Source organism: Rana temporaria, chromosome 3, assembly GCF_905171775.1.
Source record: "Rana temporaria chromosome 3, aRanTem1.1, whole genome shotgun sequence".
NCBI lineage: Eukaryota > Metazoa > Chordata > Amphibia > Anura > Ranidae > Rana > Rana temporaria.
In genome coordinates, this window is record NC_053491.1 from 238,597,871 (window position 1) to 238,742,049 (window position 144,179).

Consider the following 144,179-nt stretch of genomic DNA (forward strand, 5'->3'; position numbering starts at 1 on the left):
AGGGGTCTCACATATGTGAGGGGCTCCAGAAAAGTTTTTCTGGATGAAGAAAACATTTTTTTTTGTTTTCTCATCCTAGATTAGGGTCTGGTTGCTCGGAGGCTTCAAAGAGATTTGGGTGGGAGAAGCCTCTACCCCTGTCCCCATTCTGTCCTGAACGAGGCCCTACTTCTGCCTGCTGCCTGTAGGACCTATGCCATCATGCCTCTGCCTGTTGCATGAACTGTCCACCTGCACTAACCCTGACGGGACAGTATCCCTGCCTGGACGTTGCTGACCAAGTCCCTGCCTGCTGCCTGGACCAGTGCTATCCTGCTGTGTAGAACTGCGCTACTATTACCACAGGTAATCTTTTGTTTTTACGCTTTGCTCAGCATAATGTATTTTGGGGTGTAATTCTTGCTATGCTATGCTATGTGTCTCTGGAACACCTGACAGTGTTCCTTGCATGTTGGATCTCTGTATGTGGTCAGGCTGTGTAGAAGTGTCACACATGTGGTATCGTTGTACTCAGGTGGAGTAGCAGAATGTATTATGGGGTGTTATTTTTGCTATCTAAATGCTATGTGTTGGAAATATCTTATAAACGGACAACTTTGTGTAAAAAAAATGCGTTTTCATTTTTTTCCCACATGTTCCAAAAACTTCTGGAAAAAAATGAACCGTTCAAAAGACTCATTATGCCTCATAGATTATACATTGGGGTGTTAGCTTTCCAAAATGGGGTCACTTTGTGGGTAATTCCATTGTCCTGGTGTTCCAGGGCCTTTAAAAGTGTAATAGGTAGTCAACTAGTTAGATGTGCAATTTATGCTCCTAAAACCCCTGATGGCGCTCCCTGCATGTTGGGCCTCTGTATGTGGCCAGGCAGTGAAAATGTCTCACACATGGGGTATCGTTTTACTCAGGAGGAGTAGCAGAATGTATTTTGGGGTGTCATTTTTGCTATGTACATGCTATGTGTTGGAAATATCTTATCAATGGACAACTTTGTGTAAAAAAATGTGTTTTCATTTTTTTTCCACATATTCCAAAAACTGCTGGAAAAAATAAACCGTTCAAAAGACTCATTATGCCTCATAGATTATACGTTGGGGTGTTAGCTTTCCAAAATGGGGTCACTTTGTGGGTAATTCCATTGTCCTGGTGTTCCAGGGCCTTCAAAAGTGTAATAGGTAGTCAACTAGTTAGATGTGCAATTTATGCTCCTAAAACCCCTGATGGCGCTCCCTGCGCAGTGCGTGTGCGTGACGCCCGACGATTGTTTCGTCACACCAACGTCATCAGGGGCACGCACACGCACCTGCGCATGCGCCATTTAACCAGCCTGAGGCACCGATGGAATGCATTCATTTGCTCCAAGGCGGACCAACACACGGAGCCAATAAAAGGAGTTCAAGGAATATTATTCACAAACCAGGGACTCACATGACATCTTGTGGATAAATGATGTATTGCTACTTCAATATCACTTTAGAGGCTATATTGGAGATGGAACACTGTCATCTTGTGGATAAAAAACATATTTACCATTTAAAATTTTGAATAGTATATTAATTTAAACCAGATGGTCTACTATGTATGCGTAAACCATTCCAGTTACAGAATAGTCATTTATACACGAGAGATCGTGAAGTTTAAACCAAAACGACCCCCACATGATCGGACAACAAAAGAAATTAATAAAAATACATTAAAAAAGGTTTTTCCAGATATTAATCCTATGGATAACTTGAAAAAAATAATAAATAAAAAAAAAGGGTAAATATTAATCAAAAGTTTAGAAAAAAATCCGGAAAAATCCAAAAAAGAGAGAGGGAGAGCATATGTACATGAGTGGGACATCAACTATTATTGATAAAACAGTTGATGTCCCACTCTACATTAAGGCCTCCTGGAACATGGCAACCAAGCTTATGGATACAGTTAGTTTCGGATCTAGATATAGTTCTTTTGCCATTGCCACCGCGCCAGTGGGGCACATATTTTTCCAGGGCCATAAAAACGTGCCCTTAGGATCTCTGTTGTGCTTGAAATCATAATGTTTGGACACATTGGCCCGGATTCACATACTTTGGCGCATATATATGCCGCCGTAGCGTATCTTATTTACGCTACGCCGACGCAACGCAGAGAGGCAAGCATGGAATTCACAAAGCAAATGCTCCCAACGTTGCGCCGGCGTAACATAAATTCGTAGGCGTAAGCCAGCCTAATTCAAAGTAGGTGGAAGTGGGCGTGATCCATTTAAATGAAGCGTGACCCCATGCAAATGATGGGCCGAACGAACGGCGCATGCGTCATCCCGTGGACGCATCCCAGTGCGCATGCTCAGAATCACGTCGAAAATACTCCCTAAGATACGCCCATCCATATTCACGTACTACTACGTAAACAACGTAAAATACGACGGCTGTTCGCTGGTCCATACCTTTGCATGAGTTGCGCCTCATAGATGGGGAATAACTATACGCCGGACGTAAGCCTTATGCCGCGTACACACCATCACTTTATGTGATGAAAAAAAACTACGTTTTTAAAAACGTCAATTTAAATGACCGTGTGTGGGGGAAAACGTTGTTTTATGTCTTGTGAAAAACGACAAAAAAAAATTGAAGCATGCTTAAATTTTTTGTGTCGTTTTTCAAAACGTCGTTTTTTTGTGTCACAAAAATCACTGTGTGTAGCAAAAACGACGTTTAAAACGACGTTTTTAAACCCGCGCATGCTCAGGAGCTAGTTATGAAGCAAGCTTCAATGGAAAAAAGTGCTGAACGTAACCGCGCTTTGCTAGAGCATTTTGAAAAAACGATGGTGTGTAGGCAACGTCGTTTTTGAAAATTGAAGTTTCAAAAACGTTTTTTTACTTCACAAAAATGTCGTTTTTTTTCATCACATAAAGTGATGGTGTGTACGCGGCATTACGTAAACCGTATATATTTTTTTTTTTTTAGTTATATATATTTTATTTGTTTTCAAAAAGATAGTCAGATACACGTTAAGGGCATTCACAGTAAATACATCTTGTTGTACCATCAACCAATACTTCAGCCACTTAAATTAACAGCAAGTGAGAATAAAAAAAAAGAAAAAAGGAAAAACCAAGTGGGGACCCCCCAGTATAGGCTCTATTTGGCCTACCCCTCTCGGGGGTCTCCACCCTTCTGATTGTCCTCTGGGTTTCCTGACTTTGGCTACCCCTCACTCTGCATCGGCTACCGACTATCTAAACCCTCCTAATTCCCCCTACTTTCCCCCCCCCAAAGTCCCCTCCCTCTCCTCTCCCTCCTCCAGACCCATCGTCGGAATGTCGTCCCTATTCATGATTTATACCTATGCCCTATTCATGTCTCTTATGGGTTAAACCACTTCGAGGAGGGATCCTCCCTCCTCTGAAGCCAGAAAGGAATTCCAGGGTGCCCAGATCTCTAAGTAATTCTCTAGTTGTTGGCGTGATGAAAGAACCAAGTCTTCCAACCTGCTTATCTCCTTTACTTTACAGGCCCACATTTGTATTGTAGGAGCTACTGTCGATTTCCATTTTAATGGTATACAGGTTTTTGCCGCGTCTAATAAATAGCAGGCAAGAGATTCTTTGTATCTTTTCTCTGGTATGTCATTTACGTGAAGAAGGCACAGAGCTGGGTCCTCTTTTAAAACGAAATCTGTAAGCCGTTGTATGATTCGCAGAATCTCTCTCCAGAAGATTTTTAGCTTGGGGCAGTCCCAGATGATATGCAGCATTGTTCCTTTATTTTCCTGACATCTCAAGCATGTATCTGGTACATCTGGGAAAATTTTATTTTATTGTTCCGGTGTTTTATACCATCTGGTAAAAATCTTAAAGTTTGTTTCCTGAATTCTGGAGCACCTTGATGTCTCATGTATCAATCTGCACATCCTCTGTTGCTGCACCCAATCAAAACTTCTTCCCATTTCTCTCTCCCATTCCTGTATACATTTCAGTGGGAATCCATCTGGTTGTTTTATTAGTATTCCATAACACATTGAAAGTGTATGAGCTATCCTTTCCTTTCCATTGCAGAGATTTTTAAAGCTAGTGAGAGGTCTACAAAACCTCTCAGGTTCCGGAAGTACATTAAGAAAATGGGCAAGTTGAAGCACATTCCAAAATTTAAGCCCCACTCTACCCCCTTGTTTGGTCATTTCTTCTATCGTCAGCCATGCCCTATCCTGTATAAAACTGTATGCATGAATGCATCCACTTTCGGCCAGCTGTCGAAAATCGTTTCCCTCGCATCCTGGTTGGAATTTCGGGTTACCTAGTATCGGGTATAACGGCGAGGTTTCAGGATCTATCCCCAACGTGGGGAACAATGTTGCGCAAAGTTTTGCTGTATTTCCCACCACCTGGTGTTCCTTCATCTCTCTAGGTAATATCGGGTAGCACCAGGGGGCTCCGCTAAGTCGGATCTGTGATTGGGATTGCTCTATCTGAACCCATATTTTAGATTCCCTATACCTATTCCAATCTATAACTCTGTTGAGATGTACCGCCTGATAATATTTCCGTAGATCCGGTACTGCTAAACCACCTTGTTCTTTAATAAGAGTCAGTTGTTTACGCTGTATCCTGGGATGTTTATGTGCCCATATAAACTCAAATATAATCTTCTGGCATTGTTTAAAGAAACTTAACGGGATATAAATTGGAAGTGTTTGAAATAAGTATAAGAATTTGGGAAGAATACAAATTTTTATGATGTTACATCGCCCAAGCCATGTATGGGATCCTGGATTCCATTTATTCAGTAACAGTTTAACCTTCTGTAATAGCGGTGGGAAATTTAACTCAAAAATCCTTGTTACATTCATTGGAATATATGTGCCCAAGTATGTTTGGGCCCTGTCTGTCCATTTGAATTTGGATTTTCCCTTTAGTTGTTCTGTTAAAGTTTGTGCCAGATTAACCGACATTGCTTCAGATTTATTAAAATTGATGCGTAAATTTGAGATCTCGCTGTATCGATCAAATTCCCTCATCAATTCCGGTATTGTGAACACTGGATTACTAAGTGTAAATAACATGTTGTCTGCATATGCAGATATTTTACACTGCATGTTCTTTATTTGTATTCCCTCTATGTCTTGGTTCAATCGAACCATACATAGAAAGGGTTCTAACGACAGGACAAAAAGTAATGGGGACAGAGGGCATCCCTGCCTTGTCCCATTTGATATATCAAAAGTTTCTGAGAATATTCCGTTGACCCTTACTTGGGCCGATGGGCATGAGTAAATAGCCGATATCCATTGTAATGATTTATTCCCAAAACCAATGTATTGCAACACCGTTTGCATGCATTCCCAATTCACCCTGTCGAAGGCTTTTTCAGCATCCGTGTTAAAAAAAAAAAAACGCTTGCATCTTAGCTTTATTCACTACTTGAAGTAAATTAATAACTTTGGTGGTATTATCCCGAGCTTCCCGTTCAGGGATAAATCCTACCTGATCTAGGTGTATGAGATCTGGCAAGTACCCCTGGATCCTATTCGCTAGAATCTTTGCGAATAATTTAAGATCCTGATTTAGGAGGGACATTGGGGCGATAACTCCCACAGAGGGCTGGATCCTTTCCCTCTTTTGGAATCAGCGCAATGTATGCCAATAAAGTTTCTTTTGTTAACTCTGCTGTAGACCCTAGTGCGTTGAATAATTTTGTCATGTGTTCCAGTAGTTAAAGGGAGGAATGTTCTGTAATATTGAACTGTGAGGCCATCTGGCCCAGGTGCTTTCCCTACTTTCATTGCTCCTATCGCTTCCTCTTATTATTTTTTGGTAATAGGTTCCTCTAGTTTCTCCTTAACTCCCTCCGATAGTCTAAGCATTTTTTATTTCAGAAGGGTATTGTTCTATCTGGTCTATTCTTAGTGGGTTTTTTTGCAAATTATATAGGGCATTAATAAACCGTGTATATTAATGCGCCGGGCGCAAGTACGTTTGTGAATCGGCGTATCTCACTCCTTTGCATATTCAAATCGTAAATCAATGGGAGCGCCCCTTGCAGCCAGTGTAAATATGCGCCCACGATACGGCGGCGTAGGAAACTTACGTCGGTCGTAGGAAGCCTATTTTCAGGCGTATCTAGTTCTGTGAGCATGGCGCACAGATACGACGGCGCACATTTACACTTATGCGGCATATCTCGAGATACATTGGCGTAAGTGCTACGTGAATCCGGGTCATTATGTTTATCAAAACCAGTTCCAATGTTAGTGACATGCTCCCCCAATCTGACTTGGAGTTTACAAACAGTCCGTCCAACTTACTCCAACCCACATGGGCACCTCAAGAGATACCACACATTTGGTACTGCATGTTATAAAGACTTAATCGGATATATCATGCCTGTTCCTATAGAGGTGAAATCAGTGAATCTTCTACCCTGAAGAGTATTAATTTTGCACACCCTGCATTTCCTACATGGGTAAAAACCTTTAAGATCTCAAAAAAAAAATGGACGTGAAGGCGGATCTAGGACATTTGGTGCTATTGAATGACTGAGATTCGAAGCGCCTCTGAAGAGAACCCTAGGGTTAGCTGACAAAAGCGGCCCCAAAATGTTATCATTCTTTATCATCGGCCAGTGTTTTTTGATAATACGTTTAATGGCCAGTGTTGACTTGAGAAGGTGGTCAAAAAAGCTAGACCGAAGTCCTCCCTAATATCCATAGTGGGTGGTCTATCACAGAGAAGAGTTTGACGGTCTCTTGTTCCCACCTCCTTAATCGTAAGATCAAGGCTACCACTATCATAGCCTTTTGCTACGAACCTAGATCTTAGAATCTCAGCTTCCCTGTGAAACTCCACTAGATCCATGCAATTGCGCCTGAGGTGCAAAAATTGGCCTTTAGGAACAGTCGACAGCCAGGAACGGTGATGACATGAGTCTAATGGTATATAACCATTCCTGTCTGTCGGTTTGAAGAAGGTGGATGTAACTATCCCACCCTCATCAATAGAAATATCAAGATCCAGAAAGTGAATTCGAGTGGAACTCCGCTCATGGATTAAAGATGATCCCTCTGTCATTATTATTGAGGAGGGAAATAAATGTATCTGCTGATTCCGCATCACCATCCCAAATACATAGGACATCATCTATGAATCTCTTCCATAGAATGAGTTTTATGTGGCCTATCATGGAGGACTACATCTTCCTCCCATTTAGAAATAAAAAGGTTGGCCATACTGGGGGCAAATTTAGCCCCCATGGCCACACCCCTTAGTTGAAGATAGTGAATGCCGCTATGCCAAAAATGATTGGGTTCCATTGTGAAGTCTAACAGTTCCATCACAAAATTACATTGTGTGACGGAAAGGTCAGAGTCGCGAAAAAGAAAATGTCGCACTGCTTCATGTCCCAAACGGTGAGAAATGGCTGTGTAAAGCGATGAGACATCTGTGATTAAAGTGTAGGATGCTTTCCACTCGATGTCACCAAGTAGGTTAATCACATGTTTAGTGTCCTTTAAAAAGGATGGAGTGCCCACCACCAGTGGCTGAAAATAATAATCAATATATTTGCCAACACTTGATGTTACAGAGTCAATGCCACTGATGATGGGCCTCCCTGGAGGATTAACCAAAGTTTTGTGTACCTTTGGTAGTATATACATCACCGGTAATCTTGGTGCCAAAGGGACTAGATGGTCCTTTTCTTTACGATTCAGGATACCCATATCATGGCTTTTTTCAATTAGAGATTTTAACTCACGTTTGAATTGTATAGTAGGATCCAGAGGCAGGACAGAGTATGTCTCAGAATCGGACAATATTCTTGACATTTCTTCAAGATAGGAGGCCTTGTCTAAGACGACAATGGCACTCCCTTTGTCCGCTGGGCGTACAACTATATCCTTCCTATTGCATAAAGACTCCATGCCCAGTTTAAGGTCATGTTGGGATTGTACTGGTTTAATGTCTAGTTTATCCAGATCTTTGAGTACCAAGTCCCAAAACACATTCAGGTTGGGAGCTTGGTTACTGGGAGGATTGAACAAGGAGGCATTGACCATCCCAGAGTGTGTAATGACAGAGGCTTGTCTAATTGCCTCCCCCCATTATCATTCAATAGGGGTGCAAATCTGTTTCCAGCATTGGCATTATGGTAATTGCCACTCTTAGAACGTGAATTGTACTGGAATACCTCTCCCATTATTAGGATACTGTTGTGGACCCCTTCTTCCCATCCCTGGAGTCAAAGGAGGATGATGTGTGTGGTGAGTCACATGATGATCCACATAATCATCACGCGGCACACCTCTTTGATCAGCTGCAGCCTGTTGGAACTCAGCTGTATTACCATTCACTAAAGGAACGGGAGCAGGTATAACCTGCCATTTAAAGACTACTTTGTCCTTATAGTCCTTCAAATCTCTATTATACTTTTTCTTTTTCTTAATTTTTTGTTCCATTTCCTCTTTAATTAAAATTGCTTTTAAAGCATCTGACCTATGCAGACAATTTAACACACGACAATTCCTTGCATCAATGGCAGATTAAACTTCTGAATTTGGGTATTTTGAGGTAACAGCCAATCCCGGACAAGCCCCCACGTGTAGCATTACCCCTGGAGGAGCTGCTGGTTGTTTTGGGTGGCATATTTACCTTGTGGCTCCCCCGAATTCCTAGGGGTGAATAATGCATATTGCATTTAGTAGAAGTAAAGGAATGTCCGCAACAGGTGCTCTTTGCTGTGCTCTTTATTACCCAGCTGGGTAAAAACAATAAACTTGTGGTGAGGAAAGTAAAGTTGAAGAAGAAATGAGAACTGCAGATTCAGGCGTGATGATAGGGAAACAGTCCTGCTCCCAAGCGTAACACTTTCTGCGCCACTCCTATGTGAGTGGGTCTAGCGTACCCGGACAGGCCTCTCTCACTGACCTGGCAGCCGGAGTATCACTCGAACATTTGTAGGATAAAGTCTCTGCCACAGACCCTCCTTGGTGAACGTGAACTTGAGGAAAAGTCTCTGCCACAGACCCTCCTTGGTGAACGTCAGGGAAACACCTCTGACACATGCCTTCTCTGACTTGAAGTTGCGGAGCTAGTCCTCCTTAAATGAATTATGCCTGGATCTCCTTCAACTTGTCGCCCAGGTTCCGACTGACAGGTGATCAATCCCTCAGTGTCCAGCTACCTTGATCCCTGGTGGTTTGCCGAGGCCCTTTTGGACTGCCAGAATCTCAATGGCGCTCCTCAGACGGACTCCCCACCGAACAGCAATACAGCTTGGGATCCTCAAAGGTGGGAACCCAGTCACACACTGGGTCCCCGTCGCTGTTCAGATGCTCTGGGCCATCATGGTCCCGAAACCAGGAACACCGCGAGGCACGCACGCCCCGGCCAGGTAGGCAATAACGCTGGGGCGCCGTGATGTGGTCACCCTAAAGGTGGATGCCACACTCGAGGAAGAAGACTCAGAACCAATGGCGTCTGACTCATAAATACCCCTCCCCAGCATGCACAGTGAGGCCAAACACTGCTGATTGGCTGCTGGAAAAGAGCACCCAAACCTTGACTCCACTGCTGCCACCTGCAGCACCGGGGCTGGAAGAACACCCCAGCGCAACAGAATGTGCCCACAGCATAGCCAAGCTGAGACAGAGACCCTGTTTTGCACATAACAATTAGGTTCAGAGTTTAACTACACTCTGATCTCCCTCTAAATTTAACTAGCACCGGTACCATAAAGTACCCAGGCGCTACACATGCTTGCGGATGTATAATGGAGATTAGCTAACCCTATCTGTGTGGTTTAAAGTGATTTTTGCCAAGCACGAGAGTGTAAGGCATACATATCTTCTTAGTGTGTTATCCAGGGAGCGGAATCACTGGCACTTAGTGGTGTGGTGGAAGATCAGAAAAGTTTACACTGGATCAACTCTTTTTTGGATGAATTTCATTATGCTTATGAACTTTTTATTGAATGTAGTATTATTTCACTTGTCACAGGGTGATATTGTTACACTGAGAATTTGATTTATCACATTGTTATCATTTTTATAGCGATACTTTAAATTGTACCGCGTATGAAGTTGTCTTTATTTTATTTTTAGGTTTATCATCGCACTTTATTGGAGTTCCATACACATGAGTGTAATTTAGCACCACTTGTTTTTTCACTATTGAGTTTGGATAGAGGTAAAAAATACAATCACATTTCTACATCATTAAAGTGGCAGCAGGTTAGTCAGGTGTTTTTCCTTAAGGTGCAGTGGTGGTACTTCAAGTGTGGGAGTACAAGACTTACTGACCATCAGCCATAAATATCTTTTTATATTCAACCACTTGCAGCCAAGGAAGCTATCAATTATTTGTCGAATAAACAAATGAATCCTGAGTGTGTCTTCTCAACTAATCAGATGATGACTGATTGTGATGAGGACATCTCAGGTATCCTTAAATTGTTGGAGAATTTACTTGAAAAACAGGTTAAAACCTGGTGGGACGTATTCACTTTTGAACATTATCAAAAGGAGAATTTAATTTTTAGAAGTTTAAGGTGGGAGGTTTCCCCCCAGGATGGTCTGAATGACTAAAAATGTATGGATGAATGGCTGGAATTTTTTAATAGGGTAGGGAGAGAACAAAAATAAAGAACAAATTGGAACCTATTAATGATTCCAATCAGATTAAATAGTTTAATAGTTTAAAAGAAACTAGAAGAAACTAGAAAAAGTAGATATAGATACACAAAAAAGAAGGTTAAGAAATACAATAGGGATTCTAATCATTTTAGTACAAATAATGTTTATTTATGGCAGGGTTTATTTATGGCTGAAACAGCAAATGAGAATAAAGAAAAAGTAATCAGTAATCCTTGTTTAATATTTTTATTGAGTTTTGCATAAGAAAACAAGTTACAAATGCAGTATAAAGAATGCAAATATGGGATAAAGATCATAACAATAATGACTGAAATATTGATGGAGTTTAGTGCTCAAATGCATGTTCATATTTATCAGATAAATACAGAAAAAACGCAAATGTCAGGTATAAGGGACTAAAGAAAAGAATTAAAAAAAAGGACTATACCTTATATCAGGCTCAGCGTGCCTTCGGACCACCCATCCACCCCTAATGGGTTCAAACTGTGGATGGGAGGGGGCACGTGAGAGGAAAGATAAATAGATAAAATATGAGAAAGCTAAAGTCCCAAGAAGATAAATATAGTTATCGTGACATACAAGAAAAGGAGCATACATCTCCTGTGTGTTGTTTCTGAAATACCTGAACTGACCCTAAAAAAATGGGTCATATTAATAAAGCAATCTATTAGGTAAATAGTCCAACCTCTAAATTATAAATGCAGACAATTGTAGAAAAAACAAGAGAGAAAAAATACCAAATTTCCTTGTTGATGAATAATAAGCAGAAAAAAAAGGAAATTTCTAAGAAAAGAAGGAGAGGAAGAAGTGAGAAAGAAGAAGAGGAAAGAAGAAGGGAAGATAAGAGTAGGATTCTCTCCCGAAGGTGGCCCGACCCTAGCCCCAAGAAAATAAAAAAAAAAGAACACATTAAGAAAAATAAAATAAATGGCGCAAAAAAAAAGGAAAAATAAAAAAATTATTAGCAAGGCATCAACAAAGATTGATCAAAATCGGAAGGTAGGTAATGATTAACCCACGGTTGCCAAATTTTATAGAAATGTTTAATAGTATCATTCTCAATAGCCGACATTTTGTAAAAACAAGGGCTCTATTCATTCGGTGTTTAGCCTCAGCCACAACGAGCGTTTGAGATTTCCATGCCTTAGCTATGGTTTGTTTAGCCAAAGTTGTCAGATATACAAGTAGCTGGAATTGAGTCCGAGTGAGTTCAAGGGGCTTAAGGTTTAACAGTGCTACGGCAGGGTTGGGCGATATCAAGATTTCCAGGGCAGTAGAGGCCATATTGAATATTTTGATCCAAAATGTTTGAGCTATTCGACATTCCCACCAGATGTGTACAGTACATGTTGCTGAGAATGTGTTTCTAGCACGACAGCATCACGCTGATTCTCGGCGACATGGTGCCGACATCTCGCACTCGCTGGAATAGACAAAGCACATTCCAGCGAACGCGTCATAGAAGCGACGGGGATCCGACTTGGATTCCCGTCAATTCTAGCTGCGGCATTTGGTATGCATTCCTGAGAGGGAGAACTCCACCCCAATTTTTAAATAAAAAATCGACATGGGTTTCCCCCCAGGAGCATATCAGGTCCTTAGGTCTGGTATGGGTTGTAAGGAGACACCCCCTACGCCGAAAAACCGACGTAGGGGGTCCCCCTACAATCCATACCAGACCCGTATCCAAAGCACGCTACCCGGACGGCCAGGAAAGGAGTGGGGACGAGCGAGCGCCCCCCCTCCTGAGCCGTACCAGGCCGCATGCCCTCAACATGGGGGGGTTGGGTGCTCTGGGGCAGGGGGGCACACTGTGTTAAAGTTAATAAACACACGACACAGGGTTTTTAAAATAATTTATTAGTCTGCTCCGGGGGCCCCCCTGTCTTTTTTAGCTCTTTTAGCAGGTGGGGCTTCTTCTTCACCGCCGTCTGGTTCTCTTCCACTCTCCGGGGGGGCTTCTCCGCTCTCGGGGGTCTTCTCCGCTCTCCGGGGGTCTTCTCCGCTCTCGGGGGGTCTTCTTCTATCTTCTCCGCTCTCTGCTGTTGACTCGGCGCACCCCGGTTCTTCTCCCGCTGTCCGGTGCCTTCTCCTAAGGGCCTGAGTCGGGGAGTATAGATCAGCTAATTTTGACCGAAAAATCTCTAATATTCTTACTGGGTTGCTAGTGAATGAATCTCGGGACATTTTGAGTTTAATGGATGTTTGTGAATGTTGTACTGTTTTAAGGCAACGTGCCATAGGAGTGTCTGGTTTGTTGGCTTTGAGATAGTGAAAATGCTGTCTTCTACGTACGGTTTTGTCTGCAGAATCTGTCAAGAAAAGGTCAAGGTTAAGTTTAGCTCTCTCATATTTAGTATTATTTGTGGCATTAGGAACAGATTGAAAAGCTTTGTGGCAGTTATTAAAGTTATGTTCTAGTTTATTAAATAAAAGTTTGCATTCTCTTTTAAGAGCTGCAGCTTGTTGCATCAATTTGCCACGAATGACAACTTTATGGGCTTCCCATAGTGTAAGAGCTGAAATATCTTCATTATCATTGAATGTAAGATATTCTGTAAGAGCTGTCTCGATTTCTAAACGATGTGACGGGTGTGACAACATAGAATCATTGATACACCAGGTCATATCGTGTGACCTAGGTACAGGAGAGGCCAGAGTGATGGAAACCGCACAATGATCTGTCCATGAATAAGGAATAATTGTAGAGGAAATGATCTCAGGTAGCATGCAGGATGGGATAAAAATATGGTCTATCCGGGAAAAAGATTTGTGGGGAAAAGAATAATGTGTGTAATTTCTACTAGTTGGGTTAACCTCCCGCCATGTGTCAACCAATTTGTGTGTGGACAGTAAGTTTTGTAGAGATTGCCTATGGGTATTAGAAATGGGTGTGGATGGGGATTTGTCTAAGAAAGGAAAAACCGTTGTATTAGAGTCTACGCACAGCACAAAGATTCCAGCTTTATGTGTTTCCACCACCTAAAAGAGGTGTGATAGGAAGGCTTCCGGGTATTTACTAGGGCCATAATATGACACCAATGTGATTACAGTATCTGCAAGAAGACCAGTAAGTAAAATATATCTGCCCTCTGGATCATTCATTTGCGAAGTAAGGGTAAATGGCATAGAATGGTGGAATCCAATAAGGGTTGCTTGGTTGTGGCTGAGGCTACGTAAAATTGAGGATAGGAGGAAGATAAGAACTTAGGAAAAACTTTGTCAGTGAAGTGTGTTTCTTGAAGACAAATAATATGTGCCTTCTTAGCCGCGAAAGATCGCATTGCTTTGGTTCGTTTCTGGGGGATGTTGAAGCCTTGTACATTTAAGGATAATATATTTATGGGGGCCATAACACGTCAGGAACAGTGTTCATAGACAAAGGGACAAAACCCAAGACTAAGGCCGGTGCCACCCCCAGGAGAGATAGAATATAGAGAGAGAAGAAGAAAGAAAAGAAGAGGGAATTAAAAAATAAATGGAAAACCCTTATATATATATATATATATATATATATATATATATATATATATATATATATATATATATATATATATATATATAGTATATAAACAATTGCTACATAATAATATGCAAAAAGGGTGTAGGAACATCTCAGGGGAACAACAATTGTACCCCAAGAGGTTCCAACATCACCATCTGACTCCTGTCTAGTAATAGCAGGGGTCAGAGGGTGAAAAGAATGGCTTAAAAAAGTAAAAATATGCTTTCACCAGCAACAGTTTAGTTATATAGTATGAGGGGAAGGAAAAAAATAAATAAAAAAATAAAATAACCCCCCCCCCCCCAAAAAAAAACTAATGAGTATAACTACTCCAAGGATGATAATATTATTAACAGTATTTATATTATGGCCTAAGTTATAAAAAATAAATAAAAATACCTCATGAGTATAACTACTACAAAAAATGATAATATTATTACCAGTATTCATATCATGGTCTGAGTTATAGAAAAAAATTACCTTATGAGTATAACTACTACAAAAATTATGATATTATTAACAGTATTCATATCGTGGCCTGAGTTATAAAAAATAAATAAAAATATAAATACCTCATGAGTATAACTACTCCAAAAATGATGATATTATTAACGGTATTCATATCATGGCCTGAGTTATAAAAAATAAATAAAAATATAAATACCTCATGAGAATAATTACTCCAAAAATGATGATATTATTAACAGTATTCATATCATGGCCTGAGTTATTTTAAAACACACACACATACATATATACACACACACATATATACATACAGTTGTATTCAAAACTATTCAACCCCCACTGAAATTGATTGTTTTGCCCAGTTTGACACTGATTTTGATCATTCAGTCATCCTGCTTACAATTAAATCAAAGAGGCACGTGTAGGTCAGACAAATATAACATAACATTTATAATGAAATAACCACAAATGTCTTTTCTGTGCTCACATCATTATCAGTTTTATTCAACCCCCAAGTGACATTCAATCTTAGTACTTAGTACAACATCCTTTTACAGTTATAACAGCTTTTAAACGTGAAGCATAGCTTGACACAAGTGTCTTGCAGCGATCTACGGGTATCTTCGCCCATTCGTCATGGGCAAAAGCCTCCGTCCCACCAGAGGTTCTCAATCGGATTTAAGTCTGGTAACTGCGATGGCCACTCCAAAATGTTCCAGCCTTTAATCTGCAACCATGCTCTAGTGGACTTGGAGGTATGCTTGGGATCATTGTCCTGTTGAAAGGTCCAACGTCTCCCAAGCCTCAGGTTTGTGACAGACTGCATCACATTGTTATCCAATATCTCCTGGTACTGAAGAGAATTCATGGTACCTTGCACACGCTGAAGCTTCCCTGTACCTGCAGAAGCAAAACAGCCCCAAAGCATGATTGACCCCCCCCCGCCATGCTTCACAGTCGGCAAGGTGTTCTTTTCACCATAGGCCTTGTTCTTCCTCCTCCAAACATAGCGTTGATCCATGGGCCCAAACAGTTCTAATTTTGTTTCATCAGTCCACAGAACACAATCCCAAAACTTGTGTGGTTTGCCCACATGACTTTTGGCATACTGCGGGCGACTCTTCTTATTCTTTGGAGACAGCAAGGGGGTGCGTCTGGGAGTTCTGGCATGGAGGCCTTCATTTCGCAGTGTGCGCCGTATTGTCTGAGCAGAAACTTCAGTACCCACATCTGACAAATCTTTTCTCAGTTCCTCAGCAGTCACACGGGGACTTTTCTCCACTCTACGCTTCAGGTAGCGCACAGCAGTCAAAGTCAGCATCTTCTTTCTGCCACGACCAGGTAGCGTTTCAACAGTGCCCTTTGCCTTGAATTTGCGAATGATGCTTCCTATGGTGTCTCTTGGTATGTTTACCATCTTTGCAATCTTCTTATAGCCATTGCCCTTCCTGTGAAGAGTAATCACCTCTTCTCTTGTCTTCCTGGACCATTCTATTGACTTCCCCATGTTTGTAACCACACCAGTAAATGTCTAGAAGGAGCTGAGTATCACAGTAATTTTAAAGCTGTCTAATTGGTGCTTATTAGGCTTTATTGCTGCTCCCTGACATCCACAGGTGTTTTCAATACCTGATTGAAAACACTTCAATGAACCTCTGTTCTTCAGAGTGGTAGTCTTTAAGGGGTTGAATAATTGTGTAAATGAAGAATTCACAAGAAACATTGACTTCTGTATTACAAAACCAATTGATGTCATTTTAGTTGCATATGGTTCTTTAAGAAGTCCTTGTAGGATTTCATTCTGAATACAATTACAAATGTACACTAAATTCCCTAAAACCCTTTACAGCATTGGGGGGTTTAATAATTTTGAACACAACTGTACACACATATATATATATACACATACAGTATATACAGTACAGACCAAAAGTTTGGACACACCTTCTCATTCAAAGAGTTTTCTTTATTTCCATGACTATAAAAAATGGAGATTCACACTGAAGGCATCAAAACTATGAATTAACACATGTGGAATTATACATAACAAAAAAGTGTGAAACAACTGAAAATATATTTCATATTCTAGGTTCTTCAAAGTAGCCACCTTTTGCAGCAGACACATCTCTAGAACTGTTAAGAGGAGACTGTGTGAATCAGGCCTTCATGGTAGAATATCTGCTAGGAAACCACTGCTAAAGAAAGGCAACAAGCAGAAGAGACTTGTTTGGGCTAAAGAACACAAGGAATGGACATTAAACCAGTGGAAATCTGTGCTTTGGTCTGATGAGTCCAAACTTGAGATCTTTGGTTCCAACCCATGTGTCTTTGTGCAACGCAGAAAAGTGACCGAGAGTGGATTACCACCGCTGGAATTTTTTTTTTAATAAAGGACTTTCCCAATGGTGTGTGTGTGTTTTTTTTTGCAATTATTTACATTTTCTTTGTGAAATGGTAGAGGTACAATGTACCCCATTACCAATTCACATAGGGGGGGGTGAGGATCTGGGGGTCCCCTTTGTTAAAAGGGTCTTCCAGATTCCGATAAGCCCCCCACCCGCAGACCTCCACTACCACCGGGCAAGGGTTGTGGGGATGAGGCCCTTGTCCCCATCAACATGGGGACATGGTGCTTTAAGGGGTCACAGACCCCCAAAGCATCCTCCCAATGTTGAGGGCATGTTGCCTGGTACGGTTCAGGAGGGGGGGAAGTGCTCTCTCGTCCTCCCCTCTTTTCTTGCGGCCTGCCAGGTTGCGTGCTCGGATAATGGGTCTGGTTTGGATTATTGGGGGGAACTCCACGCCATTTTCTTTTTAAATTTGGGGTGGAGTTCCCCTTAAAATCCATACCAGACCTGAAGGGTCTGGAATGGGTATTTGGGGGGAACACCACGTCTTTTTTTTAAAAAAAATGTACGCGGGGTTCCTCTTAATATCCATACCAGACCTGAAGTGCCTGGTAATTGAATTTGGGGGGACCCCCATGCTTTTTTTTTTTTTTTATGAATGACTTTTCTCTGTATTGCCAGGAGCCGACAATTCATTATAGTCGAGTGATTTTAAATGACTTTTTTTCCTTCAGAAATTACACTTTGTGCAGGGACAGTTCTAAGCACGGGAAACAAGCGCTACTTAACAGGCATACTATACACCCCCCCAGGTACGAAATTTAAAGGAATATTTCACTTTTATTGTTTCGCTTTAAGCATTATTAAATTACCGCTCCCGAAAAAACTGCTGTTTTAAAAACTTTTTTTGCATTAATACATGTCCCCTGGGGCAGGACCCAGGTCCCCAAACACTTTTTATGACAATAACTTGCATATTAGCCTTTAAAATTAGCACTTTAGATTTTTCCCATAGATTTTTACAGGGTGTTTGCCGCAAACACCCCAAATTGTTCACTGCTCGCCAAACAGACAATGTTCTGAACGAACATGAGTTCGACTCGAACTCAAAGCTCATCCCTAATCTCTGCTGCTAAAAGAAAGATTAGACACTTCAATCTGTGATTCTCGCCTGCTTGGTATATGTGACCAAATGCCTTGGCTTTATGTGACCAGCACTGGAAGGGTGGAATATTCTACACAAAAGGTAGGTATTTTATCCCTTCTGTTTCTCTTAATTTATCTGTCGCTGGAAAATTGTAGGCATTGCTTTGAAGTGGATGTAAACCCACCACTCACCCAGTATAAACTAATGGCACAGTATAAATGTATATATACATGCAAGCCTCCTGCATGTATTCCTACCTTGCAAATGTCACCCCCTTCAGCAGTAGGAGCCCCACAAAACTCTGAAATCAGTGGGTGGGTCTCTTTGTCGGAGATCAGGGGAGGAGTTGTGATGTCACACGACTCCCCGCCCACCTCTACACTCTCCTACACTTCAGTCACACTGATCATGCCCCATGATGAGTAACATCCAGTCAAAATTCTGGAAGGGCACCACATGACTTTTGCATGCCCAATCATGCTGAGGTATGAAGCAGCCAATCCTGGGCAAGATGGAAAAGAAAGGAGGAAGGATGTGAAGCTTGAATCGCAACACACTCTGCTCTCATGCCGTTCATGAAATAAAAAAATCAGATGTCAGCCACAGCAGTGGGGGATGTGGCGACACAAACTTATCTGTATAACGTTTTTTTATCTTACTACAAAAGACAAGAGGATTGCTCAGAGCTGTGTTAACTCTTTGTGGCAAGACTGGGTTAAGGATGACTTGATATCCTCAACTGTATCAGGTAGAAGTCTTCAATAAAAAAAGAAAATTCAGGTTTATATCCACTTTAAGGCCCAATTATATCTTTGTAATTCCTGCCCCCTAGGCCTTTCCATTGGGGTAGAAATACGACAACAGCTGAATGTGATCAATCCGCACCTGTAAGCTAATAATAATCACATTTGTAGCAACATATGTTCTTGCTGGTTGATATAATGTACAAGTATAGTCTATATTCTTGGTGATTGATACAACTTACAGGTGCTGGTCAATGTAATATACCATTTTAGATCAAATAAAATAATATGGTAAAATAGCATGATACAGTTTAAAGTGCTGTTGCAGCGCAATGTGCTATGGTTATATTGACAGTAAAAAATGAGGGTCAATCTACTATGATGAATAAAATATGTTACTTCCATTTGCTGTTTTATCTCATAATAATTGAAAATGTTCACAAACATAAATAGAATTTTCAATTGTATCAGCAAAAGGAATACCACACACAGAGATGCAAAAAATAGTATTATTTTATTAATACAGCTAGCAGAACCAAGTTCTATTCTCACGTGTGTTTTACTTTTTTGTGTGTTTCACAGGCTGATCAGAAACTTATCAGAATAGAACTTGTTCCTGCTGGCTGTTTTAATAAAGGAAGAATATTATTTTTGTATCTTGGGATGCAGTATTCCTGTTGCTAGCACAGTTGATTGCTTTGGTGAAAACAAGCTGAGTCAGGACATAAGATTGGATTTCAGAGTGTGGGGCCTGATGGGGTGGCATGTGAAATATTTGACATTGGATAAATTGAATTGTTAAGTAAAATATTTACATAAATTGAACACTTTACCAAAAATCACTACTGACTTACAATTCAATAAGCTATTATGTGTAGGTTACTATTTGCCATTACAGTAGTAATAATTGGGGCCCAAATATTTAAACACAGTGGCCCCTTGCTGGCTTTGTCCACCACTGTATCCCATCCAGGGCTGAAACTGGCGGGTGCCTGCCCCAAGTGGTGCATCTAGGGGGCGCCGCCAGGGGTGCCCCCGACCCGCATCGGGAACCACTGCTCTAAGGGTGTCACTGCAGCCCGGTCAAGTGTAATTTATAGGAAGAGCCCACTGCATAGTTTGCCAAACACCGGAGAATCAAATAGAAGGAAGACCGCATAGGTGCACTAGCGCTGAATCACTCTGCTCCGCAGTGACACCCTGGAGAAGAGGCACCAGTGTGAGTGACACTCCAGCGGAGTGCTGTGAGGTCTCCCTCCTAGTCCTGCCTAATGCCCAAACAGCTTATGTTTTCTCTGCATGAGGCATCCCAGAAGGAAGGCTTCAAAGAAGGCCCTGGACTGAGGGGGGTGCAGAGGAGGGCCTGGACTGGGGGTAAGTACAGAGGAGGTCCTGGGCTGGGGGGTGCAGAGGAGACCGTGGACTGGGGGGGTGCAGCGGAGGCCCTGAGCTGGGGGTGTGTGAAGGAGGTCCTGGGCTAGGGGGTGCAGAGGAGGCCCTGACCTGTGGAGTCGCAAAGGAGACCCTGGACTTGGGGAATGCAGAGGAGGCTCTGGGCTAAGGGGGGGTGAAGAAGAGGCCCTGGACTGGAGGGGGTGCAGAGGAGGCCTCTGCAGTCAGCGGAACGCCTCCCATGGAGACAGAGGCCCAGATTCACGTAGATCGGCGCAAAAATGTACGGGCGTAACGTATCTCATTTACGTTACGCGGCCGCAAGTTTTTCAGGCAAGTGCTTTATTCACAAAGCACTTGCCTGTAAAGTAGCGACGGCGTAGCATAAATCACCCGGCGGAATTCAAATTGGGCGGGTAGGGGGTGCGTATCATTTAAATGAAGCGCGTCCCGCGCCGAACGAACTGCGCATGCGCCGTCCGTAAAATATCCCAGTGTGCATTGCTCTAAATGACGTTGCAAGTACGTCATTGGTTTTGAAGTGGACGTAAATTACGTCCAGCCCTATTCACGGACGAGTTACGCAAACGATGTAACTTTTTAAAATTTCAACGCGGGAACGACGGCCATTGGCTGCGCCTCATATAGCAGGGGCAACTATACGCCGGGAAAAGCCTAACGTAAACATTGTAACTTTACTGCGTCGGCCGCGCGTATGTTCGGGAATTCGCGTATCTAGCTAATTTGCATACTCTACGCGGAAATCGACGGAAGCGCCACATAGCGGGCAAAAAAAAAGAAATTGCAGTTAAGATCTGATGGCGTAAGAGACTGTGGATCTAATGGATATCTATGCGTAACTGATTCTAAGAATCAGTCGCATAGATACGACGGGCCAGATTAGGACTTACGACGGCGTACATGTCGCTGCGCCGTCGTAAGTTCTTTGAGAATCTGGGCCAGAGTGTTTCTGTTTTTTATTTTCTCTGGACACTTTTTATTTTTTTTATCAATAAATTGTCAAAAAACATCTACTGTCATTTTTACTTTTTTGACACTTTGGTAAATGGGTAGCGGTACAATTCACATGGGGGGGGAGCCGGGATCTGGAGGCCTCCCTATTTAAAGGGGGCATCCAGATTTCTATAAGCCCCCCCACCCTTAAACCCCTTCAACCACCCGCAAACCCCCACAACCACCCGCAAAGGGTTGTGGGGATAAGGAAATTGTCTCCATCAACATGGGGACAAGGTGCATTGGGGGGGAGCCCAAAGGACCCTACCCATGTTGAGGGCATGTGGCCTGGTACAGTTCAGGAATGGGGGGCTCTCTCACCCCCCTTTTTCCTGCGGCCTGCCAGGTTGCATGCTCGGATAAGGGTCTGGTATGGATTTTGAGGGGACTCCCACAAATTTTTTTTTATTTTGGCTTCCCTTTAACCACTTAAGCCCCGATATTGCTGGTCAAAGACCAGGCCACTTTTTGCGATTCGGCACAGCATCGATTTTACTGACAATTGCGCGGTTGTACAACATGGCTCCCAAACAAAATTGGCGTCCTTTTTTTCCCACAAATAGAGCTTTCTTTTGGTGGTATTTGATCACCTCTGCGGTTTTTAGTTTTTGCGCTATAAACAAAAATAGAGCGACAATTTTGAAAAAAATTAATATTTTTTACTTTTTGCTGTAATAAATATCCCCCAAAAATATATATAAAAAAAAATTCTCCTCAGTTTAGGCCGATACGTATTCTTCTACATATTTTTCGTAAAAAAAAACGCAATAAGCGTTTATTGATTGGTTTGCGCAAAAGTTATAGCGTTTACAAAATAGGGGATAGTTTTATGGCATTTTTATTCATATTTTTTTTTTACTAGTAATGGTGGCGACATTATGGCGGACACTTCGGACACATTTTTATAGCGATCAGTGCTATAAAAATGCACTGATTACTATAAAAATGGCACTGGCAGGGAAGGGGTTAACACTAGGGGGCGAGGAAGGGGTTAAGCATGTTCCCTGGGTGTGTTCTAACTGAAGGGAGGCTGGACTGACTTGGGGAAATGACTGATCGCTGTTCATACATCGTATGAACAGACAATCAGGCATTCCTCCCCCTGACAGGACCGGGAGCTGTGTGTTTACACACACAGCTCCCGGTTCTCGCTCTGTAACGAGCGATCGCGGGTGCCCGGCATTGATCGCGCCCGCCGGGCACGCACGTCGGGGTCAGGGGCGAGCAAGCGCCCCTATTGGCTGCTCGGCGAGATGACGTATAGCTACGTGATCTCGCCCAGCAGAGCCGACCTGCCGCCGTATAACTGCGGCGGCTGGTCGGCAAGCAGTTAACCACTTCAATACACAGTGTTATATAAACTACACTGCCTGCACTGACTGAATATAGAGTCTACACTGAATATCTAGTCTACGCTAAATGCAGAGTATATATATATATATATATATATATATATATATATATATATATATATATATATATATATATATACACTAGGCTGTATGTATATATATATATATATATATATATATATATATATATATATATATATATATATATATATATCAAATACACTGCAACTTACCTGCTTGCCTGATATAGCTTAATCTATCTCCGTTCACACACTTTATACGGCCGCTATGTAAGCAGCCTTATATAGTGTGGGGTGTGGACTTAGTCCCCCTGAGCCATAATTGGCACCCTGCCTTCGGCCAATTATGGCTCTCTCAGCAGAGCGTGCTGTGATTGGCCAAAGCATGCAGGTCAGGTGCGTGCTTTGGCCAATCTTCATACAGTAATGCACTGCAATCTCACAGTGCATTATGGGGCATTCTGCGGCGCTCACATTTACTGCGAAATCCCATAATATTCGCTATTCGGCGAACGGGCAAACACCCGATGTTTGAAGCGAACTTACGTTTGCTTCGAACATCGAGCTCATCCCTACTCAGCATACAGGACCTGTCTCAGTACCTCTCTGAATGAGCCCTTAGGATAATTTATCAACAATAGAGCAGAAAGAATTTGGAGCAGCTGTGCATGGCAACCAATCAGCTCATAGCTTTTATTTTTAAAGTTAAACTAGCTGAAGATAGAAGCTGATTGGTTGCCATGCGCAGCTGTTCCAGATTCTGACTGCACCGGTTTTGATAAATTCCCCTCACTGTCTTTTACATTTCTTATGCCGCGTACACACGATCATTTTTCAGCATGTCGAAAAAACAACGTTTTCCCAACTTCATTATTAAAATGATGTTGCCTACACACCATCGTTTTTAAAAAATGATCTAGCAAAGCGCGGTGACGTACAACACGTACAACGGCACTATAAAGGGGAATTTCCATTCGCCTTTGGGCTGCTTTAGCTGATTCCGTGTTAGTAAAAGACGATTTGCGCTTTTTTGTCTGTTACAGCGTGATGAATGTGCTTACTCCATTATGAACGGTAGTTTTACCAGAACGAGCTCTCCCGTCTCATAACTTGCTTCTGAGCATGCGCAGGTTTTTTACGTTGTTTTAGCCCACACACAATCATTTTTTACAACCCGAAAAAAAGGCAGTTTAAAACAACGTTAAAAAATGCAGCATGTGCGAAAAAATTGTTGTCGTTTTTCAGAACCTGAAAATGATGTGAAGCCCACACACAATCATTTTAAATGAAGTTTTTGAAAAACAATGTTTTTTTCATGCCGAAAAATGATCGCGTGTACGCGGCATTATACCTAACTACAACTGCATTTTAAATTCAGCACATTCTTTGTTAACCACTTGCTTACTAGGCACATATACCCCCTTCCTGCCCAGGTGAAATGTCAGCTTCGGGCACTGCGTCGCTTTAACTGACAATTGCGCGGTTGAGCGACGTGGCTCCCAAACAAAATAGAGTTTTCTTTTGGTGGTATTTGATCACCTCTGCGGTTTTTATTTGTTGCGCTATAAACTAGTAATGGCGACGATTTGGGACTGCGACGTTATGGTGGACACATCGGACACTTTTGACACATTTTTGGCACCATTCACATTTATACTGCGATCAGTGCTATAAATATGCACTAATTACTGTATAAATGTGACTGGCATTGAAGGGGTTAACACTAGAGGGTGAGGGAGGGGTTAAATGTGTACCCTGCATAGTGTTACTAACTGTGGGGGAAGGGGACTGACTGGGGGAGGTGACCGATCTGAGTCCCTATGTACAAGGGACACAGATCGGTCTCCTCTCCCTGACAGGACTGGATCTGTGTGTTTACACACACAGATCCACGTCCTTGTCTCTGTAACCGCCGATCGCGGGTGCCTGGCGGATATCGCGGACGCCAGGCACGCGCATCGGCATCTCAGTGACCAGGAGGAGTGGAGGCCGTAAAAAGACGGCGTGTCAGAGATTTAGAGCCACACTGAGGCCGTACAAAGTCGTATGGCCGTCGGGAAGTGGTTAAAGTGGTTGTAAAGGTGCAAGATTTTTAATCTTCATGCATTCTAAAAAACTTTCTGTGTGCAGTAGTCCCCCCCCCCAGCCCCACCTAATACTTACCTGAGCTCCCTCTCAATCCAGTGATGTCCATGAGAGCCTTGGTTGTCTGGTGATTCACACTCCTGATTGGCTTTTGGCAGCAGCTGGAGGGGGCGGAGTCGAGCCATGGCTCTATGTGTGAATGGACACACAGAGCCGCAGCTTGGGAGCACGCCTGCTTGGGTGCCCCCACGGCAAGATGCTTGCTGTGGGGGCACCCAGAAAGAGGGAGGGGCCAGGGGTGCCAGCGAGGGACCAGAGACTTGCAGTCAGCAAGTAAGTATAACATGTTTATTATTTAGAAAACAAAAAACAAGACTTTAATATCACTTTAAGGCTAGCTGTGTGTAGTAAATGATATGCAATAGAACAGTTGAGTGTACTGAAGTTTGTACTGTCTTTTACATACTTGATTGTGGCACAGTCATTAAAGCATATGGTCCTTTAAGCCCCTCCCACTGTTGATGCAATCTGATCATACCCACAGTTTTGGCGTGGCACCTCTATATTGCCACTTACCATTTTTCTTGGGGGTCAGGTGGGTGCAAAAAAATGACCAGCTCTGGGTGCCAGATGTGCTAGCTTCGCCACTGATCCCATCCACCTATGTAACTCAACAGGAGATATGACAAACTGGTATTTTGAGGGCCACACGCTGCCATTATTTTTTCTCAGTCACCCTCAATTGTTTAAAGATGATAAAATGAATGTGCCCCTAGTTTCCAGTTGATAAGTTACACTTTCTTACATCATGTTGCAGTTAAATACTTAGGGAAATTTTTTAAGGACTCTTTCTCTGTAATTAAAAATGGTACCACAATCATTTTTCGGAATGGGAAGTAAGTAGCTCCGGCACTCAGTAGACATAATGTGGCCCATGTTAGACAATGTCGTCCTCTTGAAGATTCTACCCTTTCAATTTAGGACCCTGTTTCATCTTGTTTGACATGCCTGATTTACAACATCTATGAAAAACTGACATATCAGCTTTGGATGCATTGACTGTAAAGACTTCAGTCCTTTATGATCATATAATAAGAAGAAATCCATACACTAAAATGGTATACATAGAAATTTTTTTATTCCTTTAAAGGCACACATAAAAGGACAACTATAACAAAACAAAAAATGATTTGCAGTGCTATGCTTCAAACGTCAAAACGAGCAGTTCATGTAACATGTAAGCTTTAAGAAAGCATATAATTTAAAAAACAAATTTTTTATTCTAATAAAAAATAATAATAATATTAACAGCTTGGCCTATTAATCTGAACAGATGCAGCTGAATCTTGTTGTCTAGAGTAGTTATATTTTTGGAAAATATATTATTTGTATTGCTACAGTTTATCATGACTGAAATACAATTGACAAGCTCGCAGTCACTGAGCTAGTTATATAAAAAAAATCAATTACTAATTCAGATTTATTGAAAATAGATAGTACAATCAATTTCAGATGAGCTTTTACATAAATTTATACTATATAATCAAACAATTTCAATAGTGTATTCTTATATAAATCTATGAATAATAAAAATATATAATCTATAAAAGGCGTTGTTAAACTTCTTAATAAAATGCTGGTTTTCCTGGCTTGAGTTACTGACCACAAAATGAGTATCCCATAACTGTACATTCTAGATACCTTTCATATACTGTATCAGCAACTCAATTTTTAAAGCCCAAAAAATCCAGGAAACTAATATTTTATAAAAAAGGAATTCAGCAATGGCAGCTTATGTATAAATACAGGTAAATTCTCAGAACAATATATAGTTCTCACAGACACTCTTTAGCAAACTTTTTCATGTAAGCGTTCATTAAATCATACTGATTTCAGTCGGCATATTTTAATGCCACAGTAAGGCACTTGCGTATTTCCCTAAAAAATTAAAACAGTTGTTAAATAAATAAAAAAAATCACTGCCAACTTCTCTTTTTTATCAAGACATAACACACTGCCTGTTAGTGTAAAACAATGCCTGTAAATAACTGTAAATAATATCAGATCTTTTATGGCCAGTCACGTGACCTCCACCTCCGATCTAAGGGCTACACGCGGGGGGGGGGGGTTCACAGATCATCCTCTGGTCAGCCGGTGAGGTCTCATGACTGCTGTGCTGTCCGCTCAGGCCCTCCCACTGTAGCCCTTAGATCGGAGGAGGAGAACAGGCGGAGGTTACGTGACCGGCCAGAAAAGATCTGAGATAAGATAATTACAGACATCGTATTACACTAACAGGTACACAGTGTGCTATGTCTTGATAAAACAGAGGGGGTGGCCGTAATATTTATTTAACTTTACTGCCAGCTACTAATAGCGACCGGAGGAGAGGGGAGGGACAGCTCACACAGAAAAATGAGACTGACAGGCAGGGAGGGAGGGGAGGGGGGGGGAGACACCTAAACTGACCACTGTAATCAGGGATCAGCAGCCATGAATATCGTGGTCAGCACACAGAGGGGGACACAGGAACAGGCAGGATCAACCAGGTTTTTACAGCTTAGAAAGGGGCAGCACAAGCACTGTGCTGTTTAATCTGCTATAAGGGAACAGGATTTAATTATTTAGGGTTACAACCACGTTAAACATATTATTACATGCATCCAACTTAGGTATAATTTCCTGCATAGCAGCATTCAGATTAGGTGAGGGAGAGGAAGCACTAGAAGCCAATCAGGCTCTCCTGCATGTACATGTTCTAACAGGAAAAAACGCAATAGCGAGAGAGAGCAGAATGAGCAGAGATGACTTAACAATGTGTTGCTGCTCCTTCATTTTATAAGTGGCAGCCTGTGTGCAGGGAAATGACACCACTGCATTCCTCAACAAATTGGTGTCATCTTCTTGGCTGCACTGTCCAATAGCGGTTTGCAGGGTCTACATCCCTTTAAACATAGTAAACCCTCATAGAGTAGCTCACCAAAAATATTTTTTTTTGTTGCAGAGATGCCTAAAATCTGACTTCAATCTTATTGTATCTGCAGACTACTGGGAAAACCAGTCAGCCAAATATTCAAGTAGGAGATTATATTTTTGGAGATGTTCCATACACCTACAGTGTACAGAATGCCTCCAGGTTGTCAGATTGCACTGCATTTTACAGAAAATCACAGCGCTGCAGTAACAGAAAGGAAATTTTTAACAACATTCAATTACAATATGGCATATGTAGTAATTCTATATGTTATATTATTTTTTCCACAAAAGTGGAGTATCCTTTAAGTCAGTGTTAGGGTCAAGGGTTAGCAATTTTATTTGAACTGTTAGGTTTAAAAACAACCAGCTAAGAATGTGCCTTTGTAAGAATGTAATTTTTTAAAGCAAACACAACCTTTGCCAAATGGAACAGGTTCACGTTAATGGCCGAACAACCCAGAGCCCACGCCTGCCCTTTAAATTTTTCAGCTCTGTATTTTGCTTCAGGCAGCAAATAAAATACCTGGTATTTTCCGGTAAGGAGGGAGGACATGTGACTGATTTCCATGTGACAGTACTGATAATATGGGATTGACTGATTGGGGTTTAAGCGTTGGGTGAGAGTGAGAGTTAAGCGCTTGCTTTGGTCATTAGCTTATAACCAAACTTCAGGAACCAACCCACTTTTCACATATAGCTTCCCATTGGCATGCACATTAAAAAAAAGCAATAATTCCTATAATAATGCCTAATTTATAAGCAAACTCACTATATTTGACATGATAGCATTTAATATATTATAACTATACAAGTATAATAGTTATAGTCTAGCTGGGCACCTGGGAAAGGATCCAGCCGCGTACACACGATCGTAAATTCCGACAAGAAACCCGTGGATTTTTTTCCCAGACGGAATATTGGCTCAAACTTGTGTTGCATACACACAGTCACACAAAATTCTGACCGCCAAGAACGTGGTGAAATACAACACTACAACAAGCTGATAAAATGATTCCGAGCATGCGTCAAATTGATTCCAAGCATGCATGTTTTTTTGTGCGTCGGAATTGCATACAGATGATCGGAAATACCGACAAGAACTAGTTCTTGTCGGAAAAATTGAGAACCAGCTCTCAAATTTTTGCTGTCGGAAACTCCAACAGAAAAAGTCAGATGGAGCCTACACACAGTCGGAATTTGCGACCAAAAGCTCACATCAAACTTTTCTTGTCGGAATTTCTGATCGCGTGTACGCGGCATAAGTATTAAATTCAAGCTATATAAACATTCTCACTGGAATTGATAAATACAATTTTTGCTTTTTGGTTTGCCTTGTCTCTAGAGGGTATTAGCTGGGGGCTCTGAGAGATTGAACTTGGAGGAAATGTGTACTTCTTCTACATAAATATTTGAGTATAGGTCCACATTATGTCTAGGAGACTGAGACATTAACCCAAAGTCACCATTTCAGGTTCCTTTTTGGGTCTAAAATTTGCCATTTTAGGGGCCACATTCTGTCACATGCATTCCAGGACCTGGAATTCCAGGACCTGATGAAATACAGAGAGAAAAAGCAACAACTTTTTTGCCTTGAACATACTTTTAACTGATACTTTTCCAATAATAAAAAAATGAATCCGCAAGTGTATGTATGTATACAAATATAAAGCTGGTCATATACTGATAGATTTTTTTTTTTGATCAGAATGAACAAAAAAATAATCTAATGCCCTGTACACACGCTTGGACCTTTGTCCGACCAAATTCACATCTGAATTCCGACGGAATTCCATCGGAGGAAAAGAGAGCATGTTCTCTATGTAAACTCTGATGGAATTCATCAGAATTTCCGATGGAATTACTCCGATGGGGCATACACATGGTCGGAATTTCCGATGGAAAAAGTCGACAATCTTTTTCCATCGGAAATTCCGACCGTGTGTATGCCCCATCGGAGTAATTCCATTGGAAATTTTGATCATGTGTACAAGGCATTACTGATTCCTCCATCTGTACTATACACTGTGCTTACTGTATTTTAACATCTGCCTCACTGGCTGGTAAAAAACAAAACAGTGACTACATATGATTGGATGTAGCTGATGTTCAGCCAACAACTTTCCAGTTGGCTTCCTTAAGGGGCCATCCACTATGTGAATTTACATAGTCATGTGCATAGGCAACTTTGGTGGTCCTTCTTAAAACTGCAAGGCTTTGTACAAGTAGCCTTACAAGGTAACAATTTTACCAAAAACAGACCGATTTTTATTTATTCAGGCATTTTTTTATATATAGAGATATGTGCGTTTTTTTAGAAACACTACATTTTTGTAGCTGGCAGGTTAAACCAAAGCGGGTCTCATCCCAGTCATCTCTGTCTCTTGGAATAAGCAACAGTCATTTCATACATTGCTGCAAATCACATCAGGCAAACTAACACCAAATGCTCATCAATTGATTAAGTACATGTAATGGTGATTTCTTTCTTAACTGGAACAGTTTAAAGAAGGTGCAGTAGATCTGTGATATTTAGCCTTGGAGTCTGGAAATTCAGCATGAGCTCTAAAATGGCCATGTGTCTCATTTAGTTGTACATTGCCAGTTCATGGGGACTGGATAGCATAGCCGTAAATATAATATCAGACTACAACAGATTCTCAAGTCCTTTAAAAAGGTGGTATTCCTCATTTAAAATAACCATAAAAAATAATTATTTAACAGTAAAATGTGCTGAATGATTTGAGTTTTGAGTTGTGGCAAATCATCTTATGTTTGTAGCTTACAAATTGGATTTTTACGTACCTGTAGACATACAATAGCTGTTGGGATGGTGTTACACAGTTTGTAAAGTCTATAGTTATATGTTTTATCTTAAAATGAATCACCTTTCTATTATCAATTTTTTCACATCAGAGATCAGGGTAGTGCATATGTATGCTCAATTCAAAAAAGTTCACAAACCAAGAATAGGGATACCTTTTTTTGAAAATTGTCAGTTATTTTAAGTTAAACTGGAACTAACCCATCCTACTGTATGCTTTAAAGCCAAGAACACTGTTATCTTAAAGTGGAACTATACTTACCTACTCTCCAGCGCTGCAGTGTCCCAGAGCTTCCCGCCAGCTGCTGTCATCTTCGGCTGGATCGGTTCCCAGTCATTGACCATTTTCATTGACCCAGCGGAAATGACGTCACTCCTGCATATGGGGGTTTGTTCATCTCGGCATTGGTGCAGTTTGTACACTGAGCTGTGAGTGCACAACTCCGTGTATAGGACGTACCAACAGTTAATAGTGGTGGAGATTTACTAAAACTGGTGCACACAGAAGCTGGTTTTATCAGCTTCCAGGTTTTATGGTCCAAGTTTAATTAAACAAGCTGAAGTTGGAAGCTGATTGGCTACTATGCACAGCTGCACCAGATTCTGTGTGCCCCAGTTTTAGTAAATCCCCCCCAGTATGTCTCTCCTGCATTAAAATTCCTGCCTGTTTGTCAAATGTTTTTTTTTGGAGGAGCTGCGGTGGCTCAACGCGATTGGCACTGTGCTGACAAGCCATTCACCTCTGCAGCTAGAGGTTCGGATCCCGGTCTCGGCTTCATGTGAATTGAGTTTGGTGGTCTCAGCCCGGCTCCCGGTGGGTGTGCTATGCAAGGTAAGCCTGTGCTTAGTACGCCCACCCCCCTCCCACAAAAACCACCACACCTACACACGCACTCTAAATTGGGTTAACACACGCACTTTGACCACGCGGTCTCTAAAAGAGAGGCGAAGGACTATGGGGGCTGGTTGAGCGGGCTAATCCTCTCACTCCCTTATAGGGAGTCCCTCTGCCCCGTTGGGCTTCAAAGCGGAGCAGGTAGGGCGGGCTGTGTGGGAGGGCCCCCTCACACACCCGCCATTGCCACCCGGGGCATGGAGAAAGATGGCAGATTGCCTCTGGGGGAGGCCTGCCTACTCCCAACTCCTGCAGTCCGGCTCCTCTCTCGAGTACACGCACAAAATACACTTTAAAAAAAAAAAAAAAAAAAATTTTTTTTTTGTTCCCCTAATTTTTGTTTGATGTACAGTTAATGTCATGGTGCTGCACATGTGATCAACTGTGACAGCAGCCATTTGTTGGCTTGACAGTTTAGTGGAAAGCTACTGTAACATAAGCACACTGACCACCGTCACAGTTATCATTCAAAGCATGACTTGAAAGTAACAGTTAAATCTGTGTGCTTAGTTCAATTAAACTAAAAAAAATACAGTTACATGTTTAATATACAAGTCCTATCCTTGTGTTAAACTTTGTGAATTGAGCCCTTCGACTATAATGCTATGACACATATAAATTATTTAAATTAAAGTAAGTGCATATAAAAATAATATCTTAATGAACATGCATGTTGAACAGTCCTGAGTAAACAGTCAGAGCAAAATGGTGATGCATTACTGACAGATTGAGGGGAATTTATCAAAACTTTAACAGCCAGAATATGAAACAGATGTGCATGGCAACCAGCTTCTATCTTTTATTTTCAAGATGAAGATTGATGGTGATTGCTTGCCAAGCACATCTCCTACAGATTCTGTCTGCTTCAGTTGTATTAATCTCCCCACTGAATATTTCACCCACACACTGGCGTAATAACACAGATTTTTGGTCTCAAACTTGTCAATAAAATGAATCATCAGGGTTGATCAGCTAAAGTTAAAGTGGAAGTAAACCCTCCTATCATTTTCAGCCATGTGAAAACTTCAACTGCCATGATGCTGAACATGTGATCAGTTATGACACCAGCCATTGGATGGTTTGACAGTTTGATTGAGAGCACAACCAATGGGACAGTTATATTTATAGCACGTGACTGGAATTCAACTGTTTTTTGAAACTGTTAAATAGATGGGTTTACTTCCACTTTAATAGGCTATTCACTATGCAAGATAAGTTTTCCTTAGCTTAGAGAATGAGGTGAAGCTATGCTGACTTCTATCAACCAATCCTGTGTAAACAAAAATATTGTTTTAATTTTCCTTGCATGTGGCTGGCTATTTTTTGCAAAGTGAATTTTTACCACATTTACCCTAGGGAAAATTTACGTGTAAAGAGAACAACCTTTTTGTCTTAAGTAAATCAACCATTTTGTTTTTAAAGACTGAATAACTAAACAATCTGCAATTTGATCCTTCAATTGGGTGCTAGCTTGTGAATAATATGACAATAATGCCCAAGTTTTTTAAGTGTCATACATCCTGAAGGCTCACATAACGCAGAATGATTGTTATATTGGACAAAGTATGCATAATGTGCTTTAGGTTCTACAGCTTTGCCTTTGACCTCATGGCTGCGGTGATGTTATTGAAACCTTTGTGATGTAATGACAAGCAATAAGTGCAGTTCTACAAGGAGCGCCAGGGGGTGGGACCGAGTCATACACTCGGTGACTCAAGGTAACCCCCTCGGGAGAGAGCTTCCCAGAGGGGGCTAGCTATTGCGGGGATTAGCCGAGAGAGCCGCCGAGGAACCCCAGCAGATGGCGTTTGGGCCACTCTGTGCAAAATGAGCTGCGCAGTGGAGGTAAGTATAACATGTTTGTTATTTTTAAATAATACAATTTGAACCTTTAGGCCGTGTACACACGATCGGTCCATCCGATGAGAACGGTCTAATGGATTTTTCCATCGGTTAACCGATTAATCTGACTGATGGTCAGTCGCGCCTACACACCATCGGTTAAAAAAACGATTGTGTCAGAACGCGGACACGTAAACCACGTACGACGGCACTGTAAAGGGGAAGTTCAAATCCAATGGCGCCACCCTTGGGGCTGCTTTAGCTGATTTTGTGTTAGTAAAAGACGTTTCGCGCTTTTCTGTCTGTTACAGCGTGATGAATGTGCTATCTCCATAACGAACGCTAGTTTTACCAGAACGAGCGCTCCCGTCCCCTAATTTAGTCTGAGCATGCGTGGATTTTTAACCAATGGTCGTACCTACTAACGATCTTTTTTCTATCGGTTAGGAATCCATCGGTTAAATTTAAAACAAGTTGGCTTTTTTTTAACCGATGGTTAAATAACCAATGGCGCCCACACACGATCGGTTTGGACCGATAAAAACGGTCCATCAGACTGTTCTCATCGGTTTAACCGATCGTGTGTATGCGGCATTAGTATCACTTTTTTGTTGAGAATAACAATGTTTGTTATTCTTCGTAAAAAACAAAATACATATTTAATATTTATTTACTGCCAATACAAATTTTTTGACATACTGGACTATGTTAAATGATTGTTCAATACATTTATTCACTTCCACGTTCAGTTCCTTTATGTGCCTCATCTAAAGTCGCAAATCCCCTCTCCATTACACACATATATATATATATATATATATATATATATATATATATATATATACTGTATCAAGTTTAAAAGTGATTGTGCTTTACTTTTGTAGTGCATAATTTAACATATCTCACCACCTGCTGGAACTTTAATGCAGATGTGTAATTAAACAGCTGACCCGTTCACACAATCATCTGTTTGCTCCTGTGCATATAGTGCAAACTGCACAGCTTGATGGATGCTGTAAAATGCCATGGTACCTTCTTCCTTTTTAAAATAGTCACCATTTCTAAGTGAATTTCTCACAGACATATTGCATTGAGCTAGCAAAACACGAATGCCGATGCCATTATAGTCTTTTAGGATCTCTTTCAAAGTGTTTAGGCCTGCTGTGTCTATAAACTGAATTGCACTGCAATCAATAACTAGGGAATGTAGGGGCATTTGGTCCTGGTAGAGATGCAAACAAGTTTCCACCTCAGCAGGGCTGCCTTCTTGCTTCTTTAGCTTCTCTTTCTTCTTTGCTGCTTTCTTTTCTGCTGAAGCCACCAAAACAGGGTCCACTCCAACATGTTTATACAGCGCTGATTTAAACGATTTTTTGTTCACATAATACAAGGGGGCCTCAAATCGAAACACCTGGATACCTTTGGTGGTGTTGAGATTCTGGTAGACATCCAAAGACTCATAAATTTCAGAAGCTTCCACCCTACCTAACAAAGTTGATATAGATGTTTGAGATCTTACAATGACACAGAGCATAGAAAATGCAATGCCAATCAAAAGTCCGAGCTCAGTGCTAATTACTGCAGATGAAAACATGGTAACCAGCCATATGACAGTGTCTATTTTATTTACTTTCCACATCTTGGGCAAATCTAAAAATTTCTTGAGGGCACCTCTTAAATTCACTATGGTTATGACACCCAAAACACATTTCTGAAGTGAATAGAAAAGAGGAGCTATTACCAAGAGGACAAGGAGAATGACCAGAGAGGTCATGATTCCTGAGACTTGAGTTTTGCAGCCAGTAGACTCTTTAACTAGTGTTTTGGCAAGGGCAGCACTTGTGGTAAAGCAATAGAAAAATGATGGGATGATATTGCAGAATCCAATAGCATACATTTCCTGATTGGCCTTCACCTCATAACCATGTTTCTTAGCAAACATTTCAGAGAGGGAGACCGTGATTGCAAATCCTATTATTGCAATGGACAAAGCCCCTAATGCAACATTGGGAACAAGGTTCCATTCTGGTGGCTTTGGCATTAGAAATCCAGTGGGGATCTCCCCTGCAATGCTTGAGCCATAGTTTTCTTTGAGATGACCAAAGTGAGAGGCAAGAGTCGCCCCGACAACTACAAATAGTTCCACAGGGATTGGAGCCTTGAGCTTGGACTTGAAGCATTCATTGAGTTCTTTGGTTGGGATCAAAACTAAGAGGCACAAAATGCTGGTAACAAGATCACAAATGTTGGTCAGGTGAATGTTCTGAAAGATATAAATCCAAGTATAGATGGAAGAGCCAATTCCATTGGCACGTGGTATACTTAGGCCTAAAAGATATTTTACTTGAGATGTAAGGATTGTGAATGATGCACCTGTTGCAAATCCACTAAGCAAGGAGTCTGACAGGTACACGGAAACAAATCCCACTTGAAAGATTCCCATTAGTACCTGAAATTTAAGAAAGGGACACAATATTAATAGTCAAATTTCAGTGTAATAATAACATTAATGACATAATAATAGTTATTAGATATTTTTAAAAAAGATGTATACCCAACAAACTGCAAATATAGTTATGCCACTTAACATTTTTTATGATTGACTTTTAGTAGGTAAGTTTTATTCTTTCCATATTGACAACATTTGTTATAAGAGGAAAGCATTGAAGATTAAATGATAATGGGTGAGCTTTCAGTTATGAATCATTTGCTTTAGCATCATGTTTTTGGGTGGCCCAGGACATGCAAGTCCTGTTAAAAAAACAAAGCAGAGGAAGCATTGGAAAAGTCAGCAGCTTAAAGGGATAGATCACCTTTAAAAAACGTCCTATGTTTCAGATAAGGAAACATATTAAGCACTGCGCAGATTAAAAAAAGGAGCTCCTTTCATTATCTTTAGTCCCTGCAAAGCTAGGTATTTCAAAGGATGCATTTAGATTACCCTTAAAGGTACCTTCTCACACAGAACGTTTGTCCTGTGTGAATTCCTGAATCCCATGATACCTTGCTCATAGGTGTGCGCAGCCTATTGCATTAGGGTGTGCACGCCAAAGCTCAAACACACAGTACCGATCCTTAGACATGTGCAATTCATTTAGTTCCAAATTCGTTTTTTAACGAATTTCAACAAATTTGTTAATTCTGAAATATCAGAATTAACGAAAACCAGTTTAACAAATTTTTCTGAATATTCGTAAATTTGAATATTCAAAAATAAAAAAAATCGTAAATTAAAAAATTCAGAAATTCAAACATTCGGTAATTCGGAAATCTAAGAACCCAAAAATTTTAAAATCGGAAACAATAACTACCTAATAATAACTTAACTATTACTAACTATTAAATAGGTATTGGAATTTCCTTTCAAATTTGGCTGTTAGTGATTGTAACAAATACGAATTATCCAATCTAAACAAATGGAATGTGTCAAATTAACAATAATAAATAACAATAATTTTAATAAAAATGTTTTATTATTATTATTTATTATTAATTTGTTCCATTCCATTTGTTTAGATGCCACATTCATTATTTTGGATAATTCGTAACTTCGGATAAATTCATATTCGTTACATTAGCTAACAGCCAAATTTGAAAAAAAAAATTCCAATACCTATAATTTAATAGTTAGTTATTATTTTTAATTTTCAGATTTTTTTTCTTTCTTATTATATAAAAACAAATGAAATTAAAACAAACAAATTTTTCGGCAGTGCACAGGTCTACCGATCCTTTAGTGTTTACATTCAGAAAGAGAAGGGGCCGTTAAATTACATATTTTACCGGCCCCTTTCCCCACTCAGAATTCTAATGTTGTATGACACTAGTAATAATTATATTTATAAATTATTATTACTAGTCAACCAACATTCAAATTCTTCTATAGCCTATGGGCCGAGCATTTGACCAGAAATGTGCGAATATGGCGTTGTACAGTTTAGCTGCTTGTCGAATCTTCTTAGAACTTTTGACAGACACCATAAGCCTTCATGACAGATTCAACGTTTGTATGTTTTTCGCTGCTTCGTTGAATCTTCATCGTTCATGTCGAATGGTCTACCCCAACACTGTCTCTATAATGTTGTATCTTTTCTCTCTATGTCGAATCATTCCTCTCTATGTAGAATAATCTTGGACTAATAGCGTTAAGGTTAGGCACATTCGACCACAGATTCGATAGACATAGATCGCTATTGTCAGTGTCATGTCGAATCTCCTATTCTATATCGAACTGTTGTAGCAACGAAAATGAAAATAAAGCAAATAAATCTGTCTCATAATGCGCCTTACTGCCCCTGTTTAACATTGTTTTGCCATACGACAGAATTGATAACTGTCCCCCATAATGTTTTGAGTTTTTTTGGTATATTTACAGTACATCTAAATAATGTGCACTTTACCATGTGCATGGAAATAGAAATATTTGGCTCTGGCAGCAAAAGGGTTAAACCATAAAAAATGTAAGCGGTATTAAACTCAAAAGCTCTTTTTGTAAGGATTTTCCTTCATTTTAACCTAGTGATTTGTTCTGTCGATTACTACAGATCGTCGGATAATACCTCAGATGATCTGTGCATGCGCAGTAGTGACGTCACTCCAGCTGATCTGCCAATCAGCTGACATGACGTCAACACTGCGCATGCGCAGATCATTGAAGGCATTATACAACAGAATTGACAATAAACCTGGCTTCTACCTGCCCAGCCCTGTGAACACTCTACTCTGCGGGAGCCTCTAGCCATCAGAGCTGTGCCTGGGATACTACAACAGCAGGCTGCCCATTCGCAGGGACCACCATCATGGATGAAGTGGACATCCTGGACCTGGAGGATGGCTATGAAGACGAGGATAGCTGGTGGTAATCATGGAGAGGGGAGGACCATGTAATCATGGATGGAGGGTTCCCCTTTGAGGATCAGATTCTGTCTCCGCACTTTACTAATCGTTGGATGATGTCACTACTGTGCATGCACAGATCGTCTGAGGCATTATCTGACTATGTGCAGAAATCAACAGAACACCATAAAACACTTTTTGTCTTTGGGTGGCTCCACTCTAGATGCAGGAGTAACAGAGACAACCTTGGACAGCAGCAATGTCAAACTGGGGAGAGGGTAGTGTGAGATACACCAGTAGATGTAGATGGAATTGATTAACAATTAAAGCTGAACTCCTGGTAACACTTTTTTAAGTAGTTACAGTACGTTTTTATTTAGTTGGAATTGATAAAACATCTGTTGAAAAACAAATTCTTACTGGCAGAATCACCAAGTGAAAATAAAGGAAAAAAACCTAAACTGAGAATGGGTAAGCTGCAGTATAATACATTTTGCTTTTGGGTTTTATACCATTTTAAAGCAAAATTCTAGGCAGATATAAAAAAAAGCCAATCAGTTCATGTGCTCAGAAGTAGCAAAGTTAAATGGAAAGAAAGCAAAGTGACAGAGAAAATGGCTAATCACTCTGAATGAATGAATGAATGAATGAATGAATGAATAACTTGTATAGCGCTACAAACGAGAACTAAATCGCCTCAAGGCGATTCTCTCTGCTCTGCTGCTTCTCCTTTCACTGTGCAGTCACAGGCTGGTTAGAGTTCAGGATGACCTGGGCTCAGAGGAAGTGGATTTATTGATGCTGGTGGCACTTAGACCGAGGACATCTAATGACAGATAAAAGTACCATGTGGAAAATCTCTGCATTAAAGCTGAACATTGCAGCAAAGGCTGGTTTTGCCCATGCATCTTTTGGAGGCTTATTCATTGTGGTTGGACTTCTGATTCAACCCCTTAACGCCGCCCCCGGTACCATTAGCTTCTGTATCATATAACTGCTGTGACTGACAGCCACATGATCAGGAGCCTGTTCCACTGGCTCCTGGACAGAAGCCTTGACCAAGAACTGTCTGTAACAGCTAGTTCAATGTGCTGGGAGTGCACAGTGCACTTGCGGTCAGCACACAACCTCCTGCTGCCGTGGACACATGTGATGCAACCGGACATTGAAGGCCATCTTTTTTTCCAGCGCACATAATAAATAGTTGTATTTAAGTAAACTAAAGCCCAATTACTAAAATATATAAGTTGTAACATGGTAATTTAATTTCTTAATTTTTTTTTTATATTTTTAAATCAAAACTTTTCTGTTATGGGTTGACAACAGTATCCCAATTGTACTCCTGTGTTGTCACCCTGTCACATGACTCCCTGATGAAGACTATAAGGTACATTTAGCAAGCAAATCACGCAGAGTCTCCTTTAGCAAAGACTTAGGCCCCATACACACAAGAGGATTTATCCGCGGATACGGTCCAGCGGACCGTATCCGCGGATAAATCCTCTCGAGGATTTCAGCAGATTTCTATGCGATGGCATGTACACACCATCGCATTGAAATCCGCGCCGAAATCCTCTGGCGATGACGTGTCGCGCCGTCGCCGCGATTATGACGCGGCGACGGGCGCGACGCTGTCATATAAGGAATTCCACGCATGCGTCAAATCATTACGACGCGTGCGGGGAATCCCTTTGGACGGATGGATCCGGTGAGTCTGTACAGACGAGCGGATCCATCCGTGGGATCCGATTCCAGCAGATAGATATTCTGTGCATGTCGACAAATATTTATCTGCTGGAATTCGGAAATATCCGCGGATAAATATCCGCCGGAGTGTACACACCATAGAATCTATCCGCTGAAACCCATTCGATGGGATTTATCTGCGGATAGATTCTATCGTGTGTATGGGGCCTTAGTGAAAGTTTTAGGACAAATTTATTACTAAAGATTTATTACCGAACCTAAATAAAATGAAAAATGTTGGCAGGTAGAATTTTTACAACAGAAGAGACCCTATAAGTATAGCTGCTGTCACATTGCATGTAGGGGCAACAGGACAGTGGGATTAGTTTACTAAAGGTAAATAGTCTGTGCACTGCAAATGCATGTGCAAGTGCACCCACAAGTGCACTGCAAGTGCAGTTGCTCTTGTTCTTAGGGGAACATGCAAGGAAAATGCAAGGAAAATGAAAACTGCATTTTTGTTTGCACATGATTGGATTATAGAAATCCCCTAATTTCAGAGCTTCCCCTCAGATCTAAAGCAACTGCAATGTCAACGTGCTCTGCAAGTGCACTTCTAGTGCATAATATATTTGTCTTTAGTAAATTCACGCCAATGTCTTCTTACCTGCATATGGTTATCCCCAAAAATATTTTTGCGATAGTGGTTGTATTTATATACATAAAAAAATGAAACCTCTCAAGTATGCAAAGTATTTGCCAATGTACTTGATGTATGTTATTATGGTTGGAAATTCTGGCAAATGAAATTAATTTGTCATGTATAACTTCTTATATCCTCCAATTCATGCCTGTACTGGCTGTTATGCCACTTACCCAATACCCCCTTACTTTATTTAAATACAGCGGAACCTCCATTCCAGGAAAATGCTCGTAATCCAAAGTACTTGCATATCAACGCGAGTTTCCCCATTGAAGTCAATGGAAAAGAAAATAATTAGTTCCGTATTGACCTTAATGGCATGCAATACCGTATGCGGCCAGAGGTGGGGGCACCGGAGAGCCTCGGAAACGGCCGAAAAGGCCCGAGGACACCTCGGCTGACCTCGGCAAACCTTGGAAAGGCTCAGAAACTGAGTATTTACGTGTCTTTCCAAGCATTGCTGAACAGCGCTGATCGGCGGCGATCGGCGCCGTTCGGCTCCGGCGCCCCCCACCTCAGGCCAAACCCAGTACTGCACCCCGCTTTGACCTGAATCCTGCTCGTTTTGCGAGACAACACTCGCAAACCGAGTTAGGATTTTTTCAAATACAGTGCTCATATTGCGAAACGCTCGTTAACCGCGTTACTCGCAAACCAGACATACTTTCTTGGGTTCAAATGGCCCTTTGTTACAATAACCAACCATTAAATACCACTTTATTACATAATATAAGCGTTAATAAACAGAAAAACATACCATAACCTTTCAGACTGAATGTAACTGCCTGTTTTCTATGTCTTAGGATTTTTGAAGGCACCCTTGACTGACCAACTAGCTGTATCTGGCACCACCTTGCCTTTCCACGGACCCCAGCCGCAACTTACACCAGCTCTGGGACAATTGTTTGGCAAATTCTCCAGCTGATACAGCCAACTGCCCCAACACGTATTACTTCCACCCTTATTAGGGCAGGTACACCCATACCAGAGATGGGCCCAACCCATCATTCTCCAAAGAATGTAACCATCCCTGCCTTCAAAAACCCTACAATCTCTTCCACAGACACCCAGAGTGAAATCTTACACCTGGGTGGCCTGCCACACCCGATGGGCATGCAGGATACCTTCTTGCTGACCCAAAGACCAAAGGTCAATCCTCACCGCATTTAAATAAACCCTGTCCCCTCTCAGGAACAGCCAAGGCTCCTTTTCCAAGTCCCAATGGCTGATCGCCAAACCACTGTTACAGACAATTGTTTTTGCCAGCTCCTTATTTACTTTGATCCTAGCTTTGTTAACCCGCTCCAAAGTTATTGCCAAATGCCAGGAAGTCCTAGCCACCATGTCAGACCCCACCACAATAGTGTTGGGGAACAAGGACTGCAAGTGCAGGAACTGAAATTTGATATCCCTGCACAACTCTCATGAGACGCTAAGCCCTAGGTCATTGTCCCCCAAATGCAGCAGCAGCACGTCCGGAGGCCTGTCAAGCCTGGAATAGTGATGTACCTCAGGAAAAACCCAGGATGCCAATCCATCTGATCCTGACCTGTCCCCTGGGAAAACCCAACTGTCGAACCTAAGGCCTAACCGCAGCCCGTTTAGCCCCCCAAAACACATAGGAATGGCCCAGGATCCACACCAAACATTCTGGACCTGAAAAACAAGACATACTGTAAGCATAAAACCAGCACGAACTCCAGTTAAACACACAGATAACATTGACCAATGCCACAACACATAAAACACAACTCGAACATAAAGACAGACAAACACGTTAACCCAGCCATGAACAGGACCCAGGCCGGTAGCCCACCGAAAATAACCTGAACAACTACTACAACAGGTGGGGCCGCACGTATAACCTGAAGCAATGCGACTCCCACCGCCCAATCTTACGCACCAGCTTGTCCTCCAAACCCCAGCGGGCCACCTCAGTGGCCATTCCAATCCTAAACGAATAAGAGGAGTAGTCCTGCAAAGAGAAGCCAGGGGACTCTTTTTTAAAATAGACCCAAATTGGAACCTGGACAAGGCGGACCCATTCAGGTGTTTCAGGAAATGCTCGGACCCCAACCCCCTGATCGCTAACCACTCCCATACTGCCTGTACCGGGCATGCAGGAGAGCGGTGAACACCACCCAAAGCAACCCAAGCACCCTTACCATGCTGGTCAGTTTTGGACCTGCTAATGAAAAGCGAAACCCCATCACCCCGTTGTACAACATCGGCCCCGTCCAAACCCCCACCTCCGCATTTTGATCTGCACACCAGTTCGCTAACCCTCAATGCCCCAAAAAAAGCCAAGACAAAAGCCGTCTTAACAAGCGCAGCGTTGTAAGCCGAGGAGCAGAACCATACCCAGACCACAAACTATTGCTGACTCGGCTAGTTGAAGTAGCCAAAGTAGCGGAATGTGACCTATCCTGGTTCGCCTCCTTTTTGGAAAACCGATCACAAGTAGTGAAACTGGGACCATTCATGTCTGAAAAACGCACAGTGTCTTGCGGAGTCCCTCAAGGATCCCCTCTGTCCCCGGTGCTGTTTAATATCTATCTTCGCCCCCTTTTTGAAATCATCAGAAGCTGCTCTACCACTCTTATGCGGATGACACACAATTGTACTTTCGCATCGGCAACAAAAAGGATCATCATCTCGGTCTAGAGAAATGCCTCTCTTTGACAGAGAACTGGATGACAAAGAGTTATCTTAAACTCAACGGCTCAAAAACAGAACTTCTCCTGCTTCACGCCAATCATAAGAATCAATCGACAACACCCTGGATACCTCCGCCCATTCTGGGCAAAATCATCACCCCTAGTACCAAAGTCAAAAGTCTCTGAGTCATCTTTGATACCAACATGACAATGGATGCACAAATAGGGTCAGTAGTAGCGGATCCCACCATCTGCTGCGTCTACTACGCAGACTTATTCCATTTATTCCCAAAGAGGACATAGCAGTTGTGGTGGGAACAATTGTTAACTCCAGACTTGACTATGCAAATGCCCTCTACCTCAGACTCCCTAAGTACCAAATCACTCGCCTGCAGGTCGTTCAGAATACGGCCGCGCGACTGGTGACTGGGAAAAAACCTTGGGAATCAATCTCACCCTCATTGAGAATCCTTCACTGGCTGCCACTGAAAGACAGAATCACTTTCAAAGCACTCTGTCTGACGCATAAATGTATTTGGGGAAATGCACCCAAATATCTGTGCGAAAAAATAAAGGCTTACAACCCCAATCGCGTTCTGCGATCCTCTAACCAAAATTGACTCCAAATCCCCAAATCCAGATACAAGTCCAAAGGAGAAAGAAGATTTGCTGTCCTGGGCCCTCGACTTTGGAACACTTTACCAACCTCCATTCGGTTGGAGGAGAACCACTTGGCCTTTAGGAGAAAGATCAAAACCCATATCTTCTGAGGTCAGAGGAGAACTGGTTTAAACAAGCGCCCAGAGGCGATTCAGTTCGCATGTGCAGCGCTATATAAGTTTTTCACTCACTCACTCACTTACTCAAGATGGCCCACAGCATTGTCAAAGGAAACCGGGCAGCGAGCATTCGGAAAGACCTTGCCCCGTCTGTAGCCCTGCAGAACCCTCTTTACCAACACATGCTTTGTGACATCCCCAACCCTGGCATCTGAAACCAAAAGGCTAAGCTGGCCATTTTCTGACCCAACTTGGAAAAAGAGGCCCCGTCCTCCACATTCCTGCCAATGAAATACAGTAATAAGCACAAATGGTTGTCATCACCACAACAACCGCCTACCTCATTCACCAGCACTTGCCATTCCCCCAGACCTTTTAAAAAGCGCTCCAAGTGGCCAGGCACAACAAATTCTGAAGTAGCCCAGCTACTGTTCGAAGGCAATGTCCCACAAGTGGTCAGGGCAAGGCACTCCATGCTGCTCCGCTTCTGGCGCCAACATATGGAATCTGTCCCACTGCAAGCAAGACAACGCATCAGCCACATTGCTGTTCACGGCATATGCACTGCAGAAACATAACAATTCAGACACAAACACTGAAGCACCAGATATCTAAGGAAACGCAATATAGAATGCAAGCCTGACACATCCTTCACCACCCATTCCAAGAATGAGCTAAAAGCCTCAACAAGAAACAGGAAACAGTGGGAACTATAGGAATGCTGGACAATGTGCAGGGGATCAAGAAACCTTCAGGAAAAACTCTGGAAAAGAAGATGCGCCGCCGCCAGGTCGGAATACCTACTTAGGAAGGGAGCCAACTTTTCCACCTGCACCGGAGTCTTCCCTCTTGCCAGCCTCACTGGACTTACCCTTGTTTGAAGCACTTCATGAGTGGATGGGAACCTCTGCAGCTGTAGCATTCATGGTGAAAACAATAGGATCCCCCAAATCTGCAGGTCCCCTCGTTGAACTGCCAACAGAAACCCTTGCACTTTCTGGTCGATGGTGACGAGGTTGATGGACCACCACCAGCCCACCTTTAAAGGGAGCACTAGGGGTCCACGTCTGAGTCATGAGCTTCATCCACAAACTAATATATTTGTGGTCCCACCTCAAGGAGGACCTGAGCGCCTTCCGCTGCCTGAACTACTCATCGTACCGCAACCGGGCCACACCCCCATACACCCGTGGAGCCTCACTAATGGAATCTAAATAGCAAAAAAGTGCCGAGCACTGTTCGGGAGACTTTTCGCCTATAACACTGGTCAGAATATTAAACGCCTGGAGCCAATTACTAAACATCCTGGGAATTAGCCGATAATTCTGTTTTTTTTTCCTTGTCCTCCTTCTTACTCTCATACAGCTTAACCTTATCTAGGTTACATTTTTTCAAGGGCAATAGGGAGAATATCTCCACTTACTCACCTTTCCAAATCCTCTCTCTCACCTCCTGTCTTAAATGTACTCCATTCGTGTCCCCTGATGCCTTCTTACCCTCCCCAGCCGCCTTGTCCTGTGCAGGCGGTGGGGCCTCAGTGGGAGTAAAATTAGAAAGTATGTCTGGACAGCCGCACTGAATGGCGCTGGACGCCATTCACGTTCACTTAGAAGCAAATGACGTCCTTGCGGTATCATTTGCCGCAAGGCACGTTGGGAAAGTTTCCTGACGGAGCATGCGCTGTACGCTCAGCGCGGGAGCGCGCCTAATTTAAATGATTCCCGCCCCCGGCGGGATCATTTAACTTGCGCGTGCTTACGCCGGGCAAATTTGCCGGCGCGCCCTCGCAATTCACGGAGCTACTGCTCCGTGAATCGAGGGCAGCGCAAAATATTTGCAGGGGCGCAGGGCAAAATCGTTGCCCTGCTCCCCCACAAATATCGCGCAATTATACTTGAATCTGGGCCATAGTTTTTTTACCAATAAAAGGCAACGGAAAGGTTTTTTCAGAGTGCGGCTGTCCAGACATTCTTTCTAATTTTGCTTTGTGCATTGCCGGCACCTGGGCTTTTCTGAGAGGACACGGATTGTTTCCATACACCCATCTGGAGCAGTAACTGTATTTCTCTGCCTCAGTGGGAGTAATCGCTGCAATGTTCTTCACACCCCCCCCCCAACGAAGAAGAAGTCAACAGCTGGGCCCGGTATCCTGCCCTGAGGCACCCAAGGGCGTCACACACACACAGAGATGACGTACCAGGCTGCCCTGCGACACTTGACAGAACAGCCGCTGATCCGGATCCCTGCAGCCCAGTGTCCGAACCCTGCAGAGGGTAGTCCCCAGCATCCACCTCTCCTTCCTCCGAGCTTGTCGTCCTCCCCAGGCAACCCACAGCCACGGGATCGCTGTACAAGCATCTGGCGCCGGGTGATGACGTCACTGACGCCGATGCGTTTCATCGGATCTCTCCTCCTCCCCTGCTGCGCTCTCTGCCTGGATGGCCTGGCAGAAGCGGTGCACCAGTCCCACTTCGGTGTAGCCAGGCATCCGGCTGGCACTGGTCGAATGTGCTCTCCCTTGCTGGACCGCTCCAGCGGCGGGCAGGGCACTCACCGGGATGGCCGCATGGTCCTGCTGATCCACAGATGGGGTATGGGAGCAGGCAGATAACCCATGCCTCCCCCCCAGGGCCCGCATGGTCCTGCTGATCCACAGATGGGGTATGGGAGCAGGCAGATAACCCATGCCCCCCCCCCCCCAGGGCCCGCCTGTGAAGGGGATTCCTCCCAGCCCCACCAACCAACAGATAAGGCGTTCTCTGGCAGTGGAAGGTGAAGGGTCCAAGATTGGTCTTCTAGCGTGACGACAACCCCTCAGGGTCAGTTCAGGGCTCAAGTGCACAGGAGGCCATGACCTCCTAGTGCGTGGAAGTTCTGGGGCAGGTGTAGTAGTCACTTGCCCCGACCCTGGCAGCAGTCCAGAAAGCTGGGTATGCAGCCATTGCGGCCTATTGTCAACCGCAGCCGATCAAATGTTGGCTAGCATGCTCTCGAGGTCCTACATTGTCTGATGCACAAACTCCAACCACAGCAGGTCGTGCAGCATCTTGTCCAGTGCTATCCTCTAGTCCAACTGATGTTAAAGGATCGCCTCCCACCAAGGAACCGTTAGGACCACACCCTGTCCCCACCCTAACCTCCTCCAATGAGGTAATAACTAGTAATTATCCCTCCTATTAATTAAACTTTATTTTAACCCCTACCTTACTATAGCCTTTAGTCAAACCCCATCATGTAGGCCTTCTGCTTATGCTGCGCCTGAGCACCTGGCCTGTAACTTTATGTGAACTTCATTTTTTCCTTTATGTTCTGTTATGCCGCTTTTGTACATTATAAAGTACTGTCTTTGAAACTATTCAAACTGTAGGTTGCCTGGCAATTATTACTACATTAAATCCATATTGAAATTGTGCATAAAACAGTGTAGGTGGACTGTTGGGTTGTTTTGACTAAAATTGAATAAACAGAAAGTAATTAACACTAAATATGGTTTCCCTATTATACAGGGCAGAGATAAGAGTTGATGAATATTCTCACTGAAACAAATTATCTGTAAATACAAAAATAATTGTTGAATTAATCATGCATGGGTCCTAACTCACTAGCCAATCAATTGTTTTGTTTTTCTGTATAATCTCTTTGCTGGGTTAACCTCCTACAGTGCCCCATGTAGAAAAGAAGCTATTTAAAAATTCCCAATATTATTGGTGCTTTTATAGGTCTTACATTACTATTTCATTCTAAAAGCTGTAGGCCTTTTTAGATTAAACTAGAAGAGCAATATACATGCAAATAATAGAGAAGTTTTCCCAAAGTATATTGTGCCCCATGGGTTTAAATGGAGTGATCCAGATACACAATAACTGTTATGTGGCTGGGGCCAGAAGCTGCGGTGTTGATTAAATGATTTGTAGGCTATATATAGAATAACAAAGTAATTTAGCCAGATTAGAGCATTAGCAATGCAAAACTGTCTTGTTCTTTACTTGATCCTATATGAAATAAGGCTGCCTTGTCTTGCAGATCAGTCACAAAATAGACTATAACAAAACCTAGCTGAAAGGCTAAACAAAAGTTATATTGTATATTATGTATATTTGCAATAGAAACTGAAAATAACATTAGAAAGACATTTGTTAAATTGCACCTATCGCACAGTAACATATTGTACATCATAGCAAACTATTTACACAACAAAAATGGGGTGCTAAAAAATTTAAGTGGATTAAAAGTGGTTTGTTTTTGTTTGTTTGTTTGGTCTGCTCAATGGTTTAGAACTTGGGCCAAATGGTGCTGGGTTTCTGGAATTTGTTATTATCAAGACCCTGGAGTTTTATGCAAGGAAAATAAAAAACAGCATTTTAGCTTGCACATGATTGGATCATAAAATCAGCAGAGCTTCCCCTCATTTCAGATCTACCCCTCAGATTTACAGCGACTGCAATTCCAAGTGCACTTTCAGTGCAATTTCAAGTACTAAAACAAACTGCCAACATTGATAGGCTCTTCTCTGTATCCTTAAAGGGTTAGTTGGCCCTTAGTGACTTTTGTCAAAAGCATCCCCAAGCATTACTGTGCCCTACGTTAACATGCAGTGCTCTGATATATAAAAGATTACTCACTTTTTCAGCTGTGCATTTTATTGCTCTCCCTTCTGTGTCCTGCAGATGGCAGGATGCACTGAGCTTTGGATGCATGGCCCTGGAAACTCTTTCCTACCAATGCAGAAAACTGGGCTGCATGTGTGGTTAGGGAACAAAAGCCAAGTTCTCATTCATGAGTTGCCATGTATTCAATGCTCCGAATGTCCTGCCAGCTTAAGGACGGAGAGGGGAGGGCAATAAAAAGAGCAGCGGAGGATGCTGTAATTGTGAAGGTGATTTTCAACAAAACTCAGTGAAAGTGAACAAACCCTTTAAAGCAAAACTAAACAAGCACTCACCGGCCACTTTATTAGGTATACCAATTCAATTGCTTAGTAACACAAACTGCTAATCAGCCAATCACATGGTAGTAATTCAATGCATTTAGGCATTTAAACAAGGTGAAGATGACTTTCTGAATTTCAAACTGAGCTCCGAAGGGGGGAAAAGGGGGATTTTAAGGACCCCTACACCCCTATATACGTCGGCAGAAGGGCGCGGCTGGGCACAAGCACGTACCTGTACGTCCTCTTTAAGAGCCCAGTCGTGGGGTCGCGAGCGCAGCTGCCCGACCCGGTCCGAAGCTCCGTGACCGCGGGACCCGATCGCCGCGAACGGTCACAGGAGCTGAAGAACAGGGAAAGGTGTGTGTAAACACACCTTCCCCGTTCTTCTGTGTGGCAGTGACACTGATCGTCTGTTCCCTGATATAGGGAACGACGATCAGTGACGTCACACCTATAGCCACGCCCCCCTACATTAAGAATCACTCTCTTAGGGTACACTTAACCCCTACAGCGCCCCCTAGTGGTTAACCCCTTCACTGCCATTGTCATTTTCACAGTAATCTGTGCATTTTTATAGCACTTTTTGCTGTGAAAATGAAAATGGTCCCAAAAATTTAAAAAGTGTCCGATGTGTCCGTCATAATGTCGCAGTCACGAAAAAAATCGCTGATCACCGCCATTACTAGTAAAAAAAAAATTATTAATAAAAATGCCATAAAACTATCTCCTATTTTGTAAATGCTGCAAATTTTGCGCAAACCAATCAAAAAACGCTTATTGTGATTTTTTTTTCCCGAAAATAAGTAGAAGAATACGTATTGGCCTAAACTGAGGAAAAAAAAATGTATATCTTTTATGGGGATATTAATTCTATCAAAAAGTAAAAAATATTGCATTTTTTTCAAAATTGTCGCTCTATTTTTGTTTATAGCGCAAAAAATAAAAACCGCAGACGTGATCAAATACCACCAAAAGAACGCTCTATTTGTGGGAAAAACAGGACGCCAATTGTGTTTGGTAGCCACGCCGCACGACTGCGCAATTGTCAGTTAAAGTGACGCAGTACCGAATCGCAAAAAAGGGGCAAGGTCCCCAACCTGCATAATGGTCCGGCTCTTAAGTGGTTAATGACCTTTAAAGTGACATGGTTGTTGGTACCAGACGGGCTGGTCTGAGTATTTCAAAAACTGCTGATCTACTGGGATTTTCATGCACAACCATCTCTAGGGTTTACAGAGAATGGTCAGAAAAAGAGAAAATATCTAGTGAGCGGCAGTTGTGTGGACGGAAATGCCTTGATGATGTCAGAGGTCAGAGGAGAATAGGCAAACTTGTTTAAAATGATAGAAAGGCAACAGTAACTCAAACAAGCACCCGGTACAACCAAGGTATGCAGAATACCATCTCTGAACGCACAACACATCAAACCTTAAAGCAGGTGGGCTACAGCAGCAAAAGACCACACTGGGTGCCATTTTTGTCATCTAAGAACAGGAAACTGAGGCTGAAATTCACACAGGCTCACCAAAATAGGACAATAGAAGATTGGAAAAATGTCTGGTCTGATGAGTCCCGATTTCAGCTGCGGCAATCAAATGGTAGGGTCAGAACTTGTAATAAAAAACTTGAAAGCATAGATCCATCCTTCCGGTTCAGGCTGGTGGTAGTGATGATGTAATGGTGCGGGGGATATTTTCTTGGCACACTGTGGGCCCTTTAGTACCAATTGAGCATCGTTTAAAATGTCACAAAGCTCAAACCATCTCAAACTGGTTTCTTGAGCATGACATTGAGTTGACTGTACTCCAATGGCCTTCACATTTATCAGATCTCAATCCAATAGAGCACCTTTGGGATGTGGTGGAAGGGATTCGCATCATGGATGTGTAACCGACAAATCTGCAGCAACTGTGTGAAGCCTCGTACACACGACCGAGGAACTCGACGGGCGAAACACATCGTTTTCCTCGTCGAGTTCCTTGTTAGGCTGTCGAGGAACTCGACAAGGCAAGTTTCTCCATTCCCGTCGAGGAAATAGAGAACTTGCTTTCTTTTTGGGTCGTCGAGTTTCTTGACAGTTTCCTCGACGAAAATGTACACGCGACCAGTTTCCTCGGCAAAAAAATATCTCCCAGCAAGTTTCTTGCTGGTTTTTGCCGAGAAACTCGGTAGTGTGTACGAGGCCTGATACTATCTTGTCAATATGGACCAAAATCTCTGAGGAATGTTTTCAACACCTTGTTCAATGTTTGCCACAAAGGCAGTTCTGAAGGCATTTATAGTTGTTAGTCCATTTTCATTCTGTTTTGAAAATAAACATTATATTTAAAAAACAGCAGGTTATTGCTATAAGAGGAAGCACCCACAAGCCCCATTGGATTGATATTGCTACATACTGCAACATGGTAACAGCCACGTTTTACCATGGAATAACCCAATGGGCTTGATCCGCATGGGAAAAGACTGTGTTGGATCGTTTTGTGGTCATAAACAAGAACACACAAACACTTTTCCCAGTGACATCTTTAATTAGATTGTCCAGAGCATCACCAAATGGGTGAGTGTGTAAGGCATTTTTCAGTATGAGGTGTTTAACAACCAAGTATTAAGCCATAAAATTGTGCACATGTGGATTGAAATCAAAGCTGGAAAACTATGTGATAACTGGTTGTAAAGCATCTACACAATGGTATAGTAGAGGGGGTAATCACTGTAGGTGCTCTGTTAGGGCAGTATCCTGGGAAACAGCACATGTTTCAGATCCAGGTAGCCGCGGTCTGACAAATAGATGAAGCATTGATTGCTGGTTGCAGAACTAGACCCGCCAGCCTAGTAAAAACTCCCAATGCCGCGTACACACGATCAGTCCATCCGATGAGAACGGAACGATGGACCGTTTTCATCGGTTAACCGATGAAGCTGACTGATGGTCCGTCGTGCGTACACACCATCAGTTAAAAAAACGATCGTGTCAGAACGCGGTGACGTAAAACACAACGAAGTGCTGAAAAAAACAAAGTTCAATGCTTCCAAGCATGCGTCGACTTGATTCTGAGCATGCGTGGATTTTTAACCAATGGTCGTGCCTACTAACGATCGGTTTTGTCCTATCGGTTAGGAATCCATCGGTTAATTTTAAAACAAGTTGCCTTTTTTTTAACCAATGGTTAACTAACCGATGGCGCCCACACACGATTGGTTTTGACCGATGAAAACGGTCCATCAGACCATTCTCATCGGTTTAACCGATTGTGTGTACGCGGCATAAGAGTGCTTCGAATTACCTATATTCCTTTTTGGAGAAATAGTGAGATGCTATCAGTACTGTCCATTTTGTAGTAAATAGGATAGTTTTGTAAATTTAGAAAATAATTCTTGGATTGTACCAATATTCATAAATTGCCCCTTTTATTTAATTCTGCGCAAGACACGTGTTTTTGGACTTCTCAAGTTAATTTTTATCCAAAAGTGTATGATGAGACAGAAAGGGATCAATAGCGTTAAGACTCTCACAAATAATGGAGATACGTAGATCTGTATCAGCAGACTGTGTTTAGTCTGTACACGTGGGCCTGGAAAAGAGGTGGCTTTCCGAGTTCCTTTCTAACACTTCCTCTAGGTCCACCTGTACATTTTTAAGGGCAGGCATTGTAGGATGAAACACTAAGGAATCTGGATTAGTGGAGGAGCCTGACAGCTGTATTATTACAATTAATTCATTAATTAGCTAGTTGTATTAATATGTTAGCTGTCTTTGAAATTGTGCCATGGATGCATAAAATTCTTAATTAATCAGGTAGGCCACTTGCCACGTGCCAGAGATACAGGCAGCTTCGGATACAGGGGTACCTGCTTGAGTGTTTGGGAAGCCCCAGCACTCTGAGGCCCCGTACACACGACCGAGTTTCTTGGCAGAATTCAGCCAGAAAATCGATCGGAGCCGTATTCTGCTAAGAAACCCGGCCGTGTGTACACTTTCGACCGAGGAAACCGACGAGGATCTCGTCGGGCCAGATAGAGAATATGTTCTCTATTTCCTGGTTTTTCAATGGGAAATTTCGGCCCGCCGAGATCCTCGGCGGCTTCACAAGGAACTCGACGAGCAAAACGATGTGTTTTGCCCGTCGAGTTCCTCGGACATGTGTACGGGGCCTGAGATGAAGGGTCGCATGAGGCACTGGCAAAGTGATCACTAGTCTGAGCTTTTGTTGCAGCTCCATTATTTCTGAAGCTCAAAGATCTATCAAGACACTAACAAAAACAAAAGGAGGCAGGGTCACAGTAAAGGCACCCCAGGGGTGTGTTTTCAGGAGTTTTGCCAGTGTCCAATCACCTGAAGGTATGAGCCTATAACCCAGGGTCTATGAATACAATGCCTGTGTCCTGTACAGTACAATTAAGATAAGCATTTGCTGTTCACAAGAAACATTTGAGTAAGACTACAATTTGCCATTGGGCATATAGACTAAGACCACACCTTCTAGAATCAAAGGTTAAGTTGTCTGACCATAGTAACAGTAGATGTGTTTGGGGCAAGCTGAAAACAGCACTTTAAAGTGGAGCTCCACCCTAAAGTGGAACTTCCGCCCATCGGAACCCTCCCCCTCTGGTGTCACATTTGACACCTTTCAGGGGGAGGAGGGTGCAGATACCTGTCTAAAGACAGGTATTTGCACCCACTTCTGGCCACACAGTCTACGGGTAGACTGCGGGCAGGACGTCAGATCCCCCCGTTGTGTTCTGGGAAACACTCAGCTCCCAGTACACAGCGGGAACCAGTCAGCATGGCGCAGCGCAACTCGCGCATGCGCCGTAGGGAACCGGGCAGTGAAGCCGGAGCGCTTCACTTCCTGGTTCCCTCACCGAGGATGGCGGTGGGGCAGCAGAGTGACGAGCAATCGCTCGTCCTCTGCTGCAGACGGCGCTGGACTCCAGGATAGGTAAGTGTACTGATATTAAAAGTCACCAGCTGCAGTATTTGTAGCTGCTGGCTTTTAATATTTTTTTTTTGTTTGGCGGACATCCACTTTAAGAAAAAAACGTCATACAAACTGTGAAATAAAGTGTTGGAAATGTTACGGTTTGGAGTTGCTTTCCTGCTAAAGGGGGCAATACCAGCATTTAAAGCCATAAATGTAATGGTATATTTTTTTTATTTATTGAAAAAAGTGTACTTTCCATGTGTATTTTTTTTTGGGGCAATCACCTTTATAAGCACTGTTCAAAGAAAGATCAGATGTTCGCCTGTTCATAAGTCAATAATTCCCATGATGTGCCCTTTTTTACAAGACTGTATGAGTCTAAAGCCCTGTACACACGATCAGTCCGGTTAACCGATGAAACTGACTGATGGTCTGATGTGCCTACACACCATAGGTTAAATAACCGATTGGGTCAGAACGCGGTGACGTAAAACACAACGACGTGCTGAAAAAAACGAAGTACAATGCTTCCAAGCATGCGTCGACTTGATTCTGAGCATGCGTGGATTTTTAACCGATGCTTTTGCATACTAACCATCGGTTTTCACCTATCGGTTAGGCGTCCATCAGTATAATTTTAAAGCAAGTTCTAAATTTTTTGACCGAAGGTTAACTGACCGATGGGGCCCACACACGATCGGTTTGGACCGATGAAAAGGTCCTTCAGTCCATTTTGATAGGTTGTGACCGACCGTGTGTACGCGGCCTTAGGTGTCCGTTTATTAAACAGAGACGTTTTTTCTCAGTTCAGTTCTCGGCAGTTCTCACAGGAAAATTATCTCCTCTGCAGCCGGTTTAGAAAAGGGGTTGTAAAGGTACAATTTTTTTTCCCTAAATAGCTTCCTTTACCTTAGTGCAGTCCTCCTTCACTTACCTCATGCTTCCATTTTGCTTTTAAATGTCCTTATTTCCTCTGAGAAATCCTCACTTCCTGTTCTTCTGTCTGTAACTCCACACAGTAATGCAAGGCTTTCTCCCCGGTGTGGAGTGTCGTGCTCGTCCCCTGCCTTGGACTACAGGAGAGTCAGGACGCCCACTAACACACAGCTCCTTTCTCTATCTGCAACGTAGAGAGTGTACTGACTCACCTGTTGTCCAAGGGAGGGGGCAAGCATGATACTCCACACCAGGGAGAAAGCCTCACATTACTGTGTGGAGTTACAGACAGAAGAACAGGAAGTGAGGATTTCTCAGAAGAAATAAGGACATTGAAAAGAAAAATGGAAGGATGAGGTAAGTGAAGGAGGACTGCACTAAGGTAAATGAAGCTATTTAGGAAAACAAAATTGTACCTTTACAACCCCTTTAACTAATCATTTTACCAGACTAGGTGACTCAGAGATATGACCTTTCGGGTCAGCCTTGTCGTCTCATAGCTCACTAACTGCAATACACATTATCATAAATATCAACACAGAACTCCTTCAAACAATAGCAGAGTTATTTAGCACAAATAACAATGGGTGAAAGACCCTTAGAAGCCACACTAGACTTGTTTACAATAAACACATTATAGCAGACAACCCCAGACAGGTTGTTGGAGTTGATGACATTAGCATCTGCTATGAGTCCCAACAGTGTGAAGCAGTCACTATTCCTAATATGGCATATAGGCCCTATACAGGGTTCCCAGAGTCTGTGTGTCTTGGGGAGACATGGACTTGAAACCAAAGTAACATTACTCCAAGGGTCCCCATGCATACACCTCACAAAGAGTAATGTTCCCTTAAAATCCAGGGCACATAATCAGTAGGCAAGAGGCTAGCATTCAGGCACCTCCAAAAGCCTCTGTCCCGGAAGAGTCTATCACATTGTCACCCTTAAACTCCCTGGCAGTATGATTATTTCAGATTTTAGGTGCTGAAAGCGGTACCATTATTTTGCAAGGAAATTTGGCGTTTTACATTGTAGGCCTGCAATTCTTAGGAATAACTCACTTAAATCTGTCCAAACAAGAGTCTAGTAGACATCTCGGGTATGATAAAGTTTGAAAAAAAAAATCATAAATTATAATATAATAAATAACTATAAATAATTATAACAAATAATAATATAATTATAATAAAAAAAATTAAATAATGCAATTAAATCAAAAACACTGAAATTTGCTCAGTTGCAGAATTGTCGCTGTCATTACTTTTATTTTTTGATGACGAATTTCCCCACAAATCGCTATCGTTCAATTCTGCAAGTGATTATAATTTATTATCTCTGTTTTCTAGCTGCTCTAAAACCACTTTTGATGTAAAGGGACACTTTTTGGTTGCTATGGACAATCTCCAGTTTCCAGGCAGAAAGAACAGTTTTTATTATATAAAAGTACATGTAGGACACAGGACAGACCACTAGGGACAAAGGGGGTGTGTATTTTTTACATACAGTACTGTAATCTATAAGATTACAGTATACTGGATGTACTATGTTTATTTACTTTTTTGAATTTGGCGCCGTTCTCCGCCCCCGTGCGTCATAACGTCGCAGGAAACGGAGATCAGGGGAACACAATGCATCAGGCTGAACATCCGGCCGCCGTGCACTGCGGAAATACATCGCTGGATCCCAGGGACAAGGTAAGTAACCTTTTCCAGCATCCAGCGAGGCAATCCCGAGTGTGGCTCGGGGTTACCGATCGTAGCACAAAAATCTCACCCCGAGCCACACTCGGGAATACCGCTAGGCAGGTTAAAATTCCTACCAGACCTGAATGTTTTTATTCCTTATTTTTTTTTCAATAGCCAAGTACCCGCAATTGCAACCGTGAGTCAATTTAACCTCCCTGGCGGTATGATTAATTCAGATTTTAGGTGCTGAAAGCGGTACCATTATTTTGCATGGAAATTTGGCGTTTTATATTGTAGGCCTGTAATTCTTAGAAATAACTCACTTAAATGTGTCCAAACAAGAGTCTAGTAGACATCCCGGGTATAATGAAATTTGAAACACAAAATCATAAATTATAATACAATAAATAAATATAAATAATTATAACAAATAATATAATAATAATACAAATTATTACTTTTAATTTTTTGATGACGAATTTCCCCACAAATCGCTATCGCTCAATTCTGCAAGTGATTCTAATTTATTATCGCTGTTTTCTAGCTGGTCTAAAACCACTTTTGACATAAAGGGACACTTTTTGGTTGCTATGGACACTATCCAGTTTCCAGGCAGAAAGAACAATTTTTATTTGATAAAAGTGCATGTAGGACACTGGGCAGACCACTAGGGACAAAGGGTGTGTGTATTTTTTAATGTGTTTATTAACTTTTTTAAATTTGGCGCCGATCTCCGTCCCCGCGTGTCGAAACGTCGCAGGGAATGAAGCTTGCGGCGCACAGGCACTGTGAATCGAGTGAGGAGGACACAGCTGTGATCACACAGCGCAGAGGCATCGCAGGATCCAGGGACAAGGTAAGTAAATCATGCCTGTGGATTCTGCGAGGCGATCCCGAGTCTGGCTCGGGGGTTACTGCTTTTGGTCCTGAAATTCCACCCCGAGCCAGACTCTGGAATACCGCCAGGGAGGTTAAATGTGATTTGACTCTTTTTTTTTTTCTTTCGAAATTTAATTTTTTTGCTTCAGCATGTTCTATGCATGCTACAGATGCACCACTTTACAGGCAGACTAAGGAGACCCCCAAGCATCATTAAAATTACTGCTCCTGAAAAAACTATTGTTTTTAAAACATTTTGCATTGATACATGTCCCTCAGGGCAGTATCCTGATCCCCATACCCCTTTTATGAACAATTACTTGCATATACACCTTCATAATGGGCACTTTTGATTTGTCCTGTTCAGCTCCCATAGACTTCAATGGGGTTCGCTGTTTGGGTTAGAACTGTTCCCCTGTTTGTGAGTTCTGCTGCAAACTGAAGGAGAATGTTTTGCCCATTTCAGATGCTACTTTCTATCATTTCCAGTATTATTCCTACATAAGTGAATAAAATGGTAGGGGCGCTAATACACAATAGTAAAAATAAGGTCACAGTATGTTGGACTGTGAAGCCTCGTACACACGACCGAGTTTCTCGGCAAAAACCAGCAAGAAACTTGCTGGGATTTTTTTTTTGCCGAGGAAACCGGTCGTGTGTACATTTTTCGACGAGGAAACTGTCGAGGATCCCGTCGAGCCAAAAAGAGAGCATGTCTTCTTTTTCCTCGACGGGAATGGAGAAACTTGCCTTGTCGAGTTCCTCGACAGCCTAACAAGGAACTAGACGAGGAAAACTATGTGTTTCGCCCGTCGAGTTCCTCGGTCGTGTGTACAAGGCTTGACTGCATTAAGTGGTGGGTGTAACATATAATAAGTTTCCTAACAAGTGAAAAATAGCAAAAGACAATAATAAATTAAATTACAACTAGATTACTAATTGTTAATTAAAATATTTAAATGTAAACACACATAAACACTGTGTAGACACAGCCTATGTCTGCACAAACAGTCCAAAAGAACAGTGATAACTGAATGCCGTATGAACGGCAGATAAGTGTAAAGTCACAAATCCAAGTGGTGAAAATAACAATTGAAATTTCCCACATTAATCTTCTGTCTATGTTTGTGCGGACATAGGCTGTGTCTACACAGTGTTTATGTATGTCCACATTTAAATATTTTAATTAACAATTAGTAATCTAGTTGTAATTTAATTTATTATTGTCTTTTGCTATTTTTCACTTGTTTGGAAACTTATTATATGTTACAGTCACAGTCTAACATACTGTGACCTTATTTTTACTATTGTGTATTAGCGCCCCTATCATTGTATTCATTCATCAAATTGGAAGTATAAATTCTTCCCATTTCCCTAGGGGAGCAGCTTTATTATATTTAATTCATCACATTTTTGTTATAGCATGAAATAACCCACAAATTTATTTTGGAATCCCCCTTATTTACCATTAATCCTACATAGTAGTATGGCTATGGGATTTCTCCCCTCCATATGCTGCTGCCTGTAGGTTTTCCCACTGCTACTATACCTCCAGTGCTGACTATATTAAATATATATTAGAGAGGAAGTAAACCCTCCTCTAGAAAAAAAAGGCATAATGAGCTAGTATGCATAGCATACTAGCTCATTATGTAGTACTTACCTGAGATCGAAGCCCCCGCAGCGGCCCTCGTTCCTCTCCTCCACTGCCGCCATCTCACTTCCTTGTATCGCGGCTCCGGCGCTGTGACTGGCCGGAGCCGCGATTACGTCACTCCCGCGCATGCGAACGGGAGACAGGAGTGACGGCTGGATCGCCTTCACTAACGGCACGCTCAATGCGCCTGCCTTCACAAACGGCATGTTCAGTGCACCACATTGGTTGCCCGTTTTGGGGAAAATACCTCCTTAACCTTGTAGGTTAAAGGGGTGGTTCACCCTAAAAACTACTTTTTCTTATTACACTGGCCCCCCACATTACAATACGATTAAGCCTATTATCTTTTTTTTGATGCTGTACATACCTTCGTACAGCTATTCACCCGTGGCTTCCGGGTTGCGAGTCCCGCGGGAGTGGGCGTTCCTAACATGTCTGTGATTGACGTTTTGACCAAAAACTAGCTCCCCCCGTCGCGTAAGTCGCGTCACGGTTGGCGAAAGGAGCCGAAAGGGCGAGTCGGCGCTATACTGCGCATGCGCATCGCCGTTCGGCTCCTTTCGCCAACCGTGACGCGGCTTACGCAACGTGGGGGGAGCTCGTTTTTGGTCAAAACGTCAATCACAGACATGTTAGGAACGCCCACTCCCACGGGACTGGCAACCCGGAAGCCACGGGTGAATAGCTGTACGAAGGTATGTACAGCATCAAAAAAAAGATAATAGGCTTAATCGTATTGTAATGTGGGGGGCAAGTGTAATAAGAAAAAGTAGTTTTTAGGGTGAACCACCCCTTTAAGGAGATATTTCTTGCACCTACAGGTAAGCCTTAATCTAAGCTTACCTGTAGGTACCTGTAGGCTTTACAACCTCTTTAAATAAAAACAAACAAAAAATATGGATGGGAATATGCCATTTTAGGGCAACCTAGGCCAGGAAACTTCCACTGGATTGAATGGGAAGGGTTGCAGTGCAAAGATGGTGAGCAAAGTGGGGCTCAGAACATCAGACTTGAAGTGTATTTTTTTTTTTTTACAGTTTCAGATGGCAGCTGATGCCCACTGCCATCTGGGGATGCACTTGTCCAGAAACAGTACAAGCTAACTTTCTCTCCTCTCCCTTGAACCTTGACCCCCACTGCAGTCTACTAAGTGCCCACCACAACCCCATCCTGTTATCAATTGAGAGACCATGTTTCTTGCTGGCCCATCTATATGCACTGTGAGAAGGCTCATGAGTGAATCAACTGTGTGATGTTTGCAAACGTGCAAATCAAAGGATTTAGGAACTAGCACCACAAAAACTCACTCAAAGTGTTTATGTATTGCCTGTTGTTGATTTAATACTTTTCCAATTTATATAACATGTCAGCTGATTTCCTCTCTTGTGATTCCGCTTATTAGAAATGCTGTAGCATGTATTAGCACCAGGGGGCAGCCAAACCTCAGCTAAAAATCCCACAAACATTAAACTTTGAGTCTAAGAACATCATGAAGTCCAAAATGATAGTTCTATAAACAATATTTTCTTCTGCAAAGATCATATAATGTATGTATCTTAAGATAAGAAAATAAAAATATAAAAAGAGTGTGCATTTGACAGAAAATATATTCATCTAAGAAAGTTCTCTCTTATGAGCCACCTTTCACAGGCAAAAGAACTCAAAATTTGCAAAAACAATTACCCATACTTTGAAATCATGCAAAAGCATAGCAGTCTAAAAAAAAAAAAAAAAAAAAAAAAGTAGTCATATGTGGGAAATGCCTTAACTTTGGGTACACAGGAACCTAAGGGCCTGTTGAGACTTTTACGCTGAATATCACAAAATTAAAGACCCACTGTTTTTAAAGTACAATTTCATTGTGTTCTATACTAGAAGCACATCTGTTATTGCTTGCTATGGAAATCTATCCCAAATTGATGTAGGCAACAGACTCTTGAGACATACTGCTTCTTTTTATGGTACATGGTGGCGCATGTGCCATACAGCAGGGAAGAGAAATAGAGAGTGTGTGAACCTAACCAAAGCAAGGCCTAAGATGCCAGCTCACCTTATATCCATATCTGAGACTTTACTTAAAGCGGATCTTCACTGCACCTGAGCACCACAAACCAAAAACACAATTTAATAATGTTTTACTATTCAAAGCAAACTCACCCATCCATCCACATCTCCATGTTTTATTTTGTTGAGAAATCACTTTGCAAAACAACCCCCTAGCATTTCTGGCTGTGGCCATCTTGAGTAAGGGAAAATAAGTTATGTAGCATTTACTTTCTGGAATCCACCTTCCCTTAGCTCAGGCAGGAGAGTGTACTTAGATGAGAAAACCCCCTCCTCCCCTCCTGAAGATTCCTGGGATGTATGATATAGTTTGCCCTGGCAGGAAACCAGGAAGTAACTGAAGAAATGTAAAAAAAAACAAGTTTAAAACAAATATGCTCGGTTTAAGAGTAACTTTGTTTAAGAGCGTTTTGATTTGCGAGCAACTTTTATTTTTTAATTCTGACTGAAATTGCAGCCTCACTGTGCCCATCAAATGCAGCCACTGTGCCATCAATTGTCATCACTGTGCCATGCCATCAAACGCAGCCACTGTGCCATGCCATCAAATGCAGCCACTGTGCCATCAATTGTCACCACTGTGCCATGCCATGCAACGCAGCCACTGTGCCATCAATTGTCACCACTGTGCCATGCCATCAAACGCAGCCACTGTGCCATCAATTATCACCACTGTGCCATGCCATCAAATGCAGTCACTATGCCATCAATTCGCACCACTGTGCCATGCCATCAAACGCAGTCACTGTGCCATGCCATCAAACGCAGTCACTGTGCCATGCCATCAAACGTAGCTACTGTGCCATGCCATCAAACACAGCCACTGTGCCATCAATTGTCACCACTGGGCCTTGCCATCAAATGCAGCCACTGTGCGCCTCAATTGTCGCCACTGTGCCAATTGTCACCACTGTGTCCTTTTATTGTCGCCACTGTGCCCATTGTTGCCACTGTGCATGTCACTGTGCCCTTTAATTGTTGCCACTGTGCCCATTGTCACCACTGTGCCCTTTGTCACCACTGTGCCCATTTATGCCACTGTGCACTTTGTCGCCTATGTGACCATTGTCGCCGCTGTGCCCTGTAAAATGCACTTACCTTACTCCTTCCACGTCCCTCGATGTCTTCTCCCGCCTGGGTGACGCTTCAGCCAATCAGGTTACCAATAACCAGAATCGGGGAACCTGATTGGCTGAGACGGCCGTCAGTCTTATCCAAGGGACGCACCCCCCGTGCGTTCCGAGGATGAGACATCCGGGAGCCGAGGGCTGTACTCGGAAAGCCTATCAGAGCAGCACTTCCGCACAGCCAACCAGCTGCCGTTATTCAGGTGGCCAGCGCTCAATTTCCGGCCATCTCTGAATAGACCAGCGGCAGCTGGCAACAATAACATACATTCATGCAATGCATGAATGTATGTTATTAGACTCAGTGGCAGGCGAGAGCCAGAGGGGGCTGCACTCCAGCGCCACTATGGACAAACCACCACTGGCCTGCAGTACCTCATTGGGTCTGAGGTACGGGGACGCAGGAAATGAGCCAAAGTGTCCTTGGGCTTTTTCAGAAGTTTTTGGCACTCTCTGGCACCCCCCACCTCTGACCGCATTCGGTATTGCACCCCATTGAAGTCAATGCGGAACAAATTATTTTAGTTTCCATTGACTTCAATGGGAAAACTCGCTTTGATATGCAAGTACTTTGGATTACGAGCATACTCCTGGAACGGACTATGCTCGTAATCCGAGGTTCAACTGTACTTTTCTATCTATTTACTAATGCTAGCAGCATGAGGATCAAAAATAACCAATGTCAATTGGGAGATTGAATTTCCACTTTAAGCTACACTTAAAATTTAAAACCAAATAAAAGCATTTTCCTTGCAAGACTTACCTGATAAACTCCAGCTACAAATGTTACTGTAGCTCCTACTCTAATTGCATAACAGCTTTTATCACATGTCATAGTTGAAGTCTGATTGTTATTAAGTGTCTCATTTCCTATTAAATCATCTAAGGAATGGCTTCCGTGACCTTCCAGTGTGGCATACCCTGCGGCTTGCAGTTCCCGGTCCACAACTTCGCCCACCATCAAACACAGTACTCCAAATATTCCGACGTGAATATGTTTCGAGGTTCCCATTAAGAAATAAATAATGCAGGCAAAGAATGAGGTGTAAAGGCCATAGACAGGCTCCTGATTGGCCAGAAGTGAATAGGCAATAGATTGCGGAACAAGCAGGATGCCCACTATTAGTCCAGACATGGCATCTCCCAGCAAGTATTCTTTTAGTCTGTATTTGGGCAGCCATCGCAGCACAGGCAGAAAACCGAAAATAGTGTCTTTGGCTTTTTCAGGTGAGCAGCTACATGTCTGCTTAATCTTTTTGGCTACATGTTTTTGTAGAGCAATTGTTTTCTTCTCTTTTTCTTCCAGCAGTATAGACCCCGGAGGATGTGGGCTCCTGTGAGTGGTTTGGATGTTGTCATTGACTTCTCTATTCATCTCAAATTATTTCCTGAAATTATAAAATAAACTGTAAATTACTATAAATCCAGGAAACATAGCCTGCAAATAGTCAATATATAATAGTCATATAGACAGCATACAGTATATACAACATATGATGTGCTCTATAATTTAATTAATGTGTCCTTACATGCTTTATTTTATTAATGCTTATTCCAGTAATTACTGTCACACAGATTTTACTTTATTTAATCCACTTCCTTCCTATCTCCAGCCAGCAGGAAATATCATGGATGAAGCCACAAACGGATCTTCTGTAGCCAAAGAATCCTACTCTGTCAAATGAGATCTATACTATGGCCGGATTCACAAAGCACTTGCGCCGACGTATCTCCAGATAGACCGCGTAAGTGCAAATATGCGTCGTCGTATCTGTGCGCCGTACCCACAAACTAAGATACGCCTAAAAACAGGCTTCATCCGACCGACGTAACTTGCCTACGTCGGCGTAGAGTGGGCGCATATTTACGCTGGACGCATGTGGCGCTCCCATTGATTTTCTATTCAAATATGCAAATGAGGGAGATACGCCAATTCACGATTGTACATGCGCCTGAAGCAGGCTACGACTGGTGCGTGTAAGTTGTACGTACGGTGTAAAGTTAAGCCCCATAAAACAGGTGTAACCCAGCAGCAGACATGCAAAGGTCTGCACCAGGGAACTCAAGCTGGCGTTTTTTACGTAGTTTACGTTGGATGTGAATATGGCTGGGCGTAGGTTACGTTCACGCCGTAGGCAGTGATCTGGCGTATCTTAGGCAGTTGTTCCGACGTGGTTTTGAGCATGCGCACTGGGATGCGTCCACGGGACGGCGCATGCGCCGTTCGTTATACGTATCTGTCTGGCGCTCGGCCCATCATTTGCATGGGGTCACGCCTCATTTGCATGGCTCACGCCTACTTCCACTTATGCCGAGTTACGCCTTGGAAACCCAGCGCAGTTTTGGGAGCATTGGCTTTGTGAATTCAATGCTTGCCTCTCTGCGCTGCGTCGGCGTAGCGTAAAGGAGATACACTACGGCGGCATAAATATGCGCCGCTGTCTGTGAATCCGGGCCTATGTATTTAGCTAGAGAAAATTAATCACCCGGCACATATCACCTATTCTCCAAGACAATTTTAACCACTTAAGACCCTAACCAATATGCAGGTAAAGGACCAGGCCCCTTTTTGCGATTCGGCACTGCGTCGCTTTAATTGCGCGGTCGTGCGACGTGACTCCCAAACAAAATTGGCGTTCTTTTTTCCCCACAAATAGAGCTTTCTTTTGGTGGTATTTGATCACCTCTGCCGTTTTTATTTTTTGCGCTATAAACAAAAATAGAGCGACAATTTAAATAAAATTCTATATTTTTTACTTTTTGCTATAACAAATATCCCCAAAAAATATATAAAAAAAAAACATTTTTTTTCCTCAGTTTAAGCTGATACATATTCTTTTACATATTCTTGGTAAAAAAAAATCGCAATAAGCGTTTAACGGGTGTCAGCGGTTTGTTCAATCCGCTGACACCCGTTATCCCATAGGGATACACGTATGTCCGTATTTCATCCAAAAACAGATGGATGAAATACGGACATATGGTCCGCATGTGTGAAAGGTTCCTTAGTCAGCACTGAGGTTTGCATAAGTAGGTCTCATCTGATAAAAGTGTTACAATCTGTGTCAAATAATCTGTTTATATTTTGGCTAATTTCCCCTCTCTTCCCGTGCATCTGATAGGACAGAAAAGCAAGCGTGGAGAAATGTCCCCACTTTCTGTCTTTTTGACAATAGGGTTGATTTACTAATGAAAAATAGACTGTGCACTCTGCAAGTGTGGTTGCTCCATGGCTTAGTAAATGAGCTCTTCTGACTTTCATCATCCAATCAGGTGCAAGCAAAAATGCTGGTTTTTTTTTCTTTCCCTTGCATGTGATTGGGCATTCTTAGCAAAGTGAAGCTTTACCTAATTTAATAAGCTCTGGAGCAACTGCACTTTGCAACGTGCTCAGGGGCAGGTATGGACTGGCCATAGGGACTACAGGGAGTTTCCCGGTGGGCCGATGGCTCAGTGGGCCGTTTTTTAAAACAGAGATGCTGCTTGGAGGACTTTTTCTAACGCCCTGGCAGCACCCCAGTGTGAAAGCACTCAGGCTTTCACACTGGGACTGCAGCGGAAGCGTTTTTCAGTCGCTTTACAGGTGCTATTTTTAGCCCAAAAGTTCCTAAAAAACGCCTCAGTGTAAAAAGGGGTCCTACACTCACCCCCTCTCTTTTACACTCACTCTCTTTTTCTTACACTCACCCCCCTCTCTTACCCACCCCCTCTCACCCCCTTTCCCTCAACCCTCCCTCTCTCTCACCCTCTCATGATATACAATAATGGATGTAGGGGCCTTTTGGTGGGCGTGATTTTTCAGGGGGGCAGCATTTTATTGAATTAAAGTGGGCCGGTCTGGATGAAGTCCAGGGCCGAATTTGTGTCCCAGTCCAGCCCTGCTCAGGGGTTATTTACTAAAGCTGGAGAGTGCAAAATTAGGCTCACTGCATAGAAACCAGGTTTTATTGCCAAAGCTTAGATCAGGGGTCCTCAAACTTTTTAAACAGGGGGCCGGTTCACTGTCCCTCAGACCGTTAGAGGGCCGGACTATAAAAAAAACATCCCCTCATTGCAAGCCCCCCCTCGCCATCATCATTGTAAGCCCCTCATTGCAACCCCCCCTCACAATCATTAATTGCAAGCCGATGAAGATCATTGCAAGCCCCCCAATCATCATTACATCATCATCAGCCCCCCCCCCATCATCATCATCATCATTACATCATCAGCCCCACCATCACCATCATTAATTACATCACCATCATCATCATCATCATCATCAGCCCCACCACCATCATTACAAAATCATCAGCCCCCCTCACCATCATCATCATCATCATCAGCCCCACCCCCCCCCCCACCATCATCATTACAAAATCATCAGTCCCCCTCATCATCATCAGCCCCCCCCCCCCACCATCATCATCATCATTACAAAATCATCAGCCCCCCTCACCATCATCATCATCATTACAAAATCATCAGGTCCCCTCACCATCGCAAACCAGCCCTCCCCCCCCCCCCCCATCATCATCATTACAAAACCATCAGCTCCCCTCATCATCGCAAGCCAGCCCCCCCACCATCATCATCATCACAAAATCATCAGCTCCCCTCACCATCGCAAGCCAGCCCCCCACCATCATCATCACAAAATCATCAGCTCCCCTCACCATCGCAAGCCAGCCCCCCCCTCACAGCCTTTCTCCTTACTGTGCTGTGCTGTGTAACGGTCCGGCTCTGTCACGATGCTCAAACACTGTAACAGTTCTGGCACGCTATGATAAATGTCCCGCCATCCTCCTCCTAGATCAGCTTGTGTGACAGACAGCACACTGGCTCTATCACACGAGCTAGTCTTCTAGGAGGAGGAGGGCGGGACATTTATCACAGCGCGCCCAAACTGTTAACGCTGTTATTTCCTGACACAGCGGGATCGCTGTGTAACCGGCATTGCCTGTCAGGGTCGGGTGGGCCGGTTTAAAGTCCTCCGTGGGGCGCATGTGGCCCGCGGGCCGTAGTTTGAGGACCCCTGGCTTAGATGAACAAGCTGAGGTTAGAGGCTGATTGGCTACCATGCACAGCGGCACCTGATTCTGAGTGCACCAGTTTTTATAAATCTACCCCACAGTCTATATTCCTTTAGTATCTCAACTCCAATGTGTCAAAATCTTCCTGCGTCCTCTTACTCTGACAATGGGGGTTATTTACGAAAGGCACTGAAAGTGCACTTGGAAGTGCAGTTGCTGTAGATCGGAGGGGTCATGCAAGGAAAATAAAAAACAGCATTTTAGCTTGCACATGATTGGATAATAAAATCAGCAAAGCTATTTCTCCCACTGACACTAATGATGGGACACTATTCCTGCCAATGGTACCAATGATGGGGCACTATTTCTCCCACTGACACCAATGATGGGACACTATTCCTGCCAATGATACCAATGATGGGACACTATTCTGGTGCAATTAGATTTGTGAAGTAGGACTGACTCTATAATTCTCTCCCTCAGATCAGCAGGAACCTTGCCCTAAACTATCTAATGCAGAGTATCTCACAAAAAGAAATGCAGTGCTGGTGTAGATTTCTGAAGCAGGATAGTCCTATCTAAATCTCTCCCTCAGATCAGCAGCAGCCTTTCCCTACCCTAGCTAAAGCAGAGTGACGATCTGTGCTGTGTGCCTCTAGCTTACATAGAGGCTGGGTCACATGCTGGGTCACATGCTGCACTGGCCAATCATAGCCATGCCAATAGTAGGCATGGCTGTGATGGCTTCTTAGTCACAGTAGTAAAACAAATGGCCATTGGCTGCCCTGCAGCCCGCCGTAAAATTGCCGAACACCGGACCCGAATCCGAACTTTCAGCAAAATGTCCGGGTTCGGGTCCGGGTACAAAAAAAACCAAAGTCCGTACCGAACCCGAACTTTACAGTTCGGGTTCGCTCAACCCTAATTAGAATATGACTCTAAGGCCCCATACACACGGTCGGACCGAACCGATGAGAATGAACCGAAGTTCAGTTTCATCGGACCAAACCGACCGTGTGTATAGGCCATCGGTCTGTTTTCCTTCGGTCCAAAATTTTAAAACATGCTTCAAAACCGAACCGATGGACCGCTGCCCGATCAGACCAAACCGATGGTTAGTACAGAAAAGCATCGGTTCAAAACCCGCGCATGCTCAGAATCAAGTAGACGCATGCTTGGAAGCATTGAACTTCGTTTTTTTCAGCACGTCGTGTGTTTTACTTCACCGCGTTCTGACCCGATCGGATTTTGAACTGATGGTGTGTACACACATCAGACCATCAGGCCACTTCAGCGGTGAACCAATGAAAACGGTCCGTCGGACCATTCTCATCGGTTCGGTCCTAAGAGAGTTCTCCTGATCTCAACTCATTACCTGTATAGAAGATATCTGGGAGCCAGAAATCTTGCTAATTGATAGGGGATCAAGTACTTATTTCACTCATTAACCACTAGGGGTCTGCGCTATAGCCGATTGACGACCACAGCATGGACCCCATTTGCCGGGAGGCCGTCAATAGACATCCTCCCCTTTACGGGCTCCTTGTGTGCCCCCTGCAGGGTGCGCACGGCACGCACTGTGATCACCCGAGTCACTGAGACTCGGGTGATCACAGATCCGAGTAAGGGGCTGATCACCCGAGCAATCCGTACCCCCTGCCAGTGTCCACAGTGTTACCTATCAATGCCCACGAGTGCCACCTATCAATGCCCACAGGTGCCACCTATCAATGCCCACCATTGGTGAAAATCAGTGCCTCATCAGTGCCACCTAGCAGTGCTTCCTATCAGTGTAATCTACCAGTGCCCATTATTGCAACCCATCAGTGCCCATCACTGCCGCATTATCTGTGCCCATCAGTGCAGCCTCATCAGCGTACATCAATGAAGGAGAAAAATTACCTGTTTGCAAAATTGTATAACAAAATATAAAAAATATATATATATTTTTTTTTAAATTCTGTCTTTTTAAAATAATTTTAATAAAAAATAAAAACCGCAGGGGTGATCAAATACCACCAAAAGAAAGCTCTATTTGTGGGAAAAAAATTCTAAAAATGTCATTTACAGTGTTGTATTCGCGCAATTGTCATTCAAAATGCATCAGCACTGAAAGCTGAAAATTGGTCTGGGCAGGAGGGGGGTTTAAGTGCCCAGTAAGCAAGTGGTTAAAATGCAAATCAATTTATAACTTTTTTGAAATGCGTTTTTCTGGATATTTTTGTTGTTATTTTGTCTCTCGCGTCAGCCCCAAAACCTTAATGACTTGGAGAGGATCTGCAAAGGAGTGGAGTGGACAAAATCCTGAGATGTGTGCAAACCTGGTGGCCAACTACAAGAAACGTCTGACCTCTGTGGTTGCCAACAAGGGTTTTGCCACCAAGTACTAAGTCATGTTTTGCGAAGGGGTCAAATACTTATTTCACTTCTCTCTCTCCGTTAAAATAAACCAACTATTAACATTATAGACTGAGCATTTCTTTGCCAGTGGGCAAACAGACAAAATCAGCAGGTAGATCAAATACTTTTTTCCCCCTCACTGTATTTGACAGGTGCAGGAAGAAGGGAAAAGTCTTCCTACTTTCTGTCTATTTAACATGTCAGACAAAAAGGAAAGCATGGCAAAATCTCTCTTAACCTCCTTAGCGGTGATCCCGAGTCTGGCTCGGGGTGAATTTTTTATACCAAAAGCTGTATCCCCGAGCCAGACTCGGGATCGCATTGCAGGATACAGGGGGAAGTTACTTACTGTACCTTGTCCCTGGATCCTGCGATGCGTCCCCGCTGTGTGTGCAGGCTCCTCCGCTGTGTCTCTTCACTCGATACACAGTGCCGCCGAGCTCCGTTCCCTGCGACGTTACGACGCACGGGGACGAAGTTCGGCGTCAAATTCAAAAAGTGAAAAACACAATATATACAGTATACTGTAATCTTATAGATTACAGTACTGTATGAAATAAATACACACACCCATTAATACACACCCCTCTGCCCAGTGCCCTACGTGTACTTTTATATAATAAAAACTGTTCTTTCTGCCTGGAAACTGGAGATTGTCCATAGCAACCAAAAAGTGTCCCTTTACATCAAAAGTGGTTTTAGACCAGCTAGAAAACAGCGATAATAAATTATAATCACTTGCAGAATTGAGTGATAGCGATTTGTGGGGAAATTTGTCATCAAACAATAAAAGTAATGACAGCGACAATTCTGCAACTGAGCAAATTTCAGTGTTTTTGATTTTATTACATTATTGTATAATTTTTATTATAATTATATTATTATTTGTTATAATTATTTATAGTTATTTATTATATTATCATTTATGATTTTGTGTTTCAAACTTTATCATACCTCTTAGACTCTTGTTTAGACAGATTTAAGTGAGTTATTCCTAAGAATTGCAGGCCTACAATATAAAACGCAAAATTTCCATGCAAAAAATTGTACCGCTTTTGGTACAAAATTCCAGACATAATCATACCGCCAGGGAGGTTAACAGAGACAAAGACAGCAATAATCTCCCTATTCCTTAATTCTTTTAATAAAGACTTTTCGTTCATGTATAGTCAGCGTTTACAGTGTAGGAATCTTTGTTACCGTTGACAAGTAGCAAGGGCAAATGATCATTTTATCAAGTGAAATGTCTTATGCAAGATTGTGGCGTCACACTCTGCAGAGCCAAAACAATGAATTGGTATAAAAGTCTTTGTAAAAGCTCTTTGGTTTGTCACACATTGATGGACTTTTCGTTTTCAGGCTCCCAAACAATGTATTAATTTTCAACTTTTGCAATATGGCTTTTGAACATTGAGGGCCAGATTCACATAGACTTACGACGGACGTATCAGTAGATACGCCGTCGTAAGTCCGAATCCCCGCCGTCGCAACTTTAAGCATATGCTCAAACTGAGATACGCGTAAATGTTGCTAAGATACGTCCGGCGTAAGTCTCCTACGCCGTCGTATCTTAACTGCATATTTACGCTGGCCGCTAGGGGCGTGCACGCTGATTTATGCCTAGAATATGTAAATCAGCTAGATACGCCGGTTCACGAACATACGCCCGGCCGTCGCAGTAAAGATACGCCGTTTACGTAAGGGGTTTTCAGGCGTAAAGTTTTTCCACCAAATACATGGCGCAGCCAATGTTAAGTATGGCTGTTGTTCCCGCATCGAAATTTGAAAATTTTACATCGTTTGCTACACCCGCCGAATTCTACCTGAATCTAGTCCTGAATGTTTAAGGAATTAAACAGTGTTTCCGGGTTTAAAGCTCAATGCCACCTTAGCATTAGCAATATGCATTGATTACACTCTTGATTAACCACTTCAGCCACAGAAGGATTTGCCCCCTTAATGATCAGGCCATTTTTTGCGATACGACACTGTGTCGCTTTAACTGACAATTGCGCGATGGTGCAATGCTGTACCCAAACAAAATGTATGTCCTTTTTTTCCCAGAAATAGAGATTTTTTTTTTAGTGTTTGATCACCTCTGCATTTTTTTTTTGTACTATAAACAAAATAAGCGATAATTTTGAAAAAAATATATATATTTTACTTTCTGTTCTAAAACATTTCTAAAAATAAAAATAAAAAAAAAGAAATGTATTCGTCAGTTTAGGACAATATGTATTCTGCTACATCTTTTTGAAAAAAAAATCCCCAAAAGCGTATATTGATTGGTTTGCGCAAAAGTTATTGCATCGACAAAATAGGGGAACGATTTATGGCATTTTTATTATTTATTGTTTTTACTAGTAATGGCGGTGATCAGTGATTACCTAGGTGGATCTGTCCCCTGTCGGCTCTAAGACTGAAAACCAAGCGATCAAACACGGCTGATCAATCGGTTCTCAGAGCTTTGTGAGCAGAGAGCTGGTGACTGTCTCTGCTCTGCCCCCCCCCCCCCACGCTCACTGGTGCCCTGGGCTGTGGAGGAGTCAGGAGTGGCTGGCTCAGTCTCTCAGTGGCTCACCAAGTGCTGGTACAGGGTTGTGGGTTGATCCCAACTTTATTCTCACGATCTTGCCCCAGCCAAGACTGACTCTGTGACGTCAGCCAACAGCAGGCTTCAGCACGCTGTCTGCTGGAAAAGGGTCACAGGAGTGCAGAATGAAATTCACTCCTGTGATCCACATGGAAAGTACATCCAAACGAGATTTGAGCTTGTGGTTCCCTTGATCCCCACTTAAAGAGGAAGTAAACCCTCTCGTCCAAAAAAAATAAACAAGACAACCTGCAAGACAAAGGCATAATGAGCTAGTATGATACCCGGAGTGACTTCCAGGTATTGCTGCTACGGCGCTGTGACTGGCCGGAGCAGCGATGACGTCACTCCCGCGCATGTGTACAGGAGCCGCCACTAACGGTATGATGCTTAGTGCGCCTGCTTAGTGCACCTGCGCCCGATGACTACGGCGCACCTACAGGTAAGCCTTAATCTAGGCTTACCTGTAGGTTAAAGTGGTTGTAAAGGGTTTACAACCACTTTAAGCAAAAGTTCCCTTGACCCCCATGTAACGGTCACCACCGTTTACGACCTTCCATCAACTACGGCAGCTCATCTGACACACAGACAAACCAGCAGGCATCCCATTTCCCAGAATAACGAGACTTGCTCCATGTTCTCTGGTTTCAAAATGAAGACAACTTTAATGGTTCACTCTCAGCTTTTATACAGTTTTCAAGGCACATGAACAATCAAACTCTCCACCCACACCCTGGGGGGCTTCAATACACCTTCAGATGGCTAATTGCTAAACATTCTAGACATCTCGGCGCCGGGCTATAATTATCATGACCTAATCACTGTGCATTCCTTCATTAACAGAACTCAAACAAAACACCATCACACAATGATCTCTTCTCAATCCATATCCCTAGACAGACGTTCTGTCTCCGCATACAGCTTGGCAAGTTCCATTACACATTTTATATCAATAGAATTCACACAAAGCAGCATCACACAATGAGAGATCTTTCAGAAGCAGACTCAATTAGCATGTCACTAGCCAGGGCTAATCATAGAAATGAGTCACTATTGACTGGTTGGGTCACAATTAACCAACAACTTGCAATATCTCAAGATCCTGCAATATGAACTATCAGTGATGTCCCCTGTCCTGTAATTTAGGATATAATTTCTCAGTCACCCTATGGCCCTATCGGACATAAGGTGACCCTAGACATAAGAATCCTTGGTGATGCCGGTACAGGAGTACCCCTCATCCTTACAAAGTCTCTGTTTGTCCCAGGTCATTCCATTACATCTCTCCCCTTTCGGTGGGAGACTGACACAGGAGGAGACCCCAAACGGGTTGACTCCGAAGTTAGTCAGTAGTACCAGTCCTTCAATGCTGGTATCCATACCGTACCCCAAATAAATTGCTCCAAACAGAGTATTACTCACCCTGCCAACCTCTGACTCTCTCAGAGAACCTGCCTGCCGCTGGGAAGAGGCCAGGACTGGCCCTTCTCCCTGGAGTCCTTTCAGCCACTGGAGAGAAGACAGGGTGACTGGGCTCAGTCCATCAGGTGGTTGGGGATCTGGGCCAACTGGCCCCCATCCCTGGGGGAATACCAGTGGAGACTGAAGTCCCATCCACTGGTGGTAGAAAATCCCCCGATGCTTGCAAAGCAAAGCCGACATCCTCCTGTCTCGGTGACGCACCATTTTCTGGGGTTGTGTCAGCGGAGACCACAGTCCCATCCACTGCCCCAGGAACTCCCTCTCCTGCTAGGTGAGAGGAGAGGCTTGTGGCACTCTGCTCTGTTGCCAGCTCTTCTGCTGGGTCACTTTGAGTGGAGACCACAGTCCCATCCACTCCCACAGGAACTCCCTCTCCTGCTAGTTGAGAGCAGAGACTTGTGGCACTCTGCTCCGTTGCCAGCTCTTCTGCTGGGTCGCTTTGAGGGGAGACCACAGTCCCATCCCCCGATGTCAGCTCAAGCTGCAGTTGTGTGCAGCAGCCAGTAGCATCCTGCCCTGCTGCCAGTGATTCAGCTGGGAGTAAACGTTTTACCACCACAGCTTGTTGCTGGGGAGAGGGGCCAATTGCCCCGGCTCCCTGGAACTCCACTTCCATGGTGACTGGCATCTGTACCTCTCCCCTCTCTTCAGTTGGTGCTGCTGTGACTTTTGCTGCTGCAGCACCTCTTTGCTGTAGCCAAGTGGCATCCACAGCCGCTATAACCCGGTCTATGATCTCCGGTGGAGGATTAGGTCCATACTGTGCCAGTCCATGTCTAACAGCCCGGTCAAAATACTCTTCATCGGGTGTCCTGTCTGTTATGCTGGGCCTTTTTGTTACGCTGGGCCTTTCAGCTCTATCCATTTGGACAAGCTCTGTAATAATGTCCCTTCTCTTACGATTGCAGGCCGATCTGCCCCGGCTCTTCAGTAAGTCCTTGAGGGAAGAGAGCTTCAGCCATTCATACAGCATCTCCATTGTCCTGTGTCCTTGTAGCCGTCCTTTAAGCGATGGAATTATCCAGCTGCTAGCCACCAATTTTAACGGTCACCACCTTTTACGACCTTCCATCAACTACGACAGCTCATCTGACACACAGACAAACCAGCAGGCATCCCATTTTTCAGAATAACGAGACTTGCTCCTTGTTCTCTGGTTTCAAAATGAAGACAACTTTAATGGTTCACTCTCAGCTTTTATACAGTTTTCAAGGCACATGAACAATCAAACTCTCCACCCACACCCTGGGGGGCTTCAATACACCTTCAGATGGCTAATTGCTAAACATTCTAGACATCTCGGCGCCGGGCTATAATTATCATGACCTAATCACTGCACATTCCTTCATTAACAGAACTCAAACAAAACACCATCACACAATGATCTCTTCTCAATCCATATCCCTAGACAGACGTTCTGTCGCCGCATACAGCTTGGCAAGTTCCATTACACATCTTATATCAATAGAATTCACACAAAGCAGCATCACACAATGAGAGGTCTTTCAGAAGCAGACTCAATTAGCATGTCACTAGCCAGGGCTAATCATAGAAATGAGTCACTATTGACTGGTTGGGTCAAAATTAACCAACAACTTGCAATATCTCAAGATCCTGCAATATGAACTATCAGTGATGTCCCCTGTCCTGTAATTTAGGATATCATTTCTCAGTCACCCTATGGCCCTATCGGACATAAGGTGACCCTAGACATAAGACTCCTTGGTGACGCCGGTACAGGAGTACCCCTCATCCTTATAAAGTCTCTGTTTGTCCTGGGTCATTCCGTTACACCCCACTTTACACGTAATAAATGAGGCCCCTAGAGTTATAATGAGCAGGTGAATGAAAACACCATGTGCACTGTGTATTTTGCTTAAATATAACATCTACATTTACAGCTGCTGAATATCACATCATATCTAAAAAAAACATAATTGGCAATAAATGAAATCTAGGAAGTCAGCAACAATAAATAATAGCTAGGAAGTAATCCATCATAAACAGAACACTGGGACACCGCTCTAACTATAACACAATTCTAACTGGCAATAAAGCACTTAATCCTATGAATCACTTGAATTATCATTATAAATTGGTAATTACAAACCAAAATGTAAATATAAATTTTGGGTGGGTATGTGTGACTCAAATTATCCACCAGAAGATTATTATTAAGAATTATTAGAAGTATTATGTATAACCAAGGCTTTTTCTTTTTTCTTTTTTGGTGTTCTTTCTAAAAGGTATAATGTTTGGATAAATAATACTGCCACATTTTTAATATGTCAGTCACAGTGGACCATTCATTACGGTGAATTTATTAAATTCACATTAACACACAGTTTCCTTGTTTCTGCCTTACACGCAGCACAAGTTACCCACAGTGAACTCTCACCACTTGCCAAGTCCTGAAAAGGGAAAAATCCACCAGTATCCCTGTAAGCATGTGTTAGTAAGGGGAGGGAAACCATCTGTAAATATTTGCTCATATCGATAACCACTGTTCAAGGCTACAGATATATACACACACAAAGCATACAGAGGAATACTTTAACCACTTAAGGACCGGAAGATTTTACCCCTTAAGGACCGGAAGATATGCCCCCTTAAAGACCAGGCCATTTTTTGCGATATGGTACTGTGTCGCTTTAACTGACAATTGCGCAGTGTTAAAGTGCCCTAATAGGAGTAGGCTAGACATAGTTGAAATACTATGTGGAAATGACTATGATTTTACATGTTGATCATAGATATGCTTTCATTTGCTTTAAAAATATATGTATGGGAGAAAATGTTGAATATGAGCTTCTTTTGGGGAACAGGGACTGTTCTCTGTAAATTTTGCAATACAAAAATACAGTGTAGGCAAATACTATACATTTTAATTATAATAACAACCTGCTCATTACCTCTGAATGGCAAATGTAGAGGTTTAGTTCAAAGAAGACCTTGACTATTCCAGGGGTCTCCAAACTTTATAAACAAAAGGCCAGATTACTGTCCCTCAGCCTTTAGAAGGGCCAGGCTGTAGCCAGTGAGAGTAGAAAATGTCTCAGTGGCAGTAGACAGTGTCTTATTCCTCGTACACACAATGGGAAGTTCCGATGAAAAAAGTCAGACAGAATTTTTTTATCGCATATTCCGACCGTGTGCATGCCCCATCGCACTTTTTCCATCAGAAATTCCGACGGACTTAGAAAGAGAACATGTTCTCTTTTTTTCAGACGGAAACATTTTCGGAAATTCCGTTCGTCTGTATGGAACTCCGACGGAGAAAAAAACACACATGCTCAGAATCAAGTTGACGCATGCTCGGAAGCATTGAACTTAATTTTTCTCGGCCTGTCGAAATTTGGTGTGACCGTGTGTATGCAAGACGGAAAAACCCGTCAGGCCTCGTACACACGGCCGAGTTCCTCGGCAAAAACCAGCAAGAAGCTTGCTGTTTTTTTTTTTTTTTTGCCGAGGAAACCGGTCGTGTGTACACTTTTAGACGAGGAAACCGACAAGGATCTCGTCGGGCCAAAAAGAGAACATGTTCTCTATTTCCTTGACGGCAATGGGAAAATTTGGCTCGCCGAGATCCTCGGCGGCTTCACAAGGAACTCGACGAGCAAAACAATGTGTTTTGCCCGTCGAGTTTCTCGGCCGTGTGTACGCGGCCTCAGAGTTTATTCCGATGGAAAAAAACGATCGTGTGTACAGGGCATTAGGCTTGGTGGTCAGTAAGAGGAGGACTAGTGCCTCATCATTGATATTAGTTGGAGGAATAGTGCCCCATTATTCATGTCAGTGAGAGGAAAAGTGCCCCATTGTTGGTATTAGTGAGAGGAATAGTTCCTCTATTGATGGTGTCAGTGAGTGGAATAGCGCCCTATTGTTGGTGTCAGTGGGAGGAATAGTGTCCCATCATTGGTGTGAGTGAAAGGAAAAGTGCCCTATTGTTGGTGTCAGTGGGAAGAATAGTGCCCCATTGTTGGTATCAGTGGGAGGAATAGTGCCTCATTGCTGATGTCAGGGGCAGAAATAGTGCCTTATTGTTGAAGGAATAGTGCCTCACATCAGTCATAGAAACAGTGCCCCTAAGGGCCAGGCAAAGCCATGCAAAGGGCCATATCTGGCCCACGGGCCACAGTTTGGAGAACACTGATCTATTCTGTGACCCTTTTTCTAACAGATTAGTTTCTTGCGTTTTTGTCAAGGCTTAAGTCTATTTGATCTTTTTTTTAATCACTTTCTCCTTTCAGGGTTCTCTAATGTAATTTTTTCCCCTAGGCAAAAGGTGCTTTAAGGCAATGAGGACAATGAAAAACTGCTTGTAATATATGTGAACGCTCAATGTTCCTATCAGAATGTATATACGGTGCTTCATGTGTGTCATGTGACAGGATGACAGCTTCTACCATTCATTTCTACAGCAATAGTGTCAGAGTCTACTGCTATTTCCTTTTAGACTGTAATCTCATTTGTGCAAGATCACAAATGTACTGTATCTGAAATACAATATGCACAATCAAAGGCAGATTTTTGTCGTAGGTGCCACTAATGTTTACTTCTGTATATTTCTGGCATTCAAATATTGCTATCAGCCTGCTTTACCAAAGCACAAATGGTGTTTCCTGTAGATCTTGTGTCAACAAACAAGGTCAGTTTTGCTAGCACCGCAAAATAAAGAAGCCAACTACCTTTCATGTGGCATTTTACTAAAACCTGAACATTTAAAAAAAAAAATAGACTTTCTTTTCTTCGTTACTTATAAAGTGACAGAAGATACTACTAGCCCACCCCACCCCTCCCCCAAAGTCACTTAGGCCCCGTACACACGACCAAACATGTATGCTGAAACTGGTCCGCGGACCAGTTTCAGCATACATGTTCGGTCGTGTGTAGGCGCGAGCGGGCCGAATTCCAGCAAACATTTGCCCGCCGGGCCTTTTCCCAGCGGACAAATATTTCTGGACTTGTTTTAAAACCGTCCGCTGGAATCCTGCCCGCTCGGACGTGTTCGGTCGTCAGTACAGACCTACCTGTACGATGGTTAGTACAGCCATCGTACAGAAGCCCTCGGGCAGACATGTACGGTGAAAACGGTCCGACGGACCGGTTTCATCGTACATGTTTGCTCGTTAGTACCCGGCCTTATACTCACCTTCCCTACCTTTTATGCTGTTCTAACCCTGTGTAAACTCTGTGTCAGGTCCTGTTGAAACTTACACAGGATTGGCGATGTATACCCCTTTTCACATACAGTGTTCGGGCCTAGCAATCAACCCCCAGACCCAAACACTGCATAAGGAGAGGAGATTACATGCTTCTGCATACATGGAAACCAGTGGCGGCTGGTGCTCAATTTTTTTGGGGGGGAGCAAAGAAACTGAAAAAAAAAAAAACATCAAGCGCAGCCACTGTGCCCATCAAACTCAGCCACTGTACCTACCAAATGCAGCCACTGTACCCATCAAATGCAACCACTGCGCCCATCAAACGCAGCCACTGTGCCCATCAAACGCAGCCACTGTGCCCATCAAACGCAGCCACTGTACCTATAAATTGCCGCCACTGTGCCATCAAAAACAGCTACTGTGTCCATCAATTGCCGCCACTGTGCCCATCAATTGCTGCCACTGTGCCCAATCAATTTCTGCCAGTGTGCCCCATCAATTGCTACCAGTGTGCCCATTAATTGCTGCTGCTACAGTGTTCGGGCCTAGCAATCGACCACCAGACCCGAGCACTGCATAAGGAGAGGAGGTTACATGCTTCTGCATACATGGAAACCAGTGGCGGCTGGTGCTCAATTTTTTTTGGGGGGGGCGCAAACAAAACTGAAAAAAAAAAACCATCAAGCGCAGCCACTGTGCCCATCAAGCGCAGCCACTGTGCCCATCAAACGCAGCCACTGTGCCCATCAAACGCAGCCATTGTACCCATCAAATGCAATCAAGGTACCCATCAAACGCAGCCACTGTGCCCATCAAATGCAGCCACTGTGCCCATCAAATGCAGCCACTGTGCCATCAAACGTCGCCACTGAGGAAGCGGCGCTCCTGCGCCCTCTATGGACACACCGCCACTGATGGAAACACTTTACATAATCCATGTCGAACTTCTCTGTGGCAAATATGACCAATTTCATACAGAATCTCATGTTTGCTCTTTGTTTTAACTTTCTGTCCATGATGAAATAGCAGATGTGATAACGTACATGGTCAGAATAGCACCAGTTGCACAGCTCCCGATGTACTCAGGACGATGTCATATGGCACACTGACTTATGAAGGTCGGTGCTCCCTGTGACTGTGCATGTTGTTGACATGTTACAAAACTAGTCTCCAAACTTTTTGATACCACCTTGTACATCAATACAGCCAGTATTTGGGGAGATCCCCCTCACAGGCATTAATGACACCATACAGTATTCTTGTTGTATCCTGAAACATGTGTGCTATGTATTCATTCGAATTTGTATATTATATATATATTATCATTGGCTTTCACACTGGAGGTGTATTTCAGGCACTTTAGCGCTAAAAATAGCACCTGTAAAGCGCCTGAAAAATGCTTCATCTACAATCCCAGTGTGAAAGCCAGAGTGTTTTCACACTGGGGCACTGCACTGGCAGGATGTAAAAAAAAAGTCCTGCAAGCAGCTTCTTTGAGGCGCTTTAGGAATTGTGTAAACACTGCTCCTAAAGCGCCCCTGCCCATTGAAATCAATGGGCAGCACCGCCGCAGTGCCTGTAAAGCGATACAGCAGCGCCGCTGTTCAGGCGCCTTTAACCCTTTATTCGGCTGGTAGCAGGGGTTAAAAAGCGCCCCAAGAGCACCTCAAAAACTATGGTAAAGCGCTGCTAAAACTAGCGGCACTTTACAGTCGACGCCCCCACGATGGCAGTGTGAAAAGACTGTAAGCCCAGGTTCACACTGGGTACGATTTGGTTCGATTTGAGATGCGATTTCACTTGTGAAATCGCATCTCAAATCGGCGGCATTTGCCGGCAATTGTCGGCAATGACACCGTCCTAATCGGTGCGACGCCGCATCTGCGGCGCTGCACCGATTTCAAAAAGTAGTTCCTGTACTAATTTTTGCGATTTAGGGCCGCGATTTACATAGACATCTGTGCAGAAACCTGCACAGATGTCTCTTAAATCGCGGCCGAAATCGGGACTGCCAGCGGGAGTGAAATCGTGCGAGTCCAGCTGAACACGCACGGCTTCACTCCCGCAGCCCAGTGTGAACCTGGGCTAAATGTTCTAAAAACCTTGTGTGTGCTGTACATGAGAACAGCAATATATGCTCATTACATATGCAGTTTCACTTCCTCTTTTTTATTGCTGGACAATGACAATTTTTTCCCTCTCAGTCTAAACAGTCTAATACAATACAGCCTTTATTTATGCCTGTTATTTAGCAAGCTTGGTGACTTGCTAAAGAGAATGGGAACACTACAAGAGGAAACAATATATGAAAGACAAAAATCAAAATCTGGAACATCAAGCATGACAAAAAAAGGACACATTTGATAATATTCTGACATGAAAATGCATGTTTCTCTTTAAAAAGCTACAGGACAAAGTAACAAAGCATCCTCAAAGCCCCCTACCCTACCCATTGATACACACCTTCCATTTGCTCTCCACTGATTTGTTGCTTTGTTGCTGAGTCCTGAATCCTAAGGCCCCTTTCACATGTCCGTTCCGCTTATCCGTTATTACAAGTCCGTTAACGGACTTGTAATACATCCTTATGGGATCGCGTCCGTTAGTGGATGGAGCATCCGCTAGCGTCCGCGTCCGTCGGGATCCGCTTTTCCGAACGGAAGAAACCCTATTTTTCTTCCGTTCGGCGGAGCGGAACTGATGCAGACGGACAGACGGTCCGTCTGCATCAGGTTCCCCCATAGGGGACAGCGGAGCAGAGACAGGGCGGTCCCTGCACTGTGTGCGGGGACCGCCCTATCCGCCGACAGCTGAGCGGGGATCCCCGCTGAGCCGACGGAGACACACGGAGCGGACCCGGAAAACGGTCTGCTCCGTGTGAAAGAGCCCTTACCCTCTATAATAGGTTATCGGAGCTTGCACATCTGATGTTGATGTCATTACCTTCTCCCTCACTGAATGGCCCAACCAATGCATGCAGGGAGCAGGTCATATGCTCTACTTACTATATTCAATATTTCACAAGGGCTACAGAGTGGCAAAGGAGGCAAGTGAAGGTGAATATAAGTAGGTAGAGTATGTAGAGGGAGTGGACTTTTAGGAGTTTGTGTGACTTTGCCCTATTTAAGAGACCTGGCAGAATCACCCTATGCACAAAAGTTTGGGCTGCATCTATCTTAGATCTGTCAGGAGTTTGCATATATGGATTCCCTGCAAGTCGCCTCGATATCTATTAGCACAGACTGTGATTGTTATCCATACTTTAAGTTTAGGGCATCATGGACCCACCCACTCATCATCATCATGTCAACACCACGCAGCACCAGAGAATAGACGAAGAAGAAGAGAACCATGCTTGTCCAGTGACTCACCGGAAGACATCTGGAAGAGGTACTATAAGTAATAGAAAAACATAATATACTGTACACATGGAGAGCCTCCAAGAAAAAAAAAAAAGGTGTTTGGGAGGCAGGGAACAGAGCACACAGTTGGGTTTTTACCCTTATTCCAGACAAAAATATTAAAGCGGTTGTATACTCGCTGTCATTTTTTTTTTTTAAACCTGAAAAGCAAAAGCCATAATCAGCTTGTATGCACCGTATACTAGCTGATTATGAAATACTTACCTTGGAACGAGGTGAGAGGAACTTACCTGGTCCACGCCGAGGGAGATGTCATCTTTCCTCAGCGTGTCTTCCGGGTATCGCCGCTCCAGCGCTGTGATTGACTGGAGCGGCGATGTCGTCACTCCCGCGCATGCGCGCGGGAGACTTCTCTCTGGCAAGGTCTGGCGGCTGCCGGCCCTTTAGCCGAGGATCCCCGCTGCGCATGCGCCGCTGCAGTCAGCGCCGCATTGCGGGGGGAATATCTCCTAAACCTGTAAGGTTTAGGAGATATTCGTTATACCTACAGGTAAGCCTTATTATAGGCTTACCTGTAGGTTAAAGTGGTAGTACAGAGTTTACTACCACTTTAACCACTTCCTTACTGGGCACTTAAACACCCCTCCTGCCCAGGCCAATTTTCAGCTTTCAGCGCTGACGCACTTTAAATGACAATTGCGCGTTCATACAACGCTGTACCCAAATTAAATTGTTAGAATTTTTTTCACACAAATAGAGATTTCTTTTGGTGGTATTTAATCACCGCTGGGGTTTTTATTTTTTGCTAAACAAACAAAAAAAACTGGAGAATTTAGAAAAAATAAATCCTGTTTGTTATAAAATTTTGAGGCGGCACTGGTGGCCACTGGTAGGCTGCACTGGTAGGCTGCACTGGTGAGCACTGAACGGAGCTCTGCATACGTAAAAAAAAAAAAGGCAGGGCTACGTCCCATTTTCTAAAAACAGCACACAGAGTACACATAAACACTAATTTGGCACACATTTAACCCACGATCACCCTAGATATTTAACCCATTCCCAGCCAATGTCATTAGTACAATGACAGTGTATATTTAGCTCTGATCGCTGTATTACAGTCTGCACTGTATAGCCCGCAGGCTGAACGAAAATAATTGTACACAGCCTAATACTAACCTAAACCCAATCACTAACTTTGACGATATGATCAGTTTAAACTAACAAGGAATTTGACAGGTTTACCAAACCGCTTGACCTCCAGAAGGTTTTACCCCCTTCATAACCAGAGCATTTTTTGCTATTCAGCACTGCGCTACTTTAACTGGCGGTTGAGCAGTCATGCAACACTATACACAAATGGAATTTATATCATTTATATCATCTGTTATAAAACATATCCAATCAAAAAAATCAAATTTCTTCATACATTTAGGACAAAATAAATTCTGCTACATGTCTATGATAAAATAAAAAAATCCCAATAAGTGTGACCAATCACAGCAGGGGTCATCAGGGAGCACTTATGCGTGCACCCACAGACCTGGCAGAATTCTATCACGCTTATATATATATATATATTAGTTAAATAACCCCACACAATATGCACACCCTTTTCATGCCATTGCCAATAATGTCTGTCACATTTTTAGTTCGGAATACTGCAGACTATTGTACTGTATCATTTTCACCTTAGAGGAAGCCCTTTATATATGGAACCATCATTAATATAAAGCTTTACAACCAACGTATGAAACTGCTCATCCTTTAAATTGATTAAAAGTCTAGTGAGCATTGTCATTAGGCTAATGCCCCATACACACGATCAGAGTTTCCGTCGGGAAAAACTCTGATGACTTTTTCTGACGGAATTCCGTTCAAGCTGCCTTGCATACACACTGTCACACCAAATTCTAACTGTCCAAAAACGAAGTTCAATGCTTCCTAGCATGCGTCGAATTGATTCTGAGCATGCATGTTTTTTTCTCCGTCGGAGTTCCATACAGACGAATGGAATTTCTGAAAAAAAGAGAACATGTTCTCTTTCTAAGTCCGTCAGAATTTCCAATGGGAAATACACACGGTCAGAATATCCGATAAAAAATGTCCTTCTGACTTTTTCCATCGGAAATTCCGATTGTGTGTACAAGGCATAAGAAGCAGACCACAGGCCATGACTAATGTTAATCGTAGTTACAGTAAGTCTAAGAAAAGTATGTTATCTTCATAGAAACACTTCTGGGTGGAGTACACTTATCTCCAAACTGTTACAGTGATAAGGAAAATGTAGAAAACAAGGTTTAAACAATTTGTAGAGTTATCATGCAGCTGCCAGAACTATTGGGTTGTAAAATGGCACATTTGAATAAATCAAAATAATTGCAATTGCAACTGTGCCTTGTTGCATGCTGGATTAACTCTCCAAAGGATCAGTCCACCCAAAACTCATGTTTCCATAAAACTGACAGTTTCTTAGGCCGGCCATAAACTGTTTGAATCTGGGTTGGTTCAGCAGGAACCGTCCAACATTCAAACCATTCTCCCCTTGCCGGGAGAGGCAATTTGCCGGGCAACCCGTGGTTGGCTGGTATTCTATCGAAAACTGTCCCCTGTCGGGTAGCGCATGCGCAGGACGCACCACACTCCAGTTGATTTACCGATCAGCTGTCGTCACGGCGCATGCACACTTGCATAGATCATCGGAGGCACTATCTGACAATCTGCTGAGCGCCGATGTTGTATTGAATACTGCCCCCCCATCTGATATGCCTCCGATTTTACTGCAGCTTGTCGCACCACACATCACACTGGTGTAGCTGCTTGAATTGGGGACATAGAAAACAATTGTTTTCTACGTTCCCTCAAGCCTTGTACACACAACCGAGAAACTCGACGGGCGAAACACATCGTTTTGCTCGTCGAGTTCCTTGTTAGGCTGTCGAGGATCTCGGTGAGCCAAATTTCCCCATTCCCGTTGAGGAAAAAGAAGACATGCTCTCTTTTTGGCTCGACGAGATCCTCGACAGTTTCCTCGTCGAAAAGTGAAGAGAAACTCAGTCGTGTATACGAGGCTTGACAGTGACCTGCTTTTATCCAGTGAGGAAATACGCAGGTCACCACAGATATCATGAACAAGCCCTAAAGGGGGTTTTCACTTTCTTTAAAACACTATAGACCCTTCTCCACAGTACTTAGTAAAATTACCCTTTTAGGCCCACACATTTCTGCTGCTTACACGCTTACACAATAAAAAATAACAAAGCATGCATAACTATAATATTTGTGTTATCCTAGGCCAGGGTCGGCAACCTTAAAGAGGTGGAGATCTACCTGAACAACATGGGAGAAGTCAAACATCACCAGGCACAGTGTCGTCTCTTCACACCTGATTTAAACCTGTAATTGCTGTACTACTGTGTACAATCATGTGCATTACACAGCAATCATGTATTTAAATCAGGCTATGAGGAGGCAACATATCACCTCCTCACCACCTGTCAAGTACAATCAGATGGCTTTTTAAAGGGGCAGCCATGCCTGCTGCCCTTGTGAATGAGCCATTAGTTGCATTCAGCAGCGGCACTCTTAGGGCTCGTTCACACGTAAAACCTTGTGGCTGCAGCAGGAATTAAGCTTCCTATTTTGGTACCTGCCAATTATGACCCATTGAAGTAAATGGGGCCACTCTGCATGGGACAGAAGCTAGCACTATGGAGGCATCAGCTTATGCGGTTTTTGCACTACTATAGCTCCAAGTAGTCCCTCTGCATTGCACTCTGTTTGATTCTCTGGGATGGTGGCCCCCATCCTAGGCACTCACCTTTTCATTCACACTCCAACCTTTGTGTCATCAATAGTGATGAAGCGAACACCCCCTGGTTCAGTTTGCATCAGAATATTCGAACAGGCAAAAAAGTTTGTGCGAACGTAAAAAAAACAAAAGCCAAAATGAAAAATCAAAAGTGCTCATTTTAAAGGCTTATATGCAAGTTATTGCTATAAAAAGTGTTTGGGGACCTGGGTCCTGTCCCAGGGGACATGTATCAATGCAAAAAAAAAGTTTTTAAATCTACCGTTTTTTCAGGAGCAGTGATTTTAATAATGCTTAAAGTGAAACAATAAAAATTAAATATTCCTCTAAATATCATGCCTGGGGGGTCTCCTTAGTCTGTCTGTAAATTAGCGCAACTTTCCCATGTTCATAACAAAACCACAGCAAAATCACATTTCTAAAGAAAAAAAAAAAATTTAAATGGGGCCGTCGGCACTGTGATTGAAGATGGATTTACATCACGGGACACTTTTTTAGTTTTTTAATAAAGGAATTGTCCAAAACTGTCTCCTATCATTATAACTTTTTTGACACTTTTTTTGGTGACTAAGCTATTAATATCCAAGTCAATAATTCATTAAAAAAAATAGCTCGGTCATGCAACGCTGTACCCCCAAAAAAAAATATGTCCTTTTTTCTCCCACAAATATAGCTTTCTTTTGGTGTTATTTGATCATTTTTGCAGTTTTTATTTTTTGCATTATAAACAAAAAAAGACCAACAATTCTGAAAAAAATAAAACAATATTATTTACTTTCTGCTATAAAACATATCCAATTAAAAAAAATCTAATTTATTCATCAGTTTAGGCTAATTTGTATTCTGCTACATGTTTTTGGTAAAAAAAAATCCCAATAAGTGTATATTGATTTTTTTTTTCACAAAAGTTATAGCGTCTACAAACTATGGGATATATTTATATATATTTTTTTTTTCACTAGCAATGGTGCTGATCGGCGACTTATAGCGGTACTGCGACATTGCAGCGAACAAATTGGACACCAAGTGACACTTTTGACATTTTTTGGGGGACCAGTGACACTACTACAGTAATCAATATACACTGTCACTGTACTAATGACACTGGCAGGGAAGGGGTAAACATCAGGGGCAATTAAAGGGTTAAATGTGTCCCTAGGGAGTGCTTACTAACTGTGTGGGGAGTGCTGGCACTGTGGAAAGACAGATCTATGTCCCTGCTTAGCAGAAACACAGGATCTCTGTCTTCCCTTGTCACAGATCGGCGATCTGCCTTGTTTACATAGGCAGACCGCCGCTCTGCTTCTCTCGGGAATGATCCTCAGGTCCCGGCGGACATCGGGTCCGCCAGACCCGCTAATTGGATCCCGCTGTACCTAATCACAGTGGGAGCTGGTCGCTGGCGCCGCACGTGCACATCGCAGACCCTGAAGTACAGAATCACGTAGATGTATGTGATTCTGCCAGTAGGAGCCACCGCCACACAGTACATATACGTGGGGTGGTCAGTAAGCGGCTAAATAATAAAGAGTTGCGCCCTATCTGATGGTCATGATGTTCTCCTGCACAATGCACGGTTATGTTTATTTTTCTTTTGTGAGTAGGATGGATTACCTTTTTTATTTAATAAAGAGATATGCAGTTATGCACTAGACTGGTGCACCCTCTACCTTTACTTGTGTATAAACTTGTATTTAAAGCAGAACTTCACTCTCTCAGTTAACATTGACTACTTTTTTATTCTTATTCTGCTAGCATTATTACATAAATAGGAAAGTATATCATATTTAGGTGTTTTAATTTGATATATCCCTAGGGAGTGCTTGCTATGGGGGTACCCGAGCTGCAGCTCCGTGTGTCCATTCAGACACAGAGCTGCAGTTTGGCCTACCCCCTCTCTCTTCTGATTGGCTAACTGAGTTTTATTGACAGCAGCGGGAGCCAATGGTGCAGGAAGGAGAGTCCCGAATAGCCGAGGGACTTGTGGACATCGCTGAACAGAGATGGGTTTCAGGTAAGTGTTAGGGGGGCTGCTGCACACAGAAGGCTTTTTAGCCAGTTGTGGACCGCCTAACGCCGATATACATCGGCAGAATGACACGGCTGGGCACAGGCACGTACAGGTACGTTGCCCTTTAAGTGCAGAGCCGAGGGTCGTGCTCGCGACCCAGTCTGTAGCACCGTGACCACACCAGCAGGACCCGTGGACCCGATCGCCGCTGGTGTCCCCCGATCGGGTCACAGGAGCTGAAGAACGGGGAGAGGTGTGTCACTGATTGTCTGTTCCCTGTTATAGGGAACGGCGAACAGTGACATCACATGTCCAGCCACACCCCCTACAGTAAGAATCACTCCCTTAGGGCACACTTAACACCTCAGCGCCCCCTAGTGGTTAACCCCTTCACTGCCATTGTCATTTTACAGTAATCAGTGCATTTTTAAAAGCACTTTTCGCTGTGAAAATGACAATGGTCCCAAAAATGTGTCAAAAGTGTCCGATGTGTCCGCCATAATGTAGCAGTCACGAAAAAAAAATCGCTGATCGCCGCCATTACTAGTATAAAAGAAAATATATTAATAAAAATGCCATAAAACTATCCCCTATTTTGTAAACGCTATAACTTTTGCGCAAACCAATCAATAAATGCTTATTGCGATTTTTTTTACCAAAAATAGGTAGAATACTTATCGGCCTAAACTGAGGGAAAAAAATATTTTTTATATATTTTTTGGGGATATTTATTATAGCAAAAAGTAAAAAATATTGTTTTTTTTTCAAAATTGTTGCTCTATTTTTGTTTATAGCGCAAAAAAAAAAAAAACGCAGAGGTGATCAAATACCACCAAAAGAAAGCTCTATTTGTAGGAAAAAAAGGACGCCAATTTTGTTTGGGAGCCACGTCGCGCGACCGCGCAATTGTCAGTTAAAGCGACGCAGTGCCGAATCGCAAAAAGGGGCAAGGTCCTTTACCTGCATAATGGTCCGGGTCTTAAGTGGTTAATTTCCAAAATTTCTCATACGACAGAATTCAACTTCGGAAGTGATGTAATGTGTTGCATTGTACAGTATTGTAATGTATTCTTTCGTTTCAGAGCATGCGTGCTCTTGCTCTACTGATTTTGTTTTTACAGACAAATACTGTACTACTGATTTAATGAAAATCATTAGTTCTGGTATTGTACAAGAACATTTTTTTGTGTTTGTTCCTTCGGATAATTTCAGATGAACTGTTGTGATAATCTCGAAAGCTGTGTAGTAAAGATCAGATTATCTGATGATTGCTTCAAAAGCCGTATTTTTCTTCAGTTTTCTGATCGTTTATACTAGGCTTAAGCAAGGAGGTCAAACAGTTTGCCCCCCCAACGTCTGACACCACTATTAAAAAAGAGAAGGATTTATTATTACTATAAAGCCAAGTTAATTCTTTTCAGTCCCTTTTCATCCACTGAGTGTTTTCATTGTACTCTGATTCACTTACTTATCTTGGCTCTCTGTAGGGCCAGTTATATAGGATAGTCAAGGGTAATCCATGATCCATGATAAATATAGGTGGAAATTCATTTGAACCTATAACAATAAAAGCGATTCTGCAAAATGAAATCTCAGTAATCATTTATTTTTACAACAATCATCAAGTTAAAGTGGAGTTCCGGCCACAATTTCACTTTTTAAATATAAATACCCCTGTAATACACAAGCTTAATGTAGTCTAGTAAAGTTAGTCTGTAAACTAAGGTCCGTTTTGTTAGGTTGTTACAGCATTTAGACACTTTATAAAATAGAAATTGACTGGGGCCATCTTAAGTGTGGGCATCATGAAGCCAGACTGTATGACTTCCTGGATTTCAGCCTTGCAGATCTCGCACATGCTCAGTGATGCACAAGCAGTGTCAGATCAGGTTTCTGCACCTGTGCTGTCCAAGTCACATGATTCTTTGAGACTGGGGAGTGCACAGACTCCTGGAAAGTTACACCCACTACATTCCCAGGAGTCTGTGCAGTGTAGGTTAGGAAGCTTAACCTCCCTGGCGGTATGATTCTGTCTGGAATTACATACCAAAAGCGGTACATTTATTTTGCAAGGAAATTTGGCGTTTTATACTGTAGGCCTGTAATTTTTAGAAATAACTCACTTAAATCTGACCAAGCAAGAGTCTTGTAGGCATCCCGGGTATGATTTTTTTTTTAAAACAAAATTATAAATTATAATATAATAAATAATTATAAATAATTATAACAAATAATAATATAATTATAATAAAAATTATTCAATAATGTAATCAACTCAAAATCACTGAAATTTGCTCAGTTGCAGAATTGTCGCTGTCATTATTTTTTTTTTTTTATGACGAATTTCCCCACAAATCGCTATGGCACATTTCTGCAAGTGATTATAATTTATTATTGCTGTTTTCTAGCTGATCTAAAACCATTTTTGACATAAAGGGACACTTTTGGACAATCTACAGTTTTTAGGCAGAAATGACATTTTTTTATTTTTATAAAAGTACATGCAGGGCACTGGGCAGACCACTAGGGACAAGGGGGGTGTGTATTTTTTACATACAGTACTGTAATCTATAATATTACAGTATACTGTATGTAAAGTGTTTGTTTACTTTTTTGAATTTGGCGCCGTTCTCCGTCCCCGTGCGTCGTAACGTCGCAGGGAACGGAGATCGGCGGCACACGGGGACTGTGAATCGAGCGAGGAGGTCCCGCTCGCTCACACAGCGGGGTGGCATCGCTGGATCCAGGGACAAGGTGAGTAATTTGCCTGTGGATCCAGCGTAAGGTAAGCCGCGCCGCTGCACGTCCACCCCGAGCGTGACTCGGGGATACCGATTTTAGCATTGAAAACCAACCCCGAGTCACGCTCTGGTTTACCGCCAGGGAGGTTAAGCACCTAGGTGCAGGAAGTGGGAAGATTAACTATTCTGCCTAGCAACAACACTTTGAAGGCATCTAAAAAAAAAAAAAAAAATTTGTAAAGGACTAATGACATTTTTTTAAAACTACTGATGTAATGTTATATTTATGGGTGGAACTCCACTTTCACACAGATATGAAAAGTGTTCGGATCCTATTGCAGTAATATCATCTCTATTTTTTACCAATAAGAATACCTCTCTCGATTAGCAAACATACAGTAGCACAAAGAATTTAAATGACTGCTAGCAGAATATGAGGACATATAGGATTACAGTGCAATCACAGCTGTAAAGCAAGTATCCAGAACTGTGTAAATGACTCAGTAATTCTTTTGTTAAAGGCCACAGTCTAGTTTGATTGCCATGTATATCATTTCAAATCTGTTATTTCATCACATCATTTTTCTGTTTGTATTAGTTTACATCTTTTTTAACGCTTACAGTACACAGTTTAATAGCCATACACACATAAACCTTACTCAGGCTGGCCATACATTATACACTTTTCTTGTCCAATTTTCCTTTAGATTTACAGAAACCATATAATATGAGGTCAAACCTAAACACTTTCAAATTTGTATGCAATCAGGCAGGCCCTTGTACTACTTAGGCAAAGCTAAAGGAAATTGAGTCAGAAAATTGTATAATGTATGGCTAGCCTAAAGGAGGAGAGGCTTTGCCAATTGAATTTTAGCAAATAAGATGAACCTGTGTTCACTTTAAATATCCAATCATATTCTAGCATGATTGGCTATTCAAAGTGAACACATTTGCCTTATTTAGGACTGTTCACTTTGGCCCCTTTCACACAGGTGCGTCGGCAGTAAAGTGCCGCTAATTTTAGGGCGCTTTACTGCCAATTTCACGGTGCTATTCGGCCGCTAGTGGGGCGGTTTTACCCCCCGGCTAGTGGCCGAGAAGGGGTTAAAAACCACTGTAAAGTGCCTCTGCAGAGGCGCTTTACCGGCGGTATAGCCGTGGTGTCCAATTGATTTCAATAGGAAGGAGCGGCGGAGAAGCGGTATACACACTGCTCCTTCACCGCTCCAAAGATGCGGCTAGCAGGACTTTTTTTACTGTTTTGCTAGCGCACCACTCCAGTGTGAAAGCCCTTTGGGGCTTTCACACTCCAGAAACAGGAGCGGCTGTTAAGGTCAGTTTGCAGGCACTGTTTTTAGCGCAATAGTGCCTGAAAAATGACCCAGTGTGAAAGGGGTCGTTGTGTTGACTACTTTCTTATTAAATAAGAATACGTTGCACCCCAGTGTCTTTGTTTTATCCTCCCTGGCGGTATGATCATTTCAGATTTTTGATGCTGAAAGCGGTACAATTATTTTGCATGGAAATTTGGCGTTTTATATTGTAGGTCTGTAATTCTTAGGAATAACTCACTTAAATTTGTCCAAACAAGAGTCTAGTAGGCATCCGGGGTATAATAAAGTTTGAAAAACAAAATCATAAATTATAATATAATAAATAACTATAAATAATTATAACAAATAATAATATAATTATAATAAAAATTATTCAATAATGTAATCAAATCAAAAACACTGAAATTTGCTCAGTTGCAGAATTGTCGCTGTCATTACTTTCAGTGTTTGATGACGAATTTCTCCACAAATCGCTATCGCTCAATTCTGCAAGTGATTCTAATTTATTATCACTGTTTTTTGGCTGGTCTAAAACTATTTTTGACATAAAGGGACACTTTTGATTGCTATGGACAATCTACAGTTTCCAGGCAGAAAGAACAGTTTTTATTATATAAAAGTACATGTAGGACACTGGGCAGACCACTAAGGACAAGGGGGGTGTGTATTTTTTACATACAGTACTGTAATCTATAAGATTACAGTATACTGTATCTATTGTGTGTATTTACTTTTTTGAATTTGGTGCCGATCTCTGCCCCCGTGCGTCGTGACGTCGCAGGGAACGGAGCTCAGCGGCACGCGGCACTGTGTGAATCGAGCGAGGAGGACACAGCTCGATCACACAGCGGAGAGGCAACACAGGATCCAGGGACAAGGTAAGTAACCTCTGCCTGTGGACACTGCGATGCGATCCCGAGTCTGGCTCGGGGATACCGCTATTGGTGCTGAAATTCCACCCTGAGGCCCCGTACACACGGCCGAGGAACTCGACGTGCCAAACACATCGAGTTCCTCGGCCAGTTCAGCCCTGAAGCCGCCGAGGAGCTCGGCGGGCCGAGAGCTCCCATAGAACAACGAGGAAATAGAAAACATGTTCTCTATTTCCTTGTCGAGCTCCTCGTCGGCTTCCTCGGCGAAGTTGTACACACGGCCGGGTTTCTCGGCAGAATTCAGCCAGAAACTCGGTCGGAAGCTGAATTCTGTCGAGGAAACTGGTCGTGTGTACGGGGCCTCAGCCAGACTCGGGAATACCGAGTTAAAGTAAATTGGTGAGCCAATCACACAAGCAGGAAATGATGTTTCTGGGGAGTGGTCAGTACACGTTCTGTATACAATACAACTCCATGTAGCCATATTGCTTTGCATTTATAGAAAATTACAGAATGAAAAGGAAAGGTAATTTTTAATAGCATTCAATTACCATATGACTTGTATCGCAATTGTACACGCTATATTATTTTTTCTCCCCACGAAAGTGGAGTGTCCCTTTAAATGTGATAACAGGTACACTTTAGGCTAGTTGCATAGCCAGGGGCCCCAATGTAATTGTTGGCCTTTGATAACCTCCACACTTTGGGGTTGATTTACTAAACAAACAGACTGATCACTTTGCAATGGAATTTTCCCTAGAGCTTAATAAATGAGGTGAAGCTCTGCTGACCTCCATCATCCAATCACGTTAAAGGAAAATGCATTTTTTTTTCTTGCATGTGATTGGGTATTCTTGCAAAGTGACATTTCAGCACATTTACTAAGCTCTGGAGAAAATCCCCTTGTAAAGTGAGCAGCCTACTGATTCATGCTTCATTGTCCTTACAAGCAGAGAAATCTGTCTAAATACTGTAGCAGGGAGGTGATCAAAGAACCAAAAAAGCTAAATGAGGAAGTAGTATAGTGAGATATGTGAACAGTGATTGATAGGATGACCTATAACTACTAAAAAAAACTCTCAGACACTTAGACCTCTTGGAGACTTATGCCCTGTACACAGGAGCGGAATTTCCACCAGCAAAAGTCTGATGTGAGCTTTTCATCGGAAATTCCGACCGTGTGTAGGCTCCATCAGACTTTTGCTGTCGGAATTTCTGCCAGCAAAAGTTTCAGAGCTGGTTCTCAATTTTTTAGACGGAAACAATTCCTATTGGAAAATCCATTGGTCTGTATGCAATTCCGACGGGAAAAAAACATGCATGCTCGGAAACAATTCAACGCATGTTCGGAAGCATTCAACTTCTTTTTTTAGCCTCGTCGACGCTTGAAAGTTCAGAGAACTTTTGTGTGACCGCATGCAAGCCAAGCTTGAGCGGAATTCCGTCAGAAAAAACATCCAACTTTTTTCCGACGGAAATTCCGCTCGTGTGTACAGGACATAAGAAAAAAAAAAGAAAAGGAGATCTCGGTGCTCCTATGTGTTTGGAAAACTTTGTCCTACACCGCAAGCTATGGTTCTTTCTTCTGGCCCTTCCATCTTGTATTGACATAGGAGCCAACAAAAAGAAATGCAACACATGGAGGGAGACCAGGTATCTGACACAACTAAAAGCACCAGATACCCACAGTGGCCAGAAAACCTCAGGAGATGGGGAGCTTTAAGATACCACCAAAAAGGTAATTATAAATCTTCTTCCTTTACAGCAGGGGTCTCCAAACTTTCTAAACAAGGGTCCAGTTTACTGTCCTTCAGGCTTTAGGGGGGTTGGACTGTGGCCAGTGGGAATAAAAAATGCCATGGTGTCACTGGGAGAAAATGATGCCCCATCCTTGGTTCTAGTGGGAGAAATAATGTCCCATTGTTGATCTTCAAGGGAGAAATAGTGTTCTATCATTGGTGTCAGTGGGAGTAATGGCGCCCCATCATTGGTGTTAGTGGGAGTAATGGTGCCCCATCATTGGGGTCTGTGGGAGGAATGGTGCTTCAACATTGGTGTCAGTAGATGGAATGGCCCCCCAAGGGCCAGATAAAGGCATGCAAAAAGGCCATATTTGGCCTGTGGGCTGCAGTTTGGATACCACTGGTCTAGGGGAACTTCTTACTAAACTGACTGGGGATCAGTGTGAAAAATGTCCCCTATATTGGTATATAGCAGGGGTCTCCAAACTTTCTAAATAAAAGGCCAGTTTACTGTCCTTAAGACTTTAGGGGGACCGGACTGTGCCCAGTGGGAGTAAACAATGCCCTATCTTTGGTATTAGGGGGGAGAAATAATTAGTGTCAGTGGGAGGAATAGTGTCCCATTTTTGTTGTCAGTGGAAGTAAATATGCCCCATCGTTGGTGTCAGTGGAAGGAATAGTGCCCCACTGTTGGTGTCAGTGGCAGGCAGTGGCGGCTGGTGCTCAAACTTTTTGGGGGGCGCAAACGAAAAGAAAAAAATTGCAGCCTCACTGTGCCCATCACATGTAGCCACTGTGCCATCAAACGCAGCCACTGTGCCATGCCACCAAATGCAGCCACTGTGCCATCAATTGTCACCACTGTGCCATGCCATCAAACAGCAACTGTGCCATCAATTGTCACCACTGTGCCATGCCATCAAACGCAGCCACTGTGCCATCAATTGTCACCACTGTGCCATGCAACACAGCAACTGTGCCATCAATTGTCACCACTGTGCCATGCCACCAAATGCAGCCACTGTGCCATCAATTGTCACCACTGTGCCATGCCATCAAACAGCAACTGTGCCATCAATTGTCACCACTGTGCCATGCCATCAAACGCAGCCACTGTGCCATCAATTGTCACCACTGTGCCATGCAACACAGCAACTGTGCCATCAATTGTCACCACTGTGCCATGCCACTAAATGCAGCCACTGTGCCATCAATTGTCACCACTGTGCCATGCCATCAAACACAGCAAGTGTGCCATCAATTGTCACCACTGTGCCATGCCATCAAATACAGTCACTGCAAAAAACAGAACAGAACAGCAAAAATATTGATAATACAACGGGAGCAATAAGACTCATCAGGGTTGATTTAGTATAGGGAAATAAACTGTGCACTTTACAAGTGCAGTTGCACCCCGCAGGGGCATTTGCTCCAGAGTATAGTAAATGAGGTGAAGCTTCATTTTGCAAAGAATACTCCTACAGACGCAAGGAAAATAAAAATAAACAGCATTTCTGCTTGCACATGATTGGATGATGGAAGTCAGCAGACCTTCTCCTCATTCACTATGTGCTCGAGCAAATGCTCTTGCAACGTGCAACTGAACTTGCAAAGTACACAGTTTGTTTGCCTTTAGTAAATCAACCCCACTGACAGAAATAAGTGGACCCTCTTTTGTGGAGAGCTCACTAGGTACTTTCACACTGGGTCGGCGGGTCTGTTTAACCCCCGGTGCATTTAACTCCCGCTAGCAGCCGAAGAAGGGGTTAGTAGAGCCTGTGTTGCGGCACTTCGGAAGTGCTTTTCAGGTGCTTCTGAAGCACTGCCCATTTATTCCAATGGGCAGGGGCGGTTTAGGAGCGCTGTATATGCCGTTCCCACACCGCCCCAAAGATGCTGCTTGCAGGAGTTTTTTTTCCTGTCCCGCAAGCGCACTGCCCCACTGTGAAAGCACACAGGCTTTTACACTGAGGGGCAGTTTTCAGGCGCTTTACATGCGCTATTTTTAATGCTAAAATGCCTGAAAACTGCCTCAGTGTGAAAGTACCCTAACGGAGCACCTCAATTCTATAATGGCCAGCTAATTCTTTACCAGTGAGGCCCCGTATTCTGCCGAGAAACTCGGTCGTGTGTACGGGGCCTCATACGTTTGTTTTTCAAACACATACAAGCCATCTAACTAGAAAAAAGTATCTGACAATATTATGGTAAAATTATGGTTTCTGGATTACTTTCTTAGGCCTCGTACACACAACCGGTTTTCTCGGCAAAAAACTGCAAGAAAACTGCTGGCAGAGCTTTCTTGCCGAGAAAACCGTTCGTGTGTACGAGGCTTTCAGGTTTCTCGTCAGGAAATCTGGCCAGAATCTCAACGAGAAAAATAGAGAACCTGCGCTCTATTTTCTATTTAAAAAATTGAGAAATCATATCAAACTTCTTCCAAATAAGGCATCTTGCTTGATAAAAACAATAATCACGTGACTCCTACTGCTACCCAACTCCTTTGAAAACTAAAGTGGGACCGTTCATAATAAGCCAGAAGAGAGCTACTATGCCTAAATGGAAAAGACACAATCCCAGGTCCCCCGTTAACAGAGTGAGTAATCGTTGAATAATCAGACAATAACTGTTTGGCTAACCATGCACTTTAAAATCTGACCATATAATTTCTGTAGAATCAACTTTAGATCTGCCGAAACTATGTAATTTGAGGACTTACCTAAACTATCCAATCAACTTGTATCCAATCAGGCAAACCCCCTGCACTATTCTACAATCACATGTGTTATAAGCCTATTTTGCAACTTACTTCACAGGTATGACGTAGCAATAATGCCAAACTGGTTCAGGATGGCACTGCAGAATAATAAACGCTGTACAAACATGGACTCTTCACAGCATTGTCTTTGTGACTCCATCAAGGTATTATGTGGTTGCATAGCACAATCTTTATAAGACTCTATAACTTGAAAACTGCATAAACATATGAAAGCTGCACAAACATGGACTCTTCACAGCAATGTCTCTGTGACTCCATCAAGGTATTATGTGGTTGCAAAGCACAATTTCTATAAGACTATACCATGAAAGCTGCATAAACATATGAAAGCTGCACAAACATTGCCTCTTCACAGCAATGTCTCTGTGACTCCATCAAGGTATTATGTGGTTGCATAGCACCACCTCTATAAGACTCTATAACATGGAAGCTCCATAAACATATGAAAGCTGCACAAACATGAAGTTTTCACAGCATTGTCTCTGTGACTCCATCAAGGTAACGTGGTTGCATAGCACTCTATAATACTCTATAACAATAGACAGGGGTGTGCAAAATCTGGTGCAGCTGTGCATGATAGCAAATCAGCTTCTAACTTCAATTAAAGTCTAAATACTAAAACTAAAAAACTAAAACTAACTAAAAGAAAAATGTATGCCTGTTCTCCTATAAGGAGATGGGCAAAGTAAAAAATCCCAAATTTTGGATTGTCCTCAGAAAAGTAATAGAGGGGAAATCTTCCAATAGGGATACTAGTTTAGATGACCTGGATGTCCCAAAGAAATTCCCTTAATTTGCAGGGATTTCTTCTCACTTCCTGTTTGGCTACAAGACAGGAAGTGAAGGGAAATCTCCGCAATGGGACAAAGATAAAGAAAAAAAATAACCCTACCTTACGCTATCCAAAATTAAAAAAAAAAAAAGTTTTGCCCATAGTTCTACTTTAAGCTTTGACAAAAAAAATTGAAGCTGATTGGTTTCTATGCAGAGCTGCACCAGTTTTTGCACTCTCCAGTTTAGTAAATCAACCCCTCAGTCTAACTGCAAACTACATCAGTAAAACAGTACAGAACACAAACATCTATTTGCAATTATCCTCATAAACAGTGTCACTCACAGTGAAGTCCAAGACAGCTCTGGTAACCCAGGGGAACAGCTGGAGGGATCTGAGGAACTTCCATACTCTGGAGAGGGGCCCTCCACAACAGATTTTTGAAGAAAATGAGTGCTTTTAGGCTCCGGTCGGCTCGCTCGGGCACTTTTTCTGACAAAAGAGGGCCTCTCATGTGGCTGCAGATCACTAACTAAGCTACCTCTGCCTAATCCGGCGTGGCCTCTGTGAGCTATGAGAGAGGGCAGCAGGGGAACTTATTTTCCTTGGGCATGTCCAGGAACTCATAGAATTGTGTAACTGTTGGGAACTGGTACCGTTCTGTTATAGTACATGGAAGAATTAGTTTTGCAAAACATTAATTACAGAAAGAACACTAAACCTACAGGCAGTAGGTACGTAGCTGATGAAATTGCACATTCTATTCTAATCTCCTCACGCAACCTAGAAACAAACAATGGACTAGATGTCACTGAACTCTGGTGACCAAATGTCACAGATTGCAAAAAAAATAAATGAAATACAAGTTGCTGCATCACCATTACAAGTCCACATTCAGCATGCACAATCCTAACATTCAGGTTACAAACAATACACACATTCCTGACGGAGGAAAAGACATGAATTCCTTTTACTGCAATATGTGTCAGCCAGAGCAGGAACAAAAAAGGAAGCCGGGAGTGTAAAGTGCATGTGATGGCTGCTTGTGTTATCATCATGTCACACTGTCTAGGTTAAATATACCCCTCCACAATCTGTGCCTTTGCCACTGAATAAAGGAGAACTTTCTATAGCTTTTTTATACAACATACATGCATGCTTTCATTTGCAACAATGCACAAATGCATTGGTGTTTAACCGAATAAAAGTGCCTACAGCCATTCACTTCTAGGGCCAGCTGTACGCGCCGCCAGTGCTTCCTAGGGCACAATAAAAGAATGCTTTCATTTTACCCTAGTGTGTTTTTTCAGCCTCAAACTGTGCGCGTGCCTCGTGGAAATGTCCAGTGCTGATAAATTGTGGATTCACGGCCATAGCACCGATATCTCATTGTGCTTCAAAAAATATAAAAAATGTTGCAACGGTGCAAGAAGGCACACGAGGTCTACAAAATCGAGTAGACTGTCCACCAATGAACTGAAGTTAGTCCCTTCAAGCTCTACTGACCTGCCATGTTGGCAACCTACCAGATGGAAATCTACTGATACGATACCCAAAAACATACTGGCACAGCCAAGTGGCATTTCCAAAATATACACAATTACAATTTGAACTCGTGTTTAGCCACGTTTCGTTTACAGAAGGTTTTAGTTTTTGCCTATTTAAAAAGAAAAAATATTCAGTGACCGGACTGAATATTCATAAAAAAATTTAAGACGGCATTATTTTCTGACCTATCAAGTCAGTTACCTAAAAATCTCAGGACTCTTGCCTTCTTTATCTTTCTGGCAGCTAAGATTACCATGGTGAAAAACAAAATCTCCTGGATCATGGTAAGGGATAAGACAAACACCTCTCGTTTCGTAGCAGAACACGAATGTGAAAAATCAAAAGTGTTCATTTTAAAGGCTAATATGCAAGTTATTGTCCTAAAAAGTGTTTGGGGACCTGGGTCCTGCCCCAGGGGACATGTATCAATGCAAATTTTTTTTTAAAAAAAGCATTTTTTTCAAGAGCAGTGATTTTAATAATGCTAAAAGTGAAGCAATACAAATTAATTATTCCTTTAAATATCGTTCCTGGGGTTTCCATCCATCTGGATTCTGTGGATCAGAGCGAATCGGATATCAGTGGACATGTCACCACTGACATCTGTAGCTCCATAGAGGTACATTGAGTGTCCATTCAAGTCCACCTAGAAAACTGACCTGAACGGTCCTGCATTTCCAAAGGAAAAAATGTCATTTAAAATTGCTCGTGGCTGAAATGTATTGTCGGCTCCCGGCAATATACATAAAAAATCATTGAAAAAAAATGGTGTGGGTTCCCCCTCCAGGTTCTGGTATGAATATTAACCACTTCGGCCCTCGAACTACGGGCTCATCGCTAATCATGATTAATGAGAAATTAGCTGGTATCCTTTGCATGGGGATCAGTGGTTTCTACCATGAGTTACAATTTTCCATGAGTTTTCATAAAAAGTCTGAGTTGTAATATCACCCTGATCTCGACATAATGTCTGTAAATAGTGAGTCATTTGGCGGAGTGGAAATGTCTCCGATGGGTGAATTTTTATGGTAATTTTTACGGTCTCCAGACCGTGCATTTATATGTTTTTACCTATTTTCCTTGGGCTCAGACGGCTGTAGACGGTAGTTATGATATGGTATTGTTTTATCGCAACAAAAATGTGTTGATTTACTTGTACGATTTTGTACCTCATTGTTTGCCTAAAACTTTTTTCAATACAAATTATTGGAAAAGAAAAAAAAGCTAAAAATGTCATATGGGTGCAGTGCTGAATGACAGCGTAATTGTCATTTAAAGTGCGTCAAAATTGGCCTGGTTCACACTTTTTTATGCATTTTCTGGCCCATTGAAGTCTATATAAACACACCTATCTTCAACACCCTCTTGTCAATAAAGAATATATACACTCAATTGAAAGGGATGTCTAACTTTCAGAATAAACAAATAAACAATGTAGTTAAACACCACTAAAAAGAAGGTCATATGGTAACATAATAACTTCAGGGACCTACTTGGCTAATAAAAGTATAAACATTTTTTTCGAGATTTGGATAGAGTGGTTAGAACCCCTGCTGGTTGTCATTGGGAGATGGTAGTGTGCTGCCCATTGTTTTCAATGCCGCTGTACACACAGGCACGTAACATGCAATAAAAAATAATAATACTGCAATCTGAGTTGCTGGTCAGTATTTTACGCACAAACGCACATACAATGTAATATTGAAGAGGTTTAAATTCCATTCTGAGAGCTAGAATTTATTTTACTCGTGCATGCGCAAATACATACAAATACACGCGAAATAAATGCAAGATGTTTTGACTAGTTCAACCATCAGTAACTTGAGCCAGTACCCTATAAGTAGCTATAGAAAACCTTTACCCTAAAAGGAACCAAAAAAACAGACCATTGTAAGCACCCCTGTCAGTGGTAAATGGTTTGTGTCTACCCTCTAACTGCTAATTTGGCCAGTTGGTTCAGTTTGCCACCACACCGGTGCGATTTGTCATGCGATTTGACAGTTCAAAATCGCATGACAAGTCGCACCCTATTTGTGATCGTGGAACCATTCAAATCAATGTGACTCTGACTTGTACCAATTTGAAAAATGTTCCTGCACTAATTTGTGGCGATTTCATGTGCGATTTGCCTTTACATCTGTGCAGGGAATAGTACAGATGTCGACAAGCCACACATGAAATCGCACTGACCAGTGGCTTTGAAATCACGTTGAAGTAGCACAAAGCTGCATTCGGTGTGAACCAGAGCTTAAAGTGATTGTAAACCCTGTTACACCACTTGTACCTACAGGTAGGCCTAGAATAGGACTTACCTGTAGGTACTTTTAATATCTCCTAAACTTGCACGGTTTAGGAGATATTTACCATACACGATTGCGCCGACGTCATGTGCACGGAAGAAACGGCTCGCTCGTACCCTTTCTTTATCAGCCGTGACATCATTACGTCAACGGCCAATTACAGCATCGGAACCGCAAACCTGGAAATAACTCCGGGAGACATGTCACCAGCCACAGCGGTGTGCGGGATCGCTGCAACAGCTTAGATCTAAGGTAAGTATTTTTTTGTTTTTTGTTGGGGGGTTTATAACCACTTTAAAGTTGAAAAATAAGAGACTAAGTCCGATCGCCCAGTAAACATAAAAGAAAAAAAGCCATGACCAGGACTCGTTCACATTAAAATAAAGCCGATCTCCACAAGGGTACGTAAATGCAAATGTTTCCTATATGAAATGATCATACATAAAGAGTTTGATTTACTAAAACGAAAAGAAAAAAAAAAGCAGCCTTCACATCTAAGAATTGGCAAGCTGCAATATACCAGTTTACACCATAAAAACGCAGATGTGTTCCAGATGCTTTTCTGCATGCACGTTTTTTATGCTTTCCAGTGCGTTTTTAATGCAGTCCAGTGCATTTTTCCCCTTTCTTTTTTATTAGCTTCAAATAGGGACATGTGTGTCCCAGTGCATTTTTCATGCATTTAGGTGTGTTCCAGTGCATTTTTGATGCGTTTTACGGCGTTCCAGTACAGTTCAGTGCACTTTTTTTTTCTGGAACTGGTACTGCAGGCACTGGTGTGACCCTATGTCATGGAAAATCATACAACCTACTCTCCATGCATGTTTGATGCAGAAAGAAAACCCACTGGACTGCATGTGGTGTGAGCTGGCCTTTAAAGCGGTGGTTCACCCTCCATAACAACATTTTAGCATAAAATTAGGCATAGTAGCGCGAGCTACAGTATGCCTGTATTTATTTTTTTAGCCCGGTACTCACTGTGCAATCGTATATTGAAGATTCCAACTCCCCGCGGGGAATGGGCGTTCCTATCCAGAGGGAAGGTGATTGATGGCCGGCTCTGGCACGTCACGCTCCCCGAAGACAGCCGGAGTAGGTCTCGGCTCTTCACGGCGCTATACGGCGTCTGCGCACAGACTATGCGCAGGCGCCGTGAAGAGCCAAGTCCTATTTCGGCTATTTCCGGAGAAGCGTGACGCACCAGAGCCGGCCGTCAATCACCTTCCCTCTGGATAGGAACGCCCATTCCCCGCAGGGAGTCGGAATCTTCAATATACGATTGCACAGTGAGTACCGGGCTAAAAAAATAAATACAGGCATACTGTAGCTCGCGCTACTATGCCTAATTTTATGCTAGAGGAAAAACTTTTTTTTTATAGGGTGAACCCCCGCTTTAAATACACTTTGGGGTCGATTTACTAAAACTGGAGAGTGCAAAATCATGTGCAGCTGTGCATGGTAGCCAATCAGCTTCTAACTTCGGCTTGTCCAATTAAGCTTTGACGAAAACCTGTAAGTTGTTTGGTTTCTATTATGGTTGTTCCGATACCGATACTAGTATCGGTACCGATACCGAGCATTCTGATGCCTTAGCCGATATCTGGCGGAGTAGCAGGCGGAGCGGAGAGCGGTGCGTCAAGCTGACAGGGAGTGCAGAGTTCAGGGTGACCGAAGCCGGCACATTCGGTCGCTGAAGTGATGCTCCGTGTTGCCGTCAGAGACGCCCATCTTGGTACACCCTGCACTCGGACACAGTATGCCAGCAGCGGACATCTTGTTACACCTCAGCCCATATAGTTTGGGCTGGGTGTAACAAGATGGCCGCTGCCGCTGTTATGCGGCCGGGTGCAAGGAGTACCAGGATGGGCGTTGCAGGCAGCCTTCCCCATCAGTGCCCATAAATGTCACCTATCAGTGCCCGCCAGCCATCAGTGCGAGGTTCACCCAAAAAATCAATTTTTAACATTAGATTGGGCCTAATTACGGGAAGCAGAATCGGGTGTTTTGATTAAAATCAATGCAGTACTTACCTTTTTTGAGATAGATGTTCTCCCGCCGCTTCCGGGTATGGGCTACGGGACTGGGCGTTCCTATTTGATTGACAGCCTTCCGACCGTCGCATACAGCGCGTCACCAGTTTCCGCAAATAGCCGAACGTCGGTGCGCAGGTGCCGTATAGCGCCGCACCGACGTTCGGCAACTCGTGACGCGCTGTATGCGACCGTCGGAAGGCTGTCAATCAAATAGGAACGCCCAGTCCCGAAGACCATACCTGGAAGCGGCGGGAGAACATCTATCTTAAAAAAGGTAAGTACTGCATTGATTTTAATCAAAACACTGGATTCTGCTTCCCGTAATTAGGCCCAATCTAATGTTAAAAAAATAATTTCGGGTGAACTCCCGCTTTAAGTATAATGAGACACCATATGCATCATAAAAAAAAAAGTTAGATGAAGCTGCAAATAGTAAATATACAAGGTATAAATGACAAAACAATGATCCTGTTTGTGATAAAAGTTACTGGATGAGGAGTATGATCAATGATCCAATGTGAGTATATGAGCTGGCACAGCGATCAGTGTGAGTTAATGAGCTGGCACAGCGATCCGTATGAGAATATGAGCTGGCACAGCGATCATTGTGAGTGTATGGGCTGGCACAGCGATCAGTGTGAGTATATGTTCTGGCACAGCGATCCGTGTGAGAATATGAGCTGGCACAGCGATCATTGTGAGTGTATGGGCTGGCACAGCGATCCGTGTGAGTGTATGGGCTGGCACAGCGATCATTGTGAGTGTATGGGCTGGCACAGAGATCAGTGTGAGTCTATGAGCTAGCACAGCGATCAGTGTGAGTGTATGAGCTGGCACAGCGATCCGTGTGAGTGTATGGGCTGGCACAGCAATCAGTGTGAGTGTATGGGCTGGCACATTGATCATTGTGAGTGTATGGGCTGGCACAGAGATCAGTGTGAGTGCATGAGCTGGCACAGCAATCAGTATGAGTATATGAGCTGGCACAGCGATCCGTGTCAGAATATGAGCTGGCACAGCGATCAGTGTAAGTGTATGGGCTGGCACAGCAATCAGTGTAAGTGTATGGGCTGGCACAGCAATCAGTGTGAGTGTATGGGCTGGCACAGCTATCAATGTGAGTATATGAGCTGGCACAGCGATCAGTGTGAGAATATGATCTGGCACAGCGATCAGTGTGAGAATATGAGCTGGCACAGCGATCAGTGTGGGTATATGAGCTGGTACAGCGATCAGTGTGAATATATGAGCTGGCACAGCGATCAGTGTGAGAATATGAGCTGGCACAGCGATCAGTGTGAGAATATGATTCGGCACATCGATCAGTGTGAGAATATGAGCTGGCACAGCGATCAGCGTGAGTATATGAGCTGGCACAGCGATCAGTGTGAGTATATGAGCTGGCACAGCGATCAGCGTGGAGTGGTCGTGCAGCCGAGCTGTCACTTAGCAGCGTGTAGCCCCGCCCCCTCCCTGGCAGCACCAGGCAGCCCATGTCAGCGATCTATGGAGATCAGACTGCGAGGAAGTTTGCCATGTCAACTTTTCCCTGAGCCTGGCATCAGTGCGGAGCAGACAAGTGCTGAACTGGATGACATCTGGTCCTCCCCTCCAGCCGGAGTTGCTGGAAGTTGTATGCACAGTGATAGTGACAAGTCCCACACAGGACAGAGCTTGTCCCCTCCGATCTCCCTATGCCCCCCCTCCCCTCCCCCTCCCCGCAGTGATCGGACCCTGCTACTCACCGGGCTCCCCGCTCTGGGCACAGTGATCAGAGCGGGCTGCCAGGGCCCTGGGAAGGAGCTAGTAGCAGCTGTCATTGGGCCGGCCAGGAGGCGGAGAGCCGAGCAACAAGTGATGATGATGAGGAGGACTAACTACTCCCACTCTGACTGGGAGGTGTACACAGTCTATGTATGGGTTACACACTACACCCTGTGTAAGGGGACACACTACACCCTGTGTATACAGACACACACTACACACTGTGTGCTCCATAACTCCACACATACACTCACATTCATACTCATCCAAAGCCTGCAATACAATGTGCACATTACACTTTGGAGAATAAAGCTCGGAGCACACTGGGGATCCTAAACAGTATGATTGTGTTACCAGGATTTACTTATATTCACCTGGACTTGTTCTGTAATGGTAAAGTGGTATAAAAATCCCCAAAAATAATTTATTGCAGCTCATCAATTCTTAAAGAGTAACTCCACTTTAGTTAACCACTTCAGCCCTGGACCATTTTGCTGGTCAATGACGGGACACTTTTTTCGATTCGGCACTGCGTCGCTTTAACTGACAATTGTGCGGTCGTGCGACGTGGCTGACGTCCTTTTTTCCTCACAAATAGAGCTTTCTTTTGGTGGTATTTGATCACCTCGGCGGTTTCTATTTTTTGCGCTATAAACACAAATAGAGCGACAATTTTGAAAAAAAAAAAGAATATTTTTTACTTTTTGCTGTAATGTAGCGCTACCCCCTCAGGAGCTGCTGGTTGTTGTTGGGATCAGCATATTAAAGCGGAGTTCCAACCACAATTTGCATTTTTAAATGTATGTCCTTTCATCCTGAGTTTTTATAATATAAATCTGGTCACTTACTATTTTACAATCCACCGCCGATCCGCATAGATATTCAAAAAAGATAGTTTATAAAACTATATCTACACCGTTGCCATTTTGCTTGTGGGCATTGTGAAGCCTACAGGCACTTACTTCCTGGAAGTCTTGGATGGGAGTGATAATTGGACAGCGCACTGCATCCTGGGAAATGACACACATTTCCCAGGAGCATTAGAGGGAGATGATGTCAGAATCCTAGGTGCTTTCAAAGGCAGATTTCTTGGGACCGCATAGCAACAGGCATTTCCAGATGAGTAAAAAAAAAATGTTTTCTTTTTTAGTCGTAAGCTACAGTTTAAAGCAGAATTGTTTTTTTTATGGAACCTCCACTTTAAGTTACCTCAGTGTTGTCTAGGGGTGTAGTTGATGAGTAGAGTAGTGAGCAAATGTCCAGTCAATGAATAAAGGTTTTCAAATGCTTTATTTCCAGACCCAACATGGCCAATATCAACATGAGGTAGAGCAAAAAGGTTGATGAAGCAAGAGAGAGAACCTTGCAGTATCAGGCCTGGATATGAGAAAGAGCAATCCTGCTCTCAGTAGTACAATAGTAGTAGTCACCGTTCGTCGCCACTCTAGCCAGAGTGGGTGAAGTGCCTCCGGACAGACCTCTGCCACAAGCCTGGCAGCCGAAGTGTAACTTTAGATTGCTGGGAGGAACAGGCCTCTGCCACAGGCCTGGCTCTAGGGCCTCTGCCACAGGCCTAACACTTGAATGAGGTGAACGGATTGAGCAAATTCTCCCAGTAGGTTAAGTTAGGGTCACCGGGTGACAGTTGAAGTGTACCTGTCAATGTCCCGGTCACCAGATCCCCGATCGTTCGTTCAAGCCCTGTTGGACAACCTGCCTTCGGGTTCTCCTCAAGCCGACCCCCCCCCCCATCGAACGGCACACAGCCTGGGATCTCCTCAGTAAAGTTGGGAACCCAGTAAGTCACTGGGGCCCCTATCAGGAACATGGAGCTCCGTGTAGCATGCGACCCCGGCCTGGAAGGCCATCGCTGGGGTCCGTTGGATGCGCACACCCTGAAGGTGGGTGCTGCACCTGGAACCCGCGAAGAACCACACAAAATGGCGTCTGCCACAGACATACTCTCCCCCAGCATTCCCCGCGAGGGAAAACCCCTCCAACTGTCCGCCGGGAACCCCTCTAGCGCCAACTGTCGCCCAGGAATGGGACCGCATCCCCGGAGCGCAGACTGACCTACAGGACAGTTCCAGGATGACAGTAGCCCAAATTTAGAAAATTGCGAATGGTAGCAAAATAACTCTCCCATTCCCCACTAACTTCAGCGCAGCGCCCACACTGAAAGCAAGAAGGGCGCTACAGTAATAAATATCCCCCAAAAATATATGAAAAAAACTATTTTTTCCTCAGTTTAGGCCGATACGTATTCTTCTACATATTTTTCATTAAAAAAAAAGCGTTTATTGATTGGTTTGCGCAAAAGTTATAGCGTCTACAAAATAGGGGATAGTTTTATGGCATTTTTATTAATGTTTTTTTTTTTACTAGTAATGACGGCGATCTGTGATTTTTATCAGTACTGCGACCTTATGGCGGACACTTCGGAAACTTTTGAGATATTTTTGGGACCATTGGCATTTTTATAGCGATCAGTGCTATTAAAATGCATTGATTACTGTAAAAATGTCACTGGCAGGGAAGGGGTTAACACTAGGGGGCGATCAAGGGGCTAATTATGTTCCCTCATTGTGTTCTAACTGAAGGGGGGATGGGACTGACTAGGGGAAATGACAGATCGCTGTTCGTACATTGTATGAACATACGATCAGTCATTTAACCCCCTGAAAGAACCGGGAGCTGTGTGTTTACACACACAGCTCCCGGTTATCGCTCAGTCATGAGTGATCGCAGGTGCCCGGCGGTGATCGCGCCTGCCGGGCACTCGCATCAGCATCAGGGGCAAAAAGGGGGTGCCCCTAGTGGCCGCAATGCAAAATCACATTATATTATGTGATTTTTCGCCTCCGAGCCGACCTGCCGTCGTAAAAGTACGGTGGGCGGTCGGCAAGCGGTTAAGAAATAAACATTCCCCTCTGGGTGATCTACAGTGGGGAGAACATGTATTTGATACACTGACGATTTTGCAGGTTTTGCTACTTACAAAGCATGTAGAGGTCTATGATTTTTATCATAGGTACTCTTCAACTGTGAGGCCCCGTACACACGGCCGAGGAACTCGACGTGCCAAACACATCGAGTTCCTCGGCGTGTTCAGTCCTGGAGCCGCCGAGGAGCTCGGCGGGCCGAGTTCTCCCGTAGAACAACGAGGAAATAGAGAACATGTTCTCTATTTCCTCGCCGAGGTCCTCGTCGGCTTCCTCGGCCGAAAGTGTACACACGGCCGGGTTTCTCGGCAGAATTCAGCTCTGAACCGAGTTTCTGGCTGAATTCTGCCGAGAAACTCGGTCGTGTGTACAGGGCCTAAGAGATGGAATCTAAAACAAAAATCCAGAAAATCACAATATATGATTTCTAAGTAATTAATTTGCATTTTATTACATGACATACGTATTTGATATGTCAGAATAGCAGAACCTAATATTTGGTACAGAAACCTTTGTTTTCCAATTACAGAGATCATACGTTTCCTGTAGTTCTTGACCAGGTTTGCACACACTGCAGCAGGGATTTTGGCCCACTCCTCCATACAGAGCTTCTGCAGATCCTTCAGGTTTCGAGGCTTTCACTGGGCAATATGGACCTTCAGCTCCCTCCAAAGATTTTCTATTGGGTTCAGGTCTGGAGACCCGCTAGGCCACTCTAGGACCTTGAGATGCTTCTTACTGAGCTACTACTTAGTTGCCCTGGCTGTGTGTTTCGGGTCTTTGCCATGCCGGAAGACCCAGCCATGGCCCATCTTCAATGCTCTTACTAAAGGAAGGAGGTTGTTGGCCAAGATCTCTCAATACATGGCCCCATCCATCCTCCCCTCAATACGATGCAGTCATCCTGTCCTCTTTGCAGAAAAGCATCCCCAAAGAATGATGTTTCCACCTCCATGCTTCACGGTTGGGATGGTATTCTTGGGGTTGTACTCATCCTTCTTCTTCCTCCAAACACAGCAAGTAGAGTTTAGACCAAAAAGCTCTATTTTTGTCCACATAAACTTCTCCCATTCCTCCTCTGGATCATCCAGATGGTCACTGGCAAACTTCAGACAGGCCTGGACATGCGCTGGCTTGAGCAGGGGGACCTTGCGTGTGCTGCAGGATTTTAATCCATGATGGCGTAGTGTGTTACTAATGTTTTTCTTTGAGACTGTGGTCCCAGCTCTCTTCAGGTCATTGGCCAGGACCTGCAGTGTAGTTCTGAGCTGATCCCTCACCTTCCTCATAATCATTAATGCCCCACAAGGTGAGATCTTGCATGGGGCCCCAGACCGAGGGAGATTGACCGTCATCTTGAACTTCTTCCATTTTTTAATAGCTGCACAAACAGTTGTTGACTTCTCACCAAGCTGCTTGCCTTTTGTCCTGTAGCGCACCCCAGCCTTGTGCAGGTCTACAATTTTAGCCCTAAAGTCCTTACACAGCTCTCTGGTCTTGGCCATTGTGGAGAGGTTGTAGTCTGTTTGATTGAGTGTGTGGACAGGTGTCTTTTATACAGGTAATGAGTTCAAACATGTGCAGTTAATACAGGTAATAAGGTAATGAGTGGAGAACAGGAGGGCTTCTTTAAAGGAGTTCTCTGACCTAAAACTTTTAACCCCCGCTGTGCCCGGGCTGTAAAACTATACAAAATAAACTTTCACTTACCTGCCTACGATCCCCCGTTGTTCCGATATCGCCGTCCCGTTCTCCGGTCCCGGTCTCTTCCGCTTCCTGCGGGTCGGTGACTCACAGTGCGCTCAGCCTATCAGCGGCCGCAGCAATGTCCCGTCGCGGCCGCTGATAGGCTGAGCGCACTGTGAGTCACCGACCCGCAGGAAGCGGAAGAGACCGGGACAGGGACTGTAGCGGGGCACAGAGGGAGACCAGAGCGGGGCACAGAGGGGGACCGGAGAGGAGCACTGAGGAGGACCGGAGAGGAGCACGGAGGGGGACCGAAATGGAGAACGGAGGGGGACCGGAGAAGGGCACAGAGGAGGACCGGTGCGGAACAAGGAGGGGGACCAAAGCGGAGCACGTAGGGGGACCAGAGAGGAACACGGAGGGGGACTAGAGCAGGGCATGGAGGGGGACTGGAGTGGAGCATGGAGGGGGACTGGAGAGGAGCTCGGGGGGGACCAGAGAGGAGCACAGAGGGGGACCGGAGGAGCACGGAGGACACATAGGGTGACTGGAGGAGGATAGGGGACAGTCAGGGGTGATCGGTGTGGCTTTACTTATTATTCTACTTTCAATAATTTTTAATAAAAAAGTATTAACAGAGCAAGCGCAACAATAGCCATAGCCCTGGCACATATTAATGGAGACACAGTAAAATGACTAGAACATAAACATGTGCATATGACAATCCAGAGCCAACCTTCAACTCTCTAGGTAGCCCAAAGTTAGAGAAAATTATAAACCTAACATACCTGTACATTTTAGAAATGCAAAGCTCTGGCGTAAACCGATGAAACCAAAATATGTCAGGCTGTATCGAACCACAAAGTAAATCCCTTGTAGTCGAGAACACTAGGAAAGAAGAAAAGAAAAAGAAGGAGAAAAAAAAGGCGAAGAAGTAAACTTAAAACCAAGCGGCACAGTGGTGTAGTGAATAGCACTCTCGCCTAGCAGTAAAAAGGGTCGCTGGTTTGAATCCCAACCACGACGCGACCTGCCTGGAGTTTACTCCCACACTTGAAAGACATGCTGGTAGGTTGGCTTCTGTCTAAAATTGGCCCTAGTATGTGTATGTATGAATGTATGTAAAATCCTAAGGCAGGCTTTATTAAAACATAGTATGAACTCACATTTAAAACCGATGACATGTGAGTTCATACTATGTTTTAATAAAGCCTGCCTTAGTATTTTACACTATTTGGAGCGTTTCCTTCCTGTATGTACCCTGTGGGGAGCCATTGATTAAATGGGAAAGGGGCTCAGACGCCGCATAGATGTGACTGCTGGGGATTTAAAGAGGCCTTCGTATGGTGATACATATATTGAGAGAGGAGCTGCTGCCAATGGTATATGTTATTAAGGCTTTGTTGTAAGCCAGCTGGAGGTGAGAGGCTGGGGGAAACAGGATACCTGGAGTGGAGCACTTTGTGATTTATTTTTGGAGCACCTCACCTTTGAAAACATTGTGGACATTTACCTTCTTTGGGCTGCATGTTTTTTTGGAGTTTAGCCCTGATTGCTATTTTTCACAGAGACTTTTGGATTGCACATTGCATGACGATTTCTTTATTCTCACAATATTGAATTAATTATAATATTGTTAGCACAATTTGGTTCACTTTTTCACATTTTATGCACATATTTGCACTAATTATTTACAGTATATTTGCACTAATTATTTACAGTATATTATTTTACTGTCTTATGCTTATTATCACGTTTATAGGTTTATGCTATATTATTATTTATTTTGGTGTTATTAGTAAGCACCCCAACACCCCTCGTTTCTATATTATTGTCAGTGTGTGAGCACTATTTTGGTTGTGGCTGCTGCTAGAGATTGATCATTAATTTTAGTTATTTCACGCATCAGTTCCCCCATTTTTTTTAGCTATGGCTGCTGCGTGATATTATGGTATTTATTTAGGTTTTAGTTTAGACCTCTTAGCTTAATCTTCCGCCTAGACATAGATACAGAAGACTTCTTCCACGACCAGCTATAGTAAGTTTGTCAGCTTGGAACATAAAGAAGATTAATCTTCGCATTGACCAGGGTCTATTGGTTCATTCAAAAGAGCAGTATGAGGTTGCTGAGAAACTGGGATCCCTGACACTTTACGTATCAAGGCAAACACCTTATTCCAAATATCCCAACGTTTCGGACACTCCCACCAGATATGATACATAGTACCCACTATGTGACAGCCATGAAAACACAGGGGTGAGGAAGATGGGTAAAGCTGTAATGAATGATAGGGAACCATTAGCTTTACATTTTTTTCCATAAGAGAGACATTCATTAAAGTAGATGTAAACCCACATTTTTTTATTTATTTTTTTTGATGTCACAATGTACAGTATAAGATTTCCTATCATCTGTGCCCAGTCTTGCCACACAGAGTTAATCCAGCTCTGAGCAATCCTCTTTTATTGTTCAGTGAAATAAAACGGACTTACAGAGAAAAACCTTAGTCCGTTCCGCCCCCTTGCTGTGAGTGACAGTTTTTTTTACATATTTAACCTCCCTGGCGGTATGATTCTTTGATTTTTAGGAATAACTCACTTAAATCTGACCAAACAAGAATCTAAAAAGGCATCCCGGGTATGACATTTTTTTAAAAACAACATTTTAAATTATAATATAATAAATAATTATAAATAATTATAGCAAGTAATAATATAATTAAAATAAAAATTATTCAATAATGTAATCAACTCAAAATCACTGAAATTTGCTCAGTTGCAGAATTGTTGCTGTCATTATTTTTTTTTTTATGATGAATTTCCCCGCAAATCGCTATCGCACAATTCTGCAAGTGATTATAATTTATTATCGCTGTTTTCTAGCTGATCTAAAACCATTTTTGACATAAAAAGACACTTTTGGTTGCTATGGACAATCTACAGTTTTCAGGCAGAAAGAAAGGTTTTTATTATATAAAAGAACATGCAGGGCACTGGGCAGACCACTAGGGACAAGGGAGGTGTGTTTTTTTTACATACATTACTGTAATCTATAAGATTACAGTATACTGTATGTATAGTGTTTGTTTACTTTTTTGAATTTGGCGCCGATCTCCGCTCCCGTGCGTCGTAACGTCGCAGGGAACGGAGATCGGCGGCACAGGAGGGCAGGAGGACGCTGTGCGAATCGATCTAGGTCCCGCTCGCTCACACAGCGTGGTGACATCGCTGGATCCAGGACAAGGTATTTTATCCAGTGCACGCTGCAGGCTCTGCATATCTACCCCGAGCGTGACTCGGGGTTACCGATTTTGGTAGAAAAAATCGGGGATACCGCCAGGAGGGTTAATGCACTAGCCTGGAGACAGGCGTTCTTTTTTTATTCCCACTCCCACTCCTTTTCTGAAGTCATGTGGTTACTTTTCTGGATTTGACTGTATGTTAATGATCATAGCAGAATTTAGTGTAAGGAATACATAGGAAAAAATGCATGTTGACAAGGGGAGTGTAGAGGAGGGCGAGGAGTCTACTGACATCATGAATCTACCCACAGAGCTCTACCCACAGAATCTGCAGTTTTTCAGTTCTTATAACAGACAGAGGGGAAACATTTGACAGGTAATGATACATGCAGGAGGCATGTATATCCTTATAGATCAGCACTATGGCAGTAGTTTAGAAAGAATGAGAGTGGGTTTACATCCACTTTAAGTGCCAGTACTCAAAGTCCTTATCAGAATTCGTATCCCACACCTGCATGTAAGGCAGTGGCTGGTGAGGCACTGGCTAGTATCAGAGCCAGATACACACAGAATACATACAGGTGAAACTCGAAAAACTTGAATATCGTGCAAAAGTTCATTTATTTCACTAATGCAATGTAAAAGCTGAAACTAATATATGAGATAGACTCATTACATGCAAAGCAAGATAGTTCAAGCCGTGATTTGTCATAATTGTGATGATTATGGCTTACAGCTCATGAAAACCCCAAATCCACAATCTCCGAAAATTAGAATATTACATGCAATCAATAAAACAAGGATTGTACATAGAACAATATCGGACCTCTGAAAAGTATAAGCATACATATGTACTCAGAACTTGGTTTGGGCCCCTTTTGCAGCAATTACTGCCTCAATGTGGTGTGGCATGGAAGCTATCAGCCTGTGGCACTGCTGAGGTGTTATGGAAGACCAGGATGCTTCAATAGCGGCCTTCAGCTCTTCTGCATAGTTCGGTCTCATGTCTCTCATCTTTCTCTTGGTGGTTCCCCTATAGATTCTCTATGGGGTTCAGGTCAAGCGAGTTTGCTGGCCAATCAAGCACAGTAATCCCACAGTCATTGAACTAGGTTTTGGTGCTTATGGCAGTTTGAGCAGGTGCCAAGTAGGGTGACCACGTGTCCCGGATTGCCCGGGACAGTCCCGCATTTTGCAGGTCTGTCCCGGGCACATAAATTCCAGGACAATACAGTGTCCCGGAATGAAACTGACACAGCCACCCCCCTGATGCCCCCAAAAATGGCCGCCACATCACCTCTTTACTCACTGACAGTACTTGTCCTGGCCGGGAATGCTTGGAGAGCACAATCCCGCCCCATGCTTGTGATTGGAGAAATCATAAATCCCGCCTCTTGTGTCCAATCACTGTGCTGTGATTCGTTAGAGCACAAGCTGATTTTTGGGAAGGGAGGGTGTCCCTGAATGGTAGTTTGGAAATGTGGTCACCCTAGTGCCAAGTCCTGCTGGAAAATGAAGTCAGCATCCCCATAGAGCTCGTCTGTGGAAGGAAGCACGAAGTGCTCCAAAATCTCCTGGTAGACGGCTGCATTGACCCCGGACTTAATGAAGCACAATGTACCAACACCAGCAGATGACATGGCTCCCCAAATCAACACAGACTGTGGAAACTTTACACTGGACTTCAAGCATCTTGCAGTGTGTACCTCTCCATTCTTTCTTCATAGTCCGGCTCCTTGGTTTCCAAATGAGATACAAAATTTGCTCTCATCAGAAAAGAGGACTTTGGACCACTGAGCAACAGACCAGGTCTGTTTTTCTTTAGCCCAGGTAAGACACTTCTGATGTTGTTTGTTGTTCAGGAGTGGCTTGACAAGAGGAATACGACCATGTACAGGATCCGTCTGTGTGTGGTGGCTCTTGATTAGGGTTGCCACCTCATCCCTTTAAAAAGGAACACATATTAATTACACAGGTTCTGTGGCTAATTAAGGAGGTAATTAGACTCATTTGGTGCCTTTCCTGCATTAAATTAACCTCAGAACCTGTGTAATTCATATGTGTTCCTTTTTAAAGGGATGAGGTGGCAACTCTACTCTTGATGCACTGACTCCAGCCTCAGTCCACTCCTTGTGAAAATCCCCAACACTTTTGAATGGCCTTTTCCTGACAATCCTCTCCAGGATGCGGTCATCCCTGCTTCTTGTGCACCTTTTTCTTCCACACTTTTCCCTTTCACATAACTTTCTATTAATGTGCTTTGATACAGCACTTTGGGAACATCCAACTTCTTTTGCAATTACCTTTATGAGGCTTTCCCTCTTTATGGAGGGTGTCAATGATGGTTTTCTGCACAACTGTCAGGTCAGCAGTCTTTTCCATGACTGTGATTCCTACTGAACCAGAAAGACCATTTAAAAGCTCGGGAACCTTTTGCAGGTGTTGTGGCTTAATTAGCTGATTAGAGTGGGACACTTTGAACCTAGAATATTGCACCTTTTCACAATATTATAATTTTCTGAGAATGTGGATTTGGGGTTTTCATGAGCTGTAAGCCATAATCATCACAATTATGACAAATCACGGCTTGAACTATCTTGCTTTGCATGTAATGAGTCTATCTCATATTAGTTTCATATAAGTTGCATAAGTGAAATAAATGAACTTTTGCTTGATATTCAAATTTTTCAAGTTTCACCTGTTTCAACTGTCGTGGAACTCGATGAGAAAAAAAGAGAACAAGTTCTCTTTTTCCTTGTCGGGAGTCTCAATTTCCTCGTCGTGTTCCTCGTCGGGCTGGTTTACGACGAGAAACACGTTCGTGTGTATGCTTAGAAACCCGCGCATGCTCAGAATAAAGTATGAGATGGGAGCGCACCTTCGGTAAAAGTAGCGTTTGTAATGGAGATAGCACATTTGTCACGCTGTAACAGACTGAAAAGCACGAATCGTCTCTCACCAAACTTTTACTTAACACGCAGTAACATGAGATTAGCAAAAGCAGCCCCAAGGGTGGCGTCTAACAAGGAACTCATCGAGGAAAACAATGTTTCATTTACGACGAGTTCCTCGGTCGTGTGTACGAGGCCTTAGAAGTATTAGAAGTAAGTTTGGCGCCATTACACAAGTGTGCACAATTGTAAAGCGGGACATGTTAGGTATCTATTTACTCAGCGTAATATCATCTTTCATAGTATAGAAGAAAAATTGGGCTAATTTTAGTATTTTTATTTTATTTTTTATTCATAAAACAGTTTCTTTCCCCAAAAAAAAAAAACATGTTTGAAAAATTGCTGCGCGTGTAACATAAAAAGTTGCAATGACCACCATTTTATTCCTTAGAGTGTCTGCTAAAACAATATATATAATTTTTCGGGGTTCTGAGTAATTTTCTAACAACAAAACTATTTTTACTTGTAGGAGAGAAGTATAAGGCCTCGTACACACGACCGAGTTTCTCGGAAAAAAACAGCAAGAAACTTGCTGGGAGATATTTTTTTGCCGAGGAAACCGGTCGTGTGTACATTTTCGTTGAGGAAACTGTCGAGAAACTCGACGAGCCAAAAAGAGAGCAAGTTCTCTATTTCCTCAACGGGAATGGAGAAACTTGCCTTGTCGAGTTCCTCGACAGCCTAACAAGGAACTCGACGAGGAAAACAATGTGTTTCGTCTGTCCAGTTCCTCGGTCGTGTGTACGAGGCTTCAGAATTGGCCTGGGTGGCAACTGGTTAATTGCCATAAGTTAGTAATATACAAATAATTATTATATATTGTTTTTAAGGTAATTTACTATGGGCCAGATCCACAGATAATTAAAAGGGCGTGGTGTATCAGAGATACGCTACGCCGCCGTACCTTACCTGGCGGATCTTCGAATCCTCAAAGAATTTGCACCTTAAGTTACGGCGGCGTAGTGTATCTCTGGCGGCGGAATTCAAATCGGCGGGTAGGGGGCGTGATTCATTTAAATGAAGCGCGTCCCCACGCCGAATGAACTGCGCATGTGTCGTTCCGAAATTTCCCGCCATGCATTGCGCTAAATGACGTCGCTAGGACGTAATTTTTTTAACTTAGACGTTAGTTACGTCCATCACTATTCACGGACGACTTACGCAAAAAAAAAAATTCAAATTTCGACGCGGGAACGACAGCCATACTTAACATGGCAAGTCTATCTATACGCCGCAAAATACCAGCTTTAACTATACGCCGGAAAAAGACGACTACAGACGACGTTAGAAAATGCGACGGCCGCGCGTACGTTCGTGGATCGTCGTAAATCGCTAATTTGCATACCCGACGCGGAAAACGCCACAAACTCCACCCAGCGGGCGCCGAAGTATTGCACCTACGATCCGAAGGCGTACGAAGCCGTACGCCTGTTGGATCGAACCCAGAAGCCGTCGTATCTTGGTTTGAGGATTCAAACTAAAGATACGACGCAGGTAATTTGAAAGTACGCCGGCGTATCAGTAGATACGCCGGCGTACTCCCTATGTGGATCTTACCCTTTGTTTTCTAAAACTGAACTCAAGCAGGTGGCTTAAAGGACAAATTACTGAAGTTTGAAGTCATAACTTCAAACCAGTAATTTCACAGTAAATAGATAAATAACAAATTATTATGTTATGACATATAGCATAGTAATATATGATTTAGCTTGATTAAAACAGCAGCAGCAGATTCTCAGGCCTCGTACACACGACACAAGAAACTTGCTGGGAGATATTTGTTTGCCGAGGAAAACGGTCGTGTGTACATTTTCGTCGAGGAAACTGTCGAGAAACTCGACGAGTCAAAAAGAGAGCATGTTCTCTATTTCCTTGACGGGAATGGAGAAAATTGGCTTGTCAAGTTCCTCGACAGCCTAACAAGGAACTCGACGAGGAAAACGATGTGTTTCGCCCGTCAAGTTTCTCGGTCATGTGGACGAGGCTTCAGTCTTCCTCTTAACGGTGTGAGAAAAACATGGGATTATGGGTAAATCAAATACCCATAAACCCATGCTTTTTCCTTGTAATTAAGAGGGCTGGGCCGGAAGTGAGCATTTGGCTTTTAGACACATCCCCCCTTCTATGACACTGCAATGAGAGGAGAGCCTCCACTGCAGCATTTTTATTGGACATCTTGGACCAATAGTGTTTTACCATTGGTCCTAGGCTCCAAGCTATCCATTGAGATCAGTGCCTCTGACAAGAAGTGAGAGGCACTGTGAGCCCATCCTCTCAGTCTGCTGCAAACAGAGTGTGCCAGCTTGTATTTAAACTGCCTGCTTTGTATGTAGCTTCTGACAGGCTGCACAAGGAGCCCCGTTTCTCTGGAACCATAGGTGTCAGGAGCCCCAAATATTGACCAGTGGTGGGGTAGGACTTTAGCTACCTACTACGGGTCGCCGAGCTATGACCCTTAAAGCTCAATCGTTTTTTGTTTTTGTTTTTTTGCTTTTTTTATGTTCATGGCTCTGCCTCACTTGCCTCCCCTGACTAAATGTCCATGATGCAAGGGAATTTGTCAGGGGAGGCAAGCAGCAGCCTATATATAATAGAGATCCCCTCTAGGGCCTACTTACTGAGTACACCAGGATTCATAGGGAGTCACTTTGGGATCTTTGGGAACCAACGGTCCCAAAGAATGAAGGAAATTGGAAATTTGATGAAATCTGGATATTTCAGAGGGAGGTTTTTTCAACTTCGCCCGACGGTGTGTCAAAGTAAAAGGGCCTTGTGGGGTAAGGAATTGGCTAATTCTGTAGAGGCCTTTGTTAAGCCACCAGCGAAAGGCCTTGAGATCCTGACCAGGGGGAAAACCAGGATTGTTGAACAAATGAGACAGTGGATGAAATAGGGAAACTAGCTTAGGATTGTTTTGCACTCGATCCCACACCCCCAAAGAGTTGGACAAAGTAGAAGCTAATGCCGCGACCGTTTTTCGGGTTCTAAAAAATAAAATTTTTAAGGGTCTAGAAAAAACCTGATCATTAAAACAGCCTTGCCTACACACGATCGTGAAAAAAAATGCTCTAGCAAAGTGCGGTGATGTACAACACGTACGACGGCACTATAAAGGGGAAGTTCCATTCGGATGGCGCTTTTCTGTCTGTTACAGCGTGATGAATGTGCTTACTCCATTACGAACGGTAGTTTTAGCAGCACGAGCGCTCCCATCTCATAACTTGCTTCTGAGCATGCGCGTTTTTTTCACATCGTTAAAGCCCACACACGACCATTTTTTACAACCTTAAAAACGTTGTGAAAAAATAGAGCATGTTCGAAAAAAATGTGCCCATTTTTTAGATCGCTAACAATGCTCTGGAGCCCACACACGATCGTTTTTAATGACATAAAAAAAAACGTCATTTTTTAGAACCCGAAAAACGGTTGTGTGTACGCGGCATTATGCTTTCGCAGGCAGTCATTTGACCAAATTCAGGGGTACCATATTGACCTCAACACTGGTAATCTTGCGAGCTACCATACACAAATTGTCAGTTCTAATGCTGCAAGCACTGATCACATCCCATAAGACTGTGCATTCAGTATAAAAGTAACAGAAAAAGTGCAGGACGGTGCAGGAGGCAGTGGAGTGTTTTCAGCTAAATGAAAGGTCACATTACATCAGCAGTATCCCTGAGCTTGTAAAGAGTGGTGCACTGTAGCACCTACGAAATGTAAGTACTTCACAATAGGGGCTAAGTTTTATTTACACAATAATCACTTTTGTGAATATTTTGAGCATAATTATATTGGATGTATTTTATGACAGATGTTGTTATTTGAGCATTGATGCATATAATTTTTATTTGACGCACAGAATCACTTTATTAGCATTAAGTTGTGGCACTAATTTGCACTTTATGCATGTGATCTTCTATAGGAAATGTGTGGATATATGGATAAGTAGAGGAACAAATTAATGAATGGTTTACATACTGCACTATAATTGAGCACAGGGTTACACTAATTAGAGTTAGTGGTGTCATTATATTATTTCTTATGTGGTTTTCTACAGACATAGTCTAGCGTGTGTGTATATATAAATATATGAAGGCATATTTTTTAGCGCAGCACTTTTTTCTGTTACTTTTGAACCATATTGACCACCCTCCGTTCCATAGCAATCCAATCCGGCTTCTCTGAACAGACATATACTGCCGACAATTGAGCGATCTGTGCCGCCTGATAATACCGCACTAGGTGGGGAAGTCCTAGTCCTCCCTCCAATTTATGGGCAAAAAGGACTTACTTCTTATGCCTCATAGGCCTCGTACACACAACCGTTTTCCTTGATAGAATCCACCAAGAAACTTGCTGGGAGAGCTTTTTTGCCGAGGAAACCGGTCGTGTGTACGTTTTTCATCGAGGAAACTGTCGAGGAACTCGACGAGGAAAAAAGAGAACAAGTTCTCTTTTTCCTCGAAGGGAGTCTCAATTTCCTCGTCGTGTTCCTCGTCGGGCTAGTTTTCGATGAGAAACACGATCGTGTGTATGCTAAGAAACCCGCGCATGCTCAGAATAAAGTATGAGACGGGAGCGCACCTTCGGTAAAAGTATCGTTTGTAATGGAGATAACACATTTTTCACGCTGTAACAGTCTGAAAAGTGCAAATCGTCTCTTACCAAACTTTTACTTAACACGCAGTAAAATGAGATTAGCAAAAGCAGCCCCAAGGGTTGTGCCAGTAGAATCGAACTTCCCTGCCATTGTATGTGTTGTACGTCACCGCGTTTGAGGAGATTTTGTCTTGACCGTGTGTACGCAAAGCAAGCTTGTCGAGTTCCTCGACAAGCCTAACAAGGAACTCGTCGAAGAAAACGATGATTCTTTTCCGATGAGTTCCTCGGTCCTGTGTACGAGGCCATACACACAACCATTTTTCTCGGTAGGAAAAAAAAACAATGTTTTTCCCGACGTGATTCCTCTCCAGCCTGACTTGCATACACACGTTCATGCAAAAAAAGCGCAGTGACGTACAACACGTACAACGGGACTATAAAAGGGAAGTTCCTTTCGAATGGCACCACCCTTTGGGCTGGTTTTGGGCAGCATACTTGATTCTGAACATGTGCGTTTTTTTCCCCTCGGAAAGGCATACATACTACCGTTTTTCCCGATAAGAAAAAAACTGATGGGAAACACGACGAGAAAAAAGAGAGCTGGTTTCAATTTTTTTGCGGCAGTTTTTTCGTTGAGGAAACTGCTAGGGAGCATACACACAACCGGTTTTCACAATCAATGTAAAAAATGGCAGTTTTCTCGTCGTGAAAACCGGTCGTGTGTACAAGGCATTATTCTAATGAATCATTGTCACTGGAACAGACGTGGACAAGTGAAAAAAAGTTTGCCCAACTGAATCACAGAGAGCTGTACAACCTGCATAACTTGAGTCCTAACCCTTCCCACTCCATTCAAAACTAAACAGTTTTGGGTGGCGATATACAGTACTGTGCAAAAGTCTAAGGCAGGTGTGAAAAAATGCTGTCAATTAAGAATGCTTTCAGAAATAGAAGTGTTAATAGTCTGCAGAAGAGACGTGCAATTTCTCTTTTGCAATAAAGGACACCTACCTTCCTGTTTGATGTCTTCTGTGGCATGTAAACTCAACTCAGCTCAACTTACATTGCCGGTACGGTCCCTTTGTGCCAGGATAACTGACTTCTATGCATGTACAGGAGTTACATCTTTTGCACCAGCCAATGAAGATGGCCAAAGACAGGCACCTGGAAGGAACCAAGAAGAAGATGCAAGGCGGCACCCCTTGCAGACTTTGAACCATTGGATTGGAGGTAAGTATAATGACTTTAGTTCCACGAATATATGTAGTTACACTATTAAAAATATGCTCACCAGAAAAGAAAGGAAGCTGCTACTACTGACTTGTTTTTTGAAGAAACATGCTCTAAGCTGTCATCCTGATCCTTCGTTCACTACCTGGTGAGCCAGTGATCAGGTACAAATACTATAACATATGTTACATGTTTGTTCCATGTGAGTGACTTAATGAGTAGTAATGCAAAATTAATGACAGCAGATAGCAACGCAAGAACCCTCACCTTATAGATCACATTTGAAACATATGCTTAAAAACTGGTACATGTATCTATCTATAATCTTCCTTAAATATTGCATTCTCATCATCCCCTACTGTACATTCAGTTAAATACCAACGTCAGAACAGAAAAGACCTGTACTGCGAGAAAATAGTAGGCTGTCATTGTTGAAATTGCTGGTTGTTTGGGTGTCAATAGCTTCAGGAGTTTCTGTATTTTTTTGTATTTTCTTGAGTCATTGTCCTAGAAAAAAAAAAAAGCATATCAAGAATTATGACTTACTGGTTTTCCCTGCTGTTTATTATTCAGTTTTTGTCTTTTGAAGATTTTGTTAGGGTTACAAGGTGTGCATTTCATCAACTGAGCAATACAGGTTCACATAAGTAGTTATAATGTACTTCAATAAGAAGAAATCAAACAACATAGGGTATCACATTGTTAGAGTAACATAATATTGTCAAGATGATTGTACTAGTCACAGCAACCTTCTTAGGGTCCTTTCACACGTGCGGACCGTTCGTCCGTTTTTTCATACGTCCGTTTACGGACTGCAATGCTTTCCAATGGGATAGCGTACGTTAGCGGATGAGCATCCGCTAATGTCCATTAAAGCGGTTGTAAACCGCATATATAATTTTTTCTTTTTTTTTTACCTGCAAGGCAAAATGCATAATCAGCTAGTATGCACCGCATAATAGCTGATTATGAAATACTTACCTCAAAATGAGGTGAACAACACTTACCTGGTTCACGCCGAGCGAGATGTCATCTTGCTCCGGCGTGTCTTCCGGGTATCGCCGCTCCAGCGCTGTGATTGGCTGGAGCGGCGCCGCTCCAGCACTGTGATTGGCTGGAGCGGCGATGACGTCACTCCCGCGCATGCGCGCGGGAGATTTAAAATCGGCAAGGTCCGGCGGCTGCCGGATCTTCCGCCGTGGATCCCCCCTGCGCATGCGCCGCCCGCATTGCGGGGGGAATATCTCCTAAACCGTACAGGTTTAGGAGATATTCTTTTTACCTACAGGTAAGCCTTGTTATAGGCTTACCTGTAGGTAAAAGTGCAAATTTAGGGTTTACAACCGCTTTAACATCCGTCTCCGTTAAGCTCCGTTTTTTTGAACGGAAAGGAAACCCTATTTTTCTTCCGTCAAAAAAACGGAACGGACGAGAAACGGATGTTAGCGGACAATCCGTTTAACATCCGATCCGCTAATGTCCGTTTTTCATCAAAATATGTAATAAAAATAAAGTTCTAACAAAAAAAAACGGATGAAAACGGATGTAAAACGGATCACAACTGATGAAAAACGGATGTAAAACGGATGTAAAACGGATGAAAAAACGGATCAACTGATGATAAAAAACTGATCTAAAAAACGGTCCGCACGTGTGAAAGGACCCTTAGGGTATGGGGGTAGAAAGTTGCAGGGGGAGGGGATAAAGGAAAGGAAAGAGGAAGTGGAAAAAAAAGGACTAGCAGAAAGCCGGATAACAGGGAGAGAACACAAAACTGTGGAACAAACTGTAATATCATCCTTTTAACAAACAATGCCACATTCTACTAATTCACTTCAATATTATCTCCCACCGTCCTTGACTCAACCTCAACTTTCTCATCATTAGCCCACCTCATCATCCCTTTAGTCTATAGTGAACTCTGCTGGCAGACCTATCAACCTTTCCAGTTCGGTTCCCATCATCCCTCTCTGCCATCTTCACTCAACGAATACAATTCAAAATGCTAACAACAACATACAAAGCCATCCACAACTCTACCCCGAGCTACATCACCAATCTTGTTTCCATATTTAAATCCTGTGAGGTTATTTAAAACACCTGAACATTTAAAAAAATATGGGGATTTGGTTACACCATGTGGCCATATAGTGCTAAGCCCACTTACTGCGTCAAAGTACCTCATTATCAGTGGGTGCTTCACTATTCATAGAATGAAAGGTCCTACATCTCAACCATGGGAGACAAACTCCTCTTTATGGGAGCTCTATAGGGACTCCTCCTATAACAGAGACATTAATAAAAGGTAATGAAGGGGGGAAGGTGGGAAGGGGTGCTCCAGTCCAAGGTATCTGGTCAGGACCCTTACAATATACAGGAATACCCCACTTTTAAGTACACAATGGGGTTTATTTACTAAAGCTGGAAAGGATCACTACTGCATAGAAACCAATGAGCTTCTAACCCCAGCTTGTTCAATTAAGCCTGGTAATAAAACCTAGAAGCTCATTGGTTTCTATGCAGAAGTGAGCCTGGTTTTGCGCTTTCCAACTTTAGTAAATAAACCCCATTGAGTACTTAAAAGTGGGATATGCCTGTACAAAAAACAGACTTGGGGGGGGGGGGGGGGGCAAACCCTAAAAATGCATCTACATTCAAGATGGTGCTGATATAAGTCTGCAAACAGAGCAAAATGCCCACCAAGTCTTTTGTTTGCATATTGTAAGGGTCCTGACCAGATCCCTTGGATCTGGCCCCCCCTTCATTATCTCTTGTGCCACCTGTGTTATAGGAGGAGTCCTTATAGATCTCCCATAAAGAGGAGTTTGCCTCTCATGGTTGAGATTTAGGACCTTTCATTCTATGAATATTGTAGAACCCACTGATAATGGGGTACTTTGACGCAGTAAGTGGGCTTAGCACTATATGGCCATATGGTGTAACAAAATCCCCACATTTTTTAATATGTTCAGGTGTTTTAAATAGCCTTCCAGTATTTAAATTACATTTTTTTATGTGTGAGCTACAATCTATTTTGTTCTGTTTGCGGTCTTATAGCAGCACCATCTTAAATGTAAACGCATTTTTAGGGTGTTGTTCATAAGGCACATAGAGCCATGGGGTATCCACTCTGTCCTCATTGGCTCACTGGCTGTGATTGATAGCAGCGGGAGCCAATGGCTAATGAGGTGGAAGAGACTCAAGACAGCCGAGGCTCCCGTGCACATCGCAGGATCAAGAGGGAGCTCAGGTGAGTATTAGGGGAAGTTGTGGGGGAAATGGCACACAGAAGTTTTTTTACCTTTATGCATTGAATGCATAAAGGAAAAAAACTTTCAGCCTTTACAACCACTTTAATGTATATAAATGGAGATTTCAAGTGGTGATGTTGTGACTCCTACTTTTTGCTACAGGCCTTATTCACACTTTTGCAATTCATGCAATAGCAGTGTTTTCAAAATTCTATTTAATGTCTTTAGAATATGTAGTTATATATTTTCCCTTTCTTTTTTTATGAGTATACTTTGCGCATTTTTGCACCAACAGATCTAACTCGCAATGGATGATTTATATCCTTCTACTGTGAATGGGAAAGATCATATAGCTGCCTGTGAACCAACACACCTGTCTCCAAACTTTACAAGTGCATCCACCATACAAGAGAAACTTCTATGTCATTTTCTGTGTTTTGGCATTAGAAGATTAGAAGATACAATTGCTCTATTTAACTACTTCCCTTCTAAAGCAAAATTTTTATTCTTTGCACATGCTAAAATCTGCACTTTTGAATAGAAAATTATTTTTAAACCCCCTGGAATAGTATATATTTTCTTAAAACAGAGGCCCTGTGGAATGAAAAGATTACCAAATCTATGGTAGCGGTTTGCTAAAATTGGTGTACACAAAAAATCTGTAATATCATATGGTTGATTTTCTAATGGCAAATAAACTGTGCACTTTGCAAGTGCAGTTGCTTCAGAGCTTAGTACATGAGGAAAAGCTCTGCTGACTTCCATCATCCAATCATAAAATGCATTTTTTATTTTTATTTTACTTGCATGTGATTGGGTATTATTTGTAAAGTAAAGTTTTAGCTCATTTACTAAGTTCTGGAGCAACTGCACTTGCAAAGTGCACCGTCTGTTTGCCTTTATGTTTGTGTGCACTAAAATTAATGTTAGTGTATTTTTTTACTGAAAATATATATTTTCAAGAGAAGATACACTATAATGAATTTTAATGCACACAAACACAATATATTTGTATAAAAAAAAAGTTGCAGTTGTGTTATAGTATAAAGACCCCAAATATATCAGGCCACAAAACTGTGCATGCCTACAAAACGGCAAAAAAATATGATACCCAAATTATCATAAGGTGATGCTTTAACCTCCCTGATTATGTCAGATTTTTGAATCTCAAAGCGGTACATAGTTTTGCATAGAAATTTGGCATTTTGTATTGTAGGCCTTAGAAATAACACACTTAAATCTGTCCAAACAAGAGTCTAGTAAATATCCCAGGTATGATAACGTTTAAAACATGAAATCATACATTATAATATAATAAATAACTATAAATAATTATTAAAAAATAATAATATAATAATAATAATAAAATTAATTTGCCCACGATTCAGTATCACTCAATTCTAAAAGTGATTCTAGTTTACTATCGCTGTTTTCTAGCTGATCGAAAACCCCCTTTGACGTGAAGGGACACTATTTGGTTGCCATTGATAATCTCAAGTTTTCAGGCAGAAAAAACAGTATATATAATATAAAAGTGCATGCAGGGCACTCGAGAAAGCACTAGGTACAAAGAAGAGGTGAAATGCTTTGATAAAGTAATGTGTACTGTATGTGTTATGTGTTGTGTACTTTTTGAATTTTCCTCTGGGTTCTGACCCTAGGCGTCGCAACACTCGCAGGGGAGGGATTCCCGTCACACAGAGCATCGGGCGGATGATCAGGCGGAGTACACAGCAGGGGGGGCATCACAGGATCCAGGGGACAATGTAAGTATGCTGTACCAGTTTTTTGCAATGCAATCCTGAGTCTGGCTCGGGGTTACCGCTAATGGTACTGAAATTTAACCCCTAGCCACACTCGGGAATACCGCCAGGGAGTTTGAATGCTTTTACAGCCCATGAGTTTTGAGTTAATGTTTTAACTCTGATGTTTGCGCCGATACCTAACATGTGCCACAATCGCTATTCACATACACATATGGGCATATTTGAGTTCACATGTGTATGAGCAGGGCAATGGGGAAGCTTTTTTTTTTTATCATATTTTGGTTTTATTTAGACCTTTTTATTTAATCATATTTGCTTACCTTTATTGCTATGGAATAGAGGCTAGCAAGCTTAACAAGCCACTATGTGATAGCAGTGTCAAATAACAGGTCTTCTTTATGGAGATATCACGGGTCTATTAGACCCCTAATGTCTCCCCTGCCCATCTAATACAGCCAGTGAAGTACAGGACTGCACTTGGTCCACAGTGTACCCAGGTTTCTAGCCAAGAACCCCTGTTTTTAACGCATACTGTAGACAGGTTAATTGGTTTTCTGCAAGCTGGTCGGTAAGTAGGCTTGGTTTTTCCCTGGGCATTCCCCAGGTTTTTTGTTGTTATCTGCTTTAGCCTTCCAATGCTACTTACTGTTATGGCCAGCTATAGATGGGGGCAGTGGACATGTTTATGCTTCACCTGTGGTGTTTATTTTGGTCCATCAGTGCACCAACACCTTTGCAGCCATTTTGCTACATGCTGGGTGCTTGGTGTGCTCTTGTACCTTTAAAGGAGGGGTGGCTTCCCTTCAGTTCACCTGCCCCTGTCTATCCATTAAAATGCATGTGCCTCCACTGTGGGGACGCTCATTGTTTAGTGTTAGGACCACAGATTACAGGGTGCCTTGGCGCGGCTCTGTGGCTCACGCATGCGTTTGCAAATGCGTGCGGAAAAAGAACCCCTGTTTTTAACGCATACTGTAGACAGGTTAATTGGTTTTCTGCAAGCTGGTCGGTAAGTAGGCTTGTTTTTTCCCTGGGCATTCCCCAGGTTTTTTGTTGTTTTCTAGCCAAGAATCTGATACAGAATCTGTGCTCAGAGCTTTTGGTTTACAGTTTTGCAGGAGGAAATCAGTAAACATCAGTTCGTCCCCCTGCACGTAATTCTGACATTGGCTGTTGTGATCCTGGGCTACCGGGAGGAATACAAAAGCCTAGGAAAGGCGCACCGTTGTCACACTCCAGTTGCATTCAGGTAACTCAGTTTATATGAGAGTTGTTGTACCTATTAAATTATTTGTATTTCTGTCCATCCAGTCCTGGAATTTACCTAGATCTGCCACACATCACCGCTCTGTCTGGCAGGGCAGGAGACCTGACTCACAAGTCCTGTCCCTCCCCCAGTGTGTGACTGGACGGTGAAAAGAGAGGCAGCAGACTGATGAGCTCTGCGACAGGCTGATAGCAAGCCAAATTCAGATACAGTACTGACCATTGCTTACATTCAGATAAAAACACTTAATGGTTTATTAATCAAAAAAATGCAGTAATTTGTGTCTTTTATACCTGCTTGGAGTCCAACTTTAAGAAAACTGAGAGAGATTACAAACATATAAAAAAATAAAATTAAGCATTACTCACACTTTAACTGCTTGCCAACCAGTGCACAAATATATACGTCGACAGCATGGCACGGACAGGCAGAAGGACGTATATATACATCCCCTTTAAGAAGCCGGCATTGTGGGCGTGCACGCTCCTGCCGGGAGCTCCGTGACTCCGACCGTGGGTCCTGTGGACTCAATGTCTGCGGGCATACCGGCGATCGTGTCACGGTGAGGGAAATGCTTATGTAAATGTAGCGCCTGTGTACTTTTCAGTACCGGTGCTATGTCAAATTTAGTTGGGGGATGAGAGAGTTACTTTGCTCTCATGCGTGTTGATCTGTTAAATTGGGTTTCTGTCAGCCCTGGGCTGTCCTGTGGTGTCAGAGTGTGTTTCAAAGATACCTTCACATCTTTGGATGTGTTTCCCTCGCGGGGCATGCTGGGGGAGGATATTTCTGTGACAGACGCCATTTTGAGGGGTTCTTCGCCTGTTCCTGGTTCCAGGTGCGGCAACCATCTTTAGGGTGTGAGCACATCACGGCCCCGGCGACATGGCCTACCAGGCCGGGGCGCATGTGCCATGTGCAGTTACTGACTCTGGGCCCTCATGGCCCCAGAGCGACTGATGCTGCCGAGGGGCCCCAGTGACTTACTGGGTTCCCCACCTATTATTAAGAAGATCCCAAGCGAGTTGTGCTGTTCGGTGGGGAGTCGGTCGGAGGTGAACCCAGAGGCAGTTGACCCAATAGGGCTTAGACGATCCATCTGGGATCTGGGTGACCGGACACTGACAGGTTGTATGCTGCAAACTGTCAGTCGGTGACCCCAAGCTAACAAGTCTACCTGAGGAAGATTCAGGCGAAATTGTGTTTACTGGGAGGATTCGCTCTATCGTCCATGTTCATGAGCATTGGGCCTGTGGCAGAAGTCTCATTTCAAATCTAAATCTTACTAGAGCCAAGTCGGTGGCAGAGACTTGTTCCTTCCCAGAAGTCCTAAGTGACACCTTGGCTGCCAGGCCTGTGAGAGGGACCTGTCCAGGGGCACTACACCCACTCCGGCTGGAGTGGCGACGAAGCAAGAGCTATTATCCTGAAGCAGGACTGCTTCGCTTATCTAGAGGCCTGAATCTACAAGTTTCTATCCCTTTTCACCAACCTATTCTATCTACCTCGAGTTGACTGTTGATCATGTTGGACCAGTAATAAAAGCATAGAAAACGACGTCACGTCACCCTGCTGTCTGGACATTCCATCATTTGCTCTCATTACCATCCTCTGCTCCATCATTATCCCTAGACACATCACAGAGGTAACATAATCATGCCCTCTCAAATCTAACCAGCGGCTCCTGAGGGGGTAGCGCTACATAAACAAGCATTTCCCCAGTCTTAGTGACAGGACAGTGATCACAGCTTCCTGCAATCGGAAGCTGTGATCACTGTAGTGTCACAGTAAGCCCATCCCTCCTACAGTTAGAACACGTCCCTAGGCACACTTAACCCCTTCAGCGCCACCTAGTGGTTAACCCCTTCACTGCCCGTGTCATTTTCACAGTAATCAGTGCATTTTTATCGCACTGATCACTGTAAAAATGACAATGGTCCCAAAAATGTGTCAAAAGTGTCCGATGAGTCCGCCATAATGTCGCAGTCATGATAAAAATCGCTGATCGGCGCCATTACTAGTAAAACAAAATTATAAATAAAAGTGCCATAAAACTATCCCCTATTTTGTAAACACTATAACTTTTGCGCAAACCAATCAATAAATGCGTATTGCAATTTTTTTACCAAAAATATGTAGAAAAATATGTATCGGCCTAAACTGAGGAAAACATTTTTTTTTATATACCGTATTTTTCGCCGTATAAGACGCACTTTTTCTTCCCCAAAACTGGGGGGGAAAAGTTGGTGCGTCTTATACGGCGAATAGACAGGTTTACCTGTCCGATCGGCGATCCGAACGGGAACAGAACGCCGCCGCGGCCTTAGGGAAGACCGCGGCTTTGGCCTAGCTCCGGAGCCCGTCCTCCATCTTGGTACACCCGGGGGGCGGTGCGCACTGACATCATCACCCCTCTGCGCGCAGATCCTAACAGAGCGCGCATCGGAGGAACAGTGAGGTGTGTTGGACTGGCTATTAGGGAGCAGGGCAATGTAATGTTACTGGCTGTTACTGGCTGTTATTGCTATGTTGGGGGGCAATGTTACTGGCTATTATTACTATGTTGGGGGCAGTGTTACTGGCTGTTACTGGCTATTATTACTATGTTGGGGGCAGTGTTACTGGCTGTTACTGGCTATTATTACTATGTTGGGGGCAATGTTACTGGCTGTTACTGGCTATTATTACTATGTTGGGGGCAATGTTACTGGCTGTTACTGGCTATTATTACTATGTTTGGGGCAATGTTACTGGCTGTTATTACTAATGTGGGGGCAATGTTACTGGCTATTACTAATGTGGGGGCAATGTTACTGGCTATTACTAATGTGGGGGCAATGTTACTGGCTATTACTAATGTGGGGGTGGTGTGATGGTGATGACCAGTGGGGGGGCAAATATTTTACTACAGTATTTGGTTCAGAATCTTTTTTTTCTAGATTTTCCTCCTTTAAAATTGGGTGCGTCTTATATGCCGGAGCGTCTTATACGGCGAAAAATACGGTATATCTTTTGGAGGGTATTTACTATAACAGAAAGTAAAAAATATTGATTTTTTTTTAAAATTGTCACTCCATTTTTGTTTATAGCACAAAAAATAAAAACCGCAGGGGTGATCAAATACCATCAAAAGAAAGCTCTATTTGTGGGGGAAAAAAGGATGTAAATTTTGTCTGGGAGCCACGTCGCACATCCACGCAATTGTCAGTTAAAGCGATGCAGTGCTGAATCGCAAAAAGTGACCCAGTCATTGACCAGCAAAATGGTCCGGGGCATAAGTGGTTAAATGTGTGCAAAACATATGACAGCTGCATTTGTTATACATATGACCTGCATATCTATTCATTTCAATTGGCCTTAACTATGCATTTAAATCCATTTCATTTGTATGAAATTTGTAATTTGTAAGTCATTTGTAAGGCATGTGTTTTTTTATGGACGTTAACCATAACAGTGAGAACAAAGCCAAAATCAGGATATGGTCTGAATAGCATGCTCACAAAGATGTTTTGTCACCTATATGCAGGACTGACCCTACATCCTCCCATTACTGAACTTCTAGCTCATAAAGGTTCTGTGGTTATTACATTTAGTCAAAGCCTTGTATGCATTTTATCAACCACATATATGGTTTATTTTCATATGTGTCAGTGAATAAATAGATAAGTGAGCAACCAAAATTTCCTATATGATTACCTTTAAAATAATCTGACATGTTGCTTCTGCAGTTTAAATAAAGAACATTTGCTGCAGCTTAAAGTGGTTGTATACCCTTACATATACCCAGCGAAGTGGCTGGGCTCAGGTGATACAGAGATCCTTCTACAAAGGTTGTACAGGTTACATGCATAGGCGTGCGCAAGGGTACACCCTAATCCTGGGGTTGGCAATCTGTCAGTGGTGGGCAGGTGACAGGTAAACCGCAATCCTTCCTTGCCGACACTCAGAACCTGGACAGGAAAGGTGGCAGGGTGGAATTTCGTGGAACCGATCTGTATTTTTCTTCTGCAGCAGCTGAAAGTAGGCTTCTCCTCCTCCTCCCTTTTGTCAACATTCAGCTGCCATAGGAAAATATAAGGGATCGGTACTAATATATGCCACCCCTCCTTTCCCTGTTCCTGGTGCCCAGGTCCCCCATGTGCTCCCTTGCTCCCCCTTCCTCCCATTGTTTCAGGATGGAGAGCAGGAAAGAGACCGGTAAATATGTCAAATGCATATGTGTTGGAGCTTTGGGGTGCACACCCTGATGCAATAGGCTGCACACAACTATAGTTACATTTTGAATTTTTTAAAGATTGTCAGAAAAAAGGGAACAGCTAAGATTACACTACAGAGCTCAGTGAGAAGAGCTCTCAGAGCTGGTTTGAGGGAAGGGACACACCCCCTTCACACAACACACAGGAACAGAGCTGAGGTTGTCAATCAGCTGCAGATCCCTCCCCTGTCACAATTTTTCTCTTGGTGTCAGGAAAACTTGTCAGAAAGCGATTCATGCTGATAGCAGAGTAACAAAGCAGCAGTCAGAAATAACACTCATTGGCCTGGATTCACGTAACACTTATGCCGACGTATCTACAGATACGCCGCGTAAGTGTCAATGTGCGCCGTCGTATCTGTGCGCCATGCCCATATAACCAGATACGCCTGAAAATAGGCTTCCTACGACCAACGTAAGTTTCCTACGCCGTCGTATCCTGGGCGCCTATTTACGCTGGCTGCAAGGGGCGCTTCCATCGATTTACGATTTGAATATGCAAATGAGTGAGATACAGCGATTCACAAACGTACTTGCGCCCGGTGCATGAATATACGTGGTTTACGTAAGTCGTACGTCCGGCGTAATGTTAAGCCTCATAAAGCAGGGGTAAGTCATGTTAAGGTATGGACCAGGGAACAGCCGTTGTATTTTACGCTGTTTACTTAGTAGTACGTGAATAGGGCTGGGCGTAGGTTACATCAGGTCGTAGGCAGTGATTCGACATATCTTATGGAGTATTTACGACGTGATTCTGACGCATGCGTACTGGGATGCGTCTACGGGACGGCGCATGCGTCGTTTGTTCGGCCCATCATTTGCATGGGGTCACGGTTCATTTTAATGAATCACGCCCACTTCCACCTACTTTGAATTAGGCCGGCTTACGCCAAAGACTTTACGTTACGCTGGCGCAACGTTGGGAGCAAGTGCTTTGTGAATACTGTGCTCGCCGCTCTGCACAACGTCGGCGTAGTGTATATTCGATACGCTACGCCGGCATAACTATGCGCCGAGCTACCTGAATCCGGCCCATTGTTTCTAAATGAGACAAGTACACACTATAGAGCGGGGATATGCAATTAGCAGACCTCCAGCTGTTGCAGAACTACAAATCCCATGAGGCATAGCAAGGCTCTGACAGCCACGAGCATGACACCCAGAGGCAGAGGCATGATGGGATTTGTAGTTTTGCAACATCTGGAGGTCCGCTAATTGCATATCCCTGCTATAGAGGGATATGCTTTGTTCATATTTCATGTCTGAAGTTTACAACCACTTTAAAATGGAACAGGTCTAGTTGTAATGTCCAGCCAGGCCTCCTCCCCCTGTAAAAATGTATAAAAGAAAAAGACACCTCTAAGTGCAGAATTAAAAACTTTTACTATCCCAAAAAAGGATTAAAAACACTTACAGGATCGAAGATAAGAAAGGGCATATCATGCGTGTGTACAATGGGTGATCCAGCATGACGTCAACAAATGACGTCAGCTGAAGGGGACAACAACCAGCGTGGACCACAAACAGGAAACAGGAAATAGGTCATCAAAATGGGATGATGAAATCCCATTTTGATGACCTATTTCCTGTTTGTTGTCCCCTTCTGCTGACGTCATTTCCGGGATCCTTGTTCCATGCTGACTTAGACTGCTTCACCACATCCGTTTGTCTTCCTGGATTTTTTTGCTGGGAGTTGTACTGTATATACTGGGACCCTCCTGATACTGGATCCCCCATTGTACACACTCATGATATGTCGTTTCTTATCTTCGATCTTGTAAGTATTTTTAATCCTTTTTGGGGATATTAAAAGTTTTTAATTTTGCACTTAGAGGTGCATCTGCTAGGTCCTGACATTTCGGAGTGCCCTTGTAACATGTTCCCCTGTAAAAATTGCCTGATGATACCTGTAAACTATACCTGTAAAGAAAAAAGTTAAATGTTATACCTTTCACTTGCCCTTAGGACTTGGGACGTGTCCCAGATGATTGCAGAGAGGGAGGAGTCACCTAGGCAGCAAAGCAACGAAAGGAGGAAGTGGGACAGGAAGTACCTGTCAAAATACCTGTCAAAACCAGGTACCCACCCCCCAAAAAAATTACATGCCAAATGTGGCATGTAAGGGGGCTAGGAGTGTGGACCTGAAATGGACCAGAAGATGCACAGGAGATGTGTGAACCGGCTCCATTGTGAGACGGTCAGAGAGCTGGACAGGGTCGTAGAAGGTCACCCATCAGCAGGACCGGTATCTGCTCTTTTGTACAAGGAGGATCAGGATGAGCACTGCCAGAGCCCTACAATGTGATATTGAGCAGGCCACTGGTGTGAATGTCTCTGACAAAACAATCAGCATTACACTTCATGAGGGTAGCCTGAGGGACCAATGCCCTCTAGTGGGCCTTGGAGCTTGATTGCCATTTGCCATTGAACATCAGAATTGGCAGGTCCGCCACTGGCATCCTGTGCTTTTCACAGATGAGAGCAGGTTCGCCCTGAGACAGATGTGAAAGTGTCTGGAGAAGCCGTGGAGAATGTAATGCTGCCTGTAACATTTTTCAGCATGACCAGTTTGGTGGTGGGTCAGTGATGGTCTGGGGAGGCATATCCATGGCAGGACGCACAGACCTCTACAGGCTACACAGTGGCACCCTGCATGTCATTAGGTAACGGAATGAATGGGATCGTAGACAGAACTTATATATCAAACAAAATAATATTCAAGACTCAATAACCTGTGGGTTAAATAGGCTGTGCCCTTTATTATAGGTATAATAATAATTCATAAATTATTAATTAAGATTATTACATTTAATTAGGCAATTCTAATATAATATAGTGAAATATTAAATAACATAAATATAGCTCAACTATATAAGCTTGAGCTAATACTTTAAAATCAACATAACAGCCATTTCAAGTAATAAGGGGCAGTAAACACCAACATGAAATATCAACATCAATAAATTATACAACTCATAAATAGGGCCACGACAGGGGTGTGGGTCTGGTACAAGCTTCTTTCTGTGTCTTCTTCTGTCTGCCTGTATGATGACGCATCCTCTTTCTTTCATAGTTACTTGCTCATGCCTGGATGACCTCTCTCCAATCTGTGGTAAGTATTATTTATTTATTAATTTTTTAATAAATCTTTATCAATTTAACTAGTCTCCCACAATCCCATATGTGGTGGGGGTGCCACACCCCTCACTTTTAATTCTTGGACCCATTGTAAAACCCTACGCTGGTGCAGTAGGTCCTGGGTTCCTCCTGGTGCACGACAATGCCCGGCCTCATGTGGTGGGAATATGCAGTAAGTTCCTGGAGGATGAAGGAATGAATACCATTGAATGGCCGCCATACTCGTCTGACCTAAATCCAATAAAACCCTTCTGGGACATTATGTTTCGGTTCATCCGACGCCGCCAGAGTGCAACTCAGTCTGTTCAGGAGCTCGGTGATGCCCTGGTCCAGATCTGGGAGGAAATACCCCAAGAGCCCATCCGTTATCTTATTAGGAGCATGCCCTGACATTGTCAATCATGCATACAAGCATGTGGGGGCCATACAAACTACTGTACTGAGTACCATTTTGAGTTGCTGCAGTGAAATTTCAGCAAAATGCACTAGCCTGCTGCATAATTTTTTCACTTAGAATTTTGGGGTATCTTTGAATTCAGTCCTCTGTACAGTAGGTTTATCATTTTCATTTCCATCAAATGATGTGGCATCCCTTCGTTCCTAACACATTACCCAGTCTACATCAAATATCCAGCATGATATTTTTCCCCATTGAGATCTGTTGTGTTTTCAAAGTGTTCCTTGAATTTTTGTGAGCAGTAACATATATATATATATTGTAAGGGGTTAGCTCGGTAGCGGGGGTGTGTGACCCCCTGGATGGGTTCACTACACACGGAACGATACAGAGAAACAGCCGAAGACGGTTGAAAACAAAGAATTTGGTTTATTCTTCCATCTTGCTGGAAACAAGTGCAAGCATCCAAACAGCATAAACAAAATCAAACATAAAATAAACCCTGGCCACTTGGGGCGTCTACCTTCACCACACAGGAACCTATCTATGGAGTCTGGCACAGCCTACTGCTGAGCAGACACTGCTGGTCATACAGCAGAAAAACAAATAGTCTTTTTGATTTTTATCACACAGAAAAATGAATAGCACCTCACCTCTTCAGAAGTATTTCTGTTCACTGCTCTCCTTCACTCAAAAAGCCTCAGGATGCAGCAATCAGTAGTAATCCTCTGGATTACTTATAGAGGCCTTAATTGCCTCATTCTGAACAGCTGAAGTTTTCCAACGCCCTTAAACCTTTCTGGCTACTTCTGCAGCCGACGCCTGATAATAATTGGTGTATTGTCTAAACAAGGCAGAAATGTATCTCCCATCTGTGACAACACCCACAGATTTACCTGACTTCCTGTCACAATATATATATATATATATATATATATATATATATATATATATATATATATAATACTGCTTACAAAAATTCTAAAATATATCTATATCTATAGATATCTATATCTATATCTATATCTATATCTATATCTATATCTATATCTATATATATATATATATCCACTGTTTATATATGTGTGTGTTTTGCAATTTGATGATGGATGATCTGATCTGGCATTATTTTTTGGATGAAGTTGTTTTTTTATGCTTTTTCATGTCCTGGAGAAGTTAACCTAAATAATGAATAACCAAACACAACTTTTATTAACTAGAACCAGCCACACCTCCTCCGTTCAGTGCTGATTAGCCAGACTGATCTGTCCTAACCCAGAATACAATGGCTTTCTGTTCTTCTAGCGTTCTCCTGGTGGCTATTACCATGGCAACCATGATTTAAACAGAAGTATGCTAACTCTTCCAAGCCATGTGCCAAGGAAAAATGAAATATATTTCACAACTTGAAAATCCTGATTTACTATATTGTAGATTTCCATACAGCATTTAACTTAAATAATCAGCTTTGATTGGTTGTGAGTTACTGCACATGATACTTAACATTGCTTGAATAAGCCTTTATTAGTTAGAATAAAGAGCCAGTTATCTTTTTTGCATGAGGCACGCTTTATGTTCCTTGATAAATGAGAGATCATTCCATTCTTCTTATGAATGGAGCAGACACAAAGAAACAGGAACTGTGTATCCCAACTTGGGAAACCATTACCAACAACTATATGTTTTGTTCCTTAAATAATTGTTTATGTAGCTAAAAGCTCCAGCTATTCAAGTTAACTTGATATTAATATCTGCTTATGCTCAGCCAACAAGTATACTCCAAGCACAAGAAATGAATACTGTAAAGTATGTGAGAACATAAAGTCTGTGGAGCAAACATGGACATAGTGGACAAAATTAAATGTATGGTTAACCTGATGTTCCTCCATCCTTCATCAAGTCTCGGGATGGGCTGAGAAGATCAATTACAACTTTTGGATTCTTCTAGCCCAGCCCTGTGTCACAACACAGCAGTAAAGCAAGGCCCTAGTTGTTTAGCACCAGATTTGTAGTATGGCTTGCTATTGTAAACAATCAGGGCCGATCCGCCCTATAGGCTCACTATGCAAGCCGCTTAGGGCCCCGCAAAGCTGCGGAGGGCCCCCCAAATTACTAGAGGCCCCGTCTGGTGAGAAGTATTTTTTAGCCCCTCACCCCACTTCTCAACTCGCTGGCTGCATGGGAGAAGAGGTAAGAAGTCAGCACACCCCGTTTGACTTTAATGTAAGACGTAATTTCCGACAGAAGAACACCCCCTCCCCCCGCTTCTCAACTTTAATCTTTAATGTGACATGTCACTATCGGCAGCGCCCCCCCGCTTCTCAACTTTAATGTGACATGTAATTTTGCTTAGGGCCCCAGGGAGGTCAGGATCGGCACTGTAAACAATAGCAAGTAACAGGTACAGACAAGTTAAGGGACAAGTGTACTTTGAGACAAAATACAATAACCCAGTCTCCCTAGTCCTCTAGAGCTAAACTACACACTGTTCAGTGAGTAAGATACACACACAGACAGAGCAGCTCACTCTGCTTCGTCATTGGCAAAGGGAAGGAACCAATGACACTCAAGGTGAACCGCAGCAATGCATCTTGGGACATGTAGTCCCCATTACAAAATGGCCCCACATCTTTCTATAGGGACAGAACTACACAGACCAGCTGCCCTCAGGATAAAAGAAAGGAAAGGGCTCCATCTTGTCTGGCTGGGGGAAGGAGACACCACAAGGCAGAAGAGAAGACCAGACCTGAGGAGAGGTATTGCCTCCCGGGTTGGCTTACCATTCCTGCCAGGCATCCACAGCTAGTCTGGGGACATCCTGCCTGAGAGGGGGATCCCAGGTGCATATCCAGGTGCACCTGAACAGACAGTGTGAGGCATCCAGTTGTAAGGTAGCATCAGCTGCCGGGCTAGCTGATGAGCCTGCCTGTTTCCTGTTTCGGGACATTTCGTTTGGGCCTTGATAGCAGGATTGGTGAGCAGGCACCCACCCATTTTCAGGAAACAAAGACACTGCATGCAGACATTGTTGTTCACTTTGCCCACACTTGCCAGAACCTGGATCACATAGATTCCTTGTTAAGCAATCAGTGTACTGTCATCCAGACACTGCCAGCATACTGCCTTAACACTATACCCAAAAGGAGTTCAAAGTAAACCACCTAAAATGGCTAACTGTAGACTCAAGGCCTTCTTCTTCAAAGGGACTGGTTACTGAGGCCAAAAGGACACACACACACACACACACACACACACACACACACACACACATACACAGGGCTCAGTAGATGTGATGCATGATAGTCTGTCTTGGGAGCCATGGACCACTGAACCAGGTCCAGTGTTTACAGTTTGTGGGATTGTGGTGTCAGGGGACAGAAGAGGTCCGACATAAATGAGGTCTGACACGAATGAGGGTCATTCCTCTGCTCTCCACCTGCCTGGGCTCATAGAGCCACATCTAAGTGAATAGGTGACCAATCCGGTATAAAGTTTGCCATTTGTGATCTGTTGTTATTAAATTGTTTGACTCTGCTCTTGGGGTTATTCGCTGATGAGAAATCCCCTGAAAGCAGCCTGATAGTATCAGTGAGTTATATTGCTCCTGATCTTTGGTCATTATTCTACATTTAATTTACTTGAACTATACTTCTATTGCCTGTTACCATTTCACAGAAATGTTATATAATCATAATGTCTGTGTTTTCATTGGTCCTTGTACACTATTGCCAGGTGTGCCAAAGGGACAGAGACTGTTCATTGGGTTCAGAGGCAGAGTACAGAAGCAAACATACTCAAGCGGCTCTTGTGGGGGTAGTGCTACATAACCTTTTACAAAAAAATCTAAAATACCTTGGCTTTAGCTCATGATGACTCCATGAGGTACGGTGATGTAATTGTGCCCTAGCACCGACTCCCTAAAAATGTGGGCTCTAAAAATCCTGCAAAAAAACACTCCAACTTATTGCATAAATATATTATTACATGATTTCAATACCAAGCTGTTTCGAGAGGCGCAGTGCCACCAGAAGCCGGAACAAGGTAGGTTTTGTTTTTTTTGGTCATTGGTTTTAGTTTATATCTTTATTTTTGCATGGCTTTTTTAAAAAGAAAATAGTTTTTAGGAAGTGGAAGTTCTAAGTAGGTGAAAGACAAAAAAAGGTAGAAAAAAAAAAATGAAGACAAAAAAGAGGGCAAGCCATGAAGACAAACAGCCCTAACAAGAACCGTAATGCCACCCTAATTTATCCCTTGCACACCCCTAATTGTAGAGCCTTCCCATTGACGTTAAACAGTTTTAGAAAGATTTTTTAGCATTACCAATTTTTCATAGATGAATGAATATTAGTCTTGAAAATACCCTTTGTATCCGAATGTAGCACCCTCTGCCTGCCAGTGCAGGTAAATTTAGGCAGGCCTATGCTTCAGGCTAGGCCTGCTTGTTTTGATCTGGGGGCAGGGAGTTGTTAGTGTAGCAGTGGGTGTGGCCACCTGTTCTCTAGTTCTGATGCGCCTCCCCAGCTTCCAGGGAGATTGTTCTGGACGAGGGGCAGGGCCTAGGACTGGAGTGACAGGCAGCTCATGTGAGGAGCCCTGACCAATCCCCACTTGGTATTGGCAGGGGGCAGGCCTCCCATTTAAGCTGAGGTCACATGCCACTGGGGGGTGTTGTCGGCCGGAAGAAGTAGAGAATGGAGTACTAGGCAGCAGCAGGAGCCCGGGAGACCTGGGAGGGAACTTCATCCTTACACGGTCATGGATAAAGTCTTCATCTTTACACGGTCATAGATGAGGAGTCCTGGAACAGAGGGGCTGGAGAAGCTGTCGAAGTGTATGTCTAGTTAAAGTTCTCCATCATGGACTGGGGGGCAGGAAAAGGTTGGTGAGTGTAACACAGTGGAGCTGGGTGCATGCCAGAGGAGAGACTGTGGGAAATGTGTCAAATCAATGCGGCCTGGGGGCGCAGGTTTTGCGGATATGACTTGCTGGGAACAGTAGTCAACCAAGTTAAATGTGCTACTGAATTACTAGGCCGCCAGGGAGAGGTATTGCAGACCTCTGGCCTAGTAACAGCACCTAAGTACAGCCAGCAACATGGGATTATTCAGAGTGGTCCCTTTTTGTCAAAATGAAGATGATGGGATGAGATCTAATAGTTTTACAGTGGGAGTTTGTGCAGGAGGAGAGAAGTCCTGGGAGCAACAGTCTGCAGGAGTTAATGCAGAGGAGGAGGAGCATAAGTCTGCATAGTGATATGCAGGGGAAGAGACTGTAAATGTTAGAAGTACATCACTTCTTCAAGGCTAAACCGATTTACCAATGTTCACTAAATATGATGGCAACCTGTTCTATGGGAATCCCATAGCCTCCTTTCCCCAACCAAGTTATATCCCCCAATAAACAAAAACAAAACAATGCAAATGACTGATCGTCTCTAAAGTGATAGACGGAGGCCTGGTAGCTGGGTGATATGGTGGATGTTAGTAACTAATAGCAACCATCCGCTACAATGTTTATTGTCTATGAATATCCTAACCATCTCCCTTAACCTAACAAAAAATAACTTAAAGATGGAGGGAAAAAACATTGGCAACATGTTTGGTTCAAGGGAAAAAGATTACTTTTGGGTGAATTTTTTTTTAAAGAAATTAATAATGTTTTAATACTTAATACTGTGGTGCAAAAGTATACATTACATTATATAAGTGAGACAACACTAGGTTGTAGGTCTGTAGTCTTTGGTCATTAGGGCATGATCATATAGAATGATATGTATTGTAATGTTATGCCGCGTACACACGATCATTTTTCAGCATGAAAAAAACCCGTTGTTTTTCAGCATGTCCAAAAAAACAATGTTTTCCCAACTTCATCATTAAAACGACGTTGCCTACACACCATCGTTTAAAAAAAATGATCTAGCAAAGCGCGGTGACGTACAACACGTATGAGGGCACTATAAAGGGGAAGTTCCATTCGCCTTTGGGCTGCTTTAGCTGATTCCGTGTTAGTAAAACACGATTTGCGCTTTTTTGTCTGTTACAGCGTGATGAATGTGCTTACTCCATTATGAACGGTAGTTTTACTCGCACGAGCGCTCCCGTCTCATAACTTGCTTCTGAGCATGCGCGGGTATTTTACGCCGTTTTAGCCCACACGCGATAATTTTTTACAACCCGAAAAACGACATCGTAAAAATGTAGCATGTTCGAAAAAAAAATATCGTTTTTCTGAACCTGAAAAATGATGTGTAGCCCACACACGATCATTTTAACCACTTAAGGACCGCCTAACGCAGATATACGTCGGCAGAATGGCAAGGCTGGGCACAATCACGTACCTGTACGTGATTGTATAATGCCCAGCCGTGGGTCGCAATCGGTCCCCGGAGCTGAAGAAAGGGGACAGCTGTGTGTAAACACAGCTTCCCTGTTCTTCACTGTGGCGGCATCATCGATCGTGGGACACAATCGATGATGTCACACCTACAGCCACACCCCCCTACAGTTGTAAACACACTTGAGGTCACACATAACCCCATCAGCGCCCCCTGTGGTTAATTTCCAAACTGCAATTGTCATTTTCACAATAAACAATGCATTTTAAATGCATTTTTTGCTGTGAAAATGACAATGGTCCCAAAAATGTGTCAAAATTGTCCGAAGTGTCCCCCACAATGTCGCGGTCCCAAAGAAAATCGATGATCGCCGCCATTAGTAGTAAAAAAAAAAAAATTATAAAAATGCAATAAAACTATCCCCTATTTTGTAAACACTATAAATTTTGTGCAAACCAATCAATAAACGCTTAACCAATTTAACCAAAAATAGGTAGAAGAATACGTATCGGCCTAAACTGAGGAAAAACATTTTTTTTTATATATTTTTGGGTGATATTTATTATAGCAGCAAGTAAAAAATATTGCATTTTTTTTTTAAATTGACGCTCTATTTTTGTTTATAGCGCAAAAAATAAAAACCGCAGAGGTGATCAAATACCACCAAAATAAAGCTCTATTTGTGGGAAAAAAAGGACGCCAATTTTGTTTGGGAGCCACGTCGCACGACCGCGCAATTGTCAGTTAAAGCAACGCAGTGCCGAATCGCAAAAATGGTCCCTGGCCCTTTAGCTGCATTTTGGTCCAGGTCTTAAATGGTTAAATTACGTTTTTGAAAAACGACGTTTTCTTCATGCCGAAAAATGATCGTGTGTACACGGCATAAGTCATCTTACTAGTGCGCACTTATGTTTAATAAACCTTGTTTATACAATTTGCAGTTATATTTGCACAATGGGACATCATTATTTGTGTATTTTTTATGCAAACTTAGCTTTCTAATATTACTACATACCTAGCAGACAGGGTCTGTCTGATTGAAAGTAGATTTTATTCAGTCTCGGTTAACTTGGACTACACTCAATGCTCCTGGATGCTCCCCAGAATTAAATAGTCCTTTTTCTTACATAAAAAATATAATGTACTTTGGTAATGCTAATGTGTCCTGATTTAAATCAGTTGTCATATGTATTAATAGTGGCTTTTTATTGAGGCATTTGGTTTATCAGCAGTATTTTAAGCAAATGTGCCCCTACCCATTGCACCAAAAATGTGGTTCACCCATAGGCATGC

At 43.0% G+C, this 144,179-nt stretch overlaps 1 protein-coding gene across 1 annotated transcript; it reads right to left on the reverse strand.

Annotated features, from left to right (window-relative positions):
* Positions 1-34,076: 34,076 nt before the first annotated feature.
* SLC26A2 (solute carrier family 26 member 2) lies at positions 34,077-105,898 on the reverse strand. The gene is made up of 3 exons (XM_040344507.1): positions 105,804-105,898; positions 62,868-63,492; positions 34,077-35,692 (listed from the first exon to the last, which is right to left on the reverse strand). The coding sequence occupies exons 2-3, from the start codon at positions 63,477-63,479 to the stop codon at positions 34,181-34,183; spliced, it is 2,124 nt and encodes a 707-aa protein (XP_040200441.1). The 5' UTR covers positions 63,480-63,492; positions 105,804-105,898; the 3' UTR covers positions 34,077-34,180.
* Between the last annotated feature and the right edge of the window lie 38,281 nt (positions 105,899-144,179).

What these genes read in the sequence shown, in the direction of transcription:
- SLC26A2 (XM_040344507.1), bottom strand. Translation starts at nt 63,479, where the DNA reads ATGAATAGAGAAGTCAATGACAACATCCAAACCACTCACAGGAGCCCA. An exon ending in TTGTAGCTGGAGTTTATCAG is followed by an intron (nt 35,693 to 62,867) that starts GTAAGTCTTGCA and finishes CTTAAATTTCAG; the next exon opens with GTACTAATGGGAATCTTTCA.